The sequence below is a fragment of the Antedon mediterranea genome, chromosome 7 (genome assembly GCF_964355755.1).
Source record: "Antedon mediterranea chromosome 7, ecAntMedi1.1, whole genome shotgun sequence".
Taxonomy (NCBI): Eukaryota; Metazoa; Echinodermata; class Crinoidea; order Comatulida; family Antedonidae; genus Antedon; species Antedon mediterranea.
In genome coordinates, this window is record NC_092676.1 from 10,430,894 (window position 1) to 10,558,699 (window position 127,806).

At 34.7% G+C, this 127,806-nt stretch overlaps 5 protein-coding genes across 7 annotated transcripts; 2 read left to right on the forward strand and 3 right to left on the reverse strand.

The window, feature by feature from the left end:
* Window positions 1-8,499: 8,499 nt before the first annotated feature.
* On the reverse strand, window positions 8,500-11,258 carry LOC140055411 (uncharacterized). Its single transcript, XM_072100750.1, has 6 exons — window positions 10,896-11,258; window positions 10,347-10,524; window positions 9,747-10,089; window positions 9,353-9,641; window positions 8,970-9,246; window positions 8,500-8,884 (listed from the first exon to the last, which is right to left on the reverse strand). Exons 1-6 carry the CDS (start codon window positions 11,256-11,258, stop codon window positions 8,649-8,651), a joined length of 1,686 nt encoding a protein of 561 aa, XP_071956851.1. The 3' UTR covers window positions 8,500-8,648.
* Window positions 11,259-31,594: 20,336 nt separating this feature from the next.
* On the forward strand, window positions 31,595-67,375 carry LOC140055156 (transcription initiation factor TFIID subunit 13-like). Of its 2 annotated transcripts, none has more exons than XM_072100391.1 (5): window positions 31,595-31,780; window positions 35,035-35,128; window positions 36,139-36,236; window positions 38,791-38,959; window positions 67,264-67,375. In XM_072100391.1, the coding sequence occupies exons 1-4, from the start codon at window positions 31,742-31,744 to the stop codon at window positions 38,953-38,955; spliced, it is 396 nt and encodes a 131-aa protein (XP_071956492.1). In that variant the 5' UTR covers window positions 31,595-31,741; the 3' UTR covers window positions 38,956-38,959; window positions 67,264-67,375. The 2 variants fall into 2 exon arrangements, with proteins under 2 accessions (XP_071956492.1, XP_071956490.1); XM_072100389.1 differs by lacking the exon at window positions 67,264-67,375 and adding an exon at window positions 40,968-41,918.
* On the reverse strand, window positions 41,424-81,134 carry LOC140055155 (uncharacterized protein C6orf118-like). The gene is made up of 7 exons (XM_072100388.1): window positions 81,095-81,134; window positions 71,456-72,150; window positions 67,236-67,361; window positions 48,309-48,496; window positions 43,093-43,399; window positions 42,396-42,460; window positions 41,424-42,107 (listed from the first exon to the last, which is right to left on the reverse strand). Exons 2-7 carry the CDS (start codon window positions 72,131-72,133, stop codon window positions 42,041-42,043), a joined length of 1,431 nt encoding a protein of 476 aa, XP_071956489.1. The 5' UTR covers window positions 72,134-72,150; window positions 81,095-81,134; the 3' UTR covers window positions 41,424-42,040.
* Window positions 81,135-100,459: 19,325 nt separating this feature from the next.
* Window positions 100,460-101,203, reverse strand: LOC140055412 (uncharacterized). Its single transcript, XM_072100751.1, has one exon. It carries the CDS (start codon window positions 101,201-101,203, stop codon window positions 100,460-100,462), a length of 744 nt encoding a protein of 247 aa, XP_071956852.1.
* Window positions 101,204-102,183: 980 nt separating this feature from the next.
* LOC140054158 (organic cation transporter protein-like) lies at window positions 102,184-113,114 on the forward strand. Of its 2 annotated transcripts, XM_072099045.1 has the most exons (11): window positions 102,202-102,252; window positions 102,494-102,793; window positions 103,797-103,900; window positions 106,623-106,777; window positions 107,209-107,377; window positions 107,974-108,109; window positions 108,516-108,610; window positions 108,818-109,026; window positions 109,942-110,050; window positions 111,538-111,747; window positions 112,691-113,114. In XM_072099045.1, the coding sequence occupies exons 1-11, from the start codon at window positions 102,247-102,249 to the stop codon at window positions 112,794-112,796; spliced, it is 1,599 nt and encodes a 532-aa protein (XP_071955146.1). In that variant the 5' UTR covers window positions 102,202-102,246; the 3' UTR covers window positions 112,797-113,114. The 2 variants fall into 2 exon arrangements, with proteins under 2 accessions (XP_071955145.1, XP_071955146.1); XM_072099044.1 differs by having other exon boundaries at window positions 102,184-102,793.
* The last annotated feature ends 14,692 nt before the right edge of the window (window positions 113,115-127,806 follow it).

Below are 127,806 nucleotides of genomic sequence, written 5' to 3' on the forward strand. Positions count from 1 at the left end.
GAGAACTATCGCCCTATATCCATACTTTCCAACTTTGCAAAAATTTTTGAGCGTGCAGTTTTTGATATAGTATATAAATACTTTGTGGATAATAAACTTCTTACTCAATTCCAATCTGGTTTTACACCAGGTGACTCGACAACGTATCAACTTCTTTATCTTATAGATACATTTAATAGAGCTTTAGATTTAAGGAAAGAAGTAATCTCGGTATTTTTGGATATTTCCAAAGCCTTCGATAAAGTTTGGCATAATGGGATTATATACAAATTAAAGCAATATGGAATTAATGGCACTCTTCTAAAATGGTTCCAAAGTTACTTAAACTCACGTGAGCAACGTGTTATTATTGAAGGAACTACCAGTCCTTGGGTGACCATTACAGCAGGAGTACCCCAAGGATCTGTTTTGGGTCCATTTTTATTTATTGTATTCATAAATGATATGGTTGATAATATCAAATCTAATATTAGTTTATATGCAGATGATACTTCGTTATATGATATTTGTACAGATCGTAATATTTCAGAACAAAAATTAAATGGTGATCTTAATGTCATTTATAATTGGGCAAAAAAATGGAAAGTAACATTCAATGCTAACAAAACGAAAGCTATACTGTTTACACGTAAACATTTAGATAACTATGTTAGTTTAAATTTCAATAATGTAAATCTACAATTTGTAAATGATCATAGGCATCTTGGTGTAATGCTTAATGCAAAACTCAAGTGGGATTCCCATAATCCAATCTGTAATTAACAAAGCGTCTTTATCTTTAAATATGCTACGTCGTGTCAAACATATTCTACCTCGACAAGCTCTCTGTCACATTTACACATCACACGTTAGACCATTAATGGAATATGCAGCTCCTGTTTGGTGTAATATTCCAGATAAATTAAGTGATGAACTAGAAAATATCCAGATTTCTGCAGGTAGAATATGTACTGGTGCGTGGAAACATACAAGTCGTAATGCATTAAGACAAGAATTAGGCTGGTTATCATTGAAAAAACGTAGACAATTTCTTAACCTAATACTGTTTTTTAAAATTATTCATAAGTTAACACCAGTGTATCTTTACTCCTTATTTAATTTTTCTGACAATATTGAAGTTTATAACTTGCGTAACATCCGAAATATAATAATTCCATTTTGTAAGACCACATCATATCGTTTATCTTTTGTCCCCTCTATTATAACACATTGGAATGAGTTAAATAATGAAATAAAAAATTCCTCATTTCTTGTTGAGTTTAAAAAATTGCTACTGAAATCCAATTTGTTTGAAACAAAAAAACGTTCTTATTATGATACAGGTGATAAGAAGATTAACCAAATTCACACTAGAATCCGACTTGGTTTCAGCTGTCTCAATTCGCATTTATTCTTACATGGACTTCGGGACAATCCAAATTGTACTTGTGGCTTTAATGTTGAGAATCCGCTTCATTTCTTATGTTACTGCCCTAATTATAATACACAAAGAGATATTCTACTTGTAAGTGCTAACTCAATTATTGAGGATATCTTAGCCAAGGATTTTTCTTTAACATTTAATTTTACATTTTTAAGTGAAATTTTATTTTTGGTTCCGATCTTCTTTCGAATTGTGAAAATGCTTTATTATTTTATTATGTACAACAATTTCTTGTTAATTCTGGAAGATTTAATTGATGTTTCTGTTAGTTGTTTTAAAATGTTGTATTTGTTAATCTGAGGCGCCTTGAAGCTAAGATGGTTCCATCTTGTAAGGCGCCTCTGTGTAATATACTGAATAAAAAAATAAAAAAAACGAAGTTGGAACTGCTTTTTCTTTCAAACTAAACTTAACTTAATTAAATTCAATAATAAAATAATAATCAAATACCCGTCTAATTAATGCTTGAATAACAATATTTAATTTCTTTCTATGTACATTTATTTTTATAGCTTTACATTTATTAACATTAAAAATTAGTTAAAACCCTTATTTTTATAACACTTTATCTTGCCAGTACCCATACTTACTAATTATAGTTAATAACAATAATTTACAATATTAATTAGTTTATTTCAAATAATCAAATATCCGTCTAATTAATGTTACCTGGAATTGTATCAAGAATTAATATATCATTTTTGTACAGTCCAATTTACAATGATTTTATATTTTAATTTATATATGATAAAAATAATATGACATATAGGGTACATTGCAATAAATTACATTAATTAATCACATTACAATTAATATACTAGCCTATTACATTGGATAAAACACATAAATTATTTTGTTCTAGCATTAGACCTAATTTAAAACACTTGTTGATGTTGTTGTGATCCTGAAAGAGAAAAAATATACTGTATTATTACAAATGTTTATTTTGATTCTCTACAAAAAACGTGTCTCGGTTGTAAAAGACTCATTGGGCGCTCCATAGCTGCGGCCGGAATGAATCGCGGCCGGATTGAAGCGCGGCCGGAGTGAAGCGCGGCCGGAGTGATCTGTATTCACTAAAAATAGTAACCCACCCCCAACTTTTCCGGTCAGCAACTCATAGCAAAATAATAAAACAGCAGTAGGCCTACGAATAGACAAATTTGGTTGAACTCTAACTTTATTTTATAAACTCAATAACACTCGATCCTCCCCCACTCCCGAGATCTCCTTATTTTCAAAATATGGCTTCGCTGCATCATAAGTTTTTGTGATGGGTTAGTTAGGCCTACTATTAGAGAATTGGTTTATTATTATAGAAGATTGACTTATAAGGTGGGTTACTATTAGGTGGAGGCGTCTTCAGATAATCTTCAAAAATCGTGTGAAAATGGGTGATATTCAATATTATCCATGACGGGTGGTAAATATGGTTAAAAATTCACTTTAGGCTAAAGATCAATTCCAGTAATTTAGAAACAAGAGATAAAAATAAAAAGGGTGCGTAAAAACTAAAATTACCCATATCATCCGACCGTCCGTGCGCGTAGGTTTCAAATCATTGGCGGTCGATCCTCCTCTTTTCTCTTTTTCTTCTCCGCCCGCCGGTTGTCTGTGCATCATCTTTATGCCGATTTTAGTACTGTAACATATTGATTGGTTGTGTGGCCGTTTTATTTCATTCAAAGGCTGTCGCATCAGCCGTTCCGTTGTTCTTCCACCTTCACCAAAAAAGAAGTTTGTAGAGGTAAATTTTTCTCATTGAATGAAGCAATTGTGATGCATAATACGGTGCCGAATGGAACTATGGTTCTAGACCGGCAGCCCAGAGACATTTGGTTAGATGAGCTAGGTACCAATATCTGACTATTTAAGTGTGTTGGGGGTCACTTGAAGTCAATAAAAATGGGAGTCTGCCGGGTACCCCCCTGCTGCGTCTAGACCGGGGGACCCCGAAAGGTGCTAAAAAATCGGCACAGGTTAGATGAGAGAGATACCACCTAATTTCACCACCATGGGATGCCCATTGGCATCCTCATACCAGTATCACAAACGACAGACTTTTTGTCTGCTGCAATAGGCCCGCCAGACTCCCCCGAGGGAGGGCCTAAAATGGGGGTAGCATAGATGAGTGAGGTACCACTCAAAATTAATGCCAAATGAACAAGTTGTGTTCATACAATACTAAATGGATAACAACAGACTATTGTCTGCTGCACCGCAAGTGCCAGACACCCTAAAGTTAGACTAGAGACCCCCGCCCCTTCCCCCAACTAGCCCAGCTTAGATATTGGAGATACCACCAGCAACCAATGTTATATGATTTAGCACATTGTAAGCAATACCAAATGACCTAGTACAGACTATCTGTACACTGTCTTGAACCTGGCAGACCCCTCTAAAGGTCGACTAGAGACCCCATTTACCCCAAGTATCCTACCTGTACTATACAATTTTAAGTAAAAAAAACGATCTGTTGCCCAATGCTTTTTAGAAGAGTATAATAATAATTATTTGTAACATATGTGGTTATTATGTACTATTAACATTTAAACATAATTCTGACCAAAGCATGCAAGTAGTATTAAATAAATAACAGGTGGAAGTTTGTGTTCTTTGAAATGACTACCATCATACGGATGAAACTGTCCTTCAAACTGTTAGCTGTTGTGGTAAACTTTGAAGTGTTTTTCTGCTTGGGTTCTGCATGCTCACTTGCAAAATTCTGAACTTTTCTTCGTTTGATTGGTTTCAGTAATCTGGAATTATTATTAGCACACTCATTTCTAAATTTCTCGTGTAGATTATGGCCAGCTTCTAACGAATTTGTGAGGTACTCTTGCATTGACACCGAGGCCCCCTTCCCTGTGGCGATATTCAACAGCATTGTAGGTGTTGATGCGGGTGCAGAAAATGGATCACAAGACTCTGTCTGTCTGCATGAAGTAGAGCGTCGATTTGCTGGTTATCCTTCTTGATTCTGCTTGAATGAAGCTGTGTTCTTGCCTGTTCTTCTGGTAGAAGTCCTGCCAGTCGTCTTAACTGAGTAATGGCCATTCCTCGTTGGGTAGAAGTGATACACCATCGGCGAATAGCATTTGTAGAGTTATGGAAGCCAGTTATCCCTTTCATTGGTGATGCTGCATCTCTGTTTACCATTTGCTCGAGTGACAAGTCTACTGCAGTTCTAGAGAAGTCTTTCATTGTCCGTCGAATAGAAAACGCTCCTTTCTTTAGAACTGACATAATCTTTGGGTCTGATGTTTTAAGCTTCTCCAGATACAGCACTCCCCAGCGAGCATAGTTAGGACGGTTAAGACCAAAAAAACATCAATAACTGCTGGAAGAATGGCAATATATTTTTCGACGTCATTGGTACGCACAGCTCGCATAAGATCACGGTGTATGCGATTTATAATGTAAACATAAATACTCCAGTATTGTGCTGTTGGTCCCAAAACACCTTGCATGACCCCAGTGAAGAAGTTCTCATATTGCTCAATATGCTCCCTGAATACCTGACTTGTTTCAAGAAACTCTTCCATCACGCTGCAATCGCTTGTGCATGTTTTAACCATGTGCATATTGCTTCCTGTTTTTCCTGTGGCAGACTTGACAGAAAACTGTTATAAAGCTTTCTTTCCATTGTTAAAGCCAAAATATCATGAATTCGGGTGCAGCGATTGTAGTATTTCCCTCGTATGAATCCATTTAGTGAACCTTCTGCCAATATTCCACTTTCTGTTAGGAGGTATTCTGCCCCAGATTCATTTATGTAGGTTCCCATAGCACCATAAAATGATAACTCTAGATGAAAGTTACCCAACATTATCAACAGACGATCAAAAAGTGGAGCTTCAAGTGACTGAATGGAGTATGCCTTAAGAGCAACTGCAAGATCATATGAAACAATGGCGTAGTCTTGATTTGTTTCCAAAGCTACCTTCATACTTCTCACCATAGTTTCTCGAACGACGTCATTTCTTGTTGGTGGTGAAGCTATAGGATCCATGTAACATATTTTCTGCTTTGGTAATTCATCATGGACAAACTGTGAACAAATCCTACAAAGAGTGGCTGTGGCATAACTTCAAATCTCATTAGCCAATAGAAATCAATTTTACGTTGTGAGTTGCTATAATTTAATGTTGGTGCTCTGATGCTGACAGTTCAAAAGTCGCTTTACTCAGCTGATGGTGCATTGGTGTAATATCACGTTCTTTTCCGTTGAAATTATGCCTGTTTCTTCCACTCTTAGTGGAAAATGGTCTGTATGGTACTGGTTCTTCTGTTGTTTTGTTTTTTTTCTGGTAACAAATCCTGACAGTTGCATGTAAAGTATCTTTTCCATCTAATGTCTCCATGTTAACATCATAGTTGTCCCAGGCAAGTCCTGTTCCAAGATCTGACTTTAACTCAATACCATCTGGTGAATCTGAATCATTTTCCTCTGTTGAAAATGCGAATTCGGTTTCTAAGGATTTTATTTCGTCGTAACTCAGGCTGTATCCTAAACGGTTCAGAATACGAAGAATCAATTTAGATCCTGTCAGTGTTCCTATGCCCAAACCAAGTACAGTGTGCTTCCATGGATGTACTGAGCCACGTGATGTATTGAACACGGCATCAGATGACATTGCTGTTACTTTTCTATCTATGATGGCTTTGTTAGTATCACCGGTAGATTTGTGAAGGCCACAGAGTAAGGTCCTAAAAAAGAACAGCAGATCCTCTGGTAGATCCGGTGAGCAGGTCTTTAAGGACTCAATGGATGTAGGAGTAGGTGTTTCCCATTTAGGCATACACAAAATTTCTTTTCTCAGGTGAAGGGCTGCACTTCTTAGAGTATTGTGGTGTTTCTCTTTCTCATTCTGCAAACATGATTTTCCATCTTCCTCTGACAAAACTGAATTGTACACAAAATTCCCTTTATGGCGGTTAAAGAGCGTGATCGATATGTTATTTCCAAATTTTTCTTAAATTTTTCTTGTTAAGGCCTGTGCTGTGTAGCAGTCGAATGCGTCTTCTGATCCTCCTTTCGCACAATATTCTGTCTTGTACAAGTCAAACAATGATGAAACAAACATTGCCTGCTGATTTATGATCACCTCTGATTCAATTAATTCTCCAATAGAATTAAAAGTTATTTTATGTAGCTCTCTGTTTCTAAAGTTTGGTGTCTGCAAAGTACCGTAGGTTCTTCGACATGAGCCTCAGCCTTTTTGAAGAATTCACGACGACATGATTTGTGATATTGCGCCTCCTTGGCAATAAGATCAATTCCACCACTGAGTAATGCTTTGACACGCTCATTCGTGCTACGAGGGGCTGCTTCAGCTATATTGTTGCAGCCTTCCTTTGTTAGACAATCTGATAGTTGTTCTACTCTCCGTCCTACTGTCTTTCTAATCTTTGTACAGAAGATACACGATCCCTTAAGTAAGCCTTTTGAGTCGCTTACAGGAAGAGAACTATGTTTCCTAGTCTCTGGCTTTTTCGTAGGAGGCTCATGTACACTTTGACAAGCTGGTCGCTTTCTAACTGCAGTGAAATTTTTGTAACATGGTTTTGTATGATAGTATGCATTGAATCGGTTTGATTGCAAGTTAATTTCAGTTGTTATATCTACATATTTCAACTGCTTTTTTTAGAGTTTCCCATGTTTTATCGTCACACTCTCGCAAGTCTTTTTCGTCTGAAGTCTTGCAAATGATATATACGCTTTTTTGTTGTTGTTGATCAGTTTCCTAATAAACAGAGTATACACTAAATAAGAAATTATAGGCAAATGATTTCAAAAAGATAATTGCCAACTGACAGATGCTAAGATGCCCATTATGTACCGTAATAGATAATACACACATTTTTCAAAGAAAGCTTGCAATAAACCTAACCATTTGGAATGCAGAATCCAAAATGTCACCTTCCATTTCACTATGAATGACAACCATAGAATGATAAAACTTCTTAATTTGTTATCTGGAACTTGAGAAACAAGGAAAATGTATTATTTACAAATAACTAAGTGCTAATTATACATTTTGCAAGATATTGTATTTAGAGTACCTCATTCCCAGCTATAAACTATACCTAAGCCTATTTGTTTACAGCCGAAACGGCCGCCAACTGAAACGGCCGCCAATTGAAACGCAATTAAATGTATGAAACGCCGCGTGTGCCGTTTATCATACAAAACGACGTGTGGTTTAATACAATTGTTTTACTTTTTTTTCAGATTGAAATGACTTTAGACGTATGTGACTTAATAAATATTAACAGATAGATGTTTTATAATTATTTATGTATTATTATGTTTATCGTATAATAATGAATATTGTGTAAACATAGTTGGGTTTTTTATATATTTTTTAAATGTAGGCCTATACAGTAAAAGTGTAAGGAAAAGAATTGGAATTTGACAAAATAAATGATAAATAATTACTATTATTATATTAAAATCTAAATTCTTCCTAGTACTAATACTGTAGTCAACCTATATAGTTAAGTTCAATAAATGTTTAAATATCCTTATTATTAAATTTTATTCTTTTTTTAAGATACATTACTTTTTTTTATTTACCGGTAACACTATTTCAAACAATTGTAGCGGTTTCGTTGCGGAATGTCATCATGTTCGCAATTAAATCATATAACATATAATTAATAACAATTACGTTAGATAAGAAGACAACTTAGGGCGTTGACATCACAAACTCAACACAATCGATTCAACGCAACAATAGCGACTTTAATTACAAACAATACACACACAGACACTAGCAAATGCTAAACAATACGCAACACGATTTTATTCAAAATACAAACGAGGACATTTTATTCAGATTATTGTTATTTTAAATTGTTTACAATTAGTGGTGGTCAAGGCCTTAATATTAAAAACAGATCATTATTTTTATTTCACATTACATTAAATATTATATTACAATTAGTAACCTGATTTATTTATGTATTATGAATCAAAACGAACTTTATAATTAATTTATTTCATATATGTACAATAAAATAGATTTCAATAATCATTAATAATAATAATAATAAAATAATCAGATTGCTTAAATAAGTTAGTTTGCATACAGTAGATAGTAATTATAGAGAATTGATTTACACTTTATTTTTCAAAATATCTTAAATCAAATATGTTTGTACATTAGCTAAGTTAATTAAATATTACACTATTTGTATTAGTGAAGTCTTGATTTGTATTCTAAGGATTACGTGCGTTTCGGCTGATGACACGGCTTGATGCTAACAGCAACGATCTTGCAGTTCGTGCACCTCTTACGTACTCGTCCCAGTATCCGTTCAATCGTTGTGTTGCAATGACGGCATGTCGTGACTGTCTTCGGATCTCATCCTCTCTAAAAATGAGCTCTGCATTGATGGCGACCATCTCACTCTCCTCGTGAAGAAGCTTACACAGCAAGTAGAAGTGAAGGTTCGCTGTAAAAGAGAACAAAACAATGTTAAATAACAAACTATACTAAAAACAAATGATGTTCAAAGAACAGAAAAAAAACTAACTTACCTCGCTTAGCTCTGTGAGTACGAATTTGCTGTCGGAATATCACCCAATCCATTGGACTGTAGATGTCACCATTAATCCAGTAGTCGTCCATGTAAGTCAGAAGTTCCTGGAGTTGAGGCGATTGCCCGGCGTTGCGTCGCATCCGTCTGAAGACAGCCTCCACATGTTCCACTGGTAGCGTCGGGAGAGCCATAAGTTGTCTGATGAAAAGTCGTGTTGCTGCTTGTTGGCGGTACGCTCTCTGCAGACCGACATCCTGCACCTTCCGAAAAATTGCCTGTAAGAGAGAAAAATTAAATTGTTAGTTAAGAAAATTAAACGAAAAACGCCGAACAACGCATTTGTTGTACAAATAAAATCAATAAATAAAAGACATCACATACCTGTGTGTAATGAAAAAGACATCCAGCAATTTCAACATTTGGTAGTACTTGGCGAATAGACTGCCATATGGATGCCTCATAGTCTGCCACCACTTTCACCACGTTGTTTTCCGGCAACATCCGCAAAACAGAGCGCAACACGGCCGTGTAGTCCACACTCCTCTTGCCTGACATCACAGCAAATAGTAGCGGTACTTGCTTCACCGATGTCCCCGTCCTGATAAAGCTGTGAATACTGAAGAGCTGGTAAAATGGATCTCTTATCAGCTTAAACGTACCGTCCAAGTACCTGTAAAGATAGTTTTAAAAATGTTATAAAAATGTTAAATGTTATAAAACAAGTATGTACATTGTAATTTAAACAAAATGAAAGTGTACAGGGAAAAATTCTTACCACACTCTTGCTCTTCCCAGTATGTCCATCATAGCATCAGTTGCAAATAAAACATGCCGTCCACCATCAATGACCACATCGTCTCGAAGAAAGCCTGGTGCTATATGTTGGTTTTGGAGTTCGAATTGCAAGTTGGACGGATGCCTTGGTCTGGACAACTTTCGTCGTAGGTTGGCTTGTCTTGCGAGGCTGGAAGGTTTAGGCAGAGTAGGATGAAGAGCAATTTGACCAACACCGATGTCATCACGCATTATAGTGTCCCTGATTTCAGCTGCTGAGTCGAAAGGTCGTTCCAGAGCTGTAGCTTTTATCTTACGACGGATCACGGCCACCTTACCACGTCCTGTAGAGTAAAGAAGAAAGGGAAAAAGAAATACACACATTATTAATCATTAATTCACGATCATTTTGAGTAAAAGCGCATGATTTGCAAACATGTTTTTTTAGTTTTATATTGATCGAAACGTCGAGAAACTCAACAGTTTTCGGAACAGATATACGTGGTGTACTTTATCAAAAATTTGATTTTGCCATGCATAATATATTGCTGAATAAAAAAAAATGTGGATGTGAGATGATAAAAACTATAAATGCACGTACCTGGCATCATCCCGCATATGTGCTCGTGGAGTCCTCTAGTATATACCCCATCTCTTTCTAAAACCGTTGCTTTACAGGTTAAGGCAAGAGTCCTACGGTAGCACCGCCAAGTTGTGTTCGCTCGCCTCCGATCAACCTTCTTTGTATATTGGTATCCTAGGCTATCTATCAAAGTTGCCTGTTAAATAAAAATGTCATATGATAATAAATCAAACGCAAAGAAAAGTTAGGAAAGTCATGTTTCAACAGTTGGAACTTGCTTCAGAAGATCAACAAATAAAGTTTAAAATATTAATTTATAATTGGACCTGCCTCACTTCTTCCGGAGATTGCTTTATATTATTACATAAGAATAACATGTATAAGCACTGAAACAAATACTATCTAATACGGTATAATTATTTAAAATAACAATAAGAATGTAAATTAAATCAATTCCTTTTATATCCTAGACGGATCTACTTTTTTTTTCCGAAATAAAAGATGAATGAATGAATAACAAAAATAAATTCTGAACTATGAAAAGAGCTATATAAAATACACCCTTACCTTTCCTTTCGCCGATGTGCCTTCCTCCACTACGTACTGGATTTCGTCACCCTCGTCGTCATTTCCTGCCACAGGATTCGGCTGTGGATAAGGATTCTCCATCTCGACTTCCTGATGTACTTCTGGCTCAACAAACTGTCCTAGGTCGGCGGCAAACACATCGATTTCATCTGGCATCGGTTGATCATTTTCAGAACATTGTCGGCAACTCCATTCAATATAACCATTCTCCACTCCTCTTAAATACTCTGCTCGCGTCACTCCACTATCACACTCGCGATGTTGCCATCTATCACACTCCTCACATAGCAGTCCTTCTTGATTCTCGATAACAGGTTGTTGGCATTCAATACAAGCGTTCATGTTGATAATTTGATAAAAAGTAATGTTCAATTGGAAAAAACTCAATTTTAAAGGAAAACGCAAGCACCAAAAAGTGCGTGGCATTTCTGTGCAAATAATAGATTATTGTCTTTATGTAATGTTAGATGACGCCGATACGCGGAGCTCCACAGATAATGTGACTAGGCGCGGTTAATGCGCTAACATCTAACATAAATTCAAAACAATTAGCCCCGCGAAGGTGTTGTTGATACACATAATAGTAAAACAATAGGACACAACTTCATTTAAAGTGCTTTATTTGCACGTTAGAATGTTTGAATATTATTCCACAATTTCATATGTTATTGAATTTACTATAGACCTAATAAGTAACAATATAAATAGCTTTACTACATAACATATATTAATATTATTACAGTACATTTGTATTTGTTTTGCCTATTTCAACTTCAATAATTGATACAGTATTTGTTTGAATACGTTAAATAAATTTATATTGCGCTTAGAATGGTGAATTATTATAATAAACATTATTTTTATAAAAACTTAACTAAAAAATACGTTTATTCTTTGATTTTATTCTTAAACATATATTGGTTGGTTTCATTTATTTTTTTTCTCCATCATGGTTTCATAGGCTTTACTGTACGTTTATAATACTGCATTGGCTTGTTGTAGCTGCGGCGGTATTGGCGTCCCATAGAAAATGTTGGCGGCCGTTTCAGTCGGCGGCCGTTTCGGTCACACACCTTTGTATACTAACTGTACTATTTTTCATTGAAATAAATCGTAGACAACATAGTCATAGCAACAGCCGGCTCTTGTGCAAGCTCTTTCTTTAGATATGCCCGGTATTACAGTTATTAAAGTAGCCTGATCAAGTTTGGATAGGTATGGTCCACTCACTACACCAACCCAGGCCTAGTCTAGTCATTGCCTGGCTACCTAAATGTCAGGCCTAGACCATCTAGTTTATACCTCCATGGGCCAAGTAATAAATAAAGGAAATTTTTAATCTATGCTATACTCATAATACAGTGTACTAACTTTATAATATTGTAATAACGAAAATCGTTTCTATCCTAAAATAATGTAAATCCAAACAAATGATTATGGAAGAAAAACTTACCATAGACAGAATACAGTATACAACAGGAGATATTGCATGCATGACTGCATATGAACTATCAGCGAATTAAAAAGCTGCATTTTGCAGTATTGGAAACACTTTATTTTAATTTTTACAGTTAGGTTAAACATTGGTTAGATTCTATAAATTAAAAAGTTGCACGCATAACTGCACACCAACAATCAGCGAATTAGAAAGCTGCATGTTTCAGTATTATTGTAAAAACTTTATAAATGTAAGTTTATTTTTTTACAGTTAGGTATAACATTGGTTGGGGCGGGGTAGAGGGTGTCTGTTAGGACCAAGGCATTGTATAGGTGGTCTATAATAGGCCATTGTCATTTGGCATTGATTGCTGGTGGTATGGTATACTTATGATAAGGGGGTCTCTAGTCGACCTTTAGAGGGGTCTGCCAGGTTCAAGACAGTGTACAGATAGTCTGTACTAGGTCATTTGGTATTGCTTACAATGTGCTAACATTGGTTGCTGGTGGTATCTCCAATATCTAAGCTGGGCTAGTTGGGGGAAGGGGGGGGGGGGGCTCTAGTCTAACTTTAGGGTGTCTGGCACTTGCGGTGCAGCAGACAATTAGTCTGTTGTTATCCATTTAGTATTGTATGAACACAACTTGTTCATTTGGAATTGATTTTGAGTGGTACCTCACTCATCTATGCTACCCCCATTTTAGGCCCTCCCTCGGGGGGGGGGGGGAGTCTGGCGGGCCTATTGCAGCAGACAAAAAGTCTGTCGTTTGTGATACTGGTATGGGATGGGCTTCCCATGGTGGTGAAATTAGGTGGTATCTCTCTCATCTAACCTGTGCCGATATTTTAGCACCTTTCGGGTCCCCCGGTCTAGACGCAGCAGGGGTACCTGGCAGACTCCCATTTTACCACCATGGGACTAATTTTACCACCATGGGACTAATTTTACCACCATGGGATGCCCATTGGCATCCTTATAACAGTATCACAAACGACAGACTTTTTCTCTGCTGCAAAAGGCCCGCCAGACCCCCCCCCCCCCCCCCCAGGGAGGGTCTAAAATGGGGTTAGCATAGATGAGTGAGGTACCACTCAAAATCAATTCCAAATGAACAAGTTGTGTTCATACAATACTAAATGGATAACAACAGACTAATTGTCTGCTGCACCGCAAGTGCCAGACACCCTAAAGTTAGACTAGAGACCCCCTTCCCCCAACTAACCCAGCCTAGATATTGTAGATACCACCAGCAACCAATGTTATATGATTTAGCACATTGTAAGCAATACCAAATGACCTATTACAGACTACCTAAACACTGCCCTGGCCCTGGCAGACCCCTCTAAAGTTAGACTAGAGACCCCTCTTTCCCCAACTAGCCCAGCTTAGATATTGTAGATACCACCAGCAACCAATGTTATATGATTTAGCACATTCTAAGCAATACCAAATGACCTATTACAGACTATCTAAACACTACCCTGGCCCTGGCAGACCCCTCTAAAGTTAGACTAGAGACCCCTCTTTCCCCATCTAGCCCAGCTTAGATATTGTAGATACCACCAGCAACCAATGTTATATGATTTAGCACATTGTAAGCAATCACCAAATGACCTATTAAAAACTATCTGTACACTGCCTTGGCCCTGGCAGACCCCTCTAAAGTTCGACTAGAGACTCCATTCCCCCAAGTATGGCCTAGGTTAGATATTGCAGATACCACCAGCAACCAATGTTATATGATTTAGCACATTGTAAGCAATACCAAATGACCTATAACAGACTATCTGTACACTGCCTTGGCACTGGCAGACCCCTCTAAAGTTCGACTAGAGACCCCATTTACCACAAGTATGGCCTACCTTAGATATTGTAGATACCACCAGCAGCAAAAAAAACACCCAAAACAACATGTTTAATTGAATAAAGTTTAACTTTAATCGAACTAACACAAAACAATTGAAAATATATCACATCAATGACGATAAAATGACCATTACCATTCTAAAGGGAAAAATAGTTTAAGAGTTTCAATTAAAACTTATATATTATTATAAGCAAAATATATATAACAAGTATGGATTCGGGTAAATTTAGCATTCCTTGCCTTTGGATGTCAAAGACACATCCGTCTGTAACTCTTGGACATATTTTAAGAGAAAGCTTAGTAATCACCCTAATCAAATTCAGGATTGTAGGAACTTAATCTAAAGTGATTTGATTAATTAATAGTGGGTAATTTTAAATGGTGTATATTATAATCTTAATCCTGTATTCATATATATATATATGATAACTTTTCAATTTTGACTGAAGATAAATCCGCTACAAAAGATATTTTTCAAGAACCACCCATGATAGCTTACAGACGTGATCAAAGCATTAAAGACACTTTAGTTAAATCTAAATTACAAAACAAAGGTAATGAATCAATTGGAACATTCAAATGTAATAGAAATAGATGTTCGACATGTAATTACGTTTCATGTTCAAACCAAATAGTAGGACCTTCTGGTAATTATGTGATCACAGATCGTATTACGTGCACCACTAGAAATCTAGTTTATTGTATTTCGTGTACTAAATATAATATGCTTTATATTGGTGAAACTAAACGCAGGTTAGGTGATAGGTTTGTAGAACATTTAAGGTCTATTAAACTAAAGACTCCCGGATTACCTGTAGCCACCCATTTTTGTAATAATGAGCATTCCCTTTCGGATATTACTATTTCTGGTGTTAAAGTATGTAATGGTTCTGAGACATCTCGTAGAATTATAGAAGAAAGAATAATTGTAAAGCTTGGCACTCTTGCCCCTACCGGCATAAATGTACAATTTAGATCCTTTAAACATTAATTTTGCCAGAGACATTCACATATTAACAATTATTTACACTTGAAGCTTTTGTCTTTGTTTTAAATTTCCTGCTTTATAAGCAACCATTCCTGCTTTGTACACCATAGCTTTTGGAGGCGTGCCTTTATAACTATGCCTTTTGTTTGTTAACATCTTTGATTGGTTGATTTGTTTTATTATGTAATTTTGTGACTTATAAGTTATATATGTTATCCTTTGTTACAATTCTTTTCACCTGATGATGGGCTATGCCCAAAACATGTCGTTAAAATAAATCTATATTGAGGCAGTTTTAACTTATTTGATCTTGATTTTTTTCTATATCCTGCCTATGCAGCTCTTTGATTTATATATATATATATATATATATATATATATATATATATATATGTATATATATGTACGTTATCCAAATTCCTTCACTTGCACTGATGAAGGGCTATAAGTGTTGCCCGAAAGCTCTGCTAACTTTTCTGGCTGTTTACTTTATCGTTTTGATTTAGCTTTTCACTTTTTATTTTTGTATCTCCATTGAGATCCAGCCACTGATACCCACAGCATTGTCATTTTTTTCAGTAATTTGCCTTTGGATTTATATATATATATTTATATAGATGCGTTGAGGCTGCAAACGTGCTCAATTGGAATCAAGAGCGAATATATATTTTTATAAAGTAGATGGAACACGGACGTCTATTACACAGTGTTTCACGTTAAACGATCTTCAGATAGACTGAACAATACCGTATCTCGATCGAAAAAAAAAAAAAAAAAAAATTATAAATATATATAATTTTAATTTTTTTTATGTACTTTATGTAGATATGTAGTACTGTATCTATTAAAAAAGGTATTTGAACAAAATTAGAGATCTCAATGAGATCCAAATTGACAATTGCCGCAAAATCCTCACTGAGTTTGACGTTGAAATTCACTCTAGAACTAAGAAGTTGAAAAGAGAACTTCCTATATCCTAGTTTCAAAACAAACTCAGGATTATCGCCAATGACTGCCGTAAACAATCAACGGTAATGGCCCGAAGGGAACATCACAAATTTGGTCTACCTGCAGACTTGGTCGGATGACTTCAGGGCTTTTAGGAAACCCTGCAGAAGGTTCTTTGGGACATATAACAAGAATCAGAGCAACAACTCTGATTTAGTTGTTGAAATTAATTGTCGACTTTCTGAAGGAGAGAAAAAACTTCTTTCCCGAGGACTTAAATTCTGCCCAAAACCAAGGCAGGTCCGCGCACAACAACTATCTTTGGATATAGAGTCTTTTTCTAGAAGATTACGATTACGTGAATATTTTGCTGATTCAGACAGCAGCACCACGCAAAACGAAGGCAACGTTAACAAATTTAAACCAAAAAGTTCCTGGAATCCACCTAAAAATCGTTGTCCAGCTTTAGAAACATTTATCCAGGCTATTGAGGAGGATGTACAAAACTACGTCCCGAGTCCAGATAAACGTGACAATCTCTCAAAACAAGAGAGGCAGGCCATTGCCAAATTGCGTCAGCGTAATGATATCATCATTAAATCCGCTGATAAAGATTCTGCCACTGTTGCTATGGACATCAAATTTTATTAAGAGGAATCCTTAAAACAGCTTCATTATATATCGTAAACTCACAACGGAACCCACCCCGGAAATTGCGGATAAGGTGGCCAAATCTGTTTCTGTGATGGTAAAAAGACACTCCATCGATCCTAAGATTTACAGTTACCAAATCCACTAGTAGCGTTGATTTTGTGGACACTATAGTGACCATAAAAAATGGTACTCTCAAAACTGACCTATTCCATCAACCCACTGATAAAAATATGTACCTGCTCCCTAGCAGTTTTCATCCCCAACACTGTACTAAAAACATACTGAACAGTAAAGCATTACGTATCAGACGTATCTGTTCTTCAGATTTAGATTTTCAGAATCGTACCGAAGAACTAACCGGACATCTCCGGAATGAATAATTGTCTAACCAAAAACGTCATTTATCTCATATACTGTAATATTTGTGGAAACAGTACGTCGGAGAAACAAAAAACACTCTCCGTATGAGAATGACACAACACAGATCAGCTATCAAAACATTAAAGCTTGTTCAACCTGTAGCTGAGCATTTTAATTCAGCTGGTCACTCGATAACAAATTTCAGAGTTATTGCAATATTCCTAGTCTGGGTTCCAGACGGAGTTTTGTCTTAATATTAGTTAAAAGATAAATATTTTGGCACATATGGCGTTTCATACGTATACTACTTGATTTTGGATACTCCGTCTGGGGAAACACGCACAAGTCACGTGGTTTGACACCAAGAATTCTTGGTGCATACGATTATCCGGTTGACTAGTTTCAGCTTCATGCGATTGGCTACTCACTCGTACACCGTTTAAATATTCATATTTCAGAATTTCAAAGACTCAACAACTAAGATGATGCGCATGCGCTATGTTACGTTTAGACAATGTGTACTTGGGTACATTTATGAAAGTTCTGAAGGCTAGAAATTATTTTATATGCCTAGTAGTCTGGTAAACATTTGATGGGATCTTTGAAACATGAAAACTCGTTTTGATATAATGATAGGCTAGCTTCTCCGCAAATCAAACATTGAATGGATCATTTATTACGCGGAGATAATTTTGATTTAATTCCCACCCAGACCCTGTCCTGTTCTGTGTGGTGGTGTAGCCCTGTTGTGTGCCGGTGTGGTATGTAGGCTAGGCCTACTTCATTGGCGTTTTATTTGGCAGGTCATACGTGCGAGTTGAGTAGGACCTACGAAAGAGGCCTAGGCCAAGGACTAAACAATTAATAAACAAAACAACTTGGCATTACTATTTTATATTTCAACAGTCTCGATACATTAAGCACTGTAGGCCTACGTACTTGGATCTCTTTCATTTTGAAACAAAATGATCATTGGTTGATTCGAAATCCATATTTACATACCGCCCGCCCCATATAGCCAAATACGGTATGATAACCTACGTCATTCTTATCGTATGTTTGCGGTCTGCAAATCGATTTCTATACGTGTTTCACAAGTCTGTATTTTCAGACAAAAATCGCGGTCGAAATAAAAAAAAAATAATAAAAAAAAAAAGATAATACAGACTTGGGGCAAGTCTACAATATTCCATGTGTCAAATGGAGCGACAAAACTCGCAAAGACAAGGAAAACCACTGGGAATTACAACTTAAAACCACAAAACCTTTTGTACTTAACATTAGAAACATACTCCCAGGTTGGTAAAATTATTCCACTGTCTACCAAAATTTAAGTTTCAATATTAACCACCATTTAATCTGATTTTAGTCGGTCAGTCTGTCTGTCGGTCCGGTATCACTTATGCGTTTTAGCACGCGACTTATGGCTGTTGGCCTTGTTTAATTTCATTCCAAAATTGTTTATACTGTATCTCTACCAAGCTACCTTCTTTGTTTTCTACTCTTATTCAGACTCCACCCTGTCTCCTTTTGTTGTATTTCTTTTATTCCTGTCCACCCAATGATGAAGGGCTAGTGTTGCCCGAAAGCTCTGCTAACGTTTCTGGCTGTTTTACTTTATCCTTTTGATTTAGCTTTTCACTTTTTTTTTGTATCTCCTTGAGATTCAGCCACTGATACCCACAGCGTTGTCATTTTTTCAGTTATTTGCCTTTGGATTTATATATATATAAATATATATAGAGGATTAAGATTATAATTATACAGTATTTAAAATTACCAACTATTAATTAATCAAATCACTTTTGATTAAGTTACTACAATCCTGAATTTGATTAAGGTGATTACTAAGCTTTCTCTTAAAATAGGTCGCAAGAGTTACAGACGAATGTATCTTTGACATTCAAAGGCAAGGAATTCCAGATCCTCACAATTCTAGCAGGAATGCTAAATTTACCCGAATCCGTATTTGTTTATATTTGGCTTATATAAGTTTGAAGTGAAACTATTTTTCCCTTTAAAATGGTAATTGTTATTTTATCGTCATTGATGTGATATATTTTGTTTTGTGTTAGTTCGATTAAAGTTAAACTTTATTCAATTAAACATGTTGTTTTAGGTGTTTTTTTTTTTGCTGCTGGTGGTATCTACAATATCTAAGCTAGGCCGTACTTGGGGTAAAGGGGGTCTTTAGTCGAACTTTAGAGGGGTCTGCCAGGGCCAAGGCAGTGTACAGATAGTCTGTAATAAGTCATTTGGTATTGCTTACAATGTGGTAAATCATATAACATTGGTTGCTGGTGGTATCTACAATATCTAAGCTGGGCTAGTTGAGGGAATGGGGGTCTCTAGTCTAACTTTAGGGTGTCTGGCACTTGCGGTGCAGCAGAAAATTAGTCTGTTGTTATCCATTTAGTATTGTATGAACACAACTTGTTCATTTGGCATTAATTTTGAGTGGTACCTCACTCATCTATGCTAACCCCATTTTATGCCCTCCCTCGGGGGGTCTGGCGGGCCTTTTGCAGCAGAGAAAAAGTCTGTCGTTTGTGATACTGTTATAAGGATGCCAATGGGCATCCCATGGTGGTAAAATTAGGTGGTATCTCTCTCATCTAACCTGTGCCAATTTTTTAGCACGTTTCACATTGACTTCAAGTGACCCCCAACACACTCAAATAGTCAGATATTGGTACCTAGCTTATCTAACCAAATGTCTCTGGGCTGCCGGTCTAATAGGCCTAGAGTAATAGTTGGCCTAAAGGCTGGTTTGATGTAAAGTAACAACAGTTCATAATCATATTCATATTGAGTTAACATATTACTGTTGTGTAGACTACCCTAGTAGGCTACTGCCTAGTAGTAGCCTATCCCTAGACTAGCTAGCCTATATAAATAGGCCTAGTAGGGCCGGTCTGGAACAAACAAACTCGAAACTTACCAAACAATGTTCAAAACCGTGGGTAGCAGGCGAGGCCTGAGGCAAGGTTTTCCGTTCCAAGTCGAAAACTTTACACACACCACACCAGCTTCACATTGTTGATGGACGGCACCAAAGATAGACCTACTCATAGCTAGGCCTAGGGCCTGACCACCTCGGTTGGTATAAATACCTGTAGGCTAGGCCTCCTAAGAGCTACACACTCTTTGCAATAAAAATGGCGTGTCAATACTCGCACGTCACGAGAAGGGTGCGCGTGTGTGTGTTACAAAAAGCGCGCCGCCCCTTGATTGGCTAAAAAAATTGTCTGCAAACCCATATCATACATATTCATTAACTCGTTTAATAGATTTATATTCTATAGAATATAAATTAATTGTGTTTTAAGTTGAATTGAAATATATATTTATACTGGGTAACCTCTTCAGTCAAAGACTGGTCTCCCAGAGGGCCCAGTTGGTGATCAGTGGCTGTGATGTACTAATACACCGGGGTAACCCCCTACTCGTCTCGAAAGATGTACTAGGTTCTTTAAAGTGCACACGAGCTAGATGTGTATACTGGACCTACGGTTTATAGTCCTTATCCGAGAAGACTCGTTCTACCACCAGAACCATGGAGTGAGTGAGCCTCGAACCCATGCCGATGTTATGGCTACGTAATTACGGTTCCACTGTCTTAACCGCTCGGCCACTCACTCACTCACTGAGTTGTGTTTTTGATTTTTTTAAAGATTAAAACTTTAACCGTGTAATCATTTTCCCCCGTGGCCATGCATTTTACAAAACTGGCCACTTTTTAATACAGTTTCTATAGAAGTCTATACAATGAGTACTTTTTAAGGCTCTATCAGTATCAATTTCATCTATAAAAATATAGAAATTCATTTAGAACTGTATATAAAATAAAGAAAATATATATAAAATCTCTTTAGAAATTCTACAAAATATCTATAAGCATTTATAGAAACTCTCTACACAATTTATATAAACCTCTATACAAAATCTACAACAACTCTATCAAAAAGTCAATCAGATGTCATAGAATAAATATAGAATCTTTAATGGCTATCATTATTATACTTTTCAGGTAATTTTAGAATTTAATTTATAGATAGTTCTATAGACTAAATTTATATAAATTATATTGTACGTCAATTGCCGTCAGAATTTCCATAGATAAAACATTTTATACAAATTCTATAAATTCTTTAAAGAGAATTTCTAAATTAAAAAGTTTATAGAAATTCTATATATTATTCTTTATATAGAATGTCTATAGGTTAAAAAGTTTATAAAAATTCTATATATTCTCTATATAAAATTTCTTTAGATTAAAAAGTTTATAGAAATTCTATATATTCTCTATATAGATTCATTTCTTTAGAATGTATTTATATATAAATATCTATATAAAAACATGGTTCTATAAACATTTCTATGAACTCTATAAACACTCTATAGAATTTCTATAGAATTCTATCAAGTATATTTTCCTACGGGAAAGCAGAAAGAAAATGGAACGACGTTAAAGAAAAACTCCTTGATTCAATTATCTAAAAAGAAAAACAATCAATAAAATTTAATTTAATTAAGAAATACACAAGAATAAACATAAACGTACGGTATACAGTATATTTTCTTGATTTAGATCAATTGTTAGTTTACCATCATTATTATATTATTGTTTTCTAGGAGGCGCCCGAGTCCGGGATGACCGAGACGCAAGTGGTGCTAGCCAGGATTTAAACTAGAACTATTAAAATAAACCTGGCTAGCGACGAGGGCGTATCCCCATACTTCGGTTTGGGTTTAGCTTTGCAATATTTATTAAGTTTGTTATTTTATCATATCTATATTATAAGTGAGAGAGTTTGTCTGTCTGTTTGTCTGTCTGTTTGTTTGTTTGTTCGTTATACAAAATGTTGTTACTGCACATAATCTTACATATGGGGTATCAATTGTACCGGGAATGTTCTAAGCTATATTTCAACATCATCCGCCACCTAGGATCCAAGTTAGGGACCAAAATGTGGTCAAAACCCCCACTTTCGATGTTTGTTCGTTATAAAAAATTTCTGTTTCTGCATGTAACCATACGTATGGGGTATCAAAATGATAGCAATTGTACCCGGAAGGTTTTAAACTACATTTAAAAAAATTCCCCCGACTCCTGGGGTTTTTGTGGGAGGGGTGGGGGCGGGGGGTGGTGTGGTGGTTTGTGATGTCATTTTTTGCTAGGGCTCGGGGTTGTAGGCTATCGAATTGTAAAATTATACTACAAAAGTTTTACAGTATTTTAATTATCCTCAGCAAGGCGTTTGGGGAAATATAGATATAGATATTTTATTCATTAACCAATATGACACCTATTCAATTACACATTTAGCAAAGTACTTTAACCATATCCAGCTATGTATCGGTCTCTTGAATTGTCTCATTACAGACATCCATACCTGTGTGAACATACACATGTTGTTTACTGTTACTGTGTTCAACTACATCACCAATCCTCCAAGGAAAAAACGTCAATTGTGGGACAGTGGGATTGGGAGATAGGGTTTGGGGTTTGGGAGTTTGGGTTCAGGGGATAGTGGGGATTTCGCTTACACCAGAATTGTGGTTGGAAAATGTATTTAATCATCCCTGGGAAGCGGATGGGAGTTTGGGGTGGGGATGTAGGCCTATCACCATGACCGAAACTGTATTTGGAATGTTTTAAACTACATTTGGAAACTGCCACTGAGGGATTATGGGTTGGGAGTGATAATAACATAATTTGTACTGGAACCGGCTTCAACACATCACCCAGTGTATCTGGGGTGTGTTTGTAGGGGGAGGAGGAGCGAAAATACTAGCGTAATGAAGTAGCCTATATGATTGTATTGTACTAGAAAAAGTTACTAAATTTGAACTGTCCAGGGGAGGAGTTAAGGTTTGTTGATGGTGGCTGGGTTGGTGAAAGGAGAAAGAAGGCTGGGGGACCGCAGTATCTAAATTACATATTTTAATTATCAGCCAATATGACACCTATTCATTTACACAATTTACAACGTACTTCAACCATTATTAGACCCATCGTAGCTATGCATACTCCTCTCAATTCGAAGCTTAGGTTGAATTGAATTTGTCCATCACTGGGAAGAATTTGTTTTTAAGAAAGAGTCTGGGGTATTATTGAAGAGGGGTGGAGGTTGATGAGTATAGACAGATACTGGCGTCGGGTGTTATGTACTGAGAAGACTGTAAACTAATTTTGACACCCGCCCTGGGGCGGGTATAATTGCTAGTAAATAATAAAAGCAATATTATGTTCAAAATGTAAAACTATACAATTTTATAAAAGTATTCAAACAAAACATAATCTTATAATGCAATATACCATTTTATCATATACATAATACAGTATATTTATATTATATCGAATCTCTTTTTAATACTGAATATCAATCTTTATATCGTTTTAGCTGTGTAATATAAATTTTCTCTGTATACATGTTTGTTTTATCTAGATTTCAACACAATATCAAAATATTTTATATAATCTTTTAACCTCTGTCTGTGTAATATCACTTAAATATTCATTGATAAATAGATAGATAGACATATAATATACTGTAACCTTCACCATATTGTTTATCATTGCAGTAAAAGTGGGTTGCCCCCACAAAAGAGAGAGAAAAAAAAGATCAATTTAAAGTAATATATGTTAGCTTAGTGTAATATCTGAAGATAATTTTTTCAGTGATTTGCCTAGGCCTTATGTGAAACTGAACATATTTTTCAGAACTTGAATTTTCAAATGTTTCAGAATTTGAAGACTACCTCTCCGTTGCGGATGATGGACGATGTGAGTACATAAGATTTAATTTGTTATAATTTGATGTCTCTTCTTCATATAAAGTTGCAATCTTTAATATATTTTTTAAAGGAAGCTTCCGTTATATATTTAATAAAAATGATTGAAAAACGCTTAAAATGTAAAAATCATTAATGTGTGTTGTGCTAATTAACTGTTGTTAATGGGTCATCTAAAAATTAGAAGTGTGATATGTTCGAGCAAACTTACCATCATATCTACTAGTGTAGTATGTTGCACAAGCGTCGTGTATTTCAGCGTTAAAGGTATATAACTGGGGGTGTCACGAAACCTAAGACCACGAAAGCTAAGACCCCTTAAGACCTAAGATCACGAAAGCTAAGACCCAAGACCTAAGATTACAAATTCTAAGATATACTACAGCTTAAAAACAATACTTGTTTATCCATACATAATTTTAAACACAGTAGGTTTCATTTATTACCATAAATATAATTAAATACTACCGCAAAACATAGATAAACTCACATTATTTTCGCCCGTTGAGTAAATGTATAGTTTTTCTTTACAACAAACAAACTTGACGGGTTGTTTGTTGGTATATATTTACTCCATTGTGTTGGTTCAGAGAATGTTTTTCTTACGCACCTGCCTTTCTTGTATTTTGACTCCAAATTTGTTGACTAACTTTATCCTGAATACCACACTTTAAAATTAGGATTTATAAGTACTTTCAGAAGGAGAAACACATAAAAACAAATAAATAAATCCTTTAAATTGATGATTTTTAACAGACATGTTTCTTTGTATACTCATAGAGATAACTCCTCGAGCTCCCCCCATGCTCAATGTTTTTGTTTCTATGAAGCGCCAAAAGAGCAACATATAGTACAAGTATAAAAACAGAAAGAAAACGAAACAAAAAAACTTATTATCATGATTTTTAAATTAAAATTTATTTGCCAGTATTTCTTTCTTTGTACTTGCATGATATACTATTATCATTACAATTTTAATTTTACATTGTTCCATCCACACTGTAGATGGACTCCACAGAGTTTTCAGCCCTCTATATAATTTTTGCTTTTTTGACATTCCATAGAAACAAAAACATTGAACAGGGGTAGGCCTACTGTACTCTGTAGGCTAGTCATGCGAAATTCGCAAACAGTTTGTGTGCGAGAAAAACGTCTGTAAAATCATCAATTTCAAATTGTATTTGTTACTTTTTATGTGATTCTTTTTCATAAAAGTGCCAATTCTAAGGTGTGGTATTCAGAATAAATGTTGGGAGTTAAAATACAAGGCAGGTGCGAAAGATAAATATTTGTAATCTTAGGTCTTGGGTCTTAGCTTTCGTGATCTTAGGTCTTAGGGGGTCTTAGCTTTCGTGGTCTTAGGTTTCGTGACACCCATATAACTGGCCATGTTGATGTTCCTGGTATATCTTCAGTAGAATTTATCCAATTACAAGTGTGTCATTTGGAGAAGAAACCATCCTAATCAAATAAAACTGCTCTACCATAATACACATAGTTTCATTCTTTTGTTATACCTGTAAAATGAACCTGATTACCGCCCTTTCACATATTTCAGTTTAGCAAAAATCTGTTGTTTACACACATATGATGGGATACACAATATGTGTAAAGTCAGATCCACTGAATAGATTGTTTCATTCTTAATGAAGGCGTACAAATACCAGCGGGGCAATGGCGGGAATCCCAATCGGTTTTTTTAAAAATTCAAGTCGGATCCCCATGGGATTGTACTAATCCCAGCGGGAATCCCGACTATAAATCTTGGTGGGATCCCCGTTGGATTTTACGCAAATCCCAGCGGGATCCCACCGGAAATCCCGATCGTTTTTTTCTATATAATTCAAGTGGGATGACGATAGGATTGTACGATAAAAATTGCAAGCGAGCAGTGTGGTATCATTAATTCTTGCAACTTCCTCGGTCCGTAATGGAAATTGATTAGTCAAACAGTTTTGGGGCGTGGAACTGAACGTGTCGCAGCCACAGATAAACCATTTGATCTCTGGAGGTCAGCATTATGATCTTGTATTTTATGCTGTACATATCAGACTTTAGTGGGTTTGACGATTATCACTGTACGTTACAATTAAAGTTACCAGATTAGCATATACTGTAGTACTGTATTAGTAACAATTTGCTCAAAACAAGCAAATTGATTCTTACATACCAATTTTCTATTTTTTTTATTATTAACAAAAACTATGAAACTGTATTAGTAGTCATAAAATAAACTGTTATTTAACACAATACTAATTTACATTATTTGCATACAATTTGCATATCTAAACTATTTATTTCCACTACCTCATCTATCGACAAATCAAAGGATTTAGTACGGGACAGCCAACATACTAACACACAATTGATGAGAGTCTGTTTAGATAAGTGAAACTAGTGCTGTGTCTGAGCTTCTTAATACCCATAAAGCAAGATAACCCACAGCAGGGACTCTTTCATTGCAAATAAATTTTTTCAAACATCATGACCAAAATCAAAAAATGGTTTATAGGGTTGTGCTCTATTTGAATAAGCTTTGAGGGCCTGAAACACCCCTGTTCATCAATTGACACCAAAGATTATTTATGAAAGCTCTTAACCTTAGCTGCAGATTGCATATAAGACGTTTTAGTTTTGTGTCTACAAGCTACATTTCAATTAAAATATAAACATTTATGACTTTAAATAAACAGCGGCCTCATTGAAGAAAATTGTCTAAACTCCATGTACTATTTATTGCTTTGGCATGATGTGCCATCTTCAATTCTAAATATTGAATGTTGTTTTTAATAAAATCAATACAGTTAGTTGATATTCAGCTTGCCAAGTCCCATGGTTTCGTCACTATGAGCAGAGCATCAATCATCTATTTCTGCTTCATGGCCTTAAACACTCTGTCTGAAAGAGAATCCTATTAATGAATAATATGATTTAGGTACAGCAGCCCGGGAGGAGGGGGGTGGAAGGGGAGATGCAGCCGACACTTCAAGACATGAGGCACTTGCGCTACCTGTTTTTCTAAAAACAGGAGGACTAAAGTAAAGAAGTAAAGAAATATAGAATCATAATGGTTTGCCTCACTTTTTGAAACTTAATAGTGAAACCTATGAAAAATCACCTAGTGTATGGTACTGTATGTCAAAAAGAAGTGAGTATACAATACCTTCATTCATTTATATCAAATCTTAAATCCCAATTGCCTCATACATTCTTTATGTGCTTCTATTAAACTGGAACAGTTTTCTTCGCCTTTCTCCATTATACTACAATTCAATATCAATATATCCTTATTTAGAAGTTAAATAAAGTATTAACACACATTTGTCAAGGATAAATAAACAATAAATTGTTTTCAGATAAAATTTTGATTCAGCTTATTACTAAAAAAAAAGTGTGGGGGGGGGGGGGAAGGAATAATTTACTGTATAAATAAAAGTACTACAAAAGGAATTAATGTCTAAATGAATGAATTTGATTCATTCACATATTGCTAAGGCTGAGGTCTGTGATCTAGTTCTACTCGACCATTACATCCATCTGTCAACAAATCATTATGGTTTTCTTGCACCTCTGACGTTTTTTGTAATGATTTACTCAACTCTATCCCATAGGCTACTTCAATTGCTTCTCTAAAAATTCACATCTTAAACTCTTTTTTCTCTTAGTTTTCCACTTTTTATTTCTTTTGTTGAGTGCATTGAGGCTTTGCATAATTAATGCGCTATAAGCCCCATTACTTTTTTTATACAGTTGTGGTATTCATTTTTTAAATTATATATCTTTCTTTCTCCATTCTAAATGAATAAATGCCACAAATCACTAATCACAGAGGCTGATCTTCAGTTTGGAAATGTATTTATTCTTGGTCCTCAAGCTTAACAGGAAACTGAGGAAATTTATAATAATAATATTACGAGGGTGGTCCATCCAGCCGAATAAAAATTAACACAAAAAAAACTTTAATTCGTTTCACGAGGAACATAAAAACAAGAAATATTTCTTACAAAAAACGCTGCTCGCTTATTGAAAAATATTTTTTATTTCAAATGTTTTTGAATGTGTCATCATTTTATTGTCACATAATAGTTATTTTACCTGAAAAAAATGTAATTTAAAGCAACAAATACTTAAATTGTCTGTCAGACAATGGTTTTTGGGTTTCTTTTATATGTGAATAAATATTATAAATATTATACTCAATTTCTGTCACTTTAGTTAATTCTATTGCTAAGGTCAAGTCTAGGGGTCACTTCATCACCCTAGATATTTCAAGTGTGAAGTATCCTATTACAAACACAAACTTTCATGGACTGTTTCAATAATAATTCAATGAATATCTGACAGTGAATATACCAGAAATGCTTTGGGATTTGTAATTTTAGTATCACATGTCCTAATAGACTCTTTTCCCAGACATAGCAGCTGGAATCAATAAATTATAGTGGAGTTTCAATTTTCGCAAAACTGTCGTCCTTAGAACTATAACTGCTGCTTGCTTTAGCTTCTGATTGAGTAGTCCTAATGGGACGTAGCGGGCTAGAGCAGCAGCGTGAAAATGTTATTTCTTATTTTATAGCCATATAGGCTAGGCCTAAATGACCATAACAGCCTCCTCTATAGATCGCCAAAATTCTTGATGTTCTGTGAGGCCTCCATCATACTTTTATCGGCAGATCTAGCGTTGATTTTCGCGAAGCTAAGCTGAAAATGGATTTCTGAAGGGTGCTCAATTAATAATTGATTAAAAATAGTTTAATTGAGTAATTTTAAGGGGTGGGTACGAAACTGTATTATTAGCGCCTGATTTTATTTTTAGACACTGAAGAATGACCCTTTAGTGAACATCTTTAAGTCTAGACTTGACAACTATTTTCGGCTAGAAATGGAATCTAATAGGCACTAGCCTAAACTATTTCCATCAAACATTAAGTGTAAGTGTAAGTGTAAGTGTAGGCCTTACTTATACCCTAGGCAATAGAATAGGTGGTATGTGATACTGATAGGCCTAGTATTATTAAGTTAGGCCTAGAGAGCCAGCCCTATACTAGCTAGGCTACACAAATGAGGCCTCTGGGGTAGGGTAGGCTATTCATTGTTCAGAATACTCAGACATCAGTCAGGACACTCACTACTGCATGCAGAGGCTGAGAGAGAAACTAAAAACTGATGACTTACCAAGCATCTCTGGCTTTTTTAGTTTCCGGACAAGCACAACATGGCTTTAATTTTGGTTTGTTCTCTTTTGTTCTTTCAGTATCGTTACATGTATCTGGCATTATATTTTTGTGCGTTATAAATCAAGTTTTGTCCTCCACTTTTAATTAATAGCCTTAGTTAGGTTAGGCAGGGTAGTACAGTGGGGATCCAGTCAAGTCGCCCCATCGCAAAGTCGCCCCATACAAAGTCGCCCAATACAAAGTCGCCCCATCGCAAAGTCGCCCCAAAACAAAGTCGCCCCGGCACAGTCGCCCCATCGCAAAGTCGCCCCATTGCAAAGTCGCCCCATCGCAAAGTCGCCCCAACGCAAAGTCGCCCCATCGCAAAGTCGCCCACGGTTTTAATCATATTGGTTGCGTTTGATATCGATTGCGTTGTTACTTTGGTCGCGCTAATGTCGTATACAGTATAATGTTTATCCTATATACATAATTTGTGTTTTAATTTTTATTTTACAGGTTTTAATGGAGTGATGTGCTTTTTAAAAATCATTAAAAAAATAGTCCCTTGTTTGAAAGTTCTAAAAAGATTATCCATGATTTATAGTTTCGAAAATGTTAATTTAATATGATTTTAAAATTAGTTACCAGAGCCACAATTACGAATCTTTCTTCAACCTACGCGTGGATACCAGCTAATTTTTTAGGATAATATTATTATAATAAATGTATAAATGTGTAGTAGCCTAGGCCTTCCTATAGATTTACAGTAGTTAAAACAATAACAGTGTTGTTAGACAATGAGTGTTATAGCAATAGGCTACTTATTGATCATTTTGCATTTATTGACAAGTCATGTGTCTTAATTTTATAATGACTTTTCAAAATAAAGAAATAAAAAAAAAAGGATTTCATCGCCGATATGATTGTTTTACATGCAGTAGTAAAATTAAAACGCTACATTTTGACCATGGAAAAACCATCGTACAGTATCGTGTGCGTGTTTTGTAAAAAGGGGAATCCCCGACGGTCAGCAGAAAGACGGCGCAGCTCCGATTGGTTTCAGAGAATGTTTCAGATGGCGAGACGCCTTTCATTCAACAGCACAATGATAATTTTACTGAAGAAATTCTTTTCAACCCTTTTGGTTAGGCATAGAACATTCTAATTATCATGCCTAATAAATATCCTCATATCGGGTATTTATTTAATTTTAAATTAAACAAGACCGTGAAGAGGCACGGAATAATACGTACACGGACGTACGACGAATACACACACGCACGTCATCATTTACGACATATAGTGGTGATATGATGCAATTTTATAATGGATATAATGATGGAATTGCCTTTCCAGGCTTAATCAATTGTTCATTGTAATTATGTATGTAATAGTAAACTGAATGTTTATAAATAAATTGTTTTACGTAATTTGTTGCATATAAAATAAAAGACACAGACGTAGCCTACGTTTCCTATAAAATATTTCACATTTAAATAATTATGTACTGTTAAATGACATTATGCTGGATAATATTATAATCTTAAACTATGTTTACAAATTATTAATATAGGCCTAATAATAATAATACATATTCATCGACCAAAGTAAAAATAATCTAGATCGTATAACATCATTTTATCGCGACCAAATTTAAACGCGACCGATTTCGAACGCGACTGATATCATCGTAAAACTCCGGCGGGGTTTCCCCATCTTCAGATGGTGCGTTGTAGCGCGACAACGGCGGAGTAATTACGGGGGTTTCCCTCTGGTAAGCTAGCACGTTAGTGCGACCGCGGAGTGATTAGTCGGGGGCTTCCTCTCTGATGATGGTGGTGCGTGCCGATTGTGTGACCTGAGACTACATGGCGGGGCTTCCCCTTTTTATGCCTACACGTTCCGTGTTATTTTGTGTATCATTGCGACATTTTACGCACTTGTAAACTATTTTTTAACGTTTTGGGGCGACTTTGCGATAGGGCGACTTTGTGATGGGGTGACTTTGCGATGGGGCGACTTTGCGTTGGGGCGACTTTGCGATGGGGCGACTTTGCGATGGGGCGACTGTGTCGGGGCGACTTTGTTTTGGGGCGACTTTGCAATGGGGCGACTGTGTAAGGGGCGACTTTGTATGGGGCGACTTTGCGATGGGGCGACTTGACTAGCATCCGTACAGTGTCAGTGACACCAAGACTATCTTTGGTTTATAGGGTCACACGTGAAACCTTGAGGGCAGCACAGTAAATTGATTACGTAATAAGTTCTTTGGTAAATAACCACCAAAGATCCAGCCAACTTTTTTTTTCCCTAATTTAATTATGTTTTTTTTTTTTAAATAATACGCAAGAAAAAATACCTCAATATATATTAAATTTATATGATGTAATTATAAATAATAAGCAGTCGGGACCAAAGATCGTATAGCGCCACTTTGTGGCGCTATAGTATCTTTGGTCGGGACTGCGTCGGTCGGGGGAAGAATAGCCTCTCCCCAGCAGCAGGCGCGCCACACATACATTTTGGAAAGCAGGCTAGCCTCTACGATACGAACCACACACAATTATCAATTTGAAATACAGCTATTAAAATATAGGCCTATATATATAACCATGAATAATACTGCCACTGGTGGAGATACGTTAAGTGAAGTAAGTTGGGATTGCTCCATCGCTTATCGGATTAATAATTATAATGTTAATTAAGCCCTAGCTAGGCTAGGCCCTCTACCTAGCCTAGTAGTAGTACTAACTAAGCCTACTAGCTAGGCCTAGCTAGTTAACATATGACCCGTTGGGCCGCCGACAAGTTGAGCCGCCGGTGATTTATATGAAACGCACAGTGCGCCTTTTACAACATTTCGCGTAGTGATTACAGTATACTACTAGGCCTAGCTAGGCCTACGTGTATGTAGTGCATAAGTTCATGGTCTTTATTAGGTTTATTGTGTAAAATAATAACATCATGGAGTAAAGAATAAGTATATATTATATATATTCTTTACTCCATGATAACATATAGCCTAGCTAGGGCCTAGCTGTATTTGAACCGCCACCGCAACACAACAATGGAAAGTAATTTAATGTAATATTTAATTGTAGTTAAAAATTCAGTGCACTTCGTTCGTAATATTTTTCTCGCGTGTAGGCCTACCACTGTTCGTTGTCTCTCAGGACTAATAAAGTATTGACATTCTTTTCGAATGAGGTTAAAGAAATCGCATGAAATACGAAATATTTTACTAAAAAACATGATTTTATGTAATTACTATGTAATTGCCGACTGAGGATGATACGATTATTTTTGGCTATGTTTTAGACCTCTTATATTTCGGAAAATAAAAGTCAGATTTTCATAATTTTATTGTAATATTTAATAATATATTAAAAACTGTGATAACTTTTTAATATACTGTACATCGTTATCCCTAATATAAATAGAACTTTATTAAAAAGAAACGAGTACCGGCGAAAGTTACTACAGTATTTGGCATTTCATAGAAAATGATGTTTTTCTGGAGGTGACTCAAATTGGCCTAATCCTCCTTGAATATTTTTTCTATTGACTTTTCTACTTTATAATTTTAACCCTTGTTCATACAGTACTGCGATTATGGGCTCTCTTAACATCTTCATGGGTAAGTGACTTGGTAACAGTTTCTGTATGGGCTCTCTTAACATCTTCATGGGTAAGTGACTTGGTAACAGTTTCTGTATGGGCTCTCTTAACATCTTCATGGGTAAGTGACTTGGTAACAGTTTCTGTATGGGCTCTCTTAACATCTTCATGGGTAAGTGACTTGGTAACAGTTTCTGTATGGGCTCTCTTAACATCTTCATGGGTAAGTGACTTGGTAACAGTTTCTGTATGGGCTCTCTTAACATCTTCATGGGTAAGTGACTTGGTAACAGTTTCTGTATGGGCTCTCTTAACATCTTCATGGGTAAGTGACTTGGTAACAGTTTCTGTATGGGCTCTCTTAACATCTTCATGGGTAAGTGACTTGGTAACAGTTTCTGTATGGGCTCTCTTAACATCTTCATGGGTAAGTGACTTGGTAACAGTTTCTGTATGGGCTCTCTTAACATCTTCATGGGTAAGTGACTTGGTAACAGTTTCTGTATGGGCTCTCTTAACATCTTCATGGGTAAGTGACTTGGTAACAGTTTCTGTATGGGCTCTCTTAACATCTTCATGGGTAAGTGACTTGGTAACAGTTTCTGTATGGGCTCTCTTAACATCTTCATGGGTAAGTGACTTGGTAACAGTTTCTGTATGATCGACGGAATTTAAATTTTTTCGACCAAACCTTAACCCTTTCACTATTATCAGGTTTTATCCAATCATGACTTGATAATTGATGCAGTATGGTGAAAGTACAGTAGGTACTTTTGGGCCTCAAGTTTATTGCGGTCAGTCTAATTACCGAAAATAACCGAAAACAACCCTAAACAACCGAAAACAACCACAAACAACCATAAACAACCGAAAACAAACCGAAAACAAAATAAAATAATCTAAATACCGAAAACAAATTTGTATAATATTTTTTTAATGTCGCCCTCTATTGATGAGTGTTTCTAAATCTTAAGACCATAACAGAGACAAAACCGCGCGCGCAAAAGCCAAGGAAGACCCTACGATGGTAGTGTGCACAAAATACAACTAAAAATCGTGCAATCAATCAATGATAACATCGCATTTACTTACAGAATCTATAAAAATATTTTAATTTTAGTCTTTCGATTTTTGATCCAGAAACCAGCGCATTACTCCTTACAATAATTGTGAATATGTTAATCCATAGTATAGAAAGTAAATTGACTATGGTTAATCATGATCGATTTAATTATAGATTTTCAAAGATAATTATACAAAGATACTAGGGACTATAAAGTATACTTAAAACAAGCTCACTATAAAGGATTCACAATAAAATCTATTCAGTAAAATTACTGTAGTCGAGTAAATAACGTTTTTATCCTTAATCGCTTCAGTATTCACTTAATAAGTGACGAAAACCGGGGACGAAAACGCAAAGTTAGGTAAAATCATGCTTTGTTTTTGAAAAGACTAAAAATGAAATGTGTTTATAGATTTTGTAAGTACAGGTAAATGTAATCTACGGTGTATTTCATTGAATTTGTACGATTTTGAGTTGTATTTTGTGCACACTAGCATTTCTTAGGGTCTTCCATGACTTTTGCGCCTCTGTATGGTCTTAGCTTTAGAAACACCCATCAATAGAGGGCAACATTAAAAAAAATATTATACAAAATTTGTTTTCGGTATTTAGATTTTAAAAATTTTTTTTTCGGTTTGTTTTCGGTTGTTTGTGGTTGTTTTCGGTTATTTTCGGTTGTTTTCGGTAATTAGACTGACCCAGTTTATTGCATGTTGCAGGCACTGCTGGTCTGGACTATGTATTTATTATGACTGACTGTCAGTACAGTAGGTCTAAAGCGGTAGCCTACGCCAACCCTAGGCCTGGTTTTAGAGTACCAGTATAACAGTCATCGACACTTGCCTAATAACGTCCAAATGTCTCTTTTCTTTACTTTATTTTTCTGAACAGTAATAAATGAAGAAGTTTGGAAACTACTGTAGGCTAGGCCTACTGCACCACTAGTATTAATTATTGACATCTTGGACTCGACGAACACACTGAAAAAAGTTGATGACAATCATGTTGAAATAACATAGATTCTATTTTGTTTGTTTTATAACTATTTTTATGAAGGACAATCACATAAAAAGTAACATATAGACGTTTTTCTTACACTGGTAGAATTGGTACTGTAGAATGTTTTTGTTTCTATGGAGCGGCAAAAGAGAAACTGTAATAGAGGGCTAAAAACTCCACTTATTAGTGAAAGTCATGTTAAACTTCTTTTTCTTTACACAGACTGAAAAAGAAGGAACAGGTGTAGAAACAGAACAAAGCGGTGAAAGTTCAACTGAATCACAAGATAAGAAGAAGAGAATGTTCTCAAAAGAATGTAAGTTGACATCAATTATCAGTCAGTCAGCAACACAGAATATTAAATTTGGCCAACGTTTGTCGCAAATGTCAATTAGTCTTGGGCTACGATCACACTACAGCCCCAAGCCTGGCGCGATTCACCGCGATTGAGATTTTTTTAGTGTGACCGATCGTGGATCCATTTCAATCCAGGCAACTCAACCCAGACGCGGTAACCAGATTGACCCTGTATTGACCTTAGTGTTACCGGGATTGTCATTCTTTTTTGGAATCTGGCCAATCACAGCCATCAACTCTGTGTTTTTTATTGGAAATTTTAGTGGATGGATATCACCGGCATTTTGTACGCTGTGCATTGCCATCTAGTGAATAGTGATTGAATTGAAGACGAATTTAGAATAGGCTAGCCTACTATTATTAGACAGGATGCCGCCTCTGTCTGGGACAGGCCTAGACCTATATTAATATTATCCTTGCGATCAGTAGATTACATATATATTTTAAATTTAAATCATCTACAATAACAAAAAAAAATGCATAGGCCTAGTGAATTCTAAATAAAAAATAAATAAAAAGTATGTACCGTACTACAGATTGGCTCACATAATTTATTTAGCTAGCCGACTGATTTCCGGTTAACCAAACACAATTTGAATAGTGTGACCGCCCAATAAACTCAAGCCTGGCTTGAAATCTCAATCGTGGTGAGTCGTGCCAGGCTTGAGGCTGTAGTGTGACCGTAGCCTTACATTCACATGTAATGGACGAAACACCTTGGTTGGTTGGTCCTATCATTGATCAAGTGCTTTTGTCATCCATTGCCTACCGTGACCAGAGCCAATACATCTATTCATACTATCATCATCATGCTATTTATAATTTATAGCTCCATGGTCTGACTATATTCAGGAGCTGCCATTTTTCAAACAAGGATTAGCACAACCTAAATAAAACTTAAAACAAAACTTAAAACATAAAATAAATTGATATATTCATTCAATATTGACTTTATTGTTTGCATTTCAGTACGGTGCATGATGTACGGGTTTGGAGATGATCAGAATCCATACACAGAATCTGTTGATTTACTTGATGACCTTGTCATGGAATTTATAACAGAGATGGTATGTGTAACCCTTCTTGTTCCAAAAAAATAATAAAACTCTGATTCCAAATGAATTTATATTTGTTCCGGAGTTTACTCCAATTGATGTTGTATTTATTGTGAAACATACATACATGTATACAACATAACTAACATACATCGATTAAAACAATACAATATGGTATTAAAATTCCTATTAAAACAGGTAACTCTTGATCTCAAAATAATCCAAAATTCAATATAAAACACATTAATGCTTTATCACTTTATAATACATTTACTAAGCCTAACATATTCCTTGGAATATCTTTAATACAAACGTATCATACAGTACTAGATCAAGAGTGTAATAACATTTCAAACAAGTGTACATAATAGTTAATACCCTATGAGTCATCATTCGTTCATAAGAATTGCTAGCATACACTAGGGTCTAATTACACTTAAACGTTCACCCTGTTAATATTGGACTATTTGATTTTGAGACATTTTTCGTGATCACTAATCAATAAGCAATTATTAATGGTCTAAAATAATATCAAGATGGATCATCGTAACTAGGTGGTAGCTTTTCGTATAAGCAATGGCTTCTAATAATTAATCAAAATTTGATGTATCACTAAAATAATAATAACAAACAGTATTAAGTACACTGTAATTAATTATAATCACTGCTAAAATAATTTGGAACCTTACTTTTAATGTGTATACTGTAGGTAGCATATTATACAGATATTGACTGCTTAGAGGTTAAATATAAGATTTGACATCCCCGAGGGAATGATATTAAGTTCGAGGGAATATATATTTCCCGAAGCGCCAGCTGAGGGAAATATATATTCCCCGAGAACTTAATATCATTCCCGAGGGGATGTCAAATCTTATATTTAACCGATATAAAAGGCAATATCTGTTATATTATATAGCCAAGAACAAGTCTGCTGGGTTGGGTGAAGCTAGGCTAGGCCTAGGCCTCCTATAGTATTTGTATTGTATTTAAAACAAGCCTGCCTAGACACCTTACCTTGCGAAGAATAATATACAGATAATTACTAATTAATGATTCCTTGGCAATAAAATATTCACTTAGGCCTAGGTCGTTTAAATTAACAGAAGAATTTCCATCAATAAGCCTATTAATAATAATATTATAATCAGGTAGGCCGAATAAAGAATTCGTCTTCTCTCGATCTTCGAGGAGCCGAATCACCGGATGTTCAGCGCGTACTAGTTACTAGGTTACTACCGTGAGTATTGACCAATCACAAACGGTGTTTCATCACATTTAGGGTGGACTTATAACAAATGAGGGCGCTATGTATGCATAGCTTAAATAGTTTAGAAGATTAATTTCTTCAAGCAAATTCCGTGGCCCAGCGGATGAAACGTTGTCTTGCGATGGAGTGACAATTCCACCCGAGTTCAAGATCGAGTAGATGACTTTTGTTTATTTATCGGCAAACTCGAGTGTTGCACACGAAAATTACACAGTCAATATCATCGTACTCGAGAATTTATATGATTAATGACAGGGGACACGATTATTACGCGAAAATTACACAGTCAATATCATCGTTCTCGAGGATATATACGATTTACGATCCTCGCAGCGGTAGTCATGTGATGCAGTTTCAACCAATCACGTTCGCGTATTTACATAGGCTATGTAATATAATAGTATAATGTACATCTTTGGTATATGAGTGTCGTTTAACACACTTTACTATCATAAACATGAAAAATCAATTAGGTAATTAATACAAATACAATTTCTTACCTAAAAGAGCCAGTTGTACGGGCCAGATATATACTTTAAAAACGGGATTTTAATATTGTTGGAGCACTGTTACACTTTGTATGTAAATAAAACATTGTATTATTATAATGCCGTTATTTTCTCGGTGGTTTTATTTTTGATTGAGAACCCTACCACGAAAATTACGTAGAAATACAGCCTCCGATTGAAAGGAATATACACTCTCTTGTTATAAATATATCATCTCCAGTCAGTACCCATGCGATCCTTCCGTCTGATGTTGGTTTTGCAGTTGTAGGTTGATACAAACAAATAAATAAAATATTAAGATATAGTTACTATGTATACAGTAGGCCTACTGCTGTAAATGTGGGTGGCACAAAGCTTTGGCCTACATACAGTGCAGATGTTCAACCATCTGGATGCAGGTCAAGTCGGCCCTAAACTGGTCCCATGTCAACTCGGGCCCACGTCAAGTCTGCCCCACAAGTCAACAAAAAAACAACTCGTGAATCATGGCGGCTGAAATGTCAAATTACTGTTATTTTTTGCCTTCTTTAGTGTTTATCCTTAAAATTTTGGATAGTGATATAGCCTATCGTGTATGGCCCATCAAGAACTATAAAAAATGTGAGCATGTACCATTCAGCGGTTTAGACACACAAGTAGCATTATTATATAGATGGTATATGAGTTGACATAGGGTTGTCGGTCATCACAAATTGAAAGCTCACTACTACACTGTATTTAAACATGATGAAAAACATCACCAGAAAAAGTGATTGATACTGCACTTTATTTCCTCTCTGCTTTTCAGACTCATAAAGCAATGGAGGTTGGAAGACGAGGTAAAGTTCAAGTGGAAGACATTGTGTTCCTAATACGTAAAGATTCTAGAAAGTATTCTAGGGTTAGGGACCTTCTTACCATGAACGAAGAGTTAAAGAAAGCCAGGAAGGCGTTTGATGAAGCAATCTATTGAAGAAGTAAGTATAGTAGTTTCTTCCAAAACCACAATCAATAAGACACCAGCTGTGGCAACAATACAAAAAAAGGTTAACTAAAATTTTATGGTGTACAGATGTTTACCTAAGTAATAATTATTTTGTATGCCGGAGCATGAAAATATAATTAAAGCATTTTTATAGTCTTAAATACTGTAATCTGACAGTGACACCCATAGTATTAAGAGGTAAATTTGGTAGTGATATAATGTCGACATTACATCTACACTGTATAGAAATACCAGAATTGTTGTTCGTAAGCCAACTTTGAAATGAGCTAGAAAGCAAACAAAAAATAATATATCTACAGTATATGAGATAATTTTCACAAAATTTCATCTAAAAAAAATTTGTCCCACAAGATCAAATCCTAGGTCAAATGGAATAGAATAAGTTATACATCTTTTAAATAGTTCTATCTCAAAAGTAAATAGAAGATTTGGATAGCTTTAACAATTAGCTTTCCAAAGATACCTGTCACAACAAAATCGGTCCACACGTTACGGAGATACGGTCATTTAAATATAGCCCGCCGCGTCGTTTTTGCGCAAAATCGCGAAGAAACGACGGCGCGTAACGCGCGAACCGTTGGTCGTATGGCGCTCAAATTAAAAATTTCAGGTTTTATAGCTAAAAATAACCCAAAAACCAAATTTGAAGAAAGTAGGGTTTAACCCATTGGGTGATTTGACATGGAATGACCCTTTTGTTAAATTATCACACTGCTCGGTGACAACTTAGACTTGCCCCAAGTCTGTATTGTTTTTTTTATTTTATTTATTTGTTTTTATTTCGACCGCGATTTTTGTCTGAAAATACAGACTTGTGAAACACGTATAGAAATCGATTTGCAGACCGCAAACATCCGATAAGAATGACGTAGGTTATCATACCGTATTTGGCTATATGGGGCGGGCGGTATGTAAATATGGATTTCGAATCAACCAATGATCATTTTGTTTCAAAATGAAAAAGATCGAGTAGGCCTACGTACAGTGCTGAATGTACGATCGAGGCTGTTGAAATATGAAATCGTGTTGCCAAGTTGTTTTGTTTATTAATTTTTTAGTCCTTAGGTCTCCTTCGTAGGTCTTACACAACTCGCACGTATGACCTGCCAAATAAAACGCCAATAAGGTAGGCCTACATAATACCACCACCGGCACACAACAGGATTCACACACAACATAGGGCTACACCACTACACAGAACAGGACAGGGTCTGGGTGGGAATTAAATCAAATTATCTCCGCGTAATATTAAATGATCCCTATAAAATCCTGTACCCAAGTACACATTGTCTAAACGTAACATATCGCATGCGTACCATCTTAGTTGTTGAGTCTTTGAAATTCTGAAATATGAATATTAAAATGGTGTACGAGTGAGTAGCCAATCGCATGCAGCTGAAACTAGTCAACCGGATAATCTATGCACCAAGAATTCTTGGTGTCAAACCACGTGACTTTTGCGTGTTTCCCCAGATGGAGTATCCAAACTCAAGTAATACACGTATGAAACGCCATATGTGCAAAAATATTTATATTTTTACTAATATTAAGAAAAAACTCCGTCTGGAGCCCAGACTAGGTGACAACTATGTATACAGAGTAGATTTTATAAAATGTTTCAACACTACTCATCATACTAAAAAAAAAATTATAATTTTACTAAAATATTCCTTTTCCTCCTATATTTCATAATTTAGACATATTTTGTATGTTCATACTATTTAAAGTTGTGAGATTTTAGTTTAGTAGTTATTAATTGGATGCAATTGATTGCTATATAAATGGGATTATAATATTATTTCAAACCATGTTTTATCTACTCTCTACTATATCGTGTACTTGTAGAGCCTAAATTATAAAAAAAAAAAACTCTAAAAATCAATGCAATGTATTTTTTAAAGGTTTTTGTTGACTTTTACGGCTCTACAACATTCTTCTCTCATTGCCCTTTTAAATATTAATATATTCTCTTCTCACAGCTGATGGTCCTAGTACCAAGTTAGTCAATAAATGGTAAAGTGTACAGATGTCATGAAACCATACAGTACAACAAATCGAATATCAGATCTTGTATATATCTCAGCTGGCCTGAAGTTAGAGTGCTGTGATCCATACAATTCTCAAGTCATGTGCGGTTGTTGTTTTCTACCAACAAACACTTTTATGACATGATCAGTTAATTTGTTACAAGGCACCGCTTGCAATGTGTCTGGAGTGGATCACTTAATTTATATTTGATGATTAAATACTTTTTTAAATGTTTATGTTGAAATGCTTAATAGTTATTCACTTTGACCAACAGTTATGTTGACAATACATTTTTAAACTGGTGAATATTTATAGCGAGCATCCAAAAATGAACATAGTAACAATAACCTCCTTGGCAGAGGTATATATATATATATTATACTGTAGCAATTTTAATACCTTTTCTAAAAACCATTATGAGGGAAGGGAGGGTGACACGACAATTAGAAAAAAAATACTAGATAATATTAGGGTTAAAACAATATTAATTTATTTGTAGAAATGTACAGGATAAGAATGCAGGGAAATGAGAAGACATGACATGGATTTCATGATACAATATCTTAAAATAAATTTGGCATTAGCAATGCATTGTTGCATGCTTTACTCTTCATTGTGATATATTACAGCCCCAGTTCAACAGAGGTCAAAATATAGTCCTGAATGAAATCGATCGATATAGATATTATTAAAACATGAACATGTTTGTGAACAGAAGACTCAAATTATTGTAGTGTTTACATGGATTTTAAAATAAATTTGGCAATAACATGAATTCCAAAAGAGGAACCAAAAGTGGCATGCTATTCTTCTGTATAAAACAGTTGTGATTTTTCTTGAGGAACATCAGCTATATACAGTTTACAGCCCCGTAGTTCAACAGCGGTTAATAGTCCTGAACGAATCGATGAAATTGTTGACAACTCCTGGTCATCAATATTGATACAGTTTATAATTAAACATGGACATTTGAACAAATTTTGTGTATATAAAAATTGATGTTCACTCTCAACCGATTATGTCATCAGCTGGGCGTAGAATCATCATCATCTATAGGTACAGAGAGTGTGTTGATTGCTTTCCACACTTGCCTGAAAATATAATTAAAATACATTATAATATACTATGCATTTTGAATCCATGGCACTTTGCTATTTGATGATAAATAGAAAATGCCGAATGTTACTACAGTGTCTTCATGCGTGATAGAGGGCGAAATTTCGATTAACCTAGAACATTTTACACAGGTTGGTATTTCACAGTGTAAATACATTCATTAATGGGTCGTGAAATAAAATTTATCCGGGTTTTTTTGTTGCGCTTGGCGATGTAAACAAGGGTATTAGACAAAAATTATGAACTTAACAGAAAAAAATTACCTGCATTCTGAATCTTCTATAATTTTTGTTTTTTCCATGACTTTTTCAATATCTATTTCAAGTTGCTAAGAAGTAAAGAAGATATTTTTTTAATGAAATATACATTTTCTTCTCTAATTTTCAACAAACTAAAACTAATTTTGCACAATACCAAAATCTAATTCCAAATGTTACATGGTGTTTTAAGAAATTACACATTTATTGTAATTTACTTTAAATTATATCATTATTTAATTAATCTATTAAAAGTATTAGTTAACACAATTGGTCAATAACTGACTTCTTTAATTGGAAGTTTGTATCCTATAATAATTACACTAATTGTTAATTACTTATTTGCCTGTCACGTGGGGGATTAAATGTGAATGTATATAAAGGCATAAATGTAAAAGGAACCCTAAAGACAATAAAGTAACTTGGACAGCATTATGGCTGACAATATTGTGAAATTAACTAAAAAATATTTAAATTTTATTATATTGTATGTACTAAAATAATTGTTTAAAAAACACTAATTATAATCACCCATAGAATAAGCAAATGTACGCTTGAATGACGTCTGTCTATGGGATTACATGGAGCTTTAGTGTTGTAAAATAGCACCTAGCAATTCATTCATCTATCTTGTACAGTATAGCTGCGCTATACAACTAAACTAAACTTTCGTCTAAAAAAACGCCATGGCCTGACTATTTACCTGAATGGTTTTTTCAAGGTATTCATTAGTACTGAGAACCTTTAATACAGCAATTTCCATCTCTTTCACGCCGTGTTCCAGATGTTTACACACAGCACTTGGTACATAGCCACTTTGAATCTGACTTCTGGTCTCTTTCATGTCCTCTACCAGTTCCAGAATACCAACATGTAACGCTGCTATCTGATCCTCGAAGCTCTTTAGTGTTAAGTCTTTACTTTTTGGTTCATCTCGCTGGACTGGTTTTGAATCTGGTATGGGCTCCGTTTCCAAGTTCTCTCTTTCAGTTTGAACAGACATTCGTAATCTAAAAATAAAATATCTGGAAACTGAATAGGGGATCATTAGAGCAAATTAAATAAATCATGTAGTAAGTTTAAAAGTGCACCACGCAGTGGTTTTATGTTGGTGGATAACATGTTTGCCTTCGATTCCAGGAGCCTGCATTCAAATCCGTTGACAGTTGATTTTGTTCCCATTTATTATCACAGTACAGTATTATTTTGCAGTAGGGTACTGGACTATCATACCGAAAGAACCAGAGTAGATTTCCAATAAAAACGACTCCCAGGTAAATGAATGCCTGGTTGAAAACTGAGGAAGATAAGGTGGCTTGGAAAGGAACTGTTTATCTTTTAACGTGATTTGATTTGAAAATCATTGTAAAAATGACATTGATGATAATAGATTAAAAAGGGTTAGCTTATTTCCATAGTATAACACTTAAATATTTAAAAAATATATAATGAAAATTAATCTAATATTGAAAATACTGAAATTTGATTAACATTTACTACTCTTTTCAATTTGCTAATCGATTGAGGTAGGTTTGTAGGTGTTAAAATTGATAAACATTTAATTTGGATCAATAATAATTACTAATATATATTAATTAAAAATAATAGAAAAAACCCAGGTATTTTATTCAAATGTTGTATCCACAGATGTATTTAAAAATATTTATTCAATTAAGTATTGCATGAAATAGAAGTCTGGGGTAGCTCCTATATAACATATTAAACCTATTTATATTATTCAAAAGATGTGTATGCGATGCATTACTTTTTCTGATTGTATGACTGCGTCATCTCAATTATTTAAACATTTTAATATTTACATAGATTATACGAATTATGTTAATTTTGTTTTTGATTTATTTTTATTTTCTCCAATTTGACATTGGTGAATAAAGAATAATAGAAATATATTAATATAATCAGATTTAGAAACTGAAAAACCATTGATACTACTTCTTTTCATCTTGGTGGTTAGAAACCTTTTAGTCAATTAAGGCACCGATTTACCATAAATAAATCTAAAAGCTAATTTCACATCGCACCTGGAGACGGCTCTGCAAAAAATATTGAGGAAGATGGGTTCAGTGATAAAGCATAAGATTGCTCGATGTGAAAGCACTCAAGATTTATTTGTAAGGAATCCAGGCAAAAGCTTTATGAACATATGGTTTAACTTAAGCTGGCAAATTCTATCATCTAGACATATTGTAGATGACCAATTTTATGCCCAGGCTTGTACAATATGAGCTCCTAACCTAACCCTACTGTACAATCAGAATTAATACAAGACTTGTGATCTTTACCATACAGTATTATTATAATGTGAACTTTTCAAAGGACAAAAATATGGTAAAAAGCATGAGATGTCTAGAAGCATCTTATAATAACTATCAGTGATAATGAAATTAAGTGTTGTATAGTACACTAAACTTCTTCCTCATATAATAACAATTAATAATTTGCAATGATTATTATCAGCCAGTGGGGATAACAACATGAAAGTATTAACTCATAAATAATTTATGAACACTTTCATGTTGTTTTCCTATTTCCAGATGATGATCCTGATTAAAACAGAACAACTACATTATTGTCTAGTAACCGTATGCATCTGAATTCACCTTTTAACCTAGTGGTAGGTGATGCAGAGTTAAAAACGGGGTAAATTAAAGTATTTTAATTTAGACACTTTCCTTGCAATTGTTGAAAATGAAATTTTGTAAAATAAAACATATTTATTTAAAAAACATTAACCCAGGTCATTCCTCTTAAATGTATGTTCATATGGTTAAATTTGATAAAAAGAGAAAAACAATGTACCCTACTCAGAAGTAGTTTGCATTGGCCGTGCTCTACCAGAAGTGCCAAGGCCTACTGTGGTATCTTTTTAGGCTCTACTCCCAGCCTAGTCTTGGAGTCTTCTGTAATCATTTTTCTATTTCTGTGATATAAATTATATCACAGAAATAGAAAGGTATAAATATCTTGGTGTTATACAGATTCAGACAATATCAATGAAGTATAATCAAAAAGGGAAATAGAATTATACCAGTACTATTATATAAACACATTAGGCATAGAACATTAATTCTAAACCGCCTGGTAATATACTGAAATTTAATTAAATACTTTGAAATGATAAGATGAGGAAATCTGTGAGAATGAGAAAAAGTCGCCCCAACCGAGATTCGAACCGGATGTCCTAACCATCAGATCACTTGGGCTTTCATAGTTCAAACCCGATTGGATAGTAATTCTTTAACATTCTCAGTGTGGTACGGCGGAACAGCACTAGTTCCTTAAATCACTTTAAACAATACTTAACTGCTGCATGGAGACTACACTTAATATATAATAATAAATAACTATTTTACCCCCCCCCCCCCCAAAATATAATCTACTAACTTTTATTTTACCATTTATTTAATTAAGTAATAACGACAAATTTTTTCCTTTTCCCAATTGACTATCGCACCAAAAGTGGGGTCCTCACAGAAGCAAAATGAAAACATCATTATCATCATCAGCTGGTATTTATATAGTCTGGGTTCCAGACGGAGTTTTGTCTTAATATTAGTAAAAAGATAAATATTTTGGCACGTTTCATACGTATACTACTTGATTTTGGATACTCCGTCTGGGGAAACATGCACAAGTCACATGGTTTGACACCAAGAATTCTTGGTGCATACGATTATCCGGTTGACTAGTTTCAGCTGCATGCGATTGGCTACTCACTCGTACACCGTTTTAATATTCATATTTCAGAATTTCAAAGACTCAACAACTAAGATGATGCGCATGCGCTATGTTACGTTTAGACAATGTGTACTTGGGTACATTTATGAAAGTTTCTGAAGGCTAGAAATTATTTTATATGGCATGCCTAGTACTAGTAGTCTGGTAAACATTTGATGGGATTTTTCCCAAGAACATGAAAACTCGTCTTGATATGATAGGCTAGCTTCTCCGCAAATCAAACATTGAATGGATCATTTTGATTTCCCACCCAGACCCTGTCCTGTTCTGTGTGGTGGTGTAGCCCTGTTGTGTGCCGGTGGTATGTAGGCCTACTTTATTGGTGTTTTATTTGGCAGGTCATACGTGCGAGTTGAGTAAGACCTACGAAAGAGGCCTAGGCCAAGGACTAAACAATTAATAAACAAAACAACTTGGCATATACGATTTAGTATATTTCAACAGTCTCGATCGTACATTCAGCACTGTCACGTCCGTACTCGATCTTTTTCATTTTGAAACAAAATGATCATTGGTTGATTCGAAATCCATATTTACATACCGCTCGCCCCATATAGCCAAATACGGTATGATAAACTACGTCATTCTTATCGGATGTTTGCGGTCTGCAAATCGATTTCTATACGTGTTTCACAAGTCTGTATTTTGAGACAAAAATCGCGGTCGAAATAAAAAAAAATAAAAAAAAAAGATAATACAGACTTGGGGCAAGTCTAGTATTTATACTATAACGAGCCACTTGAAATAATTAGAATTGACTTGCATCCTACTGGGCTGAATTGCGTACAGTACAGGTGTGGACAACACATTGCACAACTTTCTTCTCCCCCAAGGGTCCCTTTATGTCGAGGGCTGCCACCAAATGGAGCCATTCTGTCTGACCAAAATGACCGGGGCTGCATGAAAAAGTTTGGGGTAACCCCCTACTCTTCCGAAAGATGTACTGTACTGTATTAACCAGATGTGTACACTGGACCTCCAGTTTTAAGTCCTTATCCGAGAAGACTCGTTCTACAAATAGAACAATGGTTGAGAATTACCTTGAACCTGAACCGATTGTATATCCTATTATTATAGTTTGCGGCGCCCTTTTTGTCCACATAAAAGTGGTCTCTATATTCAACTCGATTTCAATTCAGTCCAGTTAAATCATGAGAAGATGTTTTTAAACCTTTGACATTTAGGTTTTGCATTTAGTGTAATTTTTTAACTTAATAACAGACTTGTCATCACTAATATAAATAAGATTAAATAAGATAGGCCTAAGACGCTTTAAATAGAAATCAATGACATCAACTCTAAACTGCAACAAACAAATACCCAGAACAAAGGCAGTCTGTACAGTAAACTCACTAATGCATCACAGTTTATGAGTGTAATGGTACAAATAATGCAATGAGGTGAATGATGAAAGGTTATATTTCAACGAGGCAAAGCCGAGTTGATATATAACCTTTCATCATTCTGTGAGGAATAGTATATAAAATTACATCGGGAAAACTGATATAACACTTTTTGTTTGAAAGTGAAACCCAATAGCCGAATTGTTGTGAGTAAGCTCTATAACTGTGCCCATGTTGCAAGCCGTAAAACGTGGAAGTTATAGTTTCAAACGATGTTTAAAAACTAAATAATGTATTAATTATAGAAATTAGGATGGTATTTATTTGAATAAACACCCAATACCTCCCCAATAAAACATCACTAGAATAACAATCTTCCAACACACCACCCCCCCCCCCCCCCACCAACATTAGTATACACACAATAATTGTATTATATTTATAACACAAAATGTTATACTATTTGTAGTAAAATTCATCGGGCTGTTATCTCAAATTTACCAAGCATTTGTTATTCTTTTTTATATTTTTGATATACTGAAAATAAAAACTGTTATTTGAATATAAAATTAGAAAATTTTAAATTTATAATATATTTTGTTTTAACCCCAAAAAAAATGTTTAGATTTTTTCATTCTTCATAAATTTAATTAAGAATGATAAACTGAAGGGCCCTATTTTTTAGCCTTACTATTATTATTATTAATGATAAAGTAACAATTACAAAAAGTGTACAGGGTTTAAGGTGTTTACCATTATTATGCTAATAAAGGCAATACTGTACATTTGAAACATTTACAATTACTGTACACTGTACCTTTCGTTTTCTTCTAAGAGTTCTTTGGCTCGGAGTTCAATTTGCTGTACAGTGCTTTGCTCGTTGTTTACTTGGCCTGGAACAGATGTACCACTTGCAGCTAATCCCCGCACTTGGTTATAAAGTAATCGACTCTGTTGCTGTGGCTGTGTGTCTAACAGTGATCCAATATACTCATCATATTCATTCTAAATCATAAGACAAATGTAATTTTAATTAACCAATTGAACTGAGTTGTACAGTACAGTATGTTATAGTAAAGTTATAGAGTTTCAACTGTAATAAAAAACATGAGCTACAGTATCAATCAACATTCATATTCATCTTTATTGCAATCAAAATATTGAAATATAAGATTGGATATTTACCATTCATTTTAAAAAGCAAAAAACAAAGCCGGATACCCAACCGTGCAAGAAAAAGGCAAACATAAAAAATACTATAGACTTAAAGGATAATACAGTATGGCAGGTACATACAGTAGGTTTAAAAACTATACTAAAGGATGCGTCGATCTTTCCCCCTTAGGAATGCCAACTGAATAAAATATCATTTTTTGCAGCATCTAAGTTATTGATGTTTCAAAGAAAAGACTTCCTTTGTCATATTATTCTTAGCAGTATTGCTGTTAAGAAATTAACATTTCGGAAGGAGATTACTGTAGAGTATGCACCTTTAGCCAATTTCTGTCCCTGATCATAATTTCAAAAGTACAATTTAGGTGCAACTAGCAATTGTCACATTTTTTAATTCGCTGATGATAAATCTATAGTAGGCAAAATTACAAAAAATGACAGAAGTAACTATAAACAGGTCGATGATCTTTAAATGGTGTCATGAGAATGATCTTGTGTTGAATGTAAATAAAACGAAAGAAATTCATATTGATTTCAGAAATAAACAAAAATGAAAAGTTTCCACTAAATATCCAAGGCAAAGAAGTTGAAAGTTTTTAGGTGTTCACTTTGCAGATGACTTTAAGTGGAATAAACATCTTGAAAAATGTTTTAAAAAAAATGATCTCAAAATATATCTTTCTTATGCTGATACAATTTGGTATTGTATGGTATTTGTATGGCACAATGGCTGTTCCAATGAAGATAAAAACAAGTTACACATGCTTAAAAAATCATAACCAACTATTCTATTAGTACTTTGTATGCTGAACGTTGACTTGATGATCCGTGATGGAGGGGGATTTCACTATGTAGTTTAAAGCCCTATTCCCTACGTTTTTTAGATCTAATTTAAGATCACAAACTATATTTAATGTAAAAATAATACTATATGGTCCTATTGCGATAACTTTTTTCGTCTTTAAACGGTTAAAAATGTGAAAAATAAATCGATTCTAATAATTATAGCGGCCCGCTATAAATCCCAAAGTGCATTGCGCGCGGATTGATATTTTTGTTTTTCACCTGTAATTCGCCCACTTTTCGATCGATCGTGAAGCCAAAACAAATGGAAGACTCCTAACTTTTCAGCGAAAATACCGGGTTTTCCCCAATTTGTATCAACGGAGTCTGGCAAAAATAGAAAGACAATTAATGCAGCAACTATACAACGTCAGGCTAGGTATATAGCTAGCGTACGATGTTCGTACGTTGTCGATGTTTACCAGCTAGGCCTACAAAACTAAGCCTAGCTAGGCTAGGCCTAAGAGTAAGACCGTCCACGAGAGGTCGATCGCCGCGAGCATTGTTTCTCACTTTTTATCATAATTTACCATAAAACGTACATTTAAGACAAGGAATGACATGGTTTAATGTTTTTAAAGTGATATATATGTATTATTTTCCAAAAAACGTCCAAAATTGCAGGGAAGGGGTCTTTAAGTTCTATTTACTTATTGTTAGCCGAAACCGTTCAATTCATTTCAATGTAAATGTTTTTTATTTACAAATGACAAAAATAAATTTACTTACTAAAGATTTAAGTGATTAACACAAATTTCCAATTACACACCAATAATGTATGCTGTAGTCTGTATTAATTACTAATGGCAAATGCACAACTCTCTCATATAATCAATCAAAAACAACAGAATACTAATTAATTCTTCAGACTCAACTGTGCAAAAATAGAAGTAAAAAAAAAAGATGAAATCGAAAGTGATGGAAAATGAAGTCTTCAGCTGAGTCCCAAGTAACACACTGCTGCAATGAAATTGGTGGGGAACATTGGTACTGCCACAAGGGAAGTGCTTTCTGGGTCCGCTCATTTCATGTTCATGTATTGTACTCGCTGAACTCCAAGAGTTCAATTGTACACTCATTCTTGGGTTACATGCTGCGCATACACATTCATTTCTTGTCTTTAAATGCATTCAATTCTTGCTACTTAATACAGCTTCTAAACAGTTATAAACCATTCATATGTCTTAAACCATTTAAATTAAAATTTCTAGAGACAGCCTTTATTTACTACACACAGACCATAATATATATATATGCACAAATATGATACTGCAGAGATTTTATATATTTTTTTAAAACATGTTGCTAATTAGTCTTATATGTATTTAAATGAACATATATTTTACAATCATGTAAGTTGTTGATATAGGTAATATGTAAGATAATATTAAGAATGAAACCCCAGCGGAATTTTTTTCTGACCTTAATAAATGTAATTTATGTACCAAAAATAGACACCAAATTGTGACATAAAAATCTTATAAAACTAAATTATGTTTTCAGAGGTCACCAATGATAATATTTATGTGTTTTTTGTGTGTGCATTATGCATTATGTGTTGCTCTATGAGATCGTTTTAGAGAATGTGAAAAAATAGCAAATTATGTAATTTGATTCGAATGGTAAACACAGGCTTATGTTCGTAACATGTCGTGTCAAGAAATGTTACGAACATCATATGGGGCTAGCTTGCGAGTTAACATAGGTTTATTCAATCAACGAATTATTTGTAATTTATATCTTATCTAACTAAAACATTGGAAAGTTTAATCATTTTGTATGGCTATTTATATCAGTTAAAAAAAAACAATTCAAAACATGTTTACGTGTCGTGTCAAGTCTGTTACGAACATCATTTGGAAGATTAGACAGGCCCACACCACATGTGCAGAGTGCTAGTCTGTCATCACTGGTTGTTGATAAGGAAGCCCCAGCAGTACAACTAATATACACAATAAAACGTCTGGATACAGGTCAAATGTCACTGCTACAGATGATAACACCTTTCGTGTCAACTTTTTTTGCGCTGTGTTACGCACATCATATTACTTTATTATCATCAAATATCCTATCACATTGGAACACAATCAAGGTATGCTTTCAAATATTATTGTAATATAAGTATCTATGGACACTAATAACCTTTGATTTTTTACTTAATGGTAGAAATTTATGTTAAAATCATAATTTACTTAGTGCTTTTTACAGTTCCCTGGGTGTAAACAAACATTTTTCAGCCGATACTTTGGGGTCAGCTGTTACGAACATCTATGTAAACATCTGCTTTTTGCCAAATAAAACACATCTTTCTTCGTTGTTTTAACCATAACAAATTTAATTTAAAATCATCATGTTGATTTTGTATTTTAAATAAATATAATTTTGTGTGAAGTTGTATTATATTACGTAGTTCCGACTGTCAATTGATGCATTGTTGACGTTCGTAACTTTGACACAATTACCCTCACTGAATAATCATGTCGCCTGTTACGAACATAAAATTAAATTCATACATGCTGTCCTTTGCTAATAACACGTATCCTAAAGTGTGTTGATCAACATAAAATACAATTATAAGTCAATACATTTATTAAGTATTCTGCAATAAATGTATTACGTTTTGATAAGTGTAATTTTCCTATGTTTATAGAGATGTTGTTGATGTTCGTAAAACATGTTTACGTGTGTCGTGTCAAGTCTGTTACGAACGTCATTTGGAAGATTGACCCACACCACATGTGCAGAGCGCTAGTCTGTCATCGCTGGTTATTGATAAGGAAGCCCCAGCAGTACAACTAATAATATACACAATAAAACGTCTGGATACAGGTCAAATTTAAAGCTGCGATGACGTGAATCAACAGTCAAAATTGTTGGTGTCTTTGTTACCAACATAATCAACTATTGAATTTTGTATTTATTATACAGAGCTGGGTTTACAAACAACCATATGGTATGTTCAAAGTGAGGTTTGAACTTGCTAATTGCAAGTAGGCATCTCATTCTTTGTTCATGTTCTTGCAAAGTTTCAGGCAAATTGTTGAAGAACTGTTGATGATGTGCGTAACGGTGTCAACTAATTTACGGATTATAATAAATGTGTGCAAAACATGAAATTTTTTTTGTGTGTGTTTTTGTCTTTCTATTAAGTATAAGTATCATTCAGATATCAAATAAAGAAAAAAAAAGTACTCACCTTGGAGAGGCAGTTTTCTAAATGACACCATGTTACGAACATAATACATCCAACATAGTAAGCTTGTGATCTCAATTTTCCCGGGAAGTTGATACTTGACTATCTTTATGTTTTGTATTATGTTTGTTGGGATATGTAAATTCAAAATAAGATTGACTTTATTGAATTACGAACAATTCTAATTTTTTGTTGTCATGTCACATTTTTTGTTGCAGTATCAAATTTGTGCATATATATTCGTACGAAACAAATTTGTAGTGATTAAAACAATGAAGTAACCAAGTTTTCTGCTGTTATTTTATATATATAAATCCAAAGGCAAATTACTGAAAAAAATGACAATGCTGTGGGTATCAGTGGCTGGATCTCAATAGAGGATACAAAAAAAAAAAGCGAAAAGCTAAATCAAACAAATATTAACTTTGCTGGCTGTTTACTTTATCGTTTTGATTTAGCTTTTCGCTTTTTTTTTGTATCTCCATTGAGATCCAGCCACTGATACCCACAGCATTGTCATTTGTATCTCCATTGAGATCCAGCCACTGATACCCACAGCATTGTCATTTGTATCTCCATTGAGATCCAGCCACTGATACCCACAGCATTGTCATTTGTATCTCCATTGAGATCCAGCCACTGATACCCACAGCATTGTCATTTGTTCAGTAATATATAAATAGCATTAATTAAAATAATTAATATTAAATTAACAAATATTATTATCTGTTGTAAATATTTCAGTGTGTAAGTAATAATTATAATATACAATATTATTGTTTCTAATTTTATAATTAAGCTACTGTATTACATGGATTGTAACCTCATGATTTGCACTGTACAACAACAGCATAATAATCTTATCAGATTGTTTATTAACTTTAAGCTAGGCCTAGCTAAGCCGTCTGCTCAGCCTAGCTAGCCTTGAATTTTTTGTCTAGGCCTATATGCATTCATGGGTTTGAAAATTCTTGGTCGTTTCGCCCCATTTATCATTCCTGGGTTTTCTCACACATTAGAATTGTGAAACACAAAATCCTATACAGAACAAGAGTAGTAAAGCGATGTGAAAGCTTAGGCCTGACTCTGAAAAGCAACTATTCAGGCACCCTATCATGGCCCATATGGGTAGGCCGAGGTTGGGTGACAGCAGAACAAACGTCACTGCTGAGTGTCAGCCTAGCAGCTGGAGCCCAAGCAGCATCGGTACATACCTACACTCTAGTAGGCCTAGGCCTAGCTTTATTGAATATAAAGCCACATCTTTCTCAAATCTCGTTAGATTTGACATTTTAGTATTAAGTCTCATAATCACATTATTACACTGTGAAACATGATAGGGTCACATTCAGAATGTTTTAATATACTTTTTGCCCGTCAAAAATAACATCGCGACAAAATAACAGATCGCCAGCTGCAGTAGTGTGATTGTGAAAAATGTCACGTGATCATACTCCCTAGCAAAATAAAAAAACCCAATTGGACCCGAACGGGGTAAAGTGTCTATTTACGCAAAATTGCGCAATGTATACGCGATAACTATACCAGAAATAGAAAGATCTGGAAAAATTACATAAAACTACATTTAAAATTTTTTTTTTAGTGAGGAAATTAATTTTTTAGGATTATTCAAATATACCCCCCTTTTGCATGTAAAAGAATAGGAAATTACAAGGTATCCCCCCAAAACGCAAAAAGGCGTGATTTTCAAGAAACTCGTACTCATTGAAAAAAAATTCAAAAAAATATGAAGTATGGGGGATGATATTTTTAAATAATAGTTGAAATGTATGAAAAATAGTAATTTTCTGGGTGGAGCTCCACTTTAATGCTGAAAACCCCATAACTCCTAACAAATTCAGTAAACAAGAGTTAGGGTTATTTTCAACCGACTAATCACAATACATTTTTCCTCTATGTGGTTAAATTCAGCCTTCATCTACATCAGGAGGCCTTTTTTATTTGATTTTTTTTTTTTAAAAACAATAGAAATTTGGCTGTACTATATTTATAAAAAAATGCTGAGGTATGCTTTATTTACGGCAAATTATGTCATTTTGTTCTAATTTTGTAGGGCTGAGATCTGCGGCCTATATACAGTTGAAATAATGATAAAAACATGTGGGTAAGAGCACATGAATATATGCAACTAGAAACAACCTGACGCACTTCTATTTTGTAAAGATATTCGTACGCTATGGGTCTGAACACCTCATTTTTTTCTTTGCGGTTTGTAATGTGACCTTGCTAGTAACATTGTATGCTAAAAGTAAAACAGTCTAATGCCATGCCATGCCATTGAACAGCCCACTGGTAGGATAGTCTTTGAAACCGTCCTTAAAACACATTAATCACACACATCAGTCATGCTGCTAAATAGTTGAAAACCTCACTTTTTGAGGTTTTTAAATACAACGCCTAATGTGGATATTTGTACACTAAAATGTTTCTAAGGGCCTGTTTCTGCTGCATAAAAATAACCGGTTAAAATCGGTGTGAATAAATTAAAATCGGTGTGAATAAATTAACTCCATTTTCTAGGCAGCAGAAACAGAACAAATTTGAGGTAACCGGTTAAAAGGCAGCACAAAATCACCGGTTAAAAACACCAATTGAAATCGGTGTTAGAACGCCGTTTAACCATTTATCGCTGAGCAATTCTTAGCTGCAACACAAAATAACGGTTATTTGATTGACAGCTGTGACCCCGAGTTAGCTACCGTCGCGTACCATGTGTGTTTTCCTCATGGATTTGACAGTCGAACGAAGTTCGTGAACATGTATGTGGATGAATGAAATCACAAGATATGTTATTCAGTTGTGGGGGAAGAGAAAGTACGGGGAAGGATGGCAGGCAATAGAATAGAAAGGATTCACAAATATATAAAAGCATTTTTGCCAAAGTGAAAGGGTGGAGTTCCGGACTACCCAAGCTAAACAATTTGAGGCGTTAATACACGCTCGCGAAGGGTATAGTCCTATAAACACCAAAACGGAAACAAAAGGGACTCGGAATGTTGCAAATACCTACCAAACGAAAATACAGTAGAATGGTTAATTAATTATGAAAACCCAAATTTTATAGCAAAAATCGTCCGAATTTATGTTAAAAAGGATGAATTAACATAAAAAAAACTAAAACCAAACGAGCGTATTTATGGCACGCCTTTAGTGCCTTTAATAGGAGAACAATCTTACCTTGATCGTTTTACATAATCTAATTTCGACCGAAAACAAAGGTTATCAGAGCCTTTTACAATATATTTTATTTCATATTACGTTCGGTGCAAACTGAGATCCCGAACCAGCGCATGCGCAGTAACCAGTCATAGCGAACAGCGTACTAGCATCGTGTACAACACGTTGCTAATTTATGTGTGTAAAACCAACGTTTTCACGAAGTTTGCAGTCAATATATGCCTAGATACATAATTGATTATCTAGGTCATATTACCCAGACATGGCAGAATTGGAAGAAGCAACATCAAAATCATCCCCGAAGAATCAGGAGGAGATAATATTTGAGGGGAAGAAGCATACGAAACCAAAAGTAAAAAAGGCCTCCTCCTTGGTAACCGAGGGGAGACTGTGCGCGCTCGAGGAGCGCGCTGAGCAAACAAACAACTTGCTACAGCAGCTTGTTCAGAACCTGAATGGGCCTAGGCCACAGGTTAGTTATGAAAGCCAGGAAAGTTTTTCCGGCGATAATGATAGGTTGTCAGTAGATTTTTACTACTCAGGTTTCCATTCATGCAATACACCAAGAAACCAGACAAGCGATATTAATAATGATATTGATATTAATACTGTTCTCGACGATGGTTCGGCCTTTGGCTAAGCCTATTATGGCCTCACCTCCAGGTTTTGCTGCACGATTTGCGTCAGCAGAGGAAACAGGACCCGAGATTACCAAGGAATTGTCAGACAGTATAACTTACTTGCTCCATTCTCCAATGGATGAGAATATACAACTGGAGTTTTCTAAAGCATATCTGGTTCCAGATAATGCAAAAGCACTAATAGTGCCCAAAGTATACCCGACCCTGTGGGACAGGATATCCGGAAAATCAAGGTCTTTAGATCTGAAGCTTCAACGGATACAGAAGCCTCTCATAAAAGGCATCACAGCTCTAGCCCATGCATTGGAAAATGAGCATAATGAACGATCTCTAGATGCACTTGCCTTATTGGCAAATGCAAATTACGAGTTATTGGGACTACGAAAAGAAGTCCTAAAACCGGAGATTAACAAGGATTATAGACATCTCTGTAAGCCGACTACAAAACCAACAGAATTTCTGTTCGGAAATTTAGGGAAATCTGTAAAACGGCTTGATGAAAAGAGGAAGGCAACGTCCGGACTCCTAAAGACCAACAATTGGGTCATTAAAAACAATCTGAAATATAATAACAAGTCAAGATATCAACCATACCCACAGTCCCGCTATAAACAGTGGGACCATCGAAATACATCATCAAATGCGAAGCCTTTTTTATCAAACAGAGGCCGACAGGCCTCACCAAGTCAGGGAAGCTTCAAGAAACCTCTAAACAAAAAGGGGGATCGAAGTCAACAATACAAGCAGCAGAAGAGGTATGATATACCAACTATTCATAATGAAATAGTGGGAGGTCGACTGAGGTCATACTTACCTGCTTGGAAAAAGCTCACTTCCGATCTATATATTTTAAATGCTGTCACTGGCTATAAAATAGAATTTTGTAAACAAATTCCACAATATTTAAGAGGGAGAATTCCTCATCCATATAACCTGAGTGTTATAGAAATGGCTGCGATTGATGAACAGGTCTTAAAATTACTGGATAAAGGAGTAATAAAGTCCTCTGATTATGAACCTGACCAATTTGTTTCAAATTTATTTGTAAGGCCAAAAAAGGATGGAGGTTTTCGAACTATCCTTGATCTCTCAAAGTTAAATGAGTATGTTGCCTACAAACATTTTTAAATGGAAACATTTTCAAATGCACTCACACTTATAGACCAAGGGGTATACATGACCTCAGTTGACCTAAAAGATGCTTATTATACAGTTCCCATAGCATATTCAGACGTAAAGTACTTAAAGTTTGTCTGGAAAGGGAATCTTTATGCATTTGGGGCATTACCTAATGGCCTAAGCACAGGGCCAAGACTGTTTACGAAACTACTAAAGCCTCCACTAGCATATTTAAGAAGTAGAGGCCATATTGTCCTAATTTATATTGACGATATACTTGCTATCAATAAGTGTCGAGACAAAGCAAAACACACAGCCAGAGAAGTATGTGAAATGTTGACGTCATTGGGGTTCATTATAAATTATAAAAAATCCGTATTACAGCCCACTCAAACAATAACCTTTTTAGGGTTTGAAATTAACTCAGTCAAAATGACTGTTACTCTCCCTCAATCAAAGAAAGAGGAGATATTTAATGAGTGTCATCAAGTAATTACCTCTGTCCAGACTACTATTAGACAGGTTGCAAGCCTGCTAGGAAAACTGGTAGCTGCACTCCCAGCTGTGGAATATGGCAAATTACATTACAGGGCCCTTGAAAAAGATAAAATTATGTCCCTGAGACACAATAAAGGCCATTATGACAGAACAATGACCATTAATAAGAATGGCAGGGCCGACATTACCTGGTGGCAGCACAATATATATTATGTGTATTAACATATATCTCATGGCAACCCAAACCTTGCATTTGAAACTGATGCTTCGGGATTAGGGTGGGGAGCAACAGATGGCACTAATCACATTGGTGGGAGATGGTGCCAGAATGATTTACAAAATGCATTTGTAAATGATTCACTTAACATTAATTATTTGGAGTTACTAACAGCTTTTCTCGGACTTAAGTCACTCATAAAAGATGTACCGGTATCTAATATACACGTCCAATTAAAAATAGATAACACTACGGCAATAGCCTATATCAATAATATGGGAGGAGCAAAATCTAAGACTTGCAACCATCTAGCAAAAATGATATGGCAATGGTGCACAGACCATAACATATGGCTTTCTGCAATCCATCTTCCGGGAAAAGATAATTTAATTGCGGATAATAAATCACGTCATTTTGATGATGAGAAGGAATGGATGCTAAATAAAGATTTGTTTCAAAAAATTGTTACAGAGTTTGGACCACTAGAGCAGGGGCGCAGCCAGCAAAGAATTAAAGGGGGGGTCAACCAATGTGTGAGTATTTTGCGAGCGAAGCGAGCAACCATGGGCTGGAGGCCAGGGGGCCGCCAAGGGCCCCCGCTTGGGGTCCAGGGGGCGAAGCACCCTGGAAGCTTTGGCGGTCTAGGGCAATCTAGATCATTTGAATCGGTTTACGCACACACAAATATGACATATGTTAACACTAATAAACTGAAACAAAGAAAACAAAAAACAATTCTCATTTTCATTACAGAACATTTTTATATTCCAGGCTGCCACAGACAAACACTTTTTTTTTGCTTGTTTGTTGATTTGTGTAGAGAGGCTGTAAACTCAGAGGAGGAATTATTTGAATTCCTCCCTTTTCACCAATACAAAAGTTGCATGAAATGAACGTAGAGATGCAAAAGTTTGAAAAAAGAAATTAGAATGATAGCATGGAGGGAGTGATATTATTAAATGAGAACCGTAAGGTTAGAGTTCATACACTGTGCAAGTCCAAGAAGCTATCTTGGCTCTGTGTGTATGTGAGACGCTTATCATACCCAGTACATACAATATTTTGTTTAAAAATATACCTATTTTGTTTGAATGTATAGTATAGGTGATAGCTTATACATAATTGTAATAACTAACTTCTAAATTATTATCATACATTTTACGTTAGTTACTATAACGGCGCTCTTGACATCGCGTGATGCATCTTTAAACATAAGTTTGGAACATTCTTCTTGGCTTGGAGACAGAATTCGCGAATGACATTCTCTGTATTAATGTTCATGTTAAAGTGTATGTTCATGAGGCACAATCCCGAAAGCTGCTCATAAGACATGTGATTTCCCAAACAGGTTTTCGTTCTCCATAAAGTCGAAAAACTCCGCTCAGCTTCAGCAGACGTTACGGGCATAGGCCTATGCGATTAGAAGAAGTGCACGCACATTCGGGAACACATTTGGATCCGCTAATTTTACACAGTCGCTTCCATCACTGAAGCTCGGAATGAAGATGTTCGTGTCTTGGCAGATCATCGTACCAAATTCAAGTTCCTTGAAGACTTCTTCAACATTACACTTCACTATAGACTCGGGTGCTACGCCAAATATTTTAAAGCATGGCCTGTTATCGGCAGAAAAACGGGTTTTTAACTCGGTTTGTAATCAAGAAGTTGATTTGGTAATACTGCTCGGTAGTAATCTTCCACAGTATCTCCAGGATGATTTGATCTGTATTGTTGTCTCATGTTTTTATTTATTTTTTCTAAAAAAAAGGGGGGGTCAGGACCCCCGTGAACCCCCCCCCCCCCCCCCCCACTGGCTGCGCCCCTGTAGAGGTGGATTTATTTGCATCTAGAAATAATGCACAGCTTTCTAGATATGTGTCATGGAATCCTGACCCGGATGCGTCAAATGTAGACGCATTTAACTTAAACTGGGCAGGACTTACCTTTTATGCTTTTCCGCCATTCTGCTTAATCGGTAAATGTATTCAAAAGATTTCAAATGATAAGGCTACTGGAATAATGGTAGTTCCTGATTGGCCGACGCAATACTGGTACCCTAAGTTATTATCGATTATGGTTGGGAAACCTTTAAAACTACAAGGCGGGCGACTATCCCTTATACTACCAGGAACGAACAAAGTTCACCCACTGTGTAATAAAATCAATCTTTTTGCATGTAGATTATCCGGAGATCAATAGAAGGAAACAGTATCAATAATGAAACAGCCATCAACGTAATCCTGAATTCTTGGAGACGGTCATCCTTAAAGCAATACGGAAGCTATAGAGATGGGAAGATTTTGGAGCCACAAGATTAGTCGATCTGCTTAAAGCAGACGTAGGTCTTGCTTTAGAATTCCTCACAATGATATTTGAATCAACAAACAGTTACTCAGCAGTAAATACAGCACGTTGTGCACTATCGTCATGTTTGTTCCTGGAAAACGGCCAAACGATTGACTCACATAATTTAATTAGTAGATTTGTAAAAGGAACATTTAATCTAAAGCCACCCATAACGAGGTATACTGAAATATGAGACGTTAAAGTGGTATTTAATCACATTAGGGAGTTATACCCTATACAGAGTTTATCTTTAAAGCAACTCACTTATAGACTGTGTATGCTTATGGCTTTGTTATCGGCCCAACGCTGCCAAACCATCTCCTTACTTAGGGTAGACAAAATGATCATTAAAGCAGATGGTGCCATATTTTATGTTAATGATTTGTTAAAGCATACAAAACCAAATAATAAGAAAGGGTCAAGAATTATTTTTAAAACGTTTGCGCTAGATAGCAAAGTATGTGTTGTAACTACTCTTAAGGAATACATTAAACGTACAGCCACCTTAAGAGGTGTTAATAACCAACTTTTGTTAAGCTACATAAAACCATACACAGGCCTCGAATTTGGGGATTTTAGGGGCAAGGCCATTTGGCCTCCGGTTTTCGTTGATTTGAGGGGCACCAAGGCCAAATGGGAGGGCACCAAGGCCATTTGTTTTAAATCGAAGGGGCACCAAGGCCAAAATTAAAAAATATTTTAATAACTAGGCCAAAATTTAAAAATAGCTTGTTTCCGGTTGACCGCCCGGGTGGAATTTTTTTCCTTTTAGGAGAGGACTGTCTACATCTTTTTGTATTTCATTATATATAAATATTACGTGTATTTACGATCCATATAAATAATAATTATTAAGGTACGATGTTTAGCGTTCACAGTTGTTTCGTTTAGTTTCAAACAATGCGATCAAAAAAAGGCATGTGAAGCCAGGCTCAACGGGTAAAGACCCTAACAGCAAGCACTTAGCAGCACCATATACCTCCATGGCAGCACTAAGGCGCAGCGGACGGAGAACACAGGTTACAAAAACAATTTGTTTGTAGGCCTTAACTACAATTATTCATACACAGAGTGTTAACCACGGTAAAAATCAAGCCAATGACATTATGTTGTAGAATATAAATTATTGTTATTTTCCGAGTTTCGATTTCTGAAGCTTTTTTGTTAGTATAATCCATATTCATAAGAATTCAAAACACGGACGGACGCCGACCCCTCTCTCTCTCTGTTTAGCCTTCTGCACGTGTATTGTGGACTATACCATTTCCTTGAGTTCGGTAAAAACGCGTTTGTTAATTTAGTGTACGACGTCGTTAAACAAGATTTTTCGATGATCTGTCGGCTGGATTATTGAGGTGGGTGCGATAAAATATAAATATAATATACTTCCAACGATCTTCGGGTTGAGGTACCGGTTTAACTTTAGTACTAAAAGTTGACACCCCTAATTTTACACGTATAATGGAATGGACTACACCATGCAGGAACGCACATGGTATTTTCATATCAGAGGGTGCGTGTACGTCAAAAGGAATTGTTTTTCCAACGACCGATCCTTCGTACTCACACGTACGTACGACGACGTCGTGTGAAATTTCTTATCAGAGGGTGCGTGTAGGCTGGCTAGGACAAGGAGTGCGTGTAATTTTTTTTTCAACGAGGGCGGCTAGCTCGATTATTGAGGCGGGGGTGGTGCGACTTTAATACTTTCAGTGACCTACGATCGAGGAACGTTTTTAGCTTTATTATTAAAAGTGTACACCCCTGTATTTTAATGTACTATCTATTCCATTATTTACCACGCGCGGCGGCCGGGACGATATTGTTTTGGTTATATAAATATGTTCGATGTTTTCTCTAAATGCGTTTAGGGAAATCCCCTTGCAACGAAGACAGGCGATAGTTTTGCGTCTCGTCCGATATTCTTGACATTATTTTCTATCTACTTCAGTGGTTTTTATTGTGGTAAAACTCGGGAAGGGCACTCACGGCCAACGCAAAAAAAAGGGCAGGCCAGTAGTGGCCGTGGGTGCTATTAATTTTCGAGGGCATTGAGGCCAACTGGGAGGGCACCGACGGCACTGGCCGCGGTGGCCGCGGTAAAATTCGAGGCCTGCATACAACCCTGTTTCTAAAGATACAGTTTCACGATGGTTAAAGGGGGGTTCCGGGTTTAAAATGAATAGTAAAAAATGTAAAATATATTTGTTTGTCTCTTGAACGGTAAAAGTTTCAATTTATATAAGCGCCCAGTGAAGCAGAACGAAGGCTGTGAAATCAGGCCAGATTACAAGTGCAGCTACGGCAAAATCACACTGTGGTTACAAAATAGGAAATTCGTGAAATGGTCCATCTTCCGACGACTCGTTATCATTAACCATATCAATTACTTTTGTAAAATTATACTTATCTGATGTAATATTAGTCGGTCTTCCCATTTATAAAGTCAATTTTTTATGAAAATTCATCAAAACAGTGAAAAATTAGATATGTTTGCACTTTACGTTTGCCGATTTTCGCACCGACTTAGGGAAAAATCAAAATCAATGAAGCGTAACGTATACTGTACATTCCTCCTGCTGAGGATCGATCGAGCGAGACGACGATACACGTGCTCTCTCTGCTGCCCACCATGCCTGGCATCGTCACGTGATAAGCAGATACAATATACAATACCAAACTGGTCGGGTCGAGTATACCCCGTCTATAATCACAACATGAACAATGTACAGTATTTGATTGAAGGTCGACTCGACCTACCGGAATGGTATAGATAATATAGCTCGAATGAGAGAGTTGGAATATTTTTGTAGTGCAGCCTATAGTAAAAGGCCTGGTAGTATCAATTCGCATAGGGTCTACTACACTATAGCTAGCTCAATTTTTAACTGGGCCGGATCAGCTAGATCTCCTTCCTACTACCTGGTCTACTTGCTTGATGCATGAGTATCCGCTTTTTTGGAGAGTAAACTAAGCCTATTTTAGGCCTACTTAGACGATCGGGACACCATACATGTGGACGGCGATCGGACCTTGTTTTGCTTCAATATTTACAGCCGATTTTGTAGAACGTTTTAGGTTTAGATTGTTTAGGAGTTTTGGTTGATAGGATGGGTTTTGTTATTTATGGGCCAATCGTCTAGTAGTAGTAGGCTAGCTAGGCCCATGGGCCCCATTGTTTTAACGTAGCCATCGTGGCATGGAATCCCTATAGTCAGAATGGCTCTCGCCCATTAGGCTAGGCCTAGAGTAGTATTGTACGTGAAGCCGATAATACGATCTGTACTATAGAGGTATAAAAATAGTATACTTTATGACTCCGTAATCTGTACTAAATTTTGTATTTCATTAAATGTCAAATAAATATATGCTACTACTGTTATTATTACACTTTAGGCCTAGCTTAGAAAATCTACAAAAAATGTATTTCACAATGATCGGGTGGTCGTCGTTTGACAGGGAAGAGAGATGTAAATTAGGCCTAGTTGACAAACACAACGTACATGACGTCGCGAGTTTGGAATCCACTGGTGACGTGATTTTGTGAATATCTCATGAATATTAATGAGCTTCCCTAAGCTGCTGAAAAACAGACTTTCCATGAATTTACCCTAAAATGTATATGAAATTTAATTTTTTAAATTTCTCGTTATTACTTCTTCATTCTGACATGTCTATATTGTTATATTTTTTTTTATTTAATAAATAAACGATATTTAAAAGCAATTTTAAACCCAGAATCCCCCTTTAAAAGAGTTTTTACATGAATCCGGCGTTGACGCTTTGTTTAAGGCACACTCTACTAGAGCAGCAGCTTCTTCAGCAGCAGGGTGTATGTCAGTCCCGATAAATGAAATTATGGCTGCCGCAGGTTGGAATTCTGAAAAAACCTTTAGAGATTATTATTATAAAAAACCTATTTTACATACAATGAGCATGGAAAACTCGTTAAGTAAAACATTTGAGAACATGTAGGTTCTCTCTCTTTTCTTCATGATACTTGTATTGTAACACTTAAGAAGTTGTGTTAAAGTTGTTAGATGATTAAATGTTAATAAAGATTACAAGTTTATGAAAATACAGCATGATGCATTTGACTAACATGTTTGACGATTGACTGTTTATGTATCATGTTCACCAAAGATGGCTTTAAACATCTCAGTTTGCACCGAACGTAATATGAAATAAAATAGAAAGATTAAACGAGACTTACCTGTAAGTTGAAGTTTGATCACTATTTTATGAATATGGTGAGTGAGGTGTAAACTGCCCTCCTCGCCCACCCATAAATAAGTTGTATTCTGTAGTACAGAATACGATATTATGACGTTCGATGCATTTTTTCTCTGGTTCCATGATCCAGAGTTAAAATATGACTGGTTACTGTGCATGCGCTGGTTCGGGATCTCAGTTTACACCTCACTCACCATATTCATAAAATAGTGATCAAACTTCAACTTACAGGTAAGTCTCGTTTAATCTTTCTATTAAATATGATTTTATTAAGCATAGAAATGTTTTATTATTTATGTACATATGTAAATATACAAAATAATGTTCATTTAATTCATTGTTCTATAAAAGGCACTATGTGCGTGCAATACTCTTTGACTTGGATACTCTTGTTTGATTTAAGTTTTTGTGGCTAAACTCATCCTTTTTTAACATAAATTCGGAAGATTTTTGCTATAAAAGTTAGGTTTTCATAATTAATTAAAGACCCCTTCCCTGCAATTTTTGACGTTTTTTGGAAAATAATACATATCACTTTAAAAACATTAAACCATGTCATTCCTTGTCTTAAATGTACGTTTTATGGTAAATTATGATAAAAAGTGAGAAACAATGCACTACCTAAGTAGCTCGCTGCGATCGACCTCTCGTGGACGGTCTTAGGCCTAGCCTGGCTAGGCTTAGTTTTGTAGGCCTAGCTGGTAAACATTGGTAACGTACGAACATCGTACGCTAGCTATATACCTAGCCTGACGTTGTATAGTTGCTGCATTAATTGTCTTTCTATTTTTGCCAGACTCCGTTGATACAAATTGGGGAAAACCCGGTATTTTCGCTGAAAAGTTAGGAGTCTTCCATTTGTTTTGGCCTCACGATCGATCGAAAAGTGGGCGAATTACAGGTGAAAAACAAAAATATCAATCCGTGCGCAATGCATTTTGGGATTTATAGCGGGCCGCTATAATTATTAAAATCGACTTATTTTTCACATTTTTAACCGTTTAAAGACGAAAAAAGTTATTGCAATAGGACCATATAGTATTATTTTGACATTAAATATAGTTTGTGATCTTAAATTAGATCTAAAAAACGTAGGGAATGGGGCTTTAACAATTCTACTCTCGTTTGGTAGGTATTGCAACATTCTGAGTCTCGTTTTTGTTTCCATTTGGTGTTTAGTAGGACCGCGCTTGCGAACGACAACAGTCGTTCACGTGGGAAGGGCCGTATGACATCGCCTTTGAGGAATTAGACGATCGGGCGCTGCATGACCCTCCCCATGTTATTGGAGGCACCATAAGAAATAATGTTATTAGCGATGGTATTAGTAGGCTTTACAAAAAACAAAACTTGTAGACCTTGAGACAACATTTTATTATTTTAACATGTTTGAGATGTTCGGCGATATCACACAAGTGTGTACTGACGTCGATGTAAACAAACAGTCAACTTACTACTTCCGTCTGTGAGTGTATTGCATTTTGGGTAATGATGACGTTTTGCTTGACGACCACCCATAGATTTAACCGGTTATTTCGGAGCATAAATTGAGCAGAAACGCGGTCTTGTTATTGTTATCTATTTTTAATCTTATTTAAAATAACCGGTTAAATTGCGTTATGCAGCAGAAACAGACCCTAAGAAATGGTTCTTACATGCAGTCACTAATAATAATAATAATAATAATAATAAATTCTTTATTTTTGCAACGGAAAAATTTCTTCCATGAGGCTGTATAACATTGTCACACACAGTATTGTAATAAAAATTAAAATCAAGGTTAAAATAAAAAAAGCAAAAATATAAAGTTAGTAAATTAGACAAACAACAACACAAGAACACATAATTTAACCAATATTTTAAGGGTATTTTAATTTTTCAAATTATTGTTTAGGTTATTCCACAGCCGATACTGTATGTTAAAGAGATAGAGATATTAATTGTGATTATTATATAATTATTGTTCACTATAATATCTCTATGTTAAAAACTTATTTTTTTATATTCTGTATTTGGCTTGGGTAGGTAAAGGTCATTTGATGACCTTGTGTTGTATTGTATTCATTCTGTCTTTGTAAAAACATATTTCTTAATGTGAATTCATTATTTCATACCATAACATTTTCATTGAAAATAATCTTATCTCCAAGACTAGGCCATTGAAGTTACTCACATGCTTGTGTACTGGAATCATATTTCGTTTTTTTGTTATATTAATAATCAAATACTATACTAATTACTAAAAAATGAAAATGAGAAACTTTTCAATGGGCCTTCTCTTACCTTAATAGCTTTTAATATTTTTGAAAAGGTTGGCGTATCCTGAATCAAGTCATCCCATACGTTACTATGAATCTGAAGACGATGAAAATTGACAGAGTTTGTTACAATTCCCAGCTCAAATAATTGCTGAAAAGAAAACAGATATAATGATTCGCATCTTTTATAATTCAGTAAAACTATAGAGGGTGCTGTTTAGCATTTTATGATTATCATCATTAAGTCAAGTAGTAATGAGCAGAACTATAAATCTTAAATTGGATAATCATCTAAAGAATGCTTTCTAACACATGAAGGTCAAGTAGTATATTATTAGTTATCCGCACTTGGCGGATAACTCCTTGTGATTGTATGGGATCATCATTTTTTATTTTTTTTTCTGTATTATTAGTTATCCGCTTAGTAGCGGATAACTCCTTGTAATCGTCCTGTTTCATCAAATTTTTTTTTTTCTGTATTATACTTCTTTCTTTCTGTCATTTTTGTGCGTCGCGTTTCTCTAAAACGTGTAGACAGAACATATCGTAACTTTGTCAACATATCGACATTTACGTGAACTTGTGCACCTCCTATTTTTGAATGACGTCAGAGTTGCGCAACGTGACTTACGTGCGATTATATGAATTTCAATGATTGATCATAGACTAAAAACCAAACATAATTTTGTTTTGAAACTTTGTGAAAATTTAAGTCATATCAAGCGCAAACTTTCTATGGATTAAAAATAGCATGTTTCACAAAAAGTTACGCGCGCACGCGCGTTTAAAATTTTAACGTGCGAAATATAAACTTCTAATCAACTTTCTATGCGTTTCATGTCATTTTGAGCATGTCAAAAATTCCCACGCGCGCGAACATTTTTACGCACGCGGTGCACACGTAGCGTTAAAAACATATTTTTTTCGCGTGATTTATGTTTTTTCAGCCTTTTCTAGTAATGTTACCAAATTTTAAACAATTTCGACTTAAAATTACGTCATACGAGCACGTCGAATTAGATAATTTGCACGCGTATTTGGTGAAAAAGTTCAAAAATTCGTCAAAATTATGCCTATTTTTAAACAGTCATAGATTCTAAACTACATGGAGAACTTTTTTTTAATTACATATTCTGGAAGTTGATGAGTTGTAGATATCGGATCATGCATTAATATGGCTAACCGGACATTTTGACGTCATCGTATGGCCACGCGAATATAAAATATAGGATTTTTGTCTCTTTCGTCATAGCTCATCACATTTAATAGAGCGCATCTCCACTTATTCGTTGTCCATTTTCATTCCGATTTTAATATATTTTAGATCTATCAACTATCTTTTGCATGAATTAAAAATTTTTTAATTTTTTTAACGTCATCATGCCTAAAAATTTAAATTACGTTGGTCATTAATTTCATCTTTACAGTAAATTTTAATCTGTTATGCCTCGTAAGAATAAAATGTGATAATCACAATTAAAACGTTTTCAGGAAGCTATTGTATTGTAGATACAAAATCATGTGTAAATTGTGCCAATTGAATGTTGTGACGTCATCATATGGCCAGTTAAATAAAAAAAGTCGTATTTTCATCTTTTGCATTATATTTCATTACATTTAAAAGAGCGCGCATCAATATTTCACGTATTCAAATTTCTTCTACACATTAATACGTTGTTGCTGAGATAATTTCATTCAGAAATTTCTACTTTTACATTTCATTTTGAAACCGTCAAGATGTTAAAAATTACAATAAAATACGGGTCCCGTAATTTCACCTATTTTACACTGTTTGTGATATGTATACAGATTGTACTGTGTATACTATATGACACAAAATAACAGAATTCAGAAATAACAACATATCATATTCTTCAGTTCAGGTCATAATGCCTTAATATTTTTCTGTGTGCAATATTCTAACGTATGACGTGCACGTGGCGTTTGTCGAGCGGATAACTAACTCGTCAATGTGACGAGTTTCATGTCTAGTTCTTATTTCTTTCCTTCCATTTTTGTGTAGAGCGTTTCTCTAACATGTGTAAACGTAACATTTCATAACTTTGACAACATGTGGGCATTTATGTGAAGTTGTGCACCTCCTATTTTTGAATGACGTCAGAGTTGCGCAACGTGACTTAAGCGCGATTTTATGAATTTCGCGTATTTAACATAGGTCAAAAACCAAATAACATTTTGAATTGAAAATTTGCAGAAGTTTAATTTATATCGTGCGCTAACTTTCTGTGGAAAAAAAATTGCTAGTTTTACACAAATTTACGCGCGCACGCGCATTTAAATATTGAAAATGCGAAAAAACAATTTCTAATCGACTTTCTACGCGTTTCATGTCATTTTGAGCATGTCAAAAATTCCCACGCGCCCGCAATTTTTTACGCGCGCGGTGCGCACGTAGCGTTAAAAACATTGCTTTTTCGAGTGATTTATGTTTTTCCAGCCTTTTCTAGTAATTTTACAAACTTTTAAACAATTTTGACTTAAAATGACGTTATACGAGCACGTAGAATTGAACAATTTGCCCGGGTTTTTGATGAAAAAAATCAAAAATTCGTCAAAATTAAGCCTTTTTTTAAACAGTCGTAGTTTCTATACTAAACAATGAAAGTTATATTTATTACATATTCTGGAAGTTGATGAGTTGTAGATATCGGATCATGCATTAATATGGCTAACAGGACATTGTGATGTCATCGTAAGGCCACGCGAATATAAAATTTAGGATTTTTGTATCTTTCTTCATAGCTCATCACATTTAATAGAGCGCATCTCCACTTATCCGTTTTCCATTTTCACCCCGATTTTGATATTGTCTAGGTCAATCAACTATCTTTCGCATGAGTTAAAAATATTTTTATTTTTATGACGTCATCATGCCTAAAAATTTAAATTACGTGTGGCATAAATTTCATATTTACAGTAAAATTTAATCTGTTATAGCTCGTAAGAATGAAATGTGATAATCATTATTAAAACGTTTTCTGGAAGCTATTGAATTGTAGATACGAAATCATGTGAACATTTTGCTAATCGGATGTTGTAACGTCATCATATGGCCAGTTATATAAAAAAAATCGTATTTTCATCTTTTGCGTTATAATTCATTACATTTAAAAGAGCGCGCATCAATATTTCACGTATTCAAATTTCTTGTACACGCTAATATGTTGTTGCTGAGATAATTTCCTTCCGAAATTGCTACCTTCGCGTTTCATTTTGAAACCGTCAGCATGTTAAAAATTGGAATAAATAGCGGGTCCCGTATTTTCCCCTATTCTACACTGTATGTGATTGTGATATGTATACAGATTATACTGTGTATACTATATGACACAAAATAACAGAATTCAGCAATAACAACATAATCATATTGTTCAGTCCAGGTCATAATGCCATAATCTTTTTCCGTGTGCAATATTCCAACGTATGACGTGCTCGTGGCCTTTGTCGTGCGGATAACTAACTCGTCAAAGTGACGAGTTTCATGTCTAGTTATAAATAAAGCTTGAAGTGCTTACTGGATTGTTAATGTTAAAGTTGATTGAAATTAAAGCTTTATTTTTTAGTCAATTTTACAACTTTGTGGATTTTGTGTGTATACTTTTATGTCACAAGGGAGTTCCTAAAGTATTTTCAACCGCTCGGAAACATACGTAAAGGGAGTTTGATTCTTCTCTTGCCTACAATTTCGCTGGCTGGCATTATAAAACATTAATATATAACTAAAAATGATTATTCAGATAATAGTTACTGTACATAGCATAAGATAAGATACTAGTTACTGTACAACTTGACATTCTGCTCTGCATCAAGCATTATTGCTTAATATAAACCTGTTTCAAGTTAATTACAATCAATTTTAGGTGGAAGAAATGGGTTAAGGAGATGATCTTTACATTGAAGGAGGAAATAGAATTGTCTTTTTTGAAAAGGAACATTGTTAAATTGAGATAAATCATAGAGTAGGTTTGAGGAGGAGCAGTCATGACAAATAATATTATCGAAAAGGAATTCACAGAGAGGAAGACTCTATTCTAAGAGCAGTAAGAATATTCAATAGCCGGTTGGATAGGTTTACAACATATTATGTGTTATAACACACCTGATTCATTCAACTTCATTCATTATTTGTATATTTGTCACCCTTTCCTATTTTACTAAATTTAAAAACTGGGTCTTGAGAATAAAAAGTGATAACCACTTTTGTCTAGGCCTAATGTACTGTACCTCATGCAGTTTTCTTTCAAGATGCTGCACAGCTTGCCTCCCTGATAGTATGTCTTTCTCATGCATCTCAGCTTTCCTCAAAATTGTGTTATCAAATTCTCTCATTCTTTCAAACTGATCTTTCTTGGTAATAGCACCTAAGTGTGTTGTCACAAACTGCCGTTTTTCATACTTTTCTCTCCGCTCATTTTGAATCAAGGAATGTTCAGAAAACTGGGATTTTCTATGATCAAGGTTTCCGCTACTTGGTAGCATTAGGTCAGGCACCTCAAGTTCTTCAATAAACATGTTATCACTAATGTATGATGCCATAGAGTTTGGTCTTAGTCTGCTGGCAGTTGCCTTTTCTCTATATTTAGAAGGAGATTTTGATTTTTTCTTTGTTGAAATGTTTGGTAAAGGAAGACTACCAGATGTACCAACACTAAAGTCGTACAATGCCTTTGACATATTTTTCTCTTTCTCTGCCGATGTTCCTGGAGATGGAAGTTTGCTAGGTTGACGTAGTAAAAGTGCATCCTCGGAATAACTTTGCCATGGCTTGTGTGTTGCAATTTCTTTAGGTTTCTGTAAGCAATTATGATTTAAATGTCCTGAACAAATTATGTCGATGTCATTTTTCTGGGCAATACAGAAACTTTCAAGCAAATCATGAAGTTGCCTATCATTTGATGACATTATCAATAAGTTTGAACCTATAAATAAATAAAAATAAATTAATATTCAGGATTTGAGAGAATCCATTAACGCCATTTTAGTTAGTGTCTGATAAATACTGTACAAACAGGTGTCATTGTGTAATGACTTGAACAACACATTCCAACCTCAAATTTGAGGAGATTTACATATTGATTTGACACGTTTGAAGTCATCGTGAACCCGGAAATTAGTTCGACCACGTACAATTGAAATTGAATTGAAAATCTACCGATAAAATGAGAAATTTTGTTTTAAAACCCTTTATAATATCTTCCTAAGATAGAAATATGGAACAATATCGAATAGTGAAAATTATATTTCACGGTACATCTGAGATAAATCAGGTGGGTATCCAAGGCAGAGATTTGTCCCAAAGTTTTTGAACACATACGGTAAGCAGTTTGTTTTTCTCCTTCCCGGAAGGAGAAAAACAACTACCTCTACTGTGTTAATGATTAAGGTGTACAATATTTTTGAAATTAGCAAAACTACATTTTTTGGTGTAGGGGGCCCTAGGCCTATATTAATTAGCATTATTAATATTAGCATGACCGGGCTAGTAGGTCTGGTATAATGGAGATTTACAAACGATACACTTTAGCTATATAGGTAGGCAGCCTAGGCGGCGCTAATGCAGTTTCGCACCCACCCCTTAAAATTACTCTAAATCTTCATCCAACCTACTAACAAGTTGTCTACAACATCATGCAAGCATACAATTGTAAAAAAACGATAATTTGTTAATTATGACTGTTTTTAATCAATTAATATTGAGCACTCTTCAGAAATACATGATCATCGCCAGCTTAGCTTCTCGAAAATCATCACTAGGCCTGCCGATAAAAGTGTGGAGGCCTCACAGGACATTAATTGAGAGAGTAAACGGTTGTGCTCTATAGAGGACGTAGTTACTCATGTTTAAAGCATGCACGCACTAAATAATTTACATTATTTCCTAATTTCGTATTTCTAATAAAGAAATAATATACAATTGTTGTATTCATCATTTTGTGTATCATCATCATGTTATATTTTTAATTTGTTCTTTTTTAATAGTAGAATTTCACACAGGAAAGAAGATAAATATGGGAATCTGACTCTTGAAGATATAACTACTTCTTACTGACCAATTTTCATCTGTTGTAGTTTACATTATGGTCGGTGTAATTTAAAATTACCATTCCTTAACATGAACATTCTAGAATAAGATGTTTTGATTTAAGAAGCCATGTATAATTAATATAAGAACAATCAGGAACATTCAAGAAGTGCTATTAATAGAAACTGTAATCCAACAGAATAAGAAGTATAAGGAATGATCTAGAAGGTTATGAACATATTGTATATAAAGGGAAGTATGACAATTGGAAAGAAGAGAGAAGGATTTTAGTTTGAAGCATTTATTTTGAAGAAGGTTGTTGGATATTAGAGGTTGGATATTCGATTGTAAAAGTTATTGTGAAGCTGTTGTTTAAAGTGCTTAATACTGGATTGTTGAAAGTTGAAGTTGATTGAAATTAAATCTTAGTTTTTGAGTTATTTTACAACTTTGTGGATTTTGTGTGTATACTTTTATGTCACAATGGAGTTCATAAAGTATTTTCAACCGCTCGGAAACATACGTAAAGGGAGTTTGTGACAGTCGGTAGGTCATAAAAATATATGAAATGAAATAAAAAGAATTACAGTAGGCCTACTTCGTTCAGTCTTGAGCTACATTGTTAATGTTATAACACAATAAACAAGAAGCTTATGACAATTTAATTGTTTTAGTAATGTTATCACTAATGTTATATGGTTTCTTAGTTTTAAGATTTGTATAGCATATTAACATTTTTTATTTACCTATGAAAGACCTCTTTAAATACCTGGAAATAAGAAATGCAACAAAAACAGAAAGATATAATTTATTGAAATGTAATGTACAGTGATATATAATTATAATAAAAATGTGATATGAAGCATTTTCCATCTAATTTATTACTAGAATTTATTTTACTTCTGCTGAAACTCGGAATACACCATTTCATGTCTTTCCCTTTTCTTTTTGTTTATCTTCTTTTATGTTGTGTAAATCTACTATTTTTTTAACATAAAAACAAATAAAATATAACATTAAATAATGATGCAACTATTCATTTATTTATTTCAACACTATTTTACGAGGGTGGTGGTCTATCCAGCCAAAGCTGATCATTATGGACCCTCACAAAAATACAATTTGACAAGACGATAACATACAACAATTAAAAATTAAATTAAAATAAATAGAATTTCCAAAAATTAACAACATAATTAAACACAAAAACAAATTCTGTATAAAAACACAAAGAACATGTAAAAATATACTATTATATATAACATTATATATGGCTCTGATAGTAACCATAACAGCGTTCTCTATAGATCGCCAACATTCTTGATGTCCTGTGAGGCCTCTGTACATTTATCGGCCGGCCTAGTGATTATGTTCGCGAAGCTAAGCTGGCGATGTATTTCTGAAGGGTGCTCAATTATTAATTGATTAAAAATAGTTATAAATACAAAAATTTAGATTTTTTACAATTTTATGCTTGCAGAATGTTTTAGACAACTTGTGAGTACTGTAGGTTAGATAAAGTATTGAAACAATTTAGAGTAATTTTAAGGGGTGGGTACGAAACTGCATTAGCGCCGCCTAGGCTAGGCTGAGTAGTAGCCTGGACGCGATTTTTTTTCCGTACATAAGTTGGGGACCCCTCATGAAACGTCACAAAATAAACATGAATAATTCATCAGTTAAATTTGTTGTTCCGTGTGCACCCAAGCGTATAGCAACAAGTGATTACAACTGCGATACGATTCTAGGCCTATCTCCGCTGTGGTTGCGGCGAATTTCTTTGTAGCACATGTCGCCTACAATTTAAAACCATAGCCAATTGTTTATAAGTATAGAAATAAACTACATAAAAGTAAATTGTAAGAAGTAAAGGATGGCGGTAGGCTTTTTTAGGCTTATTTTAGGCTTATTTTAGAGCCTATATATAAAAAGTGTCCGTTTTTTATTTTATATGTTTGCTATGTGTTTTTTATCTATAATATTTGCCCATTGTTTATTATCTAAATTTGTGAATAAATACAATAAGATATTCATTTTCCTGTATTGTATTTAAACTTTAACATTTTCCCCATTGTATACGATTGCTGTTTTACTTAATCGCCAGTTTCAAAAATGTTTTCTAATGTATTCATAAATAGACAAATAATGTATCAGTATCAGAATATTTAGTGTGGTTGGTGAACGACAGTACTATGTAAAGAAAAATTTAAAAAGGAAAATAAATATTTCATTAACCAACGTACTATGAACCACTAAACAAAAAATCTTGCCGCAACGTATCATATTGACGCGCGCAACATAAGAAAATACTCATATATCTATTTTGCATCCCCTCACGACAGAGAACATCATTATGATGAACGTCGGTCTCCACTTGTGATGGCACACAAGGTTATTTCATTACGGCGCACTTTGCGTCGATACCTTGCGTCGATATGAAAACCAATTTCAGCTCTTAAAATATTTCCTGGGCCGATGACAGTTCGTCCCAATAGCTTACCGTGAACTAACGGAAATTTATTTTATAAATCAAAAATAATACTGTATTCAATTAATTATTATTTGACAAAAGGCTAATAGGCCTATGTAAAACGAACAATATAGGCATCACATTCTGAAAATTGTGCTCGATTGTTAACCCGTTATAATAGTATAATTCTGTTAGATTTGTTTGTGTAATGTCAATTCTATATTTAAATGGTCATTACGGTAACCTGTTTCTTCAATTTTGTTAAATTTATATTTTATTTTCTTAATGGAGACTCATGGCAGGGATATGCAAACATTTAGAAGCGGGACGTCGACAATCTGTTGAAAATTGGGAGACTGTTTCGTCTCATCCACAAGCCACCTGAGTTAGTAAAGTCCGATAACAATTCACCATCACTTAGATTTATAGAGAGTATCTCTTTTTGTATTCACCACGGGCAATGCTTGAAAACAAAAGTCAGTTTCTTTTTATTTTACTTTGATGATGAGGACAATTGTGGATGGCGGAACTGGAACTTCATTAAACATGTCTTTCTTTTTTTTAAAACCAGTTTTAATATCGTCACTAATCACATTGCAACAGTAACAAAATCGGCAACTTGTAATTTTGGAGCGAATATTTTTTTATTTCAATCTTTTTTTTGAATGGCTTATTGTCTTTGTGAACGTTGACATAATTAAATGTTATTCGGAATTATGGAAGCTGTGAAACAGATGATATGTCGCAGGTAACGATCGATTTATAACCAAAATTTGCAGAACGCTGATTCCTATCGTTCATTCTTTTTAGCTTTTTGTCAAATCATAATTTGGCCCGGGAAATATTATAAAGAGCTGGAATTAGTTTCCAGATCGACGCAAAGTGCGCATTAAGAACAAACTTGCGTGTCATGACGTGTTCAACACCGTTTCTGCTTTACGTTCATCATAATGATTCTCGATCGTAAGAAAAGATGCTGTAGTACTGGCTACAATGGGGAAAATGTAAAAGTTTTATAAACTACACAGAATATAGGAAAATAAATATTTTATTGTATTTATTCATACATTTAGACAATATGCAAATATAATAGATATCAACATACAGTATTTAAATGCAAAAAAAAAGAATATTCACGCGTATTAAGCCTAACATTTTTAAAAACAAGTGTAAAATCTATGATACGGACACTTTTTATATAGGCTCTAAAATTAGCCTAAATAGGGCTACAATTTACTTACTGTAGTTTATTTCGGATGCTAGTCAAGTCGCCCCATTGCAAAGTCGCCCCATACAAAGTCGCCCTTTACACAGTCGCCCCATCGCAAAGTGGCCCCGACACAGTCGCCCCATCGAAAAGTCGCCCCATCGCAAAGTCGCCCCATCGCAAAGTCGCCCCAACACAAAGTCGCCCCATCGCAAAGTCGCCCAAAACGTTAAAAAATAGTTTAAAAGTGCGTAAAATGTCGCAATGATACACAAAATAACACGGAACGTTATTATTAATCTATTGTCGTTGTTATACGATCTAGATTATTTTTACTTTGGTCAATGGATATTTATTATTATTATTAGGCCTATATTAATAATTGATTTTTGTTTTTATTTTACAGGTCTATGATGAGAAAGGTGTGCCTTAAAAAATGACAATTTGTAAAGATAGTTTAGGATTATAGTATTATTCAGCATAATGTCATTTACTAACACTGTAACAGTACATAATTTTTTTAATGTGAAATATTTTATAGGGAACGTAGGCTACGTCTAGTCTGTGTCTTTTATTTTATATGCAACAAATTACGTAAAACAATTTATTTATAAACATTCAGTTTACTATTAATAGTATTATACATAGTTTTACAATGAACATTGATTAAATATAAGCCTGGAAAGGCAATCCCATTATATCCATTATAAAAGTGCATCATATCACCACTATGCCGTAAATGATGACGTGCGTGTGTGTATTCGTCGTACGTCCATGTTTGTACATATTATTTCGTGCCTCTTCACTGTCTTGTTTAATTTAAAATTAAATAAACACCCGATATGAGGATATTTATTAGGCATGATAATTAGAATGTTCTAATAACCAAAAGGGTTGAAAAGAATTTTTTCAGTAAAATGATCATTGTGCTGCGCCTTCTGGTACCTGTCTCGATTGTCACAGCTGCTAGGCTACGTCTTTCTGCTGCCCGTCGGGGATTCCCCTTTTTAAAAAACATGCACACGATACTGTACGATGGTTTTTCCTTGGTCAAAATGTAGCGTTTTAATTTTAATAAAATACCTGCATGTCTAAAACGATCATATCGGCGACGACATCCTTTTTTTTTTTTTTTCATTTTGAAAAGTCATAATAAAATTAAATAACAATAGACACATAACTTGCAACTTCAATAAATGCAAAATGATCCATAAGTAGCCTATTTTTTTTTTTTTTCTTTATTCGAATTCATAAAATAACACAACATAAAAAAAAAAAATACAAAGAATGAATTCAGGGTAACACAAAAAAGTAACCAAAGGTCAAACTTATTTCCATTGTGGCCCTATAACACTTATTGTCTTACAACGCTGTTATTGTTTTAACTACTGTAAATCTACACGAAGGCCTACTACACATTTATACACTTATTATATTATCCTAAAAAATGAGCTGGTCCACGCATAGGTTGAAGAAAGCCATTCATAATTGTGGCTCTGGTAACTAGTTTTAAAATCATATTAAATTAACATTTTCGAAACTATAAATCAAGGATAATCTTTTTAGAACTTTCAAACAAGGGACTATTTTTTTAATGATTTTTAAAAAGCACATCACTCCATTAAAACCTGTAAAATAAAAATTAAAACACAAATTATGTATACTAGATGGTACGCTCGCTTCGCTCGCGTACCATCTAGTTCGTACCCACAGATGGTTCTCGAATACATAGTAATTTCAGCGTAAAAAAACTGGCGATTTCAAATGTACGTACGGCAGGACTATAAAACATTGTCGTTTACAGAAACAAATAAATAGACACAATGATTTATGTAGTCAACCAAAATTAGCACCTAGAAACTTGTCACAAATGAGTCCAAATTTGTTATTTGGACTCATTTAAACAAACCCAATTTTGTATCTATTAGAGTTTAGGGTTTTGTATCTAACATTAGAGTTGAGCGTTTGGGATGAGGATAGGTACAAAGAGGAACAATTTTTTAATATATTCTTTATATTAAATGGTTCTTTATATTTCTTTATTATCCACTCTCAGTAACGAAATATTTTTTTATCGGCCTATACATAATATACCACTAAATAGAGTAAAACATTTCCGATTTAATACTTTATTAAAACTGTCACTGTCTCATGGTCGATTGAAATAGTAAAGTACATTTAAAGACCACTAATACGTTTATATTTTTGTAATTATTAATTAATATAAACGTTGAGAAACAACTGACAGTAATAAAGTATTATATTATTATGTGTTTAATCTAAAAGTAGGGGCTACCCACACTCACAGTGATAAAGTTTATTAGTATAATTTGTTTATATTATATTTAACAGTACCAACACACTTTTGATTCAAATGGCGATCAAAAGTGGTTAATACCTATTTGCAGTATTGTATAGCATTACAATACTATTTCTGTTTATTCTCCAAGGGTCTATAAATTTACCTACTTGTGTTAAACCATGGAGGTATGCAAGTATGGTTAAACCAAATAATTTGGAATGTTCCATTCATTGCAAATCAATACATTTGTATAAACGTATATTAAATGTATCAAAATAGTATTTTTTAAAGAAAATCGGCCTGTCTTCAACATTATGATGCTGTACTCGAGCTGTTCAACCGGTTTTCAGCCATTAAAACCAGTTATCGTAGGAGGAGATAGGAAAATGCGAAGCATCCTCGTATTATTGTATGCGGGTGTTTTTCACGATGGACATGCATTAGACAGTGTATACCACGGTCGGAAAACACCCCTATTTGGGGCAAATCGTTGAACCTAAATTCTTTTTAATTGTCAATAACTAATTATCTAACTTAATTTAATTAGTAAACAGGGTTACATCAGGTGGTTAAAATCAGTACCGAAAGTACGAACCAACTTTATATACCATCGAGTAAACATTCTAGAAGTAACGCGCGATTTACCGAATTTTGCCCTTACAAAAATTTATATATAGATAATAGGATAAACATATTTATAATGTATACGACATTTAGCGCGAACAAAGTAACAACGCAATCGATATCAAACGCAACCGATATGATTAAAACTATAAAACAGCGTACTACTAGCGGCGGCGCTTCATAGTCATCATACCGAAATAAAACCGTGGGCGACTTTGCGATGGGGTGACTTTGCGATGAGGCGACTTTGCGATGGGGCAACTTTGCGATGGGGCGACTTGACTGGATCCCGTTTATTTCTAAACTTTTCTATACAGTTGGAGGGGAAAATTTCATGTTAAAATTTTGTGTAGCAATACTGTAGGTCTATTGCTAATCAAACCGATTTTTGAGTCGAGAAACATAGTTTTGTATTGTATTTTTTGCTACACAAATTTAAAAATCTGTAGCAAGAAGGTTGTTTTGTATAGCTTTTTGCTATGCTACACTGGCGAAATTATTCCCTGAGTTGGCTATGGTTTTAAATTGTAAGCATTGCATTCAATTCAATGCTCTGTGTGATGTCCTTCTTGTGCGTCCGTCACCTTGCAAATAGCGCAATGTGTTTGTTCATAAAACCATATCACATATTAACTCCATTGGCGAAAACATGTAAGCTTGTTCATAGAATAAAGTCATGTTTTTAACGATTAAAATCGAAATATTTTTTTAGAATCTGTAAATTCAAGGTGTTATCATCGATTTTGTGTGATTTTGGTAGGATTTTGTGTACACTACCATTTCGTAGGGTCTTCGCTTTCGAGGTCTTCGATCTCCGCTTTCGAGGTCTTCGCTTTCGACACACCCCACAATTTTCAAACCAAATGTGGTACTATGCAAATATATATTTGTCACCATCAACTTTCTAATTAAAAATATGTTCATAAAATGTATTTATGTGTTTTATTAGTTTTTTCACCCAGTGACTATTTGTGTACAAGGTCACAAACCCGGGGTGGGGATTCCTATGTAAACAAAGCATAGGCCTAGGCCTAGGCCTACCGGCCTAGCTGGGCTAGGCCTACTACTAGGCCTAGCCTAGGCTAGTAGGCCTAGCTAGAGAGTAGAGAGGGTATGATACATTATCAATAATATATAGTATAACCTAGTATAGCTCTACTTTATTCTTATTAATAAATAACTCTAGCCTAGGCCTACAAATAACATTTTGTTTTAAAATCACGTCATTCTTAACTTACGTGAAAAAAGTTTGTCACTTGGTTACCACCAAAGAATATATATCACAAGAATGAGTAATCCGCTATTTTCCCTGTAACAGTAATATTGTCCATGTGGTAGGGCGCCGCCATAAGTGTGGATGTATCTGGGATGTATACAACTTTTTGTGACGGTTTCACTAATCAAAGGCCAGGGGCGCAGCCAGCAAAGAATTAAAGGGGGGGTCAACCAATATGTGAGTATTTTGCGAGCGAAGCGAGCAACCATGGGCTGGGGGCCAGGGGGCCGCCAAGGGCCCCCGGTTGGGGTCCAGGGGGCGAAGCCCCCTGGAAGCTTTGGCGGTCTAGGGGAATCTAGATCATTTGAATCGGTTTACGCACAAACAAATATGACAATGTTAACACTAATAAACTGAAACAAAGAAAACAAAAAACAACATTTTTATATTCCAGGCTGCCACAGACAAACACTTTTTTTCTTGCTTGTTTGTTGATTTGTGTAGAGAGGCTGTAAACTCAGGAGGAATTATTTGAATTCCTCCCTTTTCACCAATACAAAAGTTGCATGAAATATGAACGTAGAGATGCAAAAGTTTGAAAAAAGACATTAGAATGATAGCATGGAGTGATATTATTGAGAACCGTAAGGTTATAGAGTTCATACACTGTGCAAGTCCAAGAAGCTATCTTGGCTCCGTGTGTATGTGAGACGCTTATCATACCCAGTAGGCCTACATACAATATTTTGTTTAAAAATATACCTATTTTGTTCGAATGTATAGTATAGGTGATAGCTTATACATAATTGTAATAACTAACTTCTAAATTATTATCATACATTTTACGTTAGTTACTATAACGGCGCTCTCTAGACATCGCGTGATGCATCTTTAAACATACAGTAAGTTTGGAACATTCTTCTTGGCTTGGAGACAGAATTCGCGAATGACATTCTCTGTGTTAATGTTCATGTTAAAGTGTATGTTCATGAGGCACAATCCCGAAAGCTGCTCATAAGACATGTGATTTCGCAAACAGGTTTTCGTTCTCCATAAAGTCGAAAAACTCCTCTCAGCTTCAGCAGACGTTACGGGCATAGGCCTACGCGATTAGAAGAAGTGCACGCACATTCGGGAACACATCTGGATCCGCTAATTTTACACAGTCGCTTCCATCACTGAAGCTCGGAATGAATATGTTCGTGTCTTGGCAGATCATCGTACCAAATTCAAGTTCCTTGAAGACTTCTTCAACATTACACTTCGATAGACTTGGGTGCTACGCCAAATATGTTAGAGCATGGCCTGTTATCGGCAGAAAACGGGTTTTTAACTGGGTTTGTTGATTTGGTAATACTGCTCGGTAGTAATCTTCCACAGTATCTCCAGGGTGATTTGATCTGTATTGTTGTCTCATTGGTTATCCGCCTCAAGCGGATAAGCCCTTGGAATTGTAGTGTTACTTTTTTTTTATTATTCTTCTCGATTTCCGCCGATTTTTGTGTTCAGCTTTTCTCTGCAACTTGTTAACATAACATGTTGTAACTTGGTAAACATTTAGACATTTAGCTGAAGATGTGCAGCCAAGCTTTTGGACGCTGGCAGAGCCGCGTAGCGTAAGTTACGTGCGATTTTCAGAAAATCTTAAATTGATCATAACTTCGAAAACGATAAATATTTTTTAACGTCATTTTCAGCCACGTTTGCTTCACATCAATTGCTAACTTTTTTATCGCTACCGAAAGTTGAAACATTGGAAAGTGCGCGCGTAAACGGCTTTTGAAATTTTAAAATGCTCCAAATCAATTTCTGATTAAATTAGAGCACGATTCAGGTCATTTTAAGCGTTTGAAAAATTGCCACCAGGTGCGCACATTTTTACGCGCGCACGGTGCAGGAAACACGTATGAGCATTTCTTTTGCACGATTTGTGTTTTTCAATCTTCGGTTAACAATTTTACGTTATTTTATTCACTTTTCAACTTCAAATGGCGTTCTACGAGCACGTTAAACATGACTGGTTGCGCACGTAAAATGTTAAAAAATTTTGAAAATGTTGCAAAATATGTATACTTTTAAAAATGATACAGTTCATCAGAATGCAAGGTTACCCCTATTTTTTATTTTATTTTCTTGCAGTGTATGAATCATAGGTCTGATTTATTATAGTGTTGAATGTTAAAACGTGTTTGATGGCTACATTATTTGCATATTAAATATAATTTTTGAAATTTTTATCATCAAACAAACATAAACTTTTTCAAAGAGCAAAACAATAAACATAACGTTTATCTTTTTTCTTCACATGTTAATATATAAAACTAAAAAGTATGCACTTTCATAATATGTCACTGGTTAAAATTTGTGAAGATTTCATCATAGTGAAAATTATGATATAGTTTGGAAAGTAATAATCTATTTGCATCGAGTGGTTCACGACATACCGAATGGACGAGTTAACTTTCTTCGGATTCTCTTCAGCAGGTGCTCATATGGCTCGATGTGTAGTGCCACCGGCTTTGGTATCAGAGGTACCGGGTTCGAATCCCATCACGGGAAAACAATTAATTAAAAGGATTTGTTTGGTTATTACACTGAAATGGCAGTTTTAATTTCGAATAGGCTACTTCTTGGAAAAGTCACAACTGAAAAGTACTTGAATGCGCAAGATACGTTTTGTTGCGGGCGGATAACCAAACTCGTCCTCAAGTGACGAGTTTAAGATCTAGTTATTTTATTTATTTTTCCTAAAAAAAGGGGGGGTCAGGACCCCCGTGACCCCTCCCCCCCCCCCCCCCCCCCCCACTGGCTGCGCCCCTGAAAGGCTGGACCACCGGTAGTATTTTCATGATAAAAAATGTTATCAACTACATGCCAACATCATGTTAAATACTATTTGGATATTTAATTGTTCGTTTTATGCAATTTATTTAGTAAAAACTGCCGTATAAACAGTTTGCTTTATCAACCGGGCGCTACGATAGCGTGACCGGGCGTGTTGGTGTTTACGCGTTTTCACGAAGGATAGTTTAATAATATTCCTATATTTAACTTGTTTCTGGTAAAACAAAATAAATGTTAACGACTTTTAACATTTTGTCCTATTAATAACATGTATTTTATACTAATTTATATCATAAAAACAATACTTAATTTACCGGGCGTAGAGTAGTACAGGGCAATGGTAAAGAATAGGCCGTGCTGAGTAACGATTCGTTGATTTTTGGTGTTGCTGTCTGTGTTAGGCCTTTTTTGTGAACTAACTTAGCATGTTAGTAAATAATTGTCTGTAAAAGTGAATGTACACTAGTTTGTTAATAAATATGTATTATAAAATAGTTTGCAATTGCAAAAACTATTATCATAATTCTATTTAATGTGACATGTATAATATCTATTAAATCAAGTAAAAAAAAACCATTTATTTGTTCAACAATGGCATTATATACAGTATAATAATTATATATAGATGTGTACATAAATGAAAACATTAGTAATAAGCCATCATTTGGGGTCTTCTCTAGAAGAAATCAAGTTTCTTGTCTCGAGAAAGACCCCAGAAACAATACACATACGTCATTTAAACTAATACAATTTACTACATAAAATAATAAATAAAAACGATGAAATAAAAATAGATACTTTCAGTGTACTACAATCATAATAATATTAAAATTAGTATAAAGAAATAAGATATTTTTTTTTTTTTAATTTTTACGAAAAGTATAAAGAGATTTAAAATGCTTTAGTTTGTCATCAAGATCATTCCAGATTCGCGTTCCTGAAACAGAAATAAAATATTCGAAAATTTTCAGTCTAAAAGGAGGTACATCAAGATACTGAAATTTATTGTCGATACGTAAATTGTACTTGTGTGATTTTGTATGATGACTTAATAGATTAGACATTGTCACAGGGAGTTTGGTATTAAAGAATTGAAAAATAAAGGAAGCAATTTGTGTTGTAAATAGATCATGTAGACTAAGAATATTGAGTTTTTTAAGTAAAGGTTGGGAAGGGGCGAGATAGTGAGAGAAAGTAATAATACGGGCAGCACGTTTAATTTGTTTATTAAGTTTTTCTAAATTTGATGGGTAGTCGGCTGCCCAAATAATGTTGCAATAAAGAAGATGAGGTTGTATAAGGGTGTTATATTACAAGAGTAAGATATGTTGTGGAAAAAATTGTGTTAATTTACAAAGGATGCCAATTACTTTAGATATCTTTTTAGATACATACGCTTATTTAGTATGTATACATGCGCCCTTATGAGGGCGGGCATCACTCACTGGAGCTCTCTGTTACAAATTTCTCATGCAAAAATCGCGGAATATTCATTCTTGTGATATATATTCTTTGTTACCACCAAATAATATAATATAAGCCAAAAATTGCATAGCGCCGCTATGCGACGCTATACAGTCTGAGAGCGCGCCCAGCATGAGGTTTTGTTTAATTTCAGTACAAAAGGTTTGAGGTGTGGAGTATGTAGGACCCAGAAATGGATTTAATTAGCATTTCGTGTACATGGACCAAACGAATTGTAAAATGTTCTCTGACCTATCATGAATCAATATCCATATTTCTTAAGTGACCATTCCTTTAATTAGTGCTAAGTAATTAGACATTTAATTATCATTTTGAGTACATCAACGAAATTCACATCACATAGGCCTATAGTCCATGGGATTTAGCTAAAAAATGACCCTTTTCTCACACAAATTGCAAGAAAAGATTTTTTTGATGAAATGTGTTCTTTAGACCCTACTGAACACATTTATCAATAGTCCAGTTCCTAAGGGGAAATGATGCTACCATAGTGGATACAAGTGTGCCCTTTGGCATGTTGATAGAACATGATATGGAGATACCAAAACAAAGTTACTGGAAATCTGATTTGACCTCTGTGACCTCTGACCTCAATTTTTATATTTCTATCTTAAACAGCCATATCCTCGCAACGGGTTTGAAAATTGAAATGATATTGGTGTCAAATAGATCAGAGGGTACATATTTATATTCGCTCTAATAGAACTTTTTTTAAAAAAACGACCGGAAATGTAATTTCTCAATGTTTTGACCTTTGACCTCGGCTTACTATATCTCAATAACTACTGGTCAAAATTTCTTGAAATTTGTTTCAAATTGTTAAGAGCATACATATTTATATATACTTTAATTAAACATGTTCTTCCAAATCCACAGGAAATGTCATTTACTGACCTTTGACCTTTAATGTTTAAATATGTCTGTATCTCTGTAACCAAAAGTCATAAAAAGTTCAACTTGGTGTCAAAATGTTCAAAATGTAAACATTTATATTAGCTCTAATAGAAGATGTTATCATATTTTTACTGGAAATGCCAGTTTGAGGTATGACCAGGATATACTGTTAAGCGTGCGTGTGTCATACTTATAATAATATACCTAAAATATAGATTTAATGGACCAGAACTACATTCAATATCCTATTTAGCCTTTTACAATTTTCTTAAAACTTAATGTTTAATTTAATTTCAATATATAATTCCATCACATGGTAGGCCTACACCGTAAGAGCAACACTTAATATCAACAAAAAATTAGATAAACTTAAAGTTAAATAACATTAATTTTTTAAAAAAGAAAGAAAATCAGGATCTTAAAGAAAGAAAAGAAGAATTAACCAATGCGATTTGATACTCATAAAACATATGACCTAATTATCAATTAATTGCTTGAAGTATGCTGAAAAAATAAAATGTTTGAAACAGTGAGGAAAAAGCGAAGAAAAGAAACAAATATGTTTAAAATATTAGAAATCTGAAAAGGATCAAAGACAAATTAATTACAAAGCTGATTTCTTTTCAAGAACATACTGTAGTGGAATATAAAAAGAAAACAAACCAGTGAGCAAGAAGTAAATAAACCAATATATAAGGCTTTATACAGTAGGACCATCTTATACAGTTTGTCAATCAACTAAAATAAAAAGGAAATGAATATCACCAAATCTTTGATTTAGAGATTATCAGAAAGCATTTGACTCAATAAAACAGGCATTACCATATTAGAGGGAAATATTATACCTCAACAAATATTAATTACGATCGTTCAAAGAGAAGTTAAGGAAGATTAGTAAGACAAGGCGACACTTAAGATCTTCACTGCATTGGAAGAGGTGTTTAATCAAAGAGCTAATCTAAAAAATAGAGTAAATATCACTTTAAAGACAAAATAAACAGTTAATTTAACCAAAATCTTTAACCTATTTTTTGCTTTGAATTACAGTTTTTTTTGGGTATGCACTATATCATTTTTTTTTCAATCCAATTTTTGGTGAAACTATTATGTGTGACATTAAAATTGCATATTCAACAAAAATATTTGTCAAAATTACTTTTTTCAGGGGGAAAATAAGTATATCTTTAATAGCATGTGATATTATTAGCAAATATTTCAAATGTAGTTTTAAAACTTTCCCATTACAAACAATTGCCATAATTCTGATAACATTACAATACACCCATCACTCTGGGACTTATTTTCAAATGTAGCTAAAAACTTTCCAGTACAATTCCGGCCATTTTGATGTGTATATATGCATGCAGTAGCATTGGAAAAGCGAGAGAGGGGGAGGTGGTTGGGTTGATGGAGAGACACATATTTTTTACATGTTTGTCTACACTATAAACTAGTTTAACAAAAAAGGTGTGATGCGCCCAAATATGGTAGTGATATGTCATTCATCGTGTCCATATATGGGCACATCACATTTTTTTGTCGCATAAAAATGTTATAGTGTAGACAGAGTTTAACATTTGTGTAACATGTAACAAAAATATGTGTCTCTCCATCCACCCCAACCCCCTCCCCTCTCTCGATCTCTTTTTATAGATTATTAATTGCTAAATATATGCAAAACGATGGGTCATATCTCAAAATGACATTTCCAATTGAATTCTGACAAAATATTTTGTTAGAGCAAATATAAATGTGTATATTCTAAACAATTTGACACCAAACTGAACTTTTTAGGACAAATAGTTACCGAGATATTGACATATTCAAACATTAGAGGTTAAGGGTCAAAAAAGCTTAATTTATGGTAATTTTTGGAAAAAAGTTTCTATTAGACTAAATATTAGATTTATTTTCTTAACATTTTGAGCCCATTCTCAAATCTCTGAGATTGCGTGTTATTAAGATATTAGGCAATCAAGGTCAAAGGTCAAACTGAAAAATAAAGCCTTAGCGGCCATTTTTGTACAATTTTTTTCATTATAGCGAATATAAATATATATCTTCCAAGCATTTTGAAAAAAAAATAAATGTAAAATGTCCCTGCGTTGTCAAGATATGACAATTTTTAGTTATATAATAGAAAAATATAAAAATTGAGGTCAGAGGTCACAGAGGTCAAATCAGATTTCCAGTAACTTTGTTTTGGCATCTCCATACTATACTCTACCAAACTGCTATATTGAAAAATTTGTATCCAGTCTGGTAACATCCCACCCTTTTTTCTCCCCTTAGGGACTGGACTACAACGTTAGGACATTTTTCGACAACGGGAAGTAGCCTAATTTGCATAATTAAAAATGGCCCCCATTTTTAATAACGTACTCTGTATCTTGGAAACCGCTAGTCACAGATACTTAATTATGGTGTCAAAATCGTTAGAATATATGTTTTTATATTCACTTTATTGAAAAAGTTTGTCCAAAAATGAATGGAAGTGCTATTTCTAACATTATTGACCTTTGACCTTGAATTCTCATATCTCAGCAACCACAAATCGGAGATATACAAATTAAGGCTTAAATTGTTCAGAAACTACACATTTATATTTAGTCTATATAATGGCATGTTTTTGCAAAAAATGGCGGATTCTAACATTATTGACCTTTGACCTTGATTTATCATATCTTAGCAACCACTAATCTGAGAGACACACAATATGGCTCAAACTGTTCAGAAAACTACATATTTATATTTAGTCTAATGGCATGTTTTTGCAAAAAATGGTCGATTCTAACATTATTGACCTTTGAACTTTGCACTACATAAAATCGCATAACTTTGAAAATATTGTACATATGAAATTATTTTTAGTGTCAAATTATTCAAAACATACATGTTTCTATAGAGTCCAATGACACATTATGTCCAATAATGACCTATTGTATGGTTATTAACATTTGAACTATATTTGAAAAGGATTTTTAAACCCGGAATCTTCTTCATGTAGGCATTCATTAGAACATGTGATTTGGCACTACCTGTTTAGAATATGGTGGTAATTTAAAGTGCATGTAACCAGTTGATTTAAATTAAATTTAAAAACTGAAAATATTCACTTAAAAAAAATTATTAGACTATATATACATACATTATAGGTTTGGATTATTAATACATTTTTAATTAGGTCTTACATCTTACTCAGGAGAAAGTTGGTGTTGACACTATTAACAGAGCCAACAAAAATGTAGTTTTTTTTATGATATATTGTACATACTTTAAATAGGCCAAGCCATTTTGCAGGTTTATTAACGTTTTTTTCAAGTTAGTGATTTATTTTTTTATCAAATTAAATTGCCATAAAATGGCATATTCAAAAATCAAATTTCTAAAGATTATTTAGTTTATATTTTGCTAAGGATAGCATCACTCTTGAGGGCATTCTTTTAGGTTGAAACATAGTCTTATTAAGAAGGCATTTTCTACTAATAGACGCATTGTTGACAACTGGAATTTTAAAAGATCGATATTAATGCAACATATTTAGTTTAGTTTAATTTATTGGCTATCGAGACTCATAATTAGGCTGACCACCACTTGCAATATTTTTGCCGTATACAGTAAAAACCTCAGTTTCTTATGGAATTTATTTATTTATTTCAATAACCATATACAGTACGACTACTAGTGGTGTATAGTTTTTAAGCTTTTATAACTTGTTTTTGTACCTTTTTTACGTGAATGTATTGTGTATGTACCATGTTTCTGTGTGGTTTAATTTTTACCATTTTTTAACCATCAATTTTAATGCTTTTAATATAAATATCTTGTAATTCAGCTTCAGCTGCGAAAACGATAAGAAATAAAATAAACAAACGTGTAACTTGTAGGCAGTTTGTGGATGAATGCAATAGTTTATGCTTATAAATTTAATGTACCATGGCCTACTTTAAACTAAACATAATAATTCAACGTTGCAACTCTTACATTTTAGAGTGCCAAATCACATGTTCTAATGGATGTCCACATGAAGAAGATTCCGGGTTTAAAGACTTTTCAAATATAGTTCAAATGTTAATAACCATACAATAGGCCATTATTGGACATAATGTGTCATTGGACTCTATAGAAACATGTATTTGATGTTGTATTGTTTTATGTTTCAAACCTGCTAGTGGCGGTATTTATCGCTGTTGGTTTTGATTGAATAAAATAAAAATAAAAATAAAAAGTATGTTCTGAACAATTTGACACTAAAAATAATTTCATATGTACAATATTTTCAAAGTTATGCGATTTTATGTAGTGCAAAGTTCAAAGGTCAATAATGTTAGAATCGGCCATTTCTTGCAAAAACGTGCCATTAGACTAAATATAAATATGTAGTTTTTGAACAGTTTGAGCCATATTGTGTGTCTCTCAGATTAGTGGTTGCTAAGATATGATAAATCAAGGTCAAAGGTCAATAATGTTAGAATCCGCCATTTTTTTGCAAAAACATGCCATTAGACTGGATATAAATGTGTAGTTTCTGAACAATTTAAGCCCTAATTTGTATATCTCCGATTAGGGGTTGCTGAGATATGATAAATCAAGGTGAAAGGTCAATAATGTTAGAAATAGCACTTCCATTCATTTTTGGACAAACTTTTTGATTAAAGTGAATATAAAAACATATATTCTAACGATTTTGACACCATAATTAAGTATCTGTGACTAGCGGTTTCCAAGATACAGAGTACGTTATTAAAAATGGCAGCCATTTTTAATTATGCAAATTAGGCTACTTCCCGTTGTCGAAAAATGTCCTAACGTTGATAAATGTGTTCAGTAGGGTCTAAAGAACACATTTCATCAAAAAAACCTTTTCTTGCAATTTGTGTGAGTTAAAAGTCTAAATCCCATTGACTAATACACTTATGAACACTAGATGGTACGCTCGCTTCGCTCGCGTACCATCTAGTTCGTGCCCACAGATGGTTCTCGAATACATAGTAATTTCAGCGTAAAAAGCTGGCAATTTCAAATGTACGTACGGCAGGACTATAAAACATTGTCGTTTACAGAAACAAATAAGTAGACACAATGATTTATGTAGTCAACCAAAATTAACACCTAGAAACTTGTCACAAAATGAGTCGAAATTTGTTATTTGGACTCATTTAAACAAACCCAATTTTGTTAAATTATTTTTTATATTTCTTTATTATCCAATCATTAACGAAGTATTTTTTGTATAGGCCTATAAATAATATACCACTAAATAGAGTAAAACATTTCCGATTTAATACTTTATTGAAACTGTCACTGTCTCATGGTCGATTGACATAGTAAAGTACATTTAAAGACCACTAATACGTTTATATTTTTGTAATTATTAATTAATACAAACGTTGAGAAACAACTGACGGTAATAAAGTATTATATTATTATGTGTTTATAATCTAAAAGTAGGGACTACCCACACTCACAGTGATAAAGTTTATTAGTATATTTGTTTATATTATATCTAACAGTAGCAACACACTTTTGATTCAAATGGCGATCAAAAGTGGTTAATACCTATTTGCAGTATTGTATAGCATTACAATACTATTTCTGTTTATTCTCCAAGGGTCTATAAATTTACCTACTTGTGTTAAACCATGGAGGTATGCAATAATTTGGAATGTTTCATTCATTGCAAATCAATACATTTCTATAAACGTATATTAAATCTATCAAAATAGTATTTTGTAAAGAAAATCGGCCTGTCTTCAACATTATGATGCTGTACTCTAGCTGTTCAACCGGTTTTCAGCTATTAAAAACAATTATCGTAGGAGGAGATAGAAAAATGCGAAGCCTCCTCGCATTTTTGTGGTGGGTATTTTTCAAGATGGACATCCATTAGACAGTGTATACCACGATCGAAAAACACCCCTATTTGGGGCAAATCGTTGAACCTAAATTCGTTTTAATCGTCAATAACTAATTATCTAACTTAATTTAATTAGGAAACAGGGTTACATCAGGTGGTTAAAATCAGTACCGAAAGTACGAACCAACTTTATATACCATCGAGTAAAAATTCTAGAAGTAAGGCGCGATTTACCGAATTTTGCCCTTACGTAAATTTATATATAGATACTGATTAAGGATTCATTATTTAAGTTTAAAATCCGGGCCAAAGTCACTTAAGAAAAGGTTTGAGGTGTGGAGTATGTAGGACCCAGAAATGGGTCCTGTTCAATTTTAAGGGGATGACCATTCCTGTGCTAATTTAACCTAAGAAAGACTTATTGTGCCACTAATGAATGAATGAATGAATGATGGTTTTAAAAAAGTCTCACTTTGTAGAAAAAACCCATTCTGTAGAATGTGCAGTGTCCGGATTTATAGATAAATCAATTATTTCAGTCATATTTCAATTAAATTAAATTTTAGTTAATATTTTAAGTAGGCCTACATCGACCAAACCAATTTTAAAATGTTCACTGACCTATCAGGAATCAAGATCTATAATTCCTAAATGATCCATTCCTGTGCTACATTAATTTAAGAACGCCCTTAATTAGTGCTAGACATTTAATTATTATTTAAAAGTACATCAACGAGATTCACACCACACACACTTTGAAACATACTGATTAAGGATTCATTATTCTTAAGTTTGAAATCCGGGTCCAAAGCCACTTAAAAATGGGTCAAACCCATTTAAGAGTGGGTTAAAGGTCAAAATAATCAAAAATCATATTTAAGTCGTATATAGAGTAGCCTACATTGACCAAACAAATTTTAAAATGTTCTCTGGCCTAATGTTCTATCAGGAACCAACATCCTTAATTCTTAGATGACCATTCCTGTGCTAATTTAACCTAATAAAGACTTATTGTGCCACTAATGAATGAATGATGGTTTTACAAAAGTCTCACTTTGTAGAAAAAATTGTCCGGATTTATAGATAAATCAATTATTTCAGTCGTATTTCAGTTTAGTAGTAGGTCTAAGTATTGGACAAAACTTAGTCGAACATTGGAATAACATTTGTTAGACAAAAGATAACTTCTGATAAGATTAAACCTGCATGGATATATAAAGCATGGCAAGGATCTACAATAGCCCTGCTGCCATAACCCTTCTGATAGAGTGAGGATAGAAACAACATCAAGTCCACTAATACAGGAGTCTCTTAAATTATTAGGGAAAGCACCACTGTATGATTGCAAAACAAGAGAACAAGAGATAAGAGTCTAAGAGTAATCTCAAAGTGTAGCAGGGATACAATTTAATGGGTTGAATTTTATTAGCAATCAAACCTGGATTTACATATCGAGGATACCCTCTGACGGCAATTGCACTTCCATTTTGGTAATCTAGCTGGAAATTTAAAACGTCTGAAAGTTCAATGTTTAAACGTACCTTACAGTATTGTAAGTGCCTAAATAATAGATTCTTTTCTATGGAAGATATCAACATCTTCCATCCACTATAAGCATAGGGTTAAAACATATACATGTCGATGTCTGGTGTTAATGATGAATGAATATACATTATTTCCTCATACCAATACTTTATATTATTCAGAAAGCTCTTCTTTTCCAGTGTATCAATTAGACTTTGTTGGATCTCTATCAGAAAGGGAACTGATTTGGATAGATCTTTGTTGCCACGCTGATCATCCGTACAGGTTTATCAGACGCCATGCCATCTCTTGCTATTTCTTGAAGCAGCTTCATCATTGCTAGTGCAATGAGGTCTACTCTTGAATATGACTGGAATAATTGATTTGTATGTTCTCCAGATACTGAATGTACCTTAATCCATCATCTATCCATTATCAGCGCAGTTCATCAACCTCAGAATCTCAGAGCCATATTATTAGAATTAATGTTCTTTGCCTGTTGTGTTAATATTTTATATATGGCTCTGAACATTCTCTCATGTTGCATGCTAGGTTTACTCTGGTTTTACCGAATGCCACTTCGCCGACAGACTACTGGTCGACAGACTATTCACCGACCAGACATTTTGCCGACAGGACATTTGGCCGAAAGGACATTCGCCTACAGAATCGACATTTTGTCGAAAACCATTTTGCCGACAGAAAATTTGCCAACAGACAATTGATCCACAGACACTCGACTGACAAGTCATTTTGCCGACAGGCATTTGGCCGACAAGGTTTTCTGACATTTATACAGTTGGCCGACATACAATTAATCGGCAGACAATACACTCACAGGTTACATTTTGCCGACAGGATTCTTTGCCGACAATATTACTGGTCATCAATACACTAATTATAAATATGAGTTTTGAACTGAATTGAAAACGTTTTGCATGTTACGAACACCGAAAAATAAAGTGAATACAAGAATAAATGTATAAACAATTATTCCAAAAAATCAGATTCATATTATCGTATTACAGTCCGTTTTGATAACCCCCCCCCCCCACCCCTTGCAAAAATGTTGAAATATTATAACAAATGCTTGGTAAATTGTAGAAAACAGTGTGATGAATTCTAATACAAAAATATTATAATTGTGTTATTATAAATGTGAATGGACGTTTATTATATAGTTGGGTTGGGGGGGGGGGGGGAATTATTATTCAAAGTAATGTTTTATTGGAGAGGTGTTTATTAAAATAAATACCATCTTAATAATTATTAATACATTATTTAATTTAAACATCTTTTGAAACTAACTGCCGTGACAGAGTGGGCCCAAGAAAGAAGACATTACGGCTTGCAACATGGGCAGACATCTCGGTCCTAACGGGACACAGGAAGATAGTCTACAGTTATTCCTGCCAGCTTACTCAATAAAACTCAGCTATCGGGATTTCACTCGATTTAAAAAAAATGTCTTATCATCAAATCTCGACCCTATGTAATTTTATAATACTATTCCCCACAATATATTCCGATTCTTTATGGCGTATATTTAATTTGTTCTTTATTAATTTGCAGTATAATTTCTATTTTTTAACTACTGTACCTTCAAACACGCGCGGTATGTTTTAAAATAAACAAAAAACTGAAATGGCTATGACTAATGGCCAACTTAAGCTCCAGTCCTACTATCTGATTTTTTTTTTCGTCTTCCAAAGGGACACTGTATTGATTGATGGAAAGTGCCTGTTTCCCGTCACCTTTAGGGTCAAATCTATTATTTTAACTGCTCCCTTGTGTATAAAAGAGAGAAAATAGTTGAAACCAGGTTGTTGCAAGGTGAACTTATCGTAAACCCGGAAATTACTTTGACCGCGAAGAATTGAAATTTAGTTGAAAATCTACTGTTGAAATCATAAATTTTGTTAAAAAACTCTTTATAATATCTTCCTAAGATAGAAATATGGAACAATAGCGTCGAACTGAACACTAATGTTATCAAATCTACGTTTCGCGGTACATCTGAGATAGATAAGGTAGGTAGGCCTATCCAAGGCAGAGATTTGTACCGAAGTTTTTGCATTGTGCTCGCCTATGTCAGAATTAACCATAATTTATATATAGATAAACAATTATTGAAGCATCCGTGCATTAACATCCATCAAACAGTGTGTAAAACGTTCGGAAAACACCCCTCGTGTGAATTTCATAATCGTCTAGGCCTAATAAATATTGATTTAGATTATCTGTCCTAATTATTTAGGCTTAATTTTAGTTTGTAATTGATGAATTATGATGCGTTTTTAACCTGATGTTCAGGTTTGATTAATCTGCCATATTCGTGTTTTATTTGCGTGTGTTCAGCTTGTATTGTAAATAGGCCTATAAAGTGAGCCACAGGTGAAATAGGTTAAAAACGGCCGATTTGGAGGTTTTAAACTGGGTTAGGTTGAATAAGACATTTTATTTAATGCTTTTGGTAAAGCCTAAGTGGGGGTGACATAAACTGACATTAGCGACATTGCCTACCGCTCCATAATCAACTCCAACCTTTGTGTAGGCCCTAATTAGGATGTAGGTAGGCCTAGGCACTAAACTTATTTATTTAGTGTAGTTCCACTTCGACGAACGTTTCTCATTGTATGTGTTATGCGCGATTTGAACGATTTGCGCAATTTAAAATTGCGCAAAGAATTCCTTGCGCAATTTGAATTGAAACATCTGTTTCAAATTGCGCAAGCAACGTATTAAATTGCGCAAGTAATCTGCAAACTGCGCAAGGTTTTTCGACAGATTGTGAAATCATGCACACCCATATTTTCATAGTAATTTCTAAGAATGATTCAAAATTAAAGATAATATATCGCATTTCCTTATTTTAGTAGTGAAAATATTGTTATTGTTAGCATACCGTCGAAGACCCGACAAAGGACCACAAAGGTGGTGTTCCCGGCGGGCGGCTAATAGTAATACTACTCTAGCCAAAGATGCTCTAGCCTACTGTATGGCTATGTTTTGATAGCAAGTCTAAACGTTGGTGGCGGTAGACTGTTGTGTATTACTACATTATTTTTTGTTATTTTTACATTTATTTTGATTTAATTTAAGTTAATATTAAGCTAGTTGTCGTGTATCGTCGTAGACAAATTAATAAGTACGTTGAGATGAGTATAATAATGAACGTATTTAATGAAACCAGCTAGTAGTTATGAACAATAGTATAGAACGTTTTGTAGGCTAACCTCGTCCGACCATATGCGCAGTACGCATATATTATATGTGCGCGTGCATATACTACACTCCTCCTTTCTTATTTTAACGTTAACATTATATCAATAAGCACAATAAACTTTCGTTAATTATTTTGTTAATCAAATAGGTTAATCATCGTGATTAAATTACTGCTTCTATAGTTCCAGATAGTTCTTATTTGGTTCCTCATAATAATTAACAAATGTGAGTAATTCTCACCATTATAATTTTGTGTAAAAACATGAACAACATAACTTTAACGTTCATAATAATAACATTGTTCACAAGTTCTATATCTCTTCGATAAGTCGTGTTGGCTTCCTTCGAAGTCGCGTGGAGCGTCGTGGAATAACCTCAGGCGATGAAGACAATCTATGTTCCTCTTCAACCGGTTGGTTGGTGGATGTTTGCTCTTTGTTCGCAATCATTTCGCTCGCAATCGTTATTGGTACTGTCTGTTTAATCTTGTGTTCCAACTCGCTATGTGAAGTAGGGGTTTTACTCGCGTACGCGTCCGCGTCTGTCGCTTTCAACTGGTCAATGTGTCTTTTCCACACTCGGCCATCCTCAACACTAATTACGTATGATTTTGGAGCGGTACGTTCTATCACGGTACCTGGCCACCACTTTCCCTCTTGTCGGAAATCTTTCACTAATACCATTTCACCTGTGTAAAATTCTCGTAGATCTTTCGTTTTGTCGTGATGAAGCTTCTGATCACTCTGCTTGTTAAGTACCTTGTTTTCTGTACTGGGATGTAAAAGTGATACTCGCGTTCTTAACTCACGGCCCATGAATAACTTCGCTGGCGTTTGTCCCGTAGTTGCGTGTTTTGTTGTGCGATACGATAAAAGAAATCTGTCCAAACATTGTTGGAAATCCTTCCCATTAGCTCGGCTTGCCGCTAACGATCTTTTGAAAGATTGAACCATTCGTTCTGCTGCTCCGTTGCTTGCGGCGTGATAAGGTGCAACCTTTACATGTTTCACCCCGTTTTGCTTTAAGAAGAATTCAAATTCGTCGCTAACAAATTGAGGTCCATTATCGCTTACAAGTTGAACAGGCAATCCGTATCTACTGAACAACTCTCTCATCGCTTTGATGGTCGCTGCACTCGTCGTACTGTTCATCTGAACGACTTCTGGCCATTTCGAATATGAGTCAACCACTACTAGATAATCTCGTTTATCTTTCTGCGCATAGTCAATATGTATTCGTGTCCAAGGCTGATTTGGCCAGATCCAGGGCATCATTGGTGCTACGCTTGGTCGACTTTGTGTTTGGTGACATGCTTGACATTGCTTCACCAATCGTTCAATGTCGGAATCTATCTGGGGCCACCAGACATGACTTCGCGCAATCTCTTTCATACGCACGATTCCGGGGTGAGCACAATGAAGCTCCTCCAGAACTGCCCCTCTGAGTTTCGGTGGAATCACTACCCTGTATCCCCACAGCAAACAGTCCTGTTCTACACTCAATTCGTCTCTTCGGTGTAGGAATGGTTTTAGATCGTCGTCGTTTTCTGACTGCCATAAACCTGTCTGTACCATGTATAACACTTTGCTCAATAGCGGGTCTTTCCTGGTATGCTGTTGTACGTTCGTACTCGTGACTGGCAAATTGTCTAATGTATGCCCCGCTATGTTATATACTGCATCGTCTTCCCGTCCTTCGTATGGCATTGGGAGACGTGAGAGTGCGTCGGCAATTACGTTCTGTTTTCCAGGAATGAACTTTAAATCGTATTCGAACGCTGACAGCACGATTGCCCATCGCTGTAATCTCTGTGCGGCCAGTGTCGGAATAGCTGATTTAGGTCCTAGAATGCGTTCAAGTGGCTTATGATCAGTTCTTATCGTGAATTTCCGTCCGTATAAGTATGTTCTAAACCTTTGAAGTCCAAACATGATGCTTAGGGCTTCCTTGTCTAGTTGTGCATAACCCTTTTCGTGTTTATGCAGGCTTCGCGATGCGTACGCGATCGGTGTTTTGATATTGTTCTCGTTTACGTGGCAAATGACTGCGCCAACTCCGTATGGTGATGCGTCCGTGTATAGTTCCAGTGGTTTTAATGGGTCATAATGCGTCAACATCATGTCTTCGCTAATAATTCGCTTTACCACGTTAAACGCTTTACTACAGTCGACAGTCCATGACCATGGTTTGCTTCCCAACAGCTCATTCAAAGGATGTATCATCGTCAATAATCGTGGAATAAATGACGCGTGATAGTTAACTAGTCCTAGCCAGGATCTTAGTTCTGTTGCATTCTGTGGTGCTCGTGCATCCTTGATGGCTTTCACTTTATCGTTTGTCGGTTGAATTCCTGCTGCTGATAGCTTACGTCCCATGTAGACTACTTCCTTTTGTACAAACGCGCATTTCTCAGCTTTCACTCTGAGACCATACTTGTTAAATCTCTCAAATAGTTTCTCAAGATTACTAATATGCTCTTTATCAGACGCACCTGTAACAAGAACATCGTCCATGATCGCACATGTTCCTTTAAGTCCTGCTATCACCTGTTCTATGAATCGCTGCCATATGGCTGGACTGGACGAAATACCAAACGGTAACCTCGTGTATCGATATAATCCGCGGTGCGTGTTGATCGTTACCAACTCTTGCGCCTCGTCTTCCAGTACTAACTGCTGGTACGCACATTTCAAATCAATCTTAGAAAATCGCTTTCCACCTCCCAACTTGGTGAAAACTTCCTCTGGGGTCGGAATTGGATATTGGTCGCAATTTAAACTCGGGTTGACTGTTACTTTATAATCTCCGCAGACACGTACCCTGCCATCGGCCTTTGGAATACATACCAATGGGGTTGCCCACTGACTAAAGTCTACCGGATAAATAACTCCTTCGTTTTGCATTCTGTCTAACTCTACCTCAACTGCGGAGCGTAGCGCAAATGGAACATTTCGAGCTTTGCAGAATTTTGGGATTGCGTTCACTTTTAGATGTAATGTCGCTTTGTGTCCCTGAACCGTACCTAATTCCGTTCGGAAAACTTCTGGGAACTTCCGTTTGAATGACTGACCGACATCGTTATCTATTTCTACCGAATTCTGAGCAAGCGATGGTGGAAATAATGACTTCCAGTCCAACTTAATCACTTCTAACCAGGTTCTTCCAAGCAAGGGTGGTGAGTTTCGTCGCTGTGTTCTCACTACTATCAGTGGGAGAACGTTACTCTGGCCCCTATAGTTCACGGTGACTTTAATTTCTCCTGCTATATCGAGCTTAGTACCTGTGTATGCGTGAAGTGTACGTTTTACTGACTTTAATGGTAGATGGCTAAGCTTGCTTTCGTAATCGTCAAAGCTAATTATCGATACTGCTGCGCCCGTATCTACTTCAAAATCAATATCTATATCATCAACTCGCATCTGTACCGTTATTGGTGGTACCGAATTGTCCTGCTTAATGCCTACGCAAAACATTGTATCTACAAAATCGTCATTACCTTTGTCGTAATCCGGCGCTTCTACTTGCTTGATGGATTTAGGTTTATATTGTTTTGTTGATTTACTCGACTGCGCGCCTGCATTCTGATTTTAGGTGTCCTTGTTTGTTGCATTTAAAACATGTAGCGTTTTTGTATTTACACGTATCTCTTGTATGATTGTTCATACCACAGCGGTCACATTTCTGCGTTCGTGTTAGTTTCGACGCTTGATAAGTTTTCGTAGACTTCCTGCTGTTAGACGTAACGTGGTTGATTGGCTTGTCCACATCGTGCGACATACTTTTCATATTCGCTGTTGCTGCCTCCGAGGCTATGGCTATGTCTGTTGCTTCCTTGAACGTATGGTTCTTTGTCAATAATTTCTTTTGGATGCTCTGACTTATTAGTCCACATACGAACTGATCACGCAGTGCGTTTTCCAATGCCTCTCCTTCAAAACCACAATGTATCGCCTTTTTCTTTAGATGGGATACAAATTGAGAAATAGTCTGTCCCGGTGTCTGTTTTACATTTCTGAATATAAATCGTTCAGAAATCGTTATTCGAGTAGGTTTGTAATGCTCTTTGAGCTTGGTTGTGGGCGTATCGTACGATTTTGTACTTGGTTTATCAGGAAAACACAAATCTCGTATCGTTGTGTATCCAGTCTCTCCTAAACTACTCAATAATATCGCTCTTTTCTTACCTCCGTCATTGATATCTAATGCCACAAAATATTGTTCCAGCCTGTCCACATACGTATCTATGTCTCCATCCTGGACGTTGAATTCCTCGAATAGAATTCTGGTATTAGCCGCTGCCATTACCGCGCTTCGCTCTGTACGTTCAGGGCGCTCAGAATCGTTATTAGCCTGTGCGGTTCCTTGGTTACGGTTGCCGTTGTTTGAAAATCAAAAACTGCTAGCCTAGGCCTAGTTTTATAATATTATTATACTTCCGTTTCTCTCTATGTAAATGTGCCTGTATCCTCGTCGCCAGTGTCGTGTATCGTCGTAGACAAATTAATAAGTACGTTGAGATGAGTATAATAATGAACGTATTTAATGAAACCAACTAGTAGTTATGAACAATAGTATAGAACGTTTTGTAGGCTAATCTCGTCCGACCATATGCGCAGTACGCATATATTATATGTGCGCGTGCATATACTACACTAGTGATAATATTATTTAATTGTGTATGCCATTGATGTTGTGTATTATACACATGTAATATCTTCGCATTTATTATGTTTCATTTTGAGTTATTAGTTTCTAATAAATTATCATTGTTAACCGATCGTCGACTACGTTAGCACGCATTCTGGTAGAATTCTGCTGCGCAATTTGACAATTTTACAAATTGTGCAGCGCAATTTGAAATTGCGCAAGGATTTTCTTGCGCAATTTGATATTGCGCAAGTTGATTGCGCAATTTGAAATTGCGCAATTTCAAATTGCGCAAGAATTCTTTGCGCAATTTCAAATTGCGCAAGGAATTTTTTGCGCAAATTGAAATCGTTCAAATCGCGCATAACATATGCATGTCTTATTGAATAAGATAAAGGTCTACCAGTAATAATAAGATCAATTTACTAGGTCTACCTAGCATGATTACTTATAAAGGTAGGCCTGTTGCAGCATTTAAATGTACATTATGAAAATATGATATTATATGTAGGCCTACATTATCATAATGGCTTATAGGATAGGATAGGACACGCATGAATGTACTCAGCTGACACATCGTTTACTATTGCTGGTATGTGACACACGAATAAGCATAAATTCGTATAGGCCTACACATACTAGGCATGGCACTTTATAACAATACTGTTATTCGGTAACCGATATTAGTATAAACAGTGATGATGGTAAGTTTATCAGACGACGAACATAATCTATACCCTGTGGCGATCGAAAGTGGAATAGTCCATTTACTCAACAAAGTTTAGAAATTTGTTGGCCAGCAGGCAAAAAAACTGAACATAATCGCCAGCCATGAAGTTTGATGATGTACTAACCTATCTAGGAGATTTTGGGCTCTATCAAAAGCGTACATATTTATTAGTTTGTTTGATAACAATACCATGTGCCTGGCATCAACTTCTACAGGTTTTTCTGGCAGCAGAAACGGACCACTGGTGTTCTGTAAGCGATTTTAAGGGTATTAACTGCTCGACTTTATCTTGGGACCTCACCAGTGCAGAGTGTGATGAAAGAAAGAAGAAATTTACGATACCACCTGCAGCTGATGATGATGATACCGATTATACACATAACTGCTACCGTTATTCCAATGCTACCGTTGAGTCTTTCTTGTCTGGAGACGTCTCGACCTCCGATTGGCCACTTGAAGCTTGTGAAAGTTGGGATTATGACACTTCGCAATACAAGACCACCATTATCCATGAAGTAAGTTTTATTTTAGGCTTATTTGATTGAATATAAGTGTAATTGAATGAACAATAAGAACATTACATAGCTATCATAATCTTTAAAAAATATTAACAATAATATTGCTATATGCCACCTGGTAGAATTAAAGATGTATTGTCTCCCAAAAACATGAAAAATGAAGATTAATTAAATCAGAATTTGAATAGGTTATTTTTTAGTTTTAACAAAGTTAATCCTTTCCATAAAAAACGGGAAAAAATCATGTTTTCTCATATAAAATGACAAAATAAATGGTCAAATTCAACCAAAAACCCATTGGCTGGCAAATTGACTTTTTTTTTTGCTTAAAATTACAGTTTTTCAGGTAAGTACATTTTTTTTTTCGATTCAATTTTTTTAAAAGTTGGTAACTATTATGTCAAATTAAAATGGCATATTCAACAACAACAATTTAAAAAAAAGTATTTTTTCAGGGGACAATATAATCTTTAAATGAATGGGGAAAAGCCTATTAGAATTATCATGGAGGAAGTAATAAAGTAAACTTTACTTATAAAACTTTTATGTGTAACTAAGTTTACACCTCACGAACATGAATACATGAGAATTCATATGAAATTGGTCCTGATCGATATTAATCAATTTACAATGGCTACTAGTTAAATCTTTTCATTTTTTCATAATTATTGTATTTGTAAATTTATGAGACTAGTTGTAGTTGTAAATTGACAAGAGACTAGTTTTGAATGTATTGCATAATAATTATTATTTTACTAATTGTGAAGGAAGATTGTAGATTAAAGTTTTGAAAAACTGGCTATGAAGATGAATTTTTTGAAAATCATCATCCTAAATTCTTATTAAGCATACTATTTAGTGCTATATAAGTAGACTTATATATCTCAATTATCCTCACTAGGTACGTACAAAGAAAACAAACCTATTTACGTGTTTGGTATAAAGGTCTATACCTACTTCATTTACCGTATACTAACTACATGTCTATTATTTTGTGTAGTGGGACTTGGTTTGCAATGACAAAACAAAACCAGCCGTTTCACAGTCGGTCTACTTTGGCGGTGTTCTATTTGGGTCATTTTTCTTTGGTGTATTGGCTGATTGGTAAGTACCACCTCCGTTATCACCATCATCATCATCGTCACCACCATCAACATCTACATCAATAACAATCATCACTCACTACGCACAATATCATTTCTGCGAGTACTCTCTTTGGTCAACCAGGGTTGTTGTTTGCAAATTTACTTTCATTTGATTCTATTATTTACAAAGTATATAGAATTAGAGTCGAGTGGCCGAACTGTTTAAGGAGCACAGCAAACCATATCCATAAATCGAAGGTCCAAGGATCTTCTCGACACCAAGTTTACTAAACTAGGTCATGTACACTGTAAACAAGTTATGCACCTTCTTTCTTCTAGTTGTTTGTGGTTGTGTAGGATGAGTGCCTTACGTGAGATCGACATAAAAGTAGGCCTATTCCTAGGTGAAAAGAAGATGTCATTATAGGCCTATAACAATTATATATGTGAATTATGGCTCAACTCTTTTAAATATATTCAACACAATATTTTTCTTTTTAAACCTACACAATAAACGAGCCTGGATAAACACACGTCACACGTAGGCCTATTGAACGGCTTCATGTAAATATGTTTAACAATAATAATGCGAAATAAATTCTGATTATATAGTAACTATACCGTTTTATAGCACACACACACACACTGGATTGACCCTTTTGTTACCTCTTAAGCAAACGATGTAAAACTCGGACTCTAATGTGAATCGGAAAGTATATAACGATAATGATAACATTGATATTTTTTTTACCATACATATAAGTGTCGCCGGCGCTAAACACACTTGATAACATCAACATATGTTTTATAAAAAACGTGGCATTATCAAGGCCTACCCTCTCGGTAGCTGGTATTGCAAGGGATCCTAATGTATATGCCTTCTTAAATGTAATAACTTTATAATCATGCAAAGCGTTGCTATTTTAAAGTACTTATCCGGCCACCGGCAAAAATGACATATTCCGTCTGCCTCATCACTACGGTTGGCTATGTGTAGGTTGTGGCATCGATATTTTGTTGTTATTGAATAGGGTCATTTTAATGTCACACACTTACTTTGAAAAATAATTGGATCGAAAAAATAATGATAAAACCGTAATATAAAGTATTTATTTTCATCCATTAGGCATACATATAGGCCTACGTATTATGATTTTTATTGTGAAGGATAATGAATTAAGTCACTTATAATGGTTATCCTCTAGAAATTTGCCTATAAATATATTTTAAAAAGTAACAAAACAACAACAAATTATCGAATGTTAGTAACTCATGTAACATGACCTCATAACAGTATGTGTATTAAATTAAGTGTATTCAGGATTTCCGTTTTTAAGATATGATTAACAAGGCCATATACATGGCTGTAGTCGCGTGCTCAAGTTAGTGTATACCGACCGACCGACCGACCGACATAGTGAGCTGTAGAGTCGCGTTGCACGCGACTAAAAACCAGATTATACAAACTGGTACACGTATCACGCGTCCCCATGGAAATGTTAAGCTTTATGATGATGACGTTTTCGAGATAAAGATTCTGACAAAAAATGTTAAAAGTAGTTACGTATAAATATTAAGGCAATGTGATGGTAAATATCATACAAAATGCAAAATACTATTAAATTAACAAATGTTATGTAGGCTTATTAGTTACGTTTGAACCAATTGAAGGAATCACGATCAAAAGCACTTGAATATCGGGAAATTGCTTGTTTCCGTTTTAATTGAATGTCATCAAATAATTTATAGTACCGTAATTAAATGTTATACTTTGCTTCAAATTTGGCACGTTTTTACAAAAAAACACAAAATGGCTTAACCATCTTCCAAGAATTTACAGTGCGGATGAAATTAGGAAGTTAGGCCTATATAAACTATCAGTACATTTTGTATAGGCCTACTCACACATCTAAAAATAGTGTTTGGAGAGAGTTATAGAAATTAGACAATTGATTGTGTCACAAATGAAGCGAATAGAAGCGAAAAGATATTGAGTTGTTTTGTTTCCCTTTTCTTGTTTAATGTTTCTATAGTGGATTGTACGTCACGGGTTCCTGCCCGTTGTCACATGGCCTTTTGCCACCAGGCCTTTAAGGAAAAAACACGGCAATTTCGGTCGCAAAGAAAAATGATATGTCAGTACAATAAATTAAACTAAAATGGAAATAAAGGTGAGTGAATCTCACATGTTAATTTAAAATTATTTAATATTAAAATACAATGTCACTCATATAATACAAATTATAATTATAATATTCAAATCGATTGGTAGATGCAATACTACTAGAAAATGAACTTCCATTTAAGTGGTTAAGAATCTTGAAAATCAGGAGTACTGCAAGAAACGGTATACACACACACATACATAGTAGTTTAATTGATTAAAAAAATTTTTATGATTTTACCAGTGAAATGCTTACACAAATACATCCTTTTCAGGAACATTACAAACAGACTTTAATAATTAAGAGAGAATATCAAATATACTGTACTTTATTTGATTGTAATGTGATGACCGGTTCAAATGGTTAGAATTTGGATTTTGGCCAAAAAGCACTTTTGGATTTCTACTACGACGTCAATGACATTTTCGTTTTTAGAATGCTGAAAGTTAACAAAAATGAATATGCTATCCGAATGTGAGTATACTAAATGCCAAATAAAACAATATAAATATGCTCTTGTTGATAAACTTAAATATAAAAAAAGAGATATTCACTCACAAGTGTTTATTATTCTAGGATTGGTCGAAAGCCGACGTTAATCATATCAATAGTAATTCAATGTACCTTTGGACTCGCAGCAGCATTTTCCCCTTCTTTGACTGTTTTTATCTGCCTCCGTTTCGTAGTAGCTGCTGCCAACTATGGAGTCTTCTTGATAGCATTTATAATAGGTAAGTCTTGACCTGGCGGTTTAGGAGTAGGCCTATATTTGGTCAAGTCATTATTAATGGTTAGGAATACTATACTTACTTAATAATGCACTAGTTCGAGTGTTGATATTACTTTCATGGTATTACAAACATACAGCCATGTGTTTTTAATATTGTAATTTGGCCTATCATTCTATTATTTTGGCAGTATAGGCCTAACTAAATTTCTCTATTGCAACGCTTGAATTCATACATTTTGATAATCGGAACACGAGGAAAGACTGTTAACCTAAGAATGTTTCGAAACAAAAAAATGTTAAAATAATACTGTCAATCAAATATAGCCATCGAGGAACACGTTGCCAACGTATTAACTGTTATATTTAAATTATGGCTTATTTTAACTGTTTGTACAATGTATACTAAATTACGATTTTTCGGTTTTTCTGAAGGGACGGAATTGGTAGGTCCTTCGAGGAGGACGTTTGCTGGAATTGCGATAGAGTTTTTCTGGGCTTTTGGATACATGTTTCTAGCTGCGATTGCCTATTTTATACGAAAATGGAAAACGTTGGCTCTCGTTATATCACTGCCAGGCTTCTTATCCATTGCACTTTATCCGTAAGTGTTTTAAATTGAATACAGGATGTTCTCTAATTAAACATCCATTTGACAAATTTAAAACATAATATGCGCATGATTTTGTTTGTCTCTTCTCCAGCTTTATGGTAATAAATGTATCTAAGACTGACGACCGGACAGTGTATTAATGTAAACAAAAATGTGATTTCATATTCAATTGTCTTTTATTTCCACGTAGACCTATATACATGCAAAAGGAGAATATTGTTTTAAAAGATCTGTGCTATCCATAGCAACGATCTTATATTTTTATAATATTTTATCTATATTACATGTTATAATCTTTTCAGCATGTTTAAAACAAAAATTTAAAATAAATTGGGAAACTTTTACATTTTGCATATTATCATAAAAAATATATGTTTTACCACGAAAGAGCGAGAGATAGAGATAGGCGGCAAAAGGAGACAATTTAAAAATAAATCGCGTAACTATATACTATTTTAAACGGCGACGTATTACAATGAGTGAAACAGGCTCATAAAAGACAAACATAATAAAAATAACAATAACAACAGAGTTAATTAATTGCTCTGTTAATGATAATACTTGTATTATTGCTAATATTTTTACAGTGTTATTCCTGAGTCTGTTAGATGGCTTCTAAGTCAAAAGAAGGTTGAAGAGGCAGCAGAAATTATCAATAAAGCTGCAAAAGTTAATAAAGTTAAACTTCCAGATGGGATATTTGATGAAAAGAATTTTGGAAAGGTCAATTAACATTTTCTTGTTCTTTATATTTAATTTTTATGGCAAAAAAAAGCAATCAGGCCTGCAATTATCGTTGGTCATCTTTCATTGTTTGTAGACAGATCTTAAGTTGACTTTTAAGACTGTGTAAGTAAGGGTGACTTACAGTTACGGGAAATGACGAGGACGAAACATGTCTGTGGCATATCTAACAACAATTGAATTTGAAAATACCTCGTAAATTATACAATATCTTTTCTTTTCTAAACTTCTTTGTATGTATTTCTCAATTTATCTTGTCGGTTTGTAGTATTAAGTGTGAACTGTGTGTAAGCCTCTTGACATCAACCTCCGTAAATCCAGTGTATTGTTGTTCTCGATCTGGAAAAGCAAATTATCTAATAATTTTTATTGTTACTAATTACAGGAGCCAACTAGCGAATCTCCAAAGCGAGCGACTGCAATTGATCTGTTTAGAACCCCAAAAATGCGATTAAAAACGATTAATCTCTTATTTAACTGGTAAGTGTTTTATCACTTGTTATTTGTGAAAAACGAACAGAAATAAATAAAAATATATATGATTCAGCTGTTTAAGAATAGTAATTTACAGTTTATACTTGCCCCAAGTCTGTAGTATCTGTTTTATATTATATATTAGTCAACTAGTCGATATGTTGATTTGTGTCTAAAAATTAACTCATTTACTTATTTTGTTCTTTTTAAAAGGTTCGTCAACAGCATGGTATACTATGGACTGTCTCTGAGTACCTCTAACCTCGGTGTTGATGATTACATTGCTTTTCTTTTGTCTGGTGCTATTGAAATCCCAGCATATGCTCTCAGCATATTTACTATTGACTACTGGGGTCGAAGATGGAACTTATGCGGTACTTTGGTACTCGGTGGAGTAGCTTGCCTCCTTACTATTCTAATGCGTAAGTTTAATATAGGCAGATAAATTAGAGAAAAATAGAGATAATTACATGACACACTAGCCTATAAATAAATTAATTAAAGAACATCTAATCTATTATTAGGCACGTGAAAAGGATGAATTTATGATGTAGTTAATGCATAGCGTACCTGGATATATTTTAAAGACGCGTATTTAAAGATTGAAAGATTGACTGCTCTATTTAACGAAGTGGATTCATTATTATTCATTTGTTTTATAACACACCTACTGTTCCTAAACTTTTATTCAATTAATCCATAATAATCGCCCAAGGCTATGTCAGGAAGCTAGGCCATTCAAAAAGGCATTATGTCAACACGTGATGCGTAATTAAACAATAAAATTGTAAAAATACAAGCAGGTGTGGTAAATAGAGGATAAAAGATTATATTTATTTTTATTTATTTAATAAATTATTTATTCACGATAACATATCAGGTAAAGATGAAGCACCTGTTTTACACATGGTTCTGTTTTTAACAATAGGTTAAAAAAACACTTTCAATTTAAACACACACCTCATTACATTACACAACACTCAATACAAAATACATAAAATATAATTATAAATAGAACTACCGTATATATTGAACGAAAAGTTATCAGAGAGTGAGGATATTTAGTGTGTGTTACATTAATATTATTATGACTATGATTTAAGCAGACGTCCGACGGCCAAACATCATTTTAGTTCATTTTGCACATGTGCCAATATTGGGACATGTGTCCTCGGCACAGGTTTGATGGTCTCTAGGTCCAGGCGACGACCTCATCGATTGATCTGACCTAGGTTGGTCGTCGATATGATTGCAATAGTAGTGCTGCTAATGATAGTATGTTATGCCTATAGAAATCTAATCAATTGCATTAATACACAATGTATGTTTTTTTTCAGCATTAGGTGCATGGCGCATCACGGTGGCTATGATTGGCAAATTCGGTATCACCGCATCTTTTGGAATTGTATACATCTACTCAGCAGAAATATACCCAACTCCTGTTAGGTGATACTTTACTTAATTACAAACAACATTTTCCATAGAATGTGATATATATGAACACAACAGAAACTAATTAAAATGAATAATCTGAAAATGGTAGATATAACTTTACCTCAGCTCATGACTTACATTACATAATTATGTATACAGAAATAAACTGTACTGACGAATGAAAATAAGAGAGGCTGCATTTCCAACTTTGACTTATAAGACACTATATCTACTATCGTTGAATTAATTCTACACATCAGGCCACATGAAAAGACGCTGGCACTACAATATCAAGGCCTTCGCAACAACATTCTTGTGGCATACGATAGATCTCAAGGCACCTTGAGTATTTTCAAATCATTTCCGATTATAGTTGCATCTTATATGATTGTACCACAATATATATTTACACAGTATTTTCTAAATAAAACACATATCACATCAGCAAAACACACGCTACATTTTCTGACCAATGACTGGTACTGATACCAATGTGTTAACATGATATGATATAGTTGGTATGCGTGGTTTAAAGAACATTGTGAGTAATGTAAACAATATTTAACTGGCATTTTAAAGATATAACAAAACATCCCCGTTCATAATTCCATAACGTACAGTAATATAGGCCTCTAGAAATAAAATCTCGCAGTACTATCGTTAAAATAGTTGTTACTCTAGAATATACAAAGACTATGAAATAGCAATAATAGTAATACGGCTTCACCACGTTGAAACACCGGTTCTCGTCATTTCACCGAAGTTAAGCAACGTTCGGCCTGGTTAGAGCTTGGATGGGAGACCATCTGGGAATATGTATTTGGAGCTGTGCCTAATCGTTAGAATAGTTGTTTCTTTATGATAAGCCATTACCGATATGATAAGACCAGATCAAAGGTCAAACTGCCAGAAACTGCAGTAGCGACCATTTTTTTTACAAATTTTCTTATAGAGCAAATAGGAATGTATATATCGTGAACTATTTGACACCAAAATCAATACCCTACGACAAGCGGTTACAAAGTTATAGACTAATTAAAATGGCAACCATTTTGGACGCCATCTTGGATTTCTCAGAGAGCACAAGGAGGATTTTTCAGGACTTTTAGTATGATGTTCCAATCATAGTTCTGGACCTTTCCTGAAAAAAAATAGCTTGTTACCAGAAATGTCCGAGTCTGCCCATATTTATGAACTAATGCTCTTGGACTATTAGGCATTTTAAATCAGCACTGCTGACTCTTATGGCAGCCCTGCATCTAGTATCTGCCTCAGACGTATTGGCCCATGTTTTTCCTCTGGTCAAGGTGGGCACTGGACGAGAGAAGCCCTTGATCAATGTTAGGACCGATCAAGGTGCTTTAAACAGTCCTGGCTTTGTTTGTATCAAACATGTTAGCGGTGGTAATTATCGCTGTTGGTTTCGATTGAATAAAATAAAATTAAAAAAATAATTAAGATTAAAAATGCCAATCTTTTATTTATGATTCCGATTACAGGAGTGCAGGTATAGGTATTTCGTCAGTCGCAGCGAGAATCGGTGGTATTCTTTCGCCGTTTGTCTTAGAATTTGAAAGCCTGTATGAGCATCTTCCTTTGATTATATTTGGTAGCCTATCTATTGCTGCTGGTTTGCTGGTGCTGTTTCTTCCTGAAACCAATGGCAGACAGCTTCCTGAAACGATGGCAGACGGTGAACAATTTACAAGGTAATTTATTATTACGAAGGTACGTATATTATTGTTGCTGATGATTGTGATGAATCAAATTACTAATATGTATTTCCAAATACAATCATGATATTCCACAATTGATTATTTTGAAAACCCAGACATTTGAAAAAATGATGATTTAACATTTTAATGATAATGTAGCTGCAAGTGTTAATATTCGTTTTTTTCTGTTTGGGGGTTAGTATAAGATTTCGATCCCTTAACAGTTCTTATTATTGTATTATTTATTCAGCTGTAAATTAATACATGTGAATGAATATGAATATAATGTAACTATACTGACGATTGTTATGATAGACAAATGCAAAATGGACTAAACCAGATTAGATTTTTGTTTTATTACAATAACATAAATTAATGTTTGACGATGACAATATAGGAAAACGCAGTGTCAATATTAATGATGTTGATTACAATAGTGAGAATATAGAGGATGAGGATTTTTGGTAATGCGGGGAGAGTATTAAAGATGTATTGTCCCCCAAAAACATGAATATGTTATTTTGTAGTTTTAATAAAGTTAATCACTTACGGTGAAAAAAAATGTAATGTTTTCACGGTATGAAATGACAAAAAAAATGTTAAATTTCACCAAAAACCATTGGCTGGCAGCCAATTTGACAATTTTTTGCATCAAATTACATTTTTTCAGGTAATTATATTTTTTTCAATCCAATTTTTGGTCAAAGTGGATAATTATTATTTGACATTAAAATGGCATATTTGACTAAAAAAATTACAAAAAATATCTTTTTCAGGGAGACAATACATCTTTAACAATTAGAAAGTTTATTATGGTTATAATCTATAGATTTTATGTTTTGTGGAATACTAAGTAAGTAAACAAAAACAACTTATGTTCTGAAGTTTGAAGTTGAATTTATCCTTAACTGTCTTCATAATGTTCTAATTTTTAAAGAACAAACAATGGAATGTTGAGTAACATGACTATGCCGTCAGATGTACAACTGGAAATCAAATCTGGAGAAGAGAACGAGGCATATAAAACAGAAGAAAAGGCGTAAACAAAATTAAAAGATACATCATTTATTTGTTTTCACGATGGAAATTTTTAATATCAAATTATTACATTGAATTATATGTAATAATATGTAAAATTATAATTTATCTTGATAAATAAGATAATTTCTGAATGAATACATTGTATGTAAAATAAAATGGTCTTCGTTATAAAAAATATATAATATTTTCTTTGGTGGGATTTCTTTTAGATAAAATAAAACCTGATTAGTCTTTTGATTGATTTTGTAATTATAAAAATATGTACTATTTTTAGTTTTAATTTGTTTAGTTTCCTCGATTTATATTGACATTTTTTAATATATCGTCGTTATTTTTTAAACCTCTATGTCAACTCGATAAAGTTTGTATTTGTTCTCTTTGGTTATTCCGTTATACCAGATACTACAACAGAAACTCATAACTGATTTAATAACAGAATCATAAAATAATTTCATTATAACGGTATTCACCTTAAAACTTTTCAACTTCCTTAGAAAGTAGATCCTCTTGTTACATTTCAGCGTCACAGCGGCGCTATTGCTACTCCAATTTAATTTATCATCCACTAAGTTACCTAGATATTTATGTTCTTTAACCGTTTTGACATAGCCCCATTTAACAATAACTGCTCATGATTCTGAATCTTTCTGAAATCTACAATAATTTCCTTTGTTTTTGATGTATTTAACTGAAGGAAATTATCTGAGCACCACTTACTAAAAGCATCCACATAAGCCAGATAAGCTGAAGTATCATTATTTCGGATAAGGCCCACAAGACATGTATCATCAGCAAATTTAACGTGAAAACATTTCATATTCTCTATGGGCTGTACAAGGTACTAAATCGTTAGCATACAAAGAATATAGCAGCGGTGAGAGTGAACAACCTTGAGGTGCACCAGTATTACATAGAAGGGGGGACGATACTTCACCTATAAATTTAACAACTTGAACTCTATCCTTTAAAAAAATCTGCAACCCATAAACTTAAAATAGGGTTAATATCCATAGCACATAGCTTTAAATGCAGACTTAAAATCTAAAAAAAGAATCCTAGCCTAGCAACCAGATTTGTCCAAATGTTCATGAACTTTATGAGTAAGAGTACCAATAGCATCATCAACGCATCGATCCTTCCTGTAAGCGAATTGAAAAGTATCTAGCAATTCTGAAGTTGAGTCCGTCAATTTAAACTTAATCAGTTTTCCAAACATTTAATGGGTACTGCAGTCAGAGCAACAAGTCTGTAGTCATTCAACACCAGCAGTTTTTTAATCTTTGGAATTGGAATAATGTTCGAAAGCTTCCATAATTTAGGTACGTTGTGACTGTCAATACACCATTAGTATATATATTTGAAAATACCACTTAACTCCAGATAACAAGATTTAATGATTCTTCCTGAGATGCCGTCCGGTTCAACTGCTTTAATGAAAACCGGGGTAACCCCATACTCGTCTCGAAAGATGTACGAGGTTATTAAAGTGAGCTAGATGTGTACACTGGACCTACGGTTTATAGTCCTTATCCAAGAATCCAAGAAGACACGTTGTACCACCAGAATCATGACTCGAACCCTTGCCGATGTTATAGCTACGTAATTACGGGCCCACTGTCTAAACCGCTCGGCCATCTACCATTTTTATTCATCCGTCATATCAAAGATACATATTAATAGATGTTCGTTCTTCAACACAACAGACACAGAACATTCATTCTAAACCGCCTAGTGATATTCTGAAATGTCATTAATTCATTTAAAACGATAAGGATGATGAAGAAAAGTCTTCGCAACCGAGATTAGAAACTGGAACTTTCTGCTTAATATGGAAATGTCCTAACCATTAGACCACTCATGGTGTTGTTCAAACTCGATTGGATACCGACTGTTCAACACTCTCGGCGTGGTACGGCGGAAATCCCCCAATAGTCTATAGGACCTGGGTCAGATTTGTATGCATTTAATTTAGGAGAGAATATCTCAACTGTTATACGATAATTTGACCCCAACAAACAACATGGAATGTGTGCCAAATTCGCTATCCGGGGCGAACATGTCCAAAATCGGGGTAAATGGTTAAAAATTTGAGGTTCTTATATCTTGACAACCACTTGTCGTACAGATTTGCTTTTGGTCTCAAATTGGTCAGAATATACATATTTATATTCGGTATAACACAACTTTTAGCAAAAAAATGACGGTAAATGCTTTTACTGACACATTTTCGGGTTAAATCATTTTTTAAAATGCCAATGGACAAACTGTACGATATCAAATGAAAGCATACACAATATGCTACCCATTTCTACCCAACTTATATTGAACATTTTTAATTATTAAGCTAATTGTATGGAAAATGTGCATATTTTGATTACTTTTATACAAAAAATGAATATTTGGTAGCGTAATTGTTATTACTCTAGTCAACTTTCGTATGCACATTGAGGTCCAGATAATTCAGAAATTGGTTTTAGGGTGGTCAAACAATCAATTTTGGCTTGGCTACACATTTTGAAAATGTGGCGGATTTGCGTATTTTGGCATAATTTGCGTATTTGGGCAAAGCATAGCGCCCTCAATTTGCGTATTTTGGTATGATTTGCGTATTTTGGCAAAACATAGCGCCCTCAATTTGCGTATTTTGACAAAATTCTTGCGTATTTTGGCAAGGTTCTCACCAACCCTAATGAAAATGACCGAAAATGCCATTTCTGACCTTTGACCCACAACCCATGGCATGTATGTATCTCCATAACTATTGGTCGTAGACACTTAAATTAGGTCTTACATTTTGTTATTTGTTACACATTTTGAAAAAGGTCAAAGAGACAGGGTCAAGGGTTATATGAACAAATATAAATAGGTTCTTGTATCTCGGCAACCACTGGTCAACAATTTTAGTCTCAAAATGTTGAGAAGGCATTTATCTATTTTTAATTAATTAATTGAGAGCGCTTTTTCTATAATATTTTAACATATGCTTTACAAAACCTATCAAGAATATTCATAACTTTCTTGCTGAAGAGATAATTATCACTTCCCAGAAGATGTGTGATGGGTTTGTCACACGTAACTAACCCCTCTAGAGAGAAAGAGGGGAGATGGATAAAGATGGACGACAACTACAACGTGGTTTGTTATGTTATTATTGTTGGTTTCAGCCTAACGAGCAAGCCCGTAACAAATTGGGGGGTCATCCGTGAACAAAGTACGGAATTGGGCGGAATTGTAGTTGTAGACTTATAGATCGAACTGATGGTAATTTTATTCTAAGCTGGTTTTAGGTTTAGAGGCGTTTTATAGCGAACGAGGTTTGGCGGTCGTCGAGCCAGTATATTGGGTAACGGGACGATTCGGCCCTGAGACGATTCGGCCCGGGACGATTTGGCCCTGAGACGATTCGGCCCGGGACTATTCGGCCCAGGACGATTCGGCCCTGAAATTCGGCACACTTAAATTTATCGGCTTTGATATGCATTTTATAAGCATAAAATATTGCTTTTTTCCCCAAACTTTATTTTCAGAGAAACTATGGGGTAGTACTACTAGGGATAAAGATGCAATAAAGAAACATTTTGAAAACATTGTCGAAAATAATCATTTTTTAGTCAAGCGAACGATGTAAACAAGTTACGCCCTCTGTTGACCGCTTGAAAAATGCACGAAATAAACAAGGTTTTCGAAGTAATAAATTGAATATAAAATTACGTTTTTAAAGTAATTTATTATATATATTATATCAACATTGTCAATATCAATAAAATACGGATTGTTAAATACCTTTAAAAACTTGATAAATACTAAAAAAATGAATATGAATTTGGTCAAAAATGAGACGTTTCGGCCCACAAAGTGGGATGTTCCGGCCCAAAGGTAGGCCGAATCGTTCCACCAAAACTGGGCCGAATAGTCTCAGGGCCGAATCGTCCTGGACCCGTACATTGTGTAGTGGTTTTAGGCTTGTGTAGGTGTTTAATTTATATTTGAAGGAAGAAAAATAGAAATGGAAAAAGGAAAACATGAATTTGAATTAAGAAAATTAAAATTAGCTAACCACATGGGTCACATCACACGGGTTTCTACACCTAATGATTCAGAGATTACTCAGAATATTAAATGGGTTCCCAAGTTTAATGAGGATAAAGTAGAGACATATTTTTTAGCTTTTGAGAAAATTGCTAATAGATTAAAGTGGCCTGCTAGACACTGGACTGTGTTGTTACAAACTGCTTATGTGGGTAAAGCCCAAGAGAAAGCTATGATGCGGTTAAAACTGCTGTTTTGTCAGCTTATGAGTTAGTTCCAGAGGCGTATCGTCAGAAATTGAGGAACTTAGGTAAACATTATGATAAAACTTTTACGGAATTTGCACGTAAGAAGCAGATTCTTTTTGATAGATGGTGTAGTTCGGAAGGAGTAAAGGGTGAATTTGGAAAGCTTCGCGAGCTTATGTTAGTTGAGGAGTTTAAATCTTGTTCCCCTACTGAAGTTTGTACACATCTAGAAGAGCAGAAAGTTGATAATTTAATGAAAGCGGCTTCTGTTGCCGATAATTATGTGCTCACGCACAAGGTGGTGGATACTAAATTGGTTTCAAAATCTGTTGTTGATTCTAAGGTCCAAAGTCAGAAAACTACAGTTAATAGTAATAGTAAATTTGTAAGAACTTGTTTTTATTGCAAGAAAAAGTGTCATATAAAGGCAGATTGCTGGCTGTTTAAAAAGGGGATAATAAGAAACCCCAATCACTTCCAAACACGTTGGTTAATACAGTCCCGTTAAAAGTGACAGATAGTCATGACGTTGATGAAAGTGATAAGTTGATCCAATCTTCAGATCCGGAAAAAGTGCGAAAGCTATTTAAGCCTTTCCTCTCCACTGGTTCTGTAGCATTGATTAACGACGTGAATCTGAGTAAAGTTCGTGTCTTAAGAGACACAGGGGCGTCACAATCCCTGATAATATAATCGGCATTGTCATTTTCAAACGAGTCTTCTGCTGAAGCAACTGTGCTCATTCAAGGTGTTAATGGGGGTTATAAGGAAGTCCCACTTCGTGTAATTCGAATTGAAACAGATATTGTTAGTGGAGATTTTGTTGTCGGTGTCGTTCCGAGTCTTCCAGTATGGGGTGTCACACTCCTTTTGAGGAATGATTTGGCCGGAGACAGAGTGACAGTAGAACCGGTTGTGTGCAGGAGTCCTGTTGAAGACGAAAGCACGGTGTGTTTAGAGAAAAAATTATCACATGTGTTTCTATCATGTGCGGTGACGCGATCTATGGCAAATAAAACCATAGATGAGGATGAGAGTATTGACTTATGTGATAGTTTTTACGGAGAAATTACAGATCGCGTTTCCTAAGAGGCTGTCTGCTTAGGTCCCGGATCACACACTGCCCAGGCTGAACAACAGCACCCAAAAGTGTGTGATTTCGGTCCGACAGTTCTCAATCGGTCTAGGTTAGTGGAAGAGCAGAGTAAAGATCTTGATTTGTTGTCATTTGGTCAGCAAGCTCTTTCTGTAGAGGAAATGTCTATTGTTCCTGTTTGTTATTATATAAAGGATGGCATACTTATGCGTAAGTGGAGGCCACCAGATATTCCAAGTAGGGATGTTTGGAATGAGATTCACCAGATAGTTATTCCTAGTGGATACCGTCAGGATATTATTGGTATTGCGCATGATGATCCTCTTTCAGGTCATTTAGGTGTCAATAAAACGGTACACAAAATTCTCAGGCATTTCTTTTGGCCAGGTTTTAGAAAAGATGTGTCTAAATTTGGTAAATCCTGTCATGCGTGTCAGGTAGTGGGGAAGCCTAATCAAAAGGTTCCAGTAGCCCTACTTAAGCCTATTCCTGCATTCGGTGAACCATTTTCAAGGGTTATTGTTGATTTGTGTGGGACCATTACCACGTACTAAAAATGGAAATGAATATCTATTAACTATAATGTGTGAATCAAGTAGGTTTCCAGAAGCGATTCCTCTTAGGCGAAGAACGTTGTTAAAGCATTGGTAAAGTTCTTTACATGGGCAGGATTGCCTAAAGCTGTTCAGTCCAACCAAGGATCAAACTTCATGTCAAAGCTATTTAAACAAGTCTTAGAGCAGTTAGGTGTTGCCCATATAAGTTCAAGTGCTCACCATCCAAAGTCTCACGGGACACATGGAAGATTTCATCAAACACTTAAGAATATGCTTAAAACCTACTGTTTTCAATGTGAAAAGGAATGGGATATTCCCTTATTGCTATTCGCTGTTCGTGAAACAGTCCTTAGGGTTTAGCCCATTTGAGTTGGTGTATGGTCATTCGGTCCAAGGCACTCTTAAAATAGTCAAAGAAATGCTGTTAGGGAATGCAGAAGAGTCTGTATCGATACTAGATTATATGTTTGAATTTCGTGATCATTTAAATCGTGCTCGTGAGATGGCTAGAAAGAATCGTGTGAAAGGGTAAAATAAAGAGATTGTTTGATAGGAAATCAGAAAAGAGAAACTTTAGTTCAGGTGATGAAGTGTTAGTTATGTTGCCTCTTCCCAGTCAACCATTATCTGCAAGATTTGCTGGTCCTTACAAAGTATTAGAAAGAGTAGGAGAAGTTGACTATGTGTTAGATACTCCAGGTAGACGTAAGAAGAAGCGACTGTGTCATATAAACATGTTGAAACCATACACGGCGAGAAAAAAATAGTGATAGTTGTACGTCAACACCAGTTACGTGTGTTGTTGAAGAGAGAGTTTGGGGATCCTGATACATTTGTTAAGTTCAGTAATTCAGATTTCCTTGCAAACATTGAAGGAAAAGTTGGTCATTTATCTCGTGATCGTAAGGTTGAAATTGTTAGTTTGATATTTGGAAATCTGCAGTTGTTTTCGGATGTTCCAGGTCAAACGAACTTAGTGGAGCATGACGTTAAGAAAGCTGATTGTTCAACAAAAAAAAAATACAAATAGAGCAAATCCGTTCAAGATGAAGATACTACAAAATAAGATTGATTACATGATTAAGAATGATATCATCGACGAGCCTAGCTAGTTGCAGTGCTTGGAGTTCTCCATGTATATTAGTTCCGAAGCCAGATAAATCGTATCGTTTTTGTATTGATTATCGGAAGGTTATTGCCAAATTTACTACAGATTCATATCCCATACGGAGGATAGACGACTGTATTGATCATGTGGGTAGTGCTAAGTTTGTCAGTAAATTTGATCTTCTAAAGGGTTACTGGCAAATTCCTAACAGAGCGTGCAAAAGAAGTGTCAGCTCGTAACTCCCATTGGTCTTTATCAGTATAAGGTCATGCCTTTCAGTTTAAAAAACACGCCAGCCACGTTCCAGAGATTGGTTAATGGTATAATTTGAGGGTTGGAGGTCTGTGAAGCTTATGTAGACGATTTGGTTGTTTATAGTGATACATGGGATGTCCATGTGCAGAGAATTAATTTAGATAAAACATGAAATGATTCTTAAAAGTTTGTTGATTTTAAAAGTGTTTATTTAATTATAATTTGTTAGTTGTGATAGAGTGATGCATTAATGGCATACATGGATTTAAAGTCATTAGAACTTGTAAAATGTTAAAGAAGCAGTTGCAGTAAAATCATATCAACGACCTGTTAAAGTAACTATAAGAAAAGATTTTAGATGTTGTAGTAAACAGTTATAAGTTTAATCAAATCAAAATTTTGTTAAGTGGGGGTGTGTGATGGGTTTGTCACACAGAAGTGAGCCCTCTAGAGAGAAAGAGGGGAGATGAATAAAGATGGACGACAACTACAACGAGTTTTGTTATGTTATTATTGTTGGTTTCAGCCTAACGAGCGAGCCCGTAACAGATGTAATTTAACGTCAGTGTTCCCAAATGTTATTATAACCAAATGATTTCAGTTGTAACTTTAACCTTGTATTTTCATCGGTCCTTATCTCATTGAACACAAGACATTCAAATAAAAAGTGTCTGATATTTTCTTTACAATTATCACTACAAAGTTTACACAAACCATTACATTCTGGTGCCCAGTCACATATTCTACCTTCAAAGTGGAGAGTATTTGATCGTAATTTAAACTTAAGATTTAACCCCTCAAAGTCTGTATTATCTAACAAGTAATTCTCAAGATTAAAAATTGTTTTTAATGTAATATAATCACTAAGTTAAGTGAAGACTTACTGGTTACTTCTTCAATCCAATTTTGAATTAAAACTTCACTAATAAAATACCTGAGTTTCTCTCTTTTTGTTATTACAAATCTGTCAATCGACGTACGAATCGTAATTTGTCAATATCGTGTGACCATTAATCGATTGAAGTAATTTAGTGTTGCTATTACTGTAACCTGCTGAGATATGTTTTTTACCTAAGCCATATGTAATTACATCTTAAATTATATAAATCCACTAATCATTTTATATTTGGTAAATTTTAATAGTGTCTTGGAAACCAATGGAAACTGGGAGAAACCATGACATTTCACTTAAAAAGAGCAAAAACAACAGTTTTGATAAATTCCCTGTTATTTTTTCTAGAAAAAAGCAATGGATTTGATAATGCATGCCATTTTTATCAGTTATTAAGCATATTAAGCAATAACAATTTCAATTATTGCTTTATTTTGAGGTTAAAAGTTACCAAATACAGGCAAAAAAATGGTAAAATAAAACCATTAAATAGTTTAGATTCACGACGATTCACGCGCTAATTTTGACATTAAAATTTCGAGCAAAGTTTAAACTTTACGGTAACGGGTAATGCCAAATTTGGCTCCGACAATCCACGACCATTCATATAGCAAGCGATTTAAATTTCCATATGCATTCGATGTTCGTAATAAAGCAGCTGAATGGACAGATTCACAAAGTTGTATATTTCATATATGGAGGCCATGTTAACTGTAGCTTAATGAATGAAAGATTAATCTCATGTGGTTGTAGCATCCCCTTTTCCAATAGGCCTACAGATGCGTTGGAAAGTCCTTCGTCGATCAGGTTCGTGGTACATCAATTTGAGCAAACAAACATAACCGTGCCTATATGTATTATACATTTATCTTAAAACGACTCATTTAGAAAACATTTTACATCTCTGTGAAAGAAGATTTTTATCTTTCTTTTGAAGAAGGTCAGGCCAAAAAAAAAAAATAGTTTGTTTGCTGTCATCCGCCGCCCCTAATTTCGCCAAAAATTTGGGGCGGAAATAAGAAAAAGTTTTTTTTTACGTTGAGGGCGCTTTAAAAAAAAAAGTTTTTTTAATGTTTTTTTTGGCCGAAAAGGTGTAAAAATCGAGTGTGCGAGGATGAAACAATAAAAATAATAACGTAGCGTATATTTCGGTGTATAATCGCACTTTTGACACGCAAATTTAACCTCTAAATTAAGGGTGCGTCTTATACACCGAACATAAATGCCTCAACACACAGATATCGCCACCTCGTTGGCTAGGCCTGGGCTTTTTAAGGTAAGGCCTAGGCTAGGCCTATTTTAGTATTACTAAAGTCTAAAGAGTAGGCCTAGCCTAGCTACAGTGTACTAGCGTAACAGCAACCTGCTAGTTTTCAAGGCATTTTAGCGTGATTTTGTACTAAATATGATGAAAAGATTTGTTCATTATGGAGCTGTTTTAGGCGCTCCGATAAAATTTCATTTTAAAACGACGTTTACGATTGGAATAGTATTATAGTTATACGCACGACCGTCGTACCCCCAGCGCGAGCGAGCCCGATCTTGGCAACCACATTGTGTACACAGTATTCGACTACTATATTCGCCAGTTGATTATAGCATAGACCTAGCGTACACACTTCTAGGATACATAGATACTAATCGAATACGATTGTCCGTGAAAACGTGCGCCTCTCGATAAAAGGATCGAGCGAGGCTAGCCCACACACACGTGCGGTCATGCACTCGATGTTGCGGGTGCGAAACTCATTCATAACAAGTTAGAAAGAACTGACGGAATGGGGGACTTCCCTTCTTGTTGAGGCTGGGCGCGGCCGTCTTATACATCGACGATATACAAAATACCGATATTTTACTCTCACGTTAGGGGTGGGGTGCGTCTTATTATACACAGGTGCGACTTATACACTGAAATATACGGTACACTAACTTCTAAAAATTAAAATATTTAATTAGGCCTGCTAACAACGACCTACTGTGTAGTAGTAGGCATAGCCTAGGCTAGTTTAGACACAGGGCCTAACGCGCCCAAAACAGAATTAAAGTGTGAAACAAATTATGAATAGATGTTTGAGCTCGTTGTGTTATTCAGTGTGTTTTGTTACTCTCAAATTCGCGAGCAATTAACAGAGAAATTAACATTAAAAAAAAAAAAAAAAAAAACTTTTTTCCACCCGCCCCCCCCTACCAAAAAAAAAAAACTTGACAGCAAACAAACTATTTTTTTTTTTAGGCCTCATATATATGGCTGCAGTCGCGTGCTCAAGTTAATGTTTACAACCGACCAACCGATCGACATAGTGAGCTGTAAAAATGATTGTAATAAAAACGTTAGCAATATCTAACCTGATATATAATGGACGTACCGAAATAGATAAAAGATTTCACTTGTTACTGTTTTTCTACGGATATCAATCCTTCACATTTCACATAATTGTCATAAGAAAGTGTATTTAGGGTGGTTTTGATCAAAGCTACGAAAGAAAAATTGATTAAAAATCTATCTAACAGACTTCTATCCAATGTTGAAAAGAACTTTCTTGCGGAAGGTCTGAACAACTACGCCATCTCACCTGGAATAACAGTTACTGAATCAGCCATAAAGCACAACCGCATTGGGAATGCGTTAGCCGATGAATTAAGAACCAAAGTAACAACATTTTTTATTTCAACAATATTTCAATCATTAGGGACCCTCACTACAATACAGGACAAAAACCTGAAAAAAAAATAAAATTTGACAAAAAATGATTATAAATAAAATGTATACATTATTTAACAATTAAAGAGAAGAGGAGCTTATCATTTTATGCTTTTCAGTCCTTGTTAATAATTGTTTATAGTATTTCCTGTAACCCTTCTGTGTTTTTTACTTTGTTAATTTTACTCATTGTTCTTGATTACTTTTTTTTTAAAAGTTATATAGTAAACGTCTCTTAATTCGCATAAATAATTAACTAAACAAAAATAATGAATAAATAAAATAAATCTTAAAAACAGAAAATAATCTATAACAAAAAGAAGAATTAAAAAAATATATATATAAATAAAATAAAATGGCCATCAAAGAGAAAAGACAGGAAGCAATTAAACAATAATGAGATGGTTCTTGAGGACACATTTGAAGGAAGAGTGAAATGAAGAAGGTCGCATGTCGAAAAGAAGATAATTTAGTTTAATCAGGGAGAACTCCCTGGTTTAATAAAGTATAAAGCAAGCAGATTGCGTGGCTTCCTAACCTAACCCTTAACCTAGCATATGATACAGGCACCAAATGTGATAAAAATTAGTTGCTGTATTACCAAATATTACTATGATACTTCGGAAATAGATAGTATGTGGAGATACAGCACTGGGAATCGATATTTTGAAAGTAAGGTTCCTGGGACACATCTTATTTTATATAATTATTATCTATTGAAGACTTATTTGAATTACATAAACTTTTATTATTATTGAAAGGTTACTCTCCTCATTCTTTCAATGAGTATATTCAAATTTGTGAAAGATGTCCGGGTAGGTTTTAACGTTAGAATTCAAAAGGCAATAGTCATCATAATTCTGTATTTGTTTCCTTTCCTAGGAGCAAAATACCAAATGACATAAAAGTTTCAAAAACAATTTCAATATTTAAGAATGCTCTAACAAAACACTCTATTTCATGTTATGTATAGTTTTGTATGTATTACAATTGTTTAATTTTCTTGTATAAGGTTTTATTTTACCTGTTTGTATTGTATGGATTGAGTGCAGAATCTGAAATACAAGAAAGTGAATTTATTTTCGAAAGACTTCAAACTCGAATTGAAGAAATATGGAAATATCTTTTGGTGCAAAGATAGTATTTATTATCATTTATATTATATTTCTAAAAATTAACGTAATTAATTTCTTTATTTTACAAAGGAAAACGTATTTATAACGTAGATGGAGGAACATAGTATTTTAAAAACAATTCTTAATTGAGCTAAATTGTATTAAATAAATATTATGACATGTGGTGAATATTAACCAGAAGGTCAAAGTGTGGATTTCCTAATACACATCCTAATTTTCAGTATGTCACCAGGCGGCTTATTATAATTTCTTCTATGCCTATAAATTCATAAATTTGCAAGCATAGATAACCTCTATACCGGCCGGCCGGTGATATACTGTAAGTTGATTAATTTAAATTTAAACTTTAAAAATGAAGACATCTGAAGAATAATAAAACGCCGCGCCAACTAAGATTCGAATGAATATTCAATAATTAATGTTATACGCATATGCATGTGCCTGCGCATTTATGTATTTTGGTGACATCTGTGCGCGTGAGTTTCTATTACATGTAGATCTATCGCGTGATAACAAACATAATGTACCGCAGAAAGTCGTCCCTACCGAAATTCGAACACGAAACCTTCTGCTTAATATGCAGATGTCCTAGGCATTAGACCACTGGGGCTTTTATGGTATTGTTCACTGTAAAAAATATTCGAATTTTACACCATATTATCGAGTAAATTTGTTTCCTCCTTGGAGAAAACTCTCCTTAAAGTTTTTAAGATTGCAAGTACCCCAACACTGGGAAAGTCCGACGGTTACACTACGAAAGGGGTAAACTTACTCCGGAAAAGTTTTCCACAAATGAGCGTGAAATGTATTACACTGGATTCACAAGAAGTGTGGAAAGCATGCGAAATGATGACTGTCGCGTGGAACAAGTCCATTATTTTAAATAATTATTTTTATTTTGCATATAAGACCTATTTTTGTATCAGAAAAGCCTACTATATACAGCTAAAGTAGATGTTATCAGCCATGGGCTAAAATATGAAAACAATTAGGTAAGCTTAAAAGTAGGCCCTAGTTAAGTTTAGCCTAACTGGTGGGGTCTGCTCTGTAGGCGCACAGTGCACGAGGGTATTGTGAAGTGTAATCAGCCTAGTAGGCTTGGTCTAGGCCTGATGACTTTTACATTGCTTAGCCTAGATTTCCGTATGAATACATTGTTTTTATTGTTATTTATTATTATCAGTTTCAGTTTCAGTTTCAGTTTATTTTCCATTTCAATTTCTGAACATAAGATAAACAACTTATATGGATGGATACCCGTAAGAGCGAAGCTCGTTTGCCGGTCACCCATTAGTGCAGTGACATTACAGACAACATAAAGACAAGACAAAGGTGCAATACATAACAAGACATTGTGAACACTTGTGTTTGCAACCTCTTGGATAAAATAATATATTTATATAAAGGAGAAAATTAGATATGATATTTCTTTTTGATCATACATTGATAATTTTTAAATTACTTCTTAAGAAGTTTAACATGAAGATTACATATAGTTATTTTTATTTTTACTAGTACATGGTAATAAAATCTGAATATCATCTTTTAGATAAAAAATGTAATAGATTTACATACACACACATATATACTGTATGTATATATACATATTGATTAAGTAAACTTAAATAATGTTACTCTACTAATTAAATAGTATAACATAATATTACTGATACGTTGATAATAAACTGTAAATATATTTCTTCTTAAATAAACTTAAGGTACATTGGTTCTTAATAAAATTGCTTATATCATTCCACAATATAGGTCCTTGCCATTATTGTATGCCTAAATGTAGCCGACATGATCTAGCCCAGTTAAATTGTTAGTTGATTATCTTTGATTTAATTGTATTTTGCAGGTGACGGTTGAAGTCATTTAATTGAAGATTTTTTTTAAAGGCCAGCTCACTTTACTGAAGACCAAGTTAATTTCTGTGTTTTTTGCAAGTAGGCCTAATATATTTTCATTAACAATAAACTATTTTCAGAATATTTTTTTAAAAATAGAATAGTACATGGTATGTCTATTGAATTATAAACAAAACGAAAATAATAAATATTATTGTTTGAATTGAGTTCATCTCTGTAAATTTATTTTTTATTTTGATCAATAAAAAATCATGTGATTTCTTAAATATATTTTTCTATCTTGTTTCTGTTTTTGAGGAAAACCTACTTAAATCGACATTTTGGTGCAACAAGATTACCCAAATAGTTGGTTGATACTTTGCTGCCACCAAAAACTGGTGTAAAAAACGATTTCATTACAAGTTGGCTATTGTAACCCGAAATACCCGGGTAAACTTATTTTTCCCTGACCAAGGAAAATCCAATTTCCCAAAAAGGGAAAATCAGTATTTACTCCACTAATTGGTGGAAGCCTGATGGCACCCACTTTATGGGGGTAAATTAAGCATATATTTTTTTACAGTGTTCAAACGGCGGAACAGTACTAATCCCTTAATTGTACGCATGCAAAGAAGGCATAGGTTGGTGAATAGAGGTTGGAGAGAGTAAGAGAAGGAAGAAGATAGCTCCGTAGATACAAACAATTTTGGAATGGAACTAAAAAAAAACCAAATCAAGGTGGTTAATTTTAAAACTTAAATTTAGGTAGTCAATGAAATAATTTTACCGATCTGGGAGTATGTTCCTTAATGTTAAGTCCAAAAGGTTTTATCGTAAAATTGAGGGACTGGTGCTGTTCCGCCGTACCACGCCAAGAATGTTAAAGAGTCGCTATCCAATCGGGTTTGAACAATACCATGAAAGTCCCAGTGGTCTAATGGTCAGGACATCTGCATATCAAGCAGAAGGTTCCGGGTTAGAGTCTCGGTTGGGGAGACTTTTCCTTGTTCTCACAGATTTCCTCATCTTATCGTTTCAAATTAATTAATTAAATTTCAGTATATCACCGGGTGGTTTTGAATTAATGTTCATTGCCTAATGTGTTTATATATATAAAAGTATCTCTTCGGAGATCCCGCCTCG

Coding starts and splice junctions, on each gene's coding strand:
- LOC140055411 (XM_072100750.1), bottom strand. CDS start 11,258: ATGAACGCTTGTATTGAATGCCAACAACCTGTTATCGAGAATCAAGAA. Junction 10,525..10,895: donor GCACATCGGCGAAAGGAAAG/GTAAGGGTGTAT, acceptor TTTATTTAACAG/GCAACTTTGATAGATAGCCT. Junction 10,090..10,346: donor CATATGCGGGATGATGCCAG/GTACGTGCATTT, acceptor TTTACTCTACAG/GACGTGGTAAGGTGGCCGTG.
- LOC140055156 (XM_072100391.1), top strand. CDS start 31,742: ATGAATAATACTGCCACTGGTGGAGATACGTTAAGTGAA. Junction 31,781..35,034: donor GTGGAGATACGTTAAGTGAA/GTAAGTTGGGAT, acceptor TTCTTTACACAG/ACTGAAAAAGAAGGAACAGG. Junction 36,237..38,790: donor TGGAATTTATAACAGAGATG/GTATGTGTAACC, acceptor TCTGCTTTTCAG/ACTCATAAAGCAATGGAGGT.
- LOC140055155 (XM_072100388.1), bottom strand. CDS start 72,133: ATGTCATCAAATGATAGGCAACTTCATGATTTGCTTGAAAGTTTCTGT. Junction 48,497..67,235: donor AAATATTAAAAGCTATTAAG/GTAAGAGAAGGC, acceptor CTTATGATTTAG/AATGAATATGATGAGTATAT. Junction 42,461..43,092: donor ACCTTGAAAAAACCATTCAG/GTAAATAGTCAG, acceptor TTTACTTCTTAG/CAACTTGAAATAGATATTGA.
- LOC140055412 (XM_072100751.1), bottom strand. CDS start 101,203: ATGGCAGCGGCTAATACCAGAATTCTATTCGAGGAATTCAACGTCCAG.
- LOC140054158 (XM_072099044.1), top strand. CDS start 102,380: ATGAAGTTTGATGATGTACTAACCTATCTAGGAGATTTTGGGCTCTAT. Junction 103,901..106,622: donor TTTGGTGTATTGGCTGATTG/GTAAGTACCACC, acceptor TTATTATTCTAG/GATTGGTCGAAAGCCGACGT. Junction 108,110..108,515: donor ATGAAAAGAATTTTGGAAAG/GTCAATTAACAT, acceptor TACTAATTACAG/GAGCCAACTAGCGAATCTCC.